The 109,241-nt window shown below is 42.0% G+C and overlaps 2 protein-coding genes and 1 pseudogene across 6 annotated transcripts in view; 2 read left to right on the top strand and 1 right to left on the bottom strand.

Annotated features, from left to right (window-relative positions):
- LOC141505544 (transcription initiation factor TFIID subunit 4-like) overlaps window positions 1-20,786 on the top strand; it is a 43,048-nt gene extending 22,262 nt beyond the window's left edge. The window contains exons 3-5 of the mRNA XM_074211499.1: window positions 10,308-10,381; window positions 17,882-18,087; window positions 18,217-20,786. Of these exons, the coding sequence (XP_074067600.1) occupies window positions 10,308-10,381; window positions 17,882-18,087; window positions 18,217-20,786 (2,850 nt within the window). The remainder of the gene's footprint in view (window positions 1-10,307; window positions 10,382-17,881; window positions 18,088-18,216) is intronic.
- A 25,255-nt stretch (window positions 20,787-46,041) lies between these two features.
- ST3GAL2 (ST3 beta-galactoside alpha-2,3-sialyltransferase 2) lies at window positions 46,042-108,783 on the bottom strand. 5 transcript variants are annotated; one of them, XM_074199380.1, is made up of 7 exons: window positions 108,721-108,783; window positions 65,304-66,678; window positions 61,231-61,424; window positions 56,211-56,390; window positions 55,716-55,761; window positions 54,998-55,117; window positions 46,042-54,182 (listed from the first exon to the last, which is right to left on the bottom strand). In XM_074199380.1, the coding sequence occupies exons 2-7, from the start codon at window positions 65,640-65,642 to the stop codon at window positions 54,009-54,011; spliced, it is 1,053 nt and encodes a 350-aa protein (XP_074055481.1). In that variant the 5' UTR covers window positions 65,643-66,678; window positions 108,721-108,783; the 3' UTR covers window positions 46,042-54,008. The 5 variants fall into 5 exon arrangements, with proteins under 5 accessions (XP_074055481.1, XP_074055483.1, XP_074055482.1 ...); XM_074199382.1 differs by lacking the exon at window positions 108,721-108,783 and adding an exon at window positions 102,161-108,261; XM_074199381.1 differs by lacking the exon at window positions 108,721-108,783 and adding an exon at window positions 88,725-97,327.
- Window positions 83,730-84,172, top strand: LOC141496793 (mitochondrial import inner membrane translocase subunit TIM14 pseudogene; annotated as a pseudogene).
- Window positions 108,784-109,241: the final 458 nt, after the last annotated feature.

Raw genomic sequence — 109,241 nt, 5'->3', positions numbered from 1 at the left:
AATTTACCTCTATTCCTGAAACTCCAGCCCTCATTGGTTGAGGATTATATAATTCCCAATTTCCCAGTCTACCTCTTATGTATTAACCCTTAGTATATCACCCCACCCAGATCATTCCTTCACATACATTGTATGTTATTATGATGACCCTTAAGCTCTTCCTGGTGTGGAGAAGCTAATATGTTTTAGGTTATTAAGCATGTTCATAGTAATGAATCCAAGTAAGCTTGGAGTCACCCTATGTCTACATTAATCTTCTTGATTTATACATTCTTTTACTTGTCCCCTTGATATTGTTCAATTAGGATGCAGTTATATGGATTAGCTACCTCTTTTATATTTTGCTAATCAAATGAGTCCTTCTTTTATAAAGCACAAAATTTCCCTCCGCCCTTCCTTCCCACCTCACTCCCCTCAGTAGAGAACAGTCATGTTAGCATTTTAAATATATATTTTGTTAAACATATTTACAAGTTAATAATTTTTGGCATGAGGAATTAGGATTAAGGGAAAGAGATGCATAAGAGATAATTTTTATAAAGTGTTCATCAGATTTGGTAGGAGTGTTTTTTTTTTTCTGTGTTTTGTTTTGTTTTTCTTCCTCTGGTTGGGGATAATATAGACCATTACCAGTTCAATATGGTTGTCCTAGCTCTCTGAACTGCTCAGAGGAGCTGTGTCCATCAAGGTTGATCATCTCACAATTTTGTTGTTAATCTGTAAATTGTTCTCTTGGTTCTGCTCCCTTCACTCAGCATCAGATCCCATAAATCATCCCATGCTTCTCTAGAGTCCAACCATTTATGGTTTCTTATAGAACAATAATATTCCATAGTATTCATGTACCATACTTATTTAGCCATTCCCCAATTGATGGGCAACCCCTTAATTTCCAATTCTTTGCCAATACAAAAAGAGCTGCTATGAATATTTTGGAACATGTGGGACTTTTTCCATTTTTTACAGTTTCTTCTTGATATAGTCTTAGAATTGGAATTGCTGGGTCAAAGGGTATGAACAGTTTTATTGCTCTTTGGGCATAGCTCCATATTGCTCTCAAGAAAGGTTGTATCCTTTCACAAGTCCACCAGCAATGCATCAATGTCCCAATCATTCCACAACCTCTCCAACATTGATCATCTTCCCTTTTTCTCATCTGGACTAATCTAATAGGTGTGAGATGATACTTCATTGTTTTAATTTTAATTTCTACAATCAATAGTGATTTGGAGCATTTTTTCCATATGATTGTATATAGTTTTAATTTCTTCATTTGAAAACTGTTCATATCCTTTCATCATTTATCAACTGGGGAATGACTTGTTACATTATAAATTTGAGCAATTCTCTCTCTATATATATTTTAGAAATGAGACCTTTAGGGGCGGCTAGGTGGCACAGCTGATAAAACACCGGCCCTGGAGTCAGGAGTACCTGGGTTCAAATCCAGTCTCAGACACTTAATAATTACCTAGCTGTGTGGCCTTGGGCAAGCCGCTTAACCCCATTTGCCTTGCAAAAACCTTAAAAAAAAAAAAAAAGAAAGGAGACCTTTATCAGAATTCCTGGTTGTGAAGATTGTTTTCCAGCTTTCTGCTTTTCTTCTAAGTTTTGGCAGCATTGATTTTATTAGTGCAAATTTAATTTAATATAGTCAAAATCATTCATTTTGCAGTTGGTCATAAATTTATCCCCTTTCTGTAGATCAGATAGAGTATTTTTTGATCTGTTAATTTATCTATGATATCACTCTTTATGTCTAAATCCTGTACCCATTTTGAGCTTATTTTGCTATAGGGCGTGAGATGCGGATCTATGCCTAGTTTTTACCATACTAGTTTCTAGTTTTCCCAACAGTTTTTGTCAAATAGTGAGTTCTCATCCCAGAGGCTGATGTCTTTGGATTTGTCAAATAGTAGATTGCTGTAGTCATTTACTGCAGTTTCTTTTGAACCACTGATCCATTACTCTATTTTTTTCACCAGTACCAAGCAGTTTTGATGACTGCTGCTTTACATTATAGTTTTAGATCTGATAGAGCTAGGCCATCTTCCTTTACATTTTGTTCATCAGTTCCCTTGCTATTTTTCCCCTTTTGTTGCTCCAGATGAATTTTGTTTCTATTTTTTCCTAGCTCGGTAAAGTAGTTATTCGGTAGTTTGATTGGTATGGCACTGAATAAGTAATTTAATTTGGGTAGAATTGCCATTTTTATTATATTAGCTTGACCTAACCATGAGCATTGACATCTTTCCAATTATTTAGATCTGACTTTATTTGGGTAAGGAGAGCTATTTCATTTCTTTCAAAATGGTTTAGGATGTAATCATGTTTGGGATATATTTAATCCTAGCATCCTGAAAGTGAGTATAATAATTTATAATGCCAAATTATTAATCTAAAACTCTATTTGACAATATCTGGGAAAAATAAGATCCATGGGCAACTGAGTTCATTTCTATCTCATACTAAATGAAATGAAATTTCTAAAATGTGAATTATTCCTTTTGTTTGTATTTTGGATTTAATTGTTTTTAAAAAGTAATTTAACATTAGTAAAGTAATAACATTATCAATTTAAGATTTCAGGTTCTAACTTCTTACTACCTCATTTTTAAGACTATAAGTGGCTTAAATAGAAACTACAAAGATAATCTATTCCTTTAGAAATCAAGTTAGTGGGATGGCGAGGTGGCACAATGGATAGAGCGCTGGCCTTGGAGTCAGGATTACCTGAGTTCAAATCTGGTCTCAGACACTTAATAATTACCTAGCTGTGTGGCCTTGGGCAAGTCACTTAATCCCATTGCCTTAAAAAATCTTAAAAAAAAAAGAAGAAGAAGAAGAAAAAGAAGAAGAAATCGAGTTAGTAAATTGGGTTTAAACTAGGAGAAAGGGTCAGAGATAAATATCTTAGGAAACTTTTGAAAGCCAGTCACACCTTGTTAGTCAGCAAAGTAATTTCCTAGTTCACTATGTGCTATCTGACCAGAGCTGGTTTGAGTTCAGAAAGGAAAATTTGTAGGAGTTTTTCAAAGCCAAGATTCAACCCTGAAAGGGAAAAAGGAACAGGGTTATCTATTAATTGTTAAATGACATTAAGAAATGTATTAAAGCTATATGAATTAGATAACCATGTATTTGGACTGATCTTTTCTATATTACTAAAATAAATTCTTAAGTTTTTAGAAGACATAATTGTGATTACAATATTTTCAGTGTCCGAAACATTATAATAAAGGATGATTCTCAAATAAACTAAACATTGTATGTGGCCCTAAAGTTATGATCTTTCTTGGGTTTTCTCTGACCAGTCTTAATTGACTTGATCTCATAGGAATTTAAACACTCTAGTTTCCTCAGGGTTTAGCATAAGCCACTGCATGCCTCTTAGAGTCTTTTTGCAGTTATTGAAAATGGTGGGATTAGAGATAGCTAGGTGGTGTAGTGGATAAAGCACTGGCCTTGGAGTCAGGAGTACCTGGGTTCAAATCCAGTCTCAGACACTTAATAAATACCTAGCTGTGTGGCCTTGGGCAAGCTACTTAATCCCATTTGCCTTGCAAAAACCTAAAAAAAAAAGAAAAGAAAAGAAAAAGAAAATGGTGGGATGAGAAATCTGGAATTTTTTGAAAGGAGAATCCCCTTGAGTTTCAAAGAAAAATCAGAGATTTAGTAAAATAATATCTTAGTAGAGTGTGGAATTCCTCTATTAAAATTCTTGTAGAAAAATAATGCTAAATTGAAATTTGTTACATTACATAACTTATCAGTTTTTAAGTTGGGTTTTAAGTCAAGTTATCTGATAATTGTAAAAAGAAATCATGGGAACCAACCCCTGGGTCATGATGAAAGATCACTTGACCATACCATAACATTTACTTGTTATAAGACAAAATCCTTTTTTATTATTATTATCTCTATATGTAGCTACTTCATAATTCTTTAATATTTTTGAGAGAATTTTCTATAAGGAAATCTAGATTAACAGTTTTGCTTTGCTGATTTTGCTAATGATTGGGTTAACAATGTGCTGTAACTCTTTAAAGGCTATATTTGAAAGAATTTGACTTAAGGTAATATGACTAGTATGAAAATTGTGAATTTGTTAATTTGAGTTATTGGAGCATGTAGCAGTTTGGAGAGGGAAATAATTAATTAAATTGTTCCCTTTATACTGATCATGTATCTTACATTGCTCAGTGAAATAATAATCCTCCCTCCTTCCCATTGTTCAAGTTTTTTAAATGAGATCAATGAACTTTTAGGAAAGTATCTTGCCCTTCCCTGACAAGGACTTCCCTTGGCATAAAGCAAATTCTATCAACAAAACAATAAATCCCTGGGCTACCCTGAAAGGATTCAGTCTTTGAACTATTGCCCCTTATTTACATGTCGTTAATTATCTCATTTCTGAACTGTGCATTTAGAGTTACCTTGGGTGTTTTTAGAAAATCTAACCCTGTTGTAAGAGTATCAGTATTGTAGAATTTTGAGAAAATCCTTGCACAAAATGGGGTTGTAATTATGTAATTATAATTATCAGGTTTACTTCATCTATTTAAGCATATGAATTAAAGTAGAAGATACACAGCAAATCAGTCAGGGCTATTTAAATTAACCATCTTAATATTGTGATAAAAGTTTGTAAAAAGTTCCTTTCTGTGAAAAATTTTCATTTTTAGGTAGTTCTTTGTAATTGATGTTGATAATAGCTGTGGTGAATTTTGATTAATGAAATCAAGGACTGTTTTGATGCAGATTTTTTTGTTTTGACTCAGTTGAAGATAACAGTTATTAATCCTTCTGCTCTCAGTGAATTTGACTCAAAACAACTTATAATTCCCTTTTGATCCAAACTACTGAAATGAAGTGAGCTTTGAATGTTTCTGTTGAAGTTTTTTAGTCTTATCCACCTGATTAAGCTATGTCCCTGCTTATGACTCTCATAGAAAAGTTTCTGTTGTTCAAGTTAATAAAAAATGTGGAAATAATTGGATAGAAGCATTTAAAGTTACTATAATAATTGTAAATAGAAAGGATCTTGCTAGTTTGATCTAAATTTGTTGTCATTTTATGACCTAAGCAAAAGTTATATTGGTATTTTGAAATTATTATATGTATAAGATTAAATTCCTGAAGAATTTCATTTTCTTTTGAGATGAGTATATTTGAGTAGAAGTAAATTTATAAAGCAAAATAGGTCAAATCATTATGTTTAAAAGGTTAAAATGAAGAAAACCACTATGCTGTTTTGACTAATCTAAAAAAATAAGATTTGACTATGAAAACATTATGTTTAATGAAAGATAATAATTCATATGGTACCCATCTTGGAAATCTGATTGTTTTATGACTTTCTTGTTACATTTGAAATTAGTATCATTTAAAGTTGCCTGAGATGTTCTAATTGATTAAAAGGATTCTAAAAGCAATGATTTGTATTTGTCTATTTTTAAACATGGCTAATAACTAAACATATTCTACTACAAAAGCACTTTTTTCTAAAGCCTGTTTTGAAAGGCATTTGGGATTATTGATATTTTTACTCCCAAATTTATTTCATTTTTAAGCATAGTCCTTACGTTGAACAATAGAATGAGCTGTGAGGATTTCTGTGATTTGCCACTGTAAAATTATATTCGCCACATGGCATTCTGGTCCTTTAGACTATAAAGATTTGAGCTAAATCTCTGTCTGATTATAGGAAATTGCTATTAAAGACTTCATGAGACTGAAAATTGGCCTTCTGAGCCTGAAATTCAGGTATTAAGGAAATTTAGTTTGGATCAATGCCTATAAGACCAGCAACCCTATGGAAGTCGTGGATATTTCTGGGTGACAGACTCATTGAAAAAGGTTGGGGGGAAGTGATTTTCAACAAGTTCTGAGATTGAACTTTCCTAACTCAGTTTCTCAAATATGACATTTGTAAATGTCTCCCCTAGAAGATATAAAATCTGGTTTAAGGCAATTGGTCATCCATATAGTCTTACTGGGAAACTGATGCCTAAATGAAACAGGGTAGTTGTCCTTTCTTATGCCTTTGATCCTTGTGATAAACTCCGGTAATCATCTCAGGTGATCAGAAATATAGAAACATGATAATCTTTGCACTATCATGAAACAAAAATAATCACATAATATTAATTTAGTTAAATATTAATTTAGTTAGCTATATTTCTAAGTTACCTTACTAAGGAAATCATTCAATCACAAGTGAATTTAATACAGTTAAAAAAATTTAGATGGAGTTCATTTCTTAATATAAGTTGATTTATAATAGAAGTTGATTTATACACTTTTTCCTTATAGATAGATGTGCAACCAATATTTTCTCTTCTGATTTTTATAGCATTCAGCTTTAAGTATTACAGAATCATCTCACCAGCAGAGCTAAAACAAACTGAAAATCATATGAAAATAGCAAGTCTGAAACATGGACAGATGAAGTAGCAAAGAATTTTTTTTGAAGAATTTCCAGGGATTTAATGAAAAAAGTGCAAAAGAAGGTGGCTTAGCCCTACCAAATCTAAAATTATAAAGCATCAGTCATCAAAACTGTCTGGTATTGGCTAAGAAGTAGAGTGGTGAATCAGTGGAATAGACTAGGTGCAATAGCAGGAAATGATTATAGTAATCTGCTGTTTGATAAACCCAAGAAGTCCAACTATTGGGATAAAAACTCTCTCTTTGATAAAAATTATTAGGAAAATTGGAAGTTAGTATGGCAGAAAACTTGGATTAGACTAACACCTCACACCCTATACCAAGATAAGACCAAAATGGATACAGGATTTAGATATAAAAAACATTATAAGCAAACTAGGAGATCAAGGAATAGTTTACCTGTCAGATCTATGAAAAAGGAAGTAGTTTATGATCAAGGGAGAGATGGAGAACATCATTAAAAACAAACTAGATAATTTTGCTTACATTAAATTTAAAAACTTTTGCACAAACAAAACCACTGCAACCAAGATCAAAAAAAAATGTAGTAAATTGGAAAACAATTTTTACAACTAGTATTTCTGACAAAGGACCCATTTCTAAAATATATAGAGAACTGAGTCAAATTTTAAAAAAAAACAAGCTATTCCCCAATTGACAAATGGTCAAAAGATATGCAAAGGCAATTTACAGATAAAGAAATCAAAGCAATCCATAGTCATATGAAAAATTGCTCTAAATCACTACTTTTTCGAGAAACACAAATTAAAGTATCTCAGGTACCACCCCACTCCTCTCACACTGGTCAATATGACCAGAAAGGACAATGATCAATGTTGGAAGGGATGTGGGAAATCTGGGACACTAATGCATTGTTGGTGGAGCTGTGAACTCATCCAACCTTTCTGGAGAGAAATTTGGAATTACACCCAAAGGGCAACAAAAATGTGCTTATCCTATTGGGTCTATACCCTGAAGAGATTATGAGAAAGGGTAAAAACATCACTTGTACAAAAATATTCATAGCACCCTGTTTGTGGTGGCAAAGAATTGGAAATTAAGTGAATGTCCTTCAATTGGGGAATGGCTTAGCAAACTGTGGTATATGTATGTGATCAACACTATTGTTCTATTAGAAACCAGGAGTGATGGGAATTCAGGGAAGCCTGGAAGGACTTGCATGAACTGATACTGAGTGAGATGAGCAGAACCAGAAGAACATTGTACACCCTATCAGCAACATGGGGGTGATGGTCAACCTTAATGAATTTGCTTATTCCATCAGTGCAACAATCAGGCACAATTTTGGGGAATCTGCAATGGAGAATACCATCTGTATCCAGAGAAAGAATTGTGGAATTTGAACAAAGACCCAAGACTATTACCTTTAATTAAAAAAAAAACCCACTGTTATCTTAGTATGTAATTTGGCTATCTCTTATTCTTTATGTTTCTTCCTTAAGGATATGTTTTCTCCCTCATCACATTCAACTTAGATCAATGTAGACCATGGAAACAATGTAAAGACTAACAGACTAGGGGGAGGGAAACAAGATTAGAGGAAAAATTGTAAAATTCAAAATAAATAAAATCTTTCTTTAAAAAATATTTTTTAAAAAAGTATCCAGATTTAGGGAATACTCTACATCTTTATTCCCATAAAAACCAAATTTTCTTAGCCTCTACCAACATGTTTACCATTACCATTACTACTCAGTCTCTAAAATCAATAAAATGACCAAAAGAAAAAAAAGAATATTTTTAAGACCATGATTATAATCCAATGAAATTAAATACTTATGACAAAATAATATCTTTTACACAACTCTTTAACAGCTGAGCCTATAACTTAATTGAATCTAAATGACAAATTTTTTATCTATATTGCTATTGCCAGGTTTCACAACATAAGCAGGCATTTAATTTTACATGAGCAAAAGCTTGAACAGTTGTGTTTCATAAATGTATTATGTGAACTCAAAAGTATGCTAGAGTAAGTAATATAAGCCATTGTTTTCAAGATTTCTCACTCTAAGATTCAAAGTGGAAGACTGGTTTTTTTTTGACCCAGGAGGAAGGATAATGATTTAGGTCAGGTGCTGGCATGGAATGGCACCTTCTTCTCAGGTGACATCCTTGAGTTTTTCCAGAGCACAAGAAGAATTCATGAGGGTGGTTGGTTGCCTGACCACTTTCTGGAGGGATTTGGAACTAGGGAACAAGGGAGTCAAATGGAGAGTTATCAAATGCCTTTCAGGGACTGACCTAGACTTGAATCAGTGTATATAATGAGTCAGAGACCTATTCCATTGGTAGTTACCCTCTCTCTAGAGGATCATTAGAATGAATTGTACTGGTGGATCACCAATGGTTCTCTCAAAATTTTATAATTTTTTGTGACCTAGGACCACTGGGCATAAGAGCTGGGAGTGTATCCACACTCTACCATTGGCTACAGGTATGACTTTTGAATAGATTCTTATTAGGGCTCAGTTTCTTCATTTGTCAAATAAAAGAATTGAACATTATTGCTCCATGCATCCCCTAATAAAGAATCCTCTTTTCAGCTAGAAGTTTGGAATGATAGAAAGGATTATTGATGGGTTGGATTTTTGGAGGTTTCTTCATCCCACACTTGAAGAAAGAAATGGAAATTTTAAGAATTAACACTTTTAGGGGTGGCTAGGTGGTGCAGTGGATAGAGCACTGGCCCTGGAGTCAGAAATACCTGGGTTCAAATCTGGTCTCGGACACTTAATAATTACCTAGCTGTGTGGCATTGGCCAAGCCACTTAACCCCATTTGCCTTGCAAAAAAAAAAAATGAATTAAGTACTTCCATTGGGATTAAACAGGGAAATGATGTAATCTTTTGCCATACTGGACTTGAAGTTCACACTCTTTGGGACAGGGAGGACTAGTATATAGAACACTACCCATGTGTAATGATTACTGTTCTTAGCCACTCCTTGGGAGCCACCCCTGTGACATAAGCACTGGAGAATATCTGGAACCAGGTGCTAAACCATTCACCAAGCATAACCCTTATCCCACCCACTTTGGAAATTCATTTAAGCAAAGATCTTCTGGGATAGAAGTCTCTTTCTTCTCTGGATTTCTTGCAGGTTCCTGCTTATTTTTTTCTCTTTCTAACCTAGAACCACATGCTCCAGCTTATGCCTCTGGAACAATATGGTCCCAGCTCCATGTGGCTAGATCTATGTTGATCTAAGCTTTTCTTCTCTTTTCTTCTCCTGGGCTCCCTGCTGTTTCCTTCTCCCTCCTTTCCTCTAAGTTTTTTCACTGGACCTATGTTGATCTAAGCTTCTCTGTCTCTGTCTCTCCCTCTCTCTCTCTCTCTCTCTCTCTCTCTCTCTCTCTCTGTCTCTCTGTCCCTCTCTGTCTCTCTCTCTGTCTCTGTCTCTCTCTCTGTCTCTCTCTCTGTCTCTGTCTCTCTCTGTCTCTCTCTCTGTCTCTGTCTCTCTCTCTCTCTCTCTCTCTCTGTCTCTCTGTCTCTCTCTGTCTCTCTCTCTGTCTCTCTCTCTCTCTCTCTCTCTGTCTCTGTCTCTCTCTGTCTCTCTCTCTGTCTCTGTCTCTCTCTCTCTCTCTCTCTCTCTCTCTCTCTCTCTCTCTCTATTTGTCTGTCTGTCTCTCTCTCTCAATGAAACTCCTTCTTCCAGACTGGATTCACTTAGGTGTGAGCCCAGTCATTTCTTTGGCTGTTTTCCTATCCTTTCTCTTTTTCTCTTAGACATTTTTGTCTGTACCTTTGTTTTTCAGTCAGAACTTTTACACTTCCAGGGTCAGTCATGAATTTTTCACTTAAAGAACCCTGATCATTGGATCTTTTACTCTCAGGGTGCCCCCTCAAATTCCTGTCATCATATTGGTGACTGGACGAAGGGATATGAACCACCTCGGACTCGGAGAAGGTGAGGAACCCCTTATCCATGCCCATCTTTCATCAATCAGACCAAGAATTAAACTTATGGGCCAACCTTCTCACTGTTTCCTGGAGATTATTGCAGGAAAGGAATGTATTGGTGTTGGTTTGTGGGAGTGACAGATGAGAACAATGGATATGCCTTTTTGCTATGTCAACCCCAAATTTATGGGTTTTATGTTTCTAAGTGTGTGGCACATTTTAGCTTTTTCTCTGAGGGTGCCCTCCAATTTCCCAACATCAAGAGGAATTTTTAAGGATTTTCTAGCAAAGAAATGGGAAAGACAGTAGGAATTTGTTTCTATCTAAAGATGGAATGGGAAAAAATTTGGAGGTGTTAAAAGTCCACAGAAATGGGGCCCACAAAAATGTACAAAAAGGGGCAACTAGGTAGATCAGTGGATAGAACACTGGCCCTGGAGTCAGGAGAACTTAGTTCAAATCTGACCTCAGACACTTAATACTTACTTATCTGTGCAACCTTGGGCAAGTCACTTAACCCCGTTGCCTTGCAAAAACAAAAAATGTACCAAAAAAAAAATCCCTGTAAGTGCACATTGACTTAGAAAACTACATTGTAACATCATTTATGTTTCAATAAAATTTTTATTTATTTTATTATCTATTTCCACAAATAACTACTAAGTTTCTCTCCAAGTAGTAATCACCTTCATTGGATTCTAAGGAGAAAATAGAGAACCTTTTATTATTCAGTAACCCAGGAAATGGAGTTGTAGCTTTGTAAGAAAAAAGAATTGGCCAAGCCAGTCTAATATCATTCCTCTCTGATATTCTGTGTGATTTCCAGCACTCACCTCCAAGAGCCTATAGTCCTTTCCATTAGGAATCATTGATGTTCTACTTGCTAGGGTTCCTATCAGACCTGACATTCTCAAGCCAAGATTCCTTTTGGCTTGAACAACCTACAGTCAGTGTTCCATGGTCCCCACCAGGTTATTTCCTAAGAGATTCTAAGGATTGTATAAAGTGAATGTATGTGTAGCGAGGAAGCTCTTTGAGGGCAGGATCCCTTGGACTGGGATCTACAAGGAGAGTCTAGTTTATTTTGCCTAGCAGGACAGTAACTGAAAGAAAAGAAAGTACTTGCCAGCATTGGTGGAGCCCTGTGGTACCTTGCTGATATCTTAGGAAGAGAAGTAAGGAAAGCTGTTAGGGACTGTTGTGTGTGGGAATACTGTGAATCTTTATCACCTAGTGCCCTTGAGCACCAGAACATTATTTTACTAAGTGCCATGGGAGTGGGAGTAGATCAGGTACCGGAGAGGATATTTGAGCATTGTATTTTGACAAATAAATGGCGACCTTGGTGAACAAAAGGGGAACTTGTCTTCCTTGTCTCTGGCCCCTTCAACTGTTTGTCTGGGGAAGGATAAGTGAGTCCAGAAAGGGACTCAACATATTGGCACCCAAACAGGGACACAAAGGCAGAGCTATCTGAGTGGAGTCCAGGATAAGGACCAGCAGATACAAGCAAGGAAAAATTCCAGGTGAAAGACTTGAGATTAACAAGTTTACCATAGGGCTGATGTTAAGGAAGTTGGTACAAGGAGGTGTGGAGGAAAGTGTAGGTAAAGAGAAAGTGTATTCACATCCATGGCCTGAGGAAGAAGAAATAAAGAAGTATTATCAAGAAAAGCCTAGGATCAGCCCTACAGCACGCAGGGAAGAGACCTCAGCAGTACAAAAGGCCATTGAAAAAGAAAAAGATCAGGGAGACAGTTTGAAGGATCTAGGAGCTGAGTTTCAATCATATCTTGTTATTGAGGAGCCAGATCTTTTAATACAGGAAACCTTAGGGGAAGACATAAGCCACTAGATATAAAAGCAGCCAGAGATTTAAAGAAGGCAGTGGGGGAATATGGGGCAAGATCACCTTTTGTCTGGCTACAATTGGATATTCTTGCATACTCCATATTAAACATCTAATGATTGGAAGCAGATTGTTAGAGCATGTTTGTCACCCAGATAATCTGGTTTTTGGATGATGGAGTTTATAGAACAATGTAGACTGATGGCTTTGAGGACAGGTCAATTTTTCAATAATGCAGACCAACTGTATTATGGGTATTATGGGTCAGAGACATATGAAAGAATTGTTACCTGTGTAAAGAATGCTTGGGGAACATATTCCAAAACAAAATGATAAGAAAGCACCATTTGCACTTATCAGACAAAGAAATGATGAGGCTTGTGTAGATTTCTTTTCTCAGTTCCAGGAGTCAGTAGGAAGAACTTTAGGAGATGAAGCAGGAATAGATGTATTAATAAAACAATTAGCATGGACTAATGCAAATGCTGATTGTTAGAAAGCAATGATTGGCTTAAGAAGGAATGCTACCATAGAGGAAATGATTCAAAGATGTGACAGAGAAGGGTCTCAGGTGTATCATACAGAATTAATGACAGAGGCATTTGCTAATATGCACATGGGAAATAAAGAGAAACAGACTTGCTTTGTTTGTGGAAAACCTGGACATTTAAAGAAAGATTGTTGGAGTGCCCAAGGAGCTAAACCCAGAAAGGGTTTAGGAACATCATCCTAAAACTCTGTGCCCAAAGTGTAAAAAGGCAGGACACTAGGCATCAGAATGCAGACAAGGAAATTTAAATGGAGAGAGGGGCCCTCTCCCAGGAGCCCATCAAAAACAATCAGTAGGAGATGGAATGGAAAAACCAGTATGCAGCTTTGGCAGCAAGCCAAACCATATCAAACTATTGATGGTTAAAAGTACCAGGTATCTGTCTCAGCTTGGTAAATGTGATACAAGAGAGTTGTTTCTGTTTTTGTGTTAGTGTCTAAACTCCTGTGTGTAGTGTGTGTATGTGTGTGTGTGTGTGTGTGTGTGTGTGTGTGTGTGACATTCAGATCTGAAATAGTTAAATGTTACCTGAGTTTAAGTTTGGATTTTGAATTTGATTGCTTTGAAAGGGTTTTTTTTTGTTGGCAAAAGAAAAAAACTTTGTAATCTTTGTCTGTTTGTAAGTTGGGAATAAAATATTTCAAGGAATTGGGGAATATTGGTTTTTATTATTGTTTAATTGACATTTGTTTATACTATTTTTAAACTTTTGTTTACAACTTATGTGGCATCCACTATGTAATTGAATTAAGGAATTTTGCTTCAAAAAAGACAAGAAGGGTGATATATTAGGGACTCTTGTATATGGGAATACTGTGAATCTTCATCATCTGGTGACCTTGAGCACTTGTTTTACTAAGTGCCAGGGGAATGGGAGTGGATTAGGTACTGGAGAGGATATTTAAGCACTTGTACTTTGGTAAAAAACGATGACCTTGGTGTACAAAGGGAGGACTTGTCTTTCTTGTCTCCTCATCTGGAAAGGAACTCAACAGAAAGTCAAGAAAATTCTAAGAGGAAACACAGTACTGATGATGAGTCCATTGAGAGACAGACTTGGATGTATTGGGTTGTCAAATTCTGTGGCCAGAAATGATGTACTGATGCTTGCCCAGAAATGATAGAGTGCCATGATGTCTTGCTGACATGGGAGGAAGCGAAACCAGTTCAAAGCCAAGAGACTTCACCTCCAATAGTCCTATTTGCTTTCAATCTGGTCAGGGAGTGGAAAGATTCTGGTAATGACAAGTGAGAAGGATGCCTTGCATAGCATATTCCTCACTATGATAAAAATAATTGTGCCTTTCTCTCTGTCAACTCATTGGTTAGTCTTCAGAATTACATTCTACTCAAGAAAATCTACCCCAGCAACAAAGAATGAAAGGTTTTCATAAAATATTACCTCATCATCCAAATGATGAGAATAACCTTCAGGATTATAATTATTTTGTTGAAGTAATGTAACTTGTCTTGGAATGCAAAGTCTAGGAACAGTATACTATCCTCCCATTCAGTACTTATCATCAAAGAAGAGGAGGCTTATGAGCTTCTTTGGAATGCAAGGCTTTTCCATGGGAATAGTCTACTGTTCTCTCAGTTGGTAAAAATAGTTTTATCATAAGATAGGTGGCTAACTTAGAATGCAGGGTCTTTCTAGTAGTTTAAGAATAATATTCTGTTCTTGTGTTAATGTTTCTTTTTTTATTTAAATTTATTTATTTAAGGCAGTGGAGTTAAGTGACTTCTTAACCCTGAGAGGACTTCACTAGAAATATTAACCCTAAGAAGGTTTTATTTATATTCCACTCATCCCCCATTTGGCCAATTCTGCTTTTTAAGGCATTTTTCCTCATTGACTTTTTAGACTTTTTTTTTTGCAAGGTAATGGGGTTAAGTGACTTTCCCAAGGTCACACAATTAAGTTATTATTAAGTGTCTGAGGTCAAATTTGAACTCAGGTCCTCCTGACTCAGGGCATGTGCTCTAGTCACTGCTCCACCTAGCTGCCCCTTGGACCTCTTTTTCTAATTGATCTAGTCCAGTTTTTTAAGATGTTATTTTCTTCAGTATTTTTTGTGTCTCCTTCACTAAGCTTCGCTATATCCTATATCACTCTCATTTCCCTTCCCAATTTTTTCTTTACTTCCCTTATTTGATCTTCAAAAACCTTTTTAAGGTCTTGCATGGCCTGAGACCAATTCCCATTTTTCTTGGAGGCTTTCAATGTAGAAGCTTTGACTTTGTTATCTTTTTCTGAGTGTGCATTTTATTCTTCCTCATGGCCATGGTAGTTGTCTACAGTCAGAATTTTTTTCATCTGTTGTGTGGTCATTTCCCCAGCCTATGACTTGATTTTAATTCTTTGTTAAGGTGTAGGACTTTGCTTCTAAGGTGGAAGGTGCACTGTCCCAAGCTTTGGGGCTTTTTATGCAGCTGTTTTCAGAGATACTTCTACGGATCTGCAAGTTTTCAATTCTTGAAAGATCTAAGAAGAGATGTTTTGTCTATTCTCCTAGTCTCTGCTCTGGTCTACCAATCTGGTCCTTTCTACCCTAGAACTGTGAGGAGGGTCCTCAACTACCTTGCAGCAGTAAGCTCTGTTGTGCTTCTCTTCCTGGGACTATAATCCAAGCCCGTGGCCTAGATATGACATTGGGCAAAGCTCTGCCTCACTGATAGGAAAGAGATCCTGTAATGTCCTTCTGCCCCACCCCACCCCCACCTTATTATCTGTGGACTGAGAAATTCAGAAAAAAGCTGTTACTGTAGATTCAGTTACTTCCAAGGACTGTCCTGCTCTGTTAGGGTCAAGTCTGCTCTGCTGGGACCTGGACTGGACTGAACTCCACTTTCATCCTGGCGAGAGCTATCCTTAGCAATCTCTGGGCTGAGTCCCCTGAGGCCCTACTGACCCCCTCCCCTCTTTTCCTGCTTTGCTCTGCATTCCTCTCTCACCCCAGAGCAGCATTGCATTCCCCCAGGTCTTCCGAGTTGTCTTGGACTGGAAAATTGTTTCACTCAATCTTTTTCTGGGTTCTGCCACTCTACAATTTGTTTAGAGTCATTATGTAAAGGTATTGAAGTAGTTTGGGGAGAGCTTCTGGGGAGTCTGTGCCTTTACTCTGCCATCTTGGTTCTTCCTCCCCAATAATCAATTTCTACAATTTGAGGAGTTAACTCTGGACATTTCTTAAAATGTGTATTCCTACTTTTAGTTAGGAAAGGGTGGAAATGAAAGGGGGGGGGAGGAAACCAATGAGAGTCAAAGATCAGAAAAAGTAATTAGATTAGGACAACTCTGACTGTGTTAATAGAAATGAGTAGATGCAGGTGTCAGCAATTTGGGTTTATTAAGTGCTTTCTTTGGAATTAAACAGGGTCTATGAGTCTCTGTGTGTGAGAGAGAGGGGAGGGATTTTTAGGGATTTTTCAGGGGTGTCAAACCCCCATTTCTTTTTTTTATAAAAAAAGAGTTTATTTATTTTGAGTTTTACAATTTTCCCCTTCCTCCACAGCAGGCATTCTGTTAGTGTTTACATTGGTTCCATGTCGTACATTGATCTCAGTTGAGTGTGATGACAGAGAAATCATATCCTTAAGGAAGAAAAATAAAGTATGAGATAGTAAAATTACTTAATAATATAATACTTTTTCTGTTCTAATTTGACAGTAATAGTCTTTGATCTTTGTTCAATGTCCATAATGCCTTCCTGAACACAGATGGTATTCTCCATTGCAGATAGCTCAGAATTTTTCCTGCTTGTTGCACTGAAGGGATGAACAAGTCCATCAGGGTTGATCATCACCCCCATGTTGCTGTCAGGGTGTACCGTGTTTTTCTGGTTCTGCTCATTTAGTTTAGCATCAGTTCATGCAAATCTTTCCCTGAATTTCCATCCCTCCTGGTTTCTAATAGAACAATAGTCAAACCCCTATTTCTTTAGGGTGTCACAAGAATGTACAAACAGGTCCCTGTGAGTGCACATTGACTTAGAAAACCATATAATATCATTTATATTTCATCATACTTTTTATTTCTTTTGTTATCTATTTCCCCAGATGAAGACTAAGGTCCTTTCCAGGTCTCAGTTACTTTCATTGGATTCTAAATGGAAATAGACAACCGGGTACACTTCAGGAAATGGAATTGCAGAGATTATTGATTTGGAAGAGAAGATATGGACCAGACCAAGCTAACGTCATTCCTCTCTCTGGTACTCCATGTGATTTCCAGCCCTCACCTGCAAGGGATCATTCCATTAGGGATCATTCATGTTCTACCAGCTAAGATTCCTTTTAGACCTGACATTCTCTGTTTAAAGATTCCTTTTGGCTTAAACAGCCTATAGTCACTGTCCTGAGATCCCCATCAGGTTGCATCTGAAGAGAGCCTAAGGAATGCATAAAATGAATGTATGTGTAGAGAAGAAGCCCTTTGAGGATCTCTTGGACTTGGATCTGCAAGGACAGCCTAGAGCAAAGACTAGCAGGAGAATAACTAATGAAGTAATAAATGAGAAATGATGGATTTGTAGGCAACAAGATGAACTCTAGTGAAGCTTCAAAACTTTTTTCTGATTTATTCTCACAGAAGGGAAAGAGATCCAGGGCAGATAAGGGGTCTTTGTGTTCACAACTCTAGTGTTAACCTGACCCAGAAGTGCTAAGCCAATAGGATCGCTGGGATAAAGTGAAAACTCACTTTTCCAGTCTACCTACAGCTACTATATAAGCCTGAGGGATAAGGTGAGAACTCACTTCTCCAGTCTACCTACAGGTACTATATAAGCCTGAGGGATAAGGTGAGAACTCACTTCTCCAGTCTACCTACAGGTACTATATAAGCCTGAGGGATAAGGTGAGAACTCACTTCTCCAGTCTACCTACAGGTACTATATAAACCTGAGGGATAAGGTGAGAACTCACTTCTCCAGTCTACCTACAGCTACTATATAAGCCTGAGGGATAAGGTGAGAACTCACTTCTCCAGTCTACCTACAGGTACTATATAAGCCTGAGGGAGTTCAGTCTGAGCAAATAGCTGTTTGAGGAGGAAGCTAGAAGAAGAGCAGCAACCTCCAAGCAGATCCTGCAGCTCCTGCCAGCAGTCTCAGCAAGTCCATAACCATCAGTAGTACCATGGCAACTTCCTTGCCCTCCACAAATGGCAGAATTGATACCACCAGCGAGATGCCAACTTTGAATGAGAGTAACATGTTGATGAACTCTCAATTTTCAGGAAGTCCTGCAGCTTTTGCTGGGGCTCCTGCAGTTGCTCCTGAAGCTACTCCTGAAGCTGCTCCTGCAGCTGCTCCTGCAGCTGCTCCTGAAGCTGCTCCTGCAGCTGCTCCTGAAGCTGCTCCTGCTCCTGCTCCTGCTCCTGCTCCTGCTCCTGCTCCTGCTCCTGCTCCTACTCCTACTGCTGCTCCTCCTTGGGCCCCTGCTGCACCCACTGTCATCTTAGTTCACAATGGAGCAGGATCTGGGCTCTCCCCCCTGGCGGAGGGGAATGTGACCCATTCTGTGTTGCCTTCCACTTCTGATCCTGTCCCCCAGACTTCTTTCCCCAGCATGGCTGTCTCCTCCTCAGCCACTGTCCTTTCATCTTCCAGTATTAGGTGTGTGGCACCTGCCACGGCACTATTGAGGCCTGCCATTCAGACAGCAGGGCCAGCAGCAGCTCCTGTAGCAAAAGCAAACCCGAATGGGGGTGATTCCACCATGAGTGTGGGCAGTTTGCCCACTGCTGCTGCTTCTGTGGCTTCTGGGGGTGCTGGAGTTTCCCTTCAATCTTCCCTGGTGAGCAGCCAGCCTGGTCCCAGCATGCCAGGCCCAGCCAAAGTACAGGTTATCAAACCAAAGTCCCCCAAAACCATAGTTCTAGTGCCGTTCATGCCTCAAAACCAAGCACGGGCAACCAGCCAGTCCACTGCAGCAGGTGACCAGATCACTGGGCAAACCGCACCACAAAGCATCCCCAATCCTGGTGGGATACCAGCTCCTAGGACCTCTACAGGGATGGCTGAAGGCACCACCAAGACACTGACACAAAGACTACCAGGGAATGCAACAACCATTGCAGGTGGTATCCAAACAAAGTTGGTTCAACTACCTCGGGATCCTACAAAGATTACAAAAATTCTGCTCCCCCCAGGGATGGCCCTAGTTCAAAGTGAAAATGGACAATTATTAGTACTTCCTCAAAAGATAATGTCACAGAAGCAGGCTCAGATCCAGAAGAGCAAGGCCCTTTCCACAAATGACAGTTCTGTTCAGATGTCAACTGTGAAGGCTCCTGGAAAACTAATTATTGCAACACAAGTGACACCAACTACTGTAATCACTCAGATGTCTCAGACACAGAAGACTCAGCCAAGGGTACAGCCAACTCCAACATCACAACCTTCTTGTGTAGCACAGTCTCCTGTTGATCTGGGGGGTACTAACCAGAACACTGCATCGGGAACAGCCTCTGCTGTACAGTCTGGAACTCTTCAGAAGACTGGACAACAAGTCACAGCAACTACTGCTACTCCCACACAAAATCTGGAAAATGTAGAGAAATGTAAGAATTTTCTGTCAACATTAGTAAAATTGTGCACAGCTGGTAAAGAGTCTACCGACACAGCAGCAAAAGTTCTAGAATTAGTAAAGAATCTGTTGGCTGGGAAAATTGAAGCAGAAGATTTTATCAGCAAGTTATATCAGGATCTGCATACTTCACCTCAACCTTATCTCTTGCCTTTCCTAAAGAAGACTTTACCAATGTTGAGACAGTTAACACCAGATCCAGCAACTTTTATCCATCAAAGTCAGTCCCAGAAGCCTGAAACACAGACCCTGCCAGCAGTGGTAATGAGCTCTACAGTTCAGGGAATGGCAGGGAAGACTTTGGCCACCATCATGACCACTCCTCGGCCACCAGTCATCAGTGTGACAAAGCCCACCCTGGTCTCAGTTAGCAAACAAGGACAGCCTACACCTCAGGTCATCCAACAGCCACAGAAACCAAAGGCATTGATAAGACCTCCACAGGGAACACTGACACCAAAGCCTAAAGTGGCATTGCCACAGCCACGTAATCATATCATACTCACTATTCCTCAGCAAATTCAACAGAATCAACTTCAAACAGTTCCTGTGATCAAACCTGCCACACTACCTGGCAACAAAGTTCCTTCTTTTGTATTGGCACAAGCAGCTGCTGCACAAAACAATAAATTGAAAGAACCTGGAGGTGGGTCTGGCAGGGATGATGATGACATTAATGCTGTGGCATCAATGGCAGGAGTAAAGTTATCAGAGGAGCATGCAAAGATTTTGGCAACAAATTCTGGATTAATGGACACGTTGGCAAGATCTGGTAATGATGAAACTTTTCTCCTTTCAGCCCCTTTACAAAGAAGGATCTTAGAAATAGGTAAAGAGAGTGAAATAACCCAACTGGATCCTGATGTGATAAGTTATGTGTCACTTGCCACCCAGCAAAGGCTACAAATTCTTTTAGAAAAAGCATCTCTAGCTGCCCAACACAGGAATCTTTCTTATAAGGATGATGAAAGATATGAAAAGGCAAGTGATGTCCGGGCACAGCTCAAAATCTTTGAACAGCTTGATCGAATTAAAAAACAGAAGAAAGACGAACAAGAGAGAGAGATTTTAATTCAAGCTGCAAAGTCTCGATCTAGGCAAGAAGATCCAGAAAAACTGAGGTTGAAACAGAAGGCAAAAGAGATGCAAGAACTAGAGCAAGCACAGAAAAGGCAAAGGGATGCCAACTTAACAGCCTTGGCAGCAATTGGTCCTAGGAAGAAAAGGAAAGTGGATTCTCTGGAACCTGGATCAGGGACAGAAGGTTCTGGAACAAGTACAACAGTCCTGGGCAGATCTGGAGTTGGAACAATTACAAGACAAAGGATGACTAGAATCACACTCAGGGACCTCATATTTTGTTTACAAAATGATCAAGCAACAAGACACTCACTATTGCTATATAAAGCATTCCTTCAGTAAAGTGGGAAAAAAAATCAAGGTATTTTTGATGGCCAAGCCTGGGGACATTTTTATATATCTTCAGATTATATATTTTTTTGGCATAAGCAATTGGGATATTGATTTTTATTTTATTATTTATTGTTTTATTTATTATAATCTATTATTTTATAAATATTATATTCCTGTTTATAAATCAACTGTTCAGTATGAAAGAAAGTTCATTTCTGTAACAGTGAGAATGCTTACAAAGGCTATTATTACAAAGGATATTATTAAAGGACAATTCAATCTTAACTCATTTTTGAATGAGTGGCCTTCTTACCAAACAAGTCATAGATAAAGACTGATGGAATTATTTAGCAGATAAGTAGCTGCCCTTTGTCAGACTTGTAGCAGTTACATTATTTGTCCATTTTAGTTTGGCTTACCTACATTACAGAGGCATATCCTGTATTTCCCTGAAAATAAGCCCTAGAATGATTTTTTTCAGGATGCTAGTAATATAAGCCCTATCCCCAAAATAAGCCACTTTTAAACTTATCAGCCAGATAGACCAGTTAGTAAATCTGTTGCAACACATGATGGACATGTTGTTTTATATAATAATAATGTCAATATAGAATTAAATATAAATGATATTGACATTAATAATTAAAATAAATGATAATTATTTGCAAATACTCAAGCAGGCACCTTTGGACGAGAGGTAAACACCTATGTAAGAGAGAGGAAGAACTTCCTTAGAGAGAGAATAGATCAAATAATGATTCCCACAGGAATCTCTAGACATCTGCTGAAAATGGACCCTGATGCATCTTTTGGAGCAAAAATTAATGTAAGTGCCAGTCTGATTTGGGGGGAAATATAGTATGTTACAGCTAATGACCTCATTTCACTTTGTTATCTTTATTTTTTAAAGTTAGTTAGCAAAGTAAACTGATGTTTTAGACTTTATTGTCTTCCCCCAAAATGTTCAAAATTCAAGAGGAACATTTCATTTTAGAAACGTAACCTCAGTTTTTAATCACAACACTGTCAGTTCCAGGACCTGAGAGTCCACAAAAGAAAATTCTTTCTGAATGTGTTATTTGCATCTGTAAAAAGCATTTTATTTTAAAAGGAAAAACAAAAATCTTTTCAGTATAACTTACCCTATGCTTTTAAGCTAAAAGTGAAAGTTTAGATTAAAAAAATCAAAAGTTCCAGAGTCAGGAGGACCTGAGTTCAAATCTTTCCTCATACACTTCATAATTACCTAGCTGTGTGACCTTGGGCAAGCCACTTAACCCCATTGCCTTGCAAAAAAAAAAAACTAAAAAAAAAATCAAAAGTTGAGAAGAATCCTCAAAAGACTTTCTCAGTGTCAAACAAGTATTGAACAAATAGTTGATCTATTTGGTCAAAAATTGTACATGTTTTTGGCATATAACATGCCAAATTTTAGTTATGTAATATATATATATATATGTGCATATAACATATGCCAATTTTAGTCCTGTAAACTAAAATTATTTTGCTAAAAGACTATACGTAAACTGTGGATCAACTTTAAAGATGTCCAGAGCAAAGTGCCTTCTTTGTACCTATTTTTTAAAATTTCAAATATACTAATTTTCAAATGCTATTGTATTAAATTGCCTATTCATTGTATTGTTATCTAGATATGGATTTCTTTTCTTTCTTTTTTTTTTTGTAAGGCAAATGGGGTTAAGTGGCTTGCCCAAGGCCACACAGCTAGGTAATTATTAAGTGTCTGAGACCGGATTTGAACCCAGGAACTCCTGACCCCAAGCTGGTGCTTTTATCCACCTAGATGCCCTTTATGGATTTCTTTTCAAATACTGTTGTATTAAATTGCCTATTCATTGTATTAAGTTATCTTGTTATGGATTTATTTTCAGATATTATTGTATTAAATTGTCTATTCACTGTATTAAGTTGTCTTGATATGGATTTATGAGTAAAATACTTTGGTTTACTGGTGTGAATTTGCATAGACTCTTCCTTTACTATCCCCTTAGCTTGTAAACCGAATGCTGATCAGTATTTGTATCAGTACCTGACCACTGAAACAGCTTTCCTTTTTTCCTTCAGGAAAGCTTGTCTTTCCATTCTGTTTCTGTTCAGATGGTAAATATTTTACTTTCAAAAATGAAGATTTTACAATTCTATTATAAGAACATGTGGGAGCCTATTCACAAGCTAATAGATGATAGACTTTTTAGAAATGAAAATCTTAGGAATGTGATTTCTAGCTTGGAATTGAGGGAGTATGGCCTTTTTTTAAAAAAAAGTGTTTTCAGAGGCACATGTAGATACTTAGGATTCTTTTATATGTTTTAATCTTCAAGAATGTCAAAGCTGATCCTAGCCTCTGGTCTTCACAGAGAGACATTGAACCTAGACTGTGTTTTGTGTGGTGGCAATGGTATGGAGAATCTAATCAGTGATAGGACAATTAGAAGAAAAGACCAGAATAGACTCTCATTAGAAATTGAAGTTACATTATAGAAACCATATCTATGGTGTTACTTTTAATTGACTATGACTAATTTGGAGACTAGAACCCAGGGAGCTGCTGTGTTTCGTGTGTGTGTGTGTGTGTGTGTGTGTGTGTGCACACGCATGTGCATGCACATGTGCTTTTTAAAATGCTGTTTGTATTGTTGGAGCCCACTTAAAGTTGCAGGCTAGGATTCAGACAGGTTCAAAGGAACATACTTCAGTTAAACAAATCACAGGAAACTACTTAGATCTGTGCGATGGAACCCTGAATAGGGTTAGTAGGACATCCCTGCCTTTGCATTTAAAAAAAAGATTCTTCTGGGACAGCTTTGATCTGCTCCTTAGACTTTAGAGGCTGTTTGTTGCTAGAGAAGACCTGTAACTTGTGTGTGGAGAATTTGCTGTGAGCGTTATTGCTATCCTAATGGATTGATTTTTTTTTTTGTCAGTATTGCTGTAACATCTTCAGTAACTGGATATAAATGTGGTTTGAAGTCAGGGAGACAGTGTAGCCAATATAGCCAAGGAAATTGTTGATCGGCAAGAGTCTGGGGGGACTGGTGACACATCTTCAAGTGAGACAGAAGCAGGTAGTGCGAACTCTTGGCTTGCATAAAGTTTTGCTTAAAGTGTCTAAACATTTAACTTTTAACTATAGCAGTATTAACACCCCAGAATGCTTTTAGGAAAGCATCATTCACAGGTGTCTGACTCTGCAAAAATAATGGTCTTATGTGTGCCACTGATTCATCCTCTACTCTCACTTTTATTCCTCAGGGTCTGAAGAGAAGCAAGTTACCTCACTAGCTTCCTCCTCCTGTCCCACAGGTTTAAGACAGTGAGGATTTATTTGTACAGATGCCCTTGTGGGCTTTGGCGAGGTTCCCACCTCCAACTTGCCTTCTGACCAGTGATTCTGGTTTAGCAAATAGTAAATAGAAGTTATCCTTGGAATAGTGATTGGGCCTAGACTGAGTTTCATATTCAAATGTGTCTTAAGATATCCCTTATCAAAATCAGAACAATGATTTTACAAGCTTTGCCAATATATAAGGTCTTTGTTATCACATGATTTTTCATCTAATCATCAAATATTTAAAACTTTCTGAGATGTATCAGATGTCCCCAAAGTCTTAGCTGTGGCTTTGAACTGCACTAAAAATTCTTGGGACATCCTGTAGATTACACCTTGTCTTAGGAAATAGTCCAAATAATGTTGGGAAAAAACTTTTTTTTTCTTAGCTATGTATGCACAGCAGAACTACTTCCATGTTCTTGGTTTTAGAACAGTTTTTAACCCAGTGATATGTATTTAGAAGAACGAAAATGGGTGAGAGAGACAATTCTGAAGTATTAAGCAAATATATATCTTGGCCCCCTTTCATTTTGGTAAAAACTGAATTCCATGAAACTTTGTAAAGGAAAAACTAAAGCAAATATTGAGAGGAAAATAAAACTTAAATACTTTTAAAAAATGAAGGTTTTAATGACTATTTTATATAAGACAAAACCAAATTTATCTGTTTAAAAAATGTGCCCATCTTTGTTTCAGTGTTCCTAGAGAGTTCTACCATTTTGTATAGTATATTTTTGGTCCTGAACACTGCTCCTGTAATTTACCTGGAGTCTTCTTTTTCCATTCCCTTTCGATAGGAACTGAAATTAAAAAAAAAAATCAATCTCCCTCTAAACTCCCTTTTCAACTCCAAAGAGAGAACCAATGGTCCTGGCTTCTGTTACAATATGTCTTGAGAGAGAATTTGAGAAAAACTAGTACCTGTTTGGGAAGAGCAAGGGAGAGAAAAAGAAAATTCAGGAAAGAAATCCCGAGAGGTGGAGAAACAGTACTGAAAAGTGGCAAATGAGTTGGTCTTGAAATGTTTACAGCAGTATAGTGGGGGCATGTACAAATCTTTAATGTTGACTAGTTCTTTTTAAAGTTAAACAACCCGGTTGAGAAATGAGTTGTGATCTATTGTTACCATATTAAACTACGACTATCAAATAATCCAGTCACCCAGGGCAGCAGTCCCTTGTGTAGCTGCGCTGGGGTGACCACTTCCTATGGTGCCTTAACCCATTTATGGACTGATCCCTTTGTGTTTGTGGATGGGAAGTTTATGGGACCAGAGGTAGAAGCCAACTGCAGAAAATAGAAACTCTGTTTAAAAACAAATGGGGCGGCTAGGTGGGCAGTGGATAGAGCATCGGTCCTGGAGTCAGGAGTGCCTGGGTTCAAATCCAGCCTCAACATTTAATAATGACCTAGCTGTGTGACCTTGGGCAAGTCACTTAACCCCATTGCCTTGCAAAACAAATAAATAAAAAGTGGGTGGAGCTCCATGTAGGATCCAGTCCTGCTTGGTGAGGAGGAGTTGGGGCGGGGTAGGGATAGGGGTGGGGGTTAGGAAGGAACTTGGGAACTCGGGTCCTGGAAGGGATGGAGTGAAGGTGGGGGTGCGTGGGGCTCCAGTGGGGTTGTTCCATCCCAGCCCCCAAAGGCCCCCCAGGCACTTAAGGCCGCCTTCCCCCTCCAACCGTAGCCCCTTTCTCAGCAGCTCCCGATGGGGGCCCCCACGCAGCCAGTGGCCCCACCCCGACACAATCCTGGGCTCGCACCTGCTGGGCCAGACGCCGAGATATGTTAAGGCATCTTCACCTGTGGCCCCAGGGACAAAGCGCACCCAGACCCCCCACCCCCCACCCGGCCTGGGCTTCCAGGGGGACACACGGCTCCTGCACCCACAAGACTCTGCCTCCAGGCGAGTCCAGACCCCCCAAAAAGGATCTCCAAGATAGTAGAGGATAAAGCTGAGTTGTACTGGGAAGGAGAAGGAGGTGGGGCAGCCCCCACCCAGCCCATGGAATGGGGTGCCCAGCCCAGGAATTCAGGTCATCCCGATTCATTCGGATTGGCCTCTGAGGGGGCCGGGAACTTTATTTCTATGAGGAGAAAGGTAGATCTGCGTGACATGCACACTCCCTTCATACTGGGCTTCAAAGTTCATTGGCTGAATATTGAGGGAGTTCAGCCCAGTATCCCAGAGCCCAGCCCCAGCCCCAGCCCCAAAGGGCAGCCACAGAGTCCTGTAAGGCTGCAAAGCCAAGTCCACAAAAGGATAGACCACTGAAAGGCAAGGGTCAGGGGGCTGCATGGGTTGATGGGAAAGGGAAAGAAAAGAAAGCTCCACCTCTCCCATTATGACTGGCATGACTTCCAAGCCAACCCCCATCCTGAGGTTTAACTCCCTTCAGTATCGGGTCGGTGCTTTTCAATCCCCAAACATTTTTTTTTCCTGATGCCAGACCCAAAGTTCCATCCACTGCACCATCTAACTGCGCTTTGACTTCCCCAAGATTATCCCAGGGTGCCAACCAGTCCACAGCAAGCTGCCAAGGGGACAAAGCTGAAGTGAAAGTAGAGGAGACAGAGTGACAGTTTCCAAGTCAAAAATGATGGAGCTCTTATCTCTGCCCCCCACAACATGAAGAAATTGTTTGGATCATGAAAATGGTCAAACCCCAGGATGGAGGTTTGGTTTCTAAAACTTGCCAGTACTAATTCAATAACGTTGCTTTCAAGGAATCCTAGTGGACCTACTTCAGTTCCAGGTCAATTATTTTATTTGGTCCCCAAAATGCAAAAGGACTTCCAGGAAGGGCCACAGGGAACTGCGGGACAGATGATCTTAGGAGTGGGGCTCTCCAGTGGAAGCACCGAAGGCAGCACATAGCTGTCTCTGTGACTCGAAGAGGGGAAACGCTAGAAAAGGGACATAGCAGGAGAAGACCTCTACCCAACCAGTTTTGAGTGAATGTAGGTGAGTGTTAGCTGGTCCTGAAGGTTCTCAAACCTTCTCTGGTCTCTTCTTGGTAACCAAATGGAAAACATCCACCCACCTCAGGAGGTGGTGAAGACTTCGAAAAAAAGGGGGGTGAATGAGAAGATCTGACAGCAAGATTTCTGAGATTCCTAAGTATTTCACTCAGGATAGGACAGCTCTGCCACCATAATCCCTCATTAGGTCCTTGGATAAGAAGTGATCATCTACTTGGGGAAACCTAACCCAGACTCAAAGATTTTCCTGGATGATTCCACATTCAAAACTCAGATGTTCTTAGGGGGAGAGAACCCAATGTCAACTACCAATTGGCCAGTTCAAATCAGTCCTGGAAGAAATCACCATTACACCCCCCCCCCCCATCTCTGCTCTCTCTTGCCAGCCTGCAACAGGGGCTGGTAGAATGTCCAAAGTTTGATCCCCATAGTATGTATTGGCTCATTTGGGTGTTGATGGGAACCATGTTTGTGAAGTAATTTGGGTAATGGAACTAGCCTATTCTCAAGTCTCTTTCGAAGTCCATTTTGATAGACAGGAATTCAGTGTCAGAAGGGACTTATTTGAACTCTGAGAGATGTGAAGGAATTATGGGTATTATTTATGCTCTTGATGCTGTCAAAGTCAAAGCTGCCTTTTTTTTTAGAAAGATTTTATTTTGAGTTTTACAATTTTCCTCCCATTCTCACTTCCCTCCCCCCACCCTCCACAGAAGGCATTCTGTTAGTCAAAGCTGTCTTTTTAAAAGTATACATTCTTGGGGCAGCTAGGTGGCACAGTGGATAAAGCACCAGCCTTGGAGTCAGGAGTACCTGGGTTCAAATCTGGTCTCAGACACTTAATAATTACCTAGTTGTGTGGCCTTGGCAAGCCACTTATCTTTTCAGGATACAGACCTTGTAGCACCATTGCTGTAAAACAAGGGGTATACATAGTTTTTTTGCCCTTTGGGCATAATTCCTAGAAGAAATCATAAAAAAATGGGGACAGGGGCTGCTAGGTGGCCTAGTGGATAAAGCACTGGCTTTGGAGTCAGGAGTACCTGGGTTCAAATCTGGTCTCAGACACACCTAGCTGTGTGGCCTTGGGCAAGCCACTTAACCCCATTTGCCTTACAAAAACCTAAAAAAAAACCCTAAAAAAAATGGAAACAGTCCCAAAATTACAGGATCTGATGCTGAGCAAGGGAGCAGAACTAAGAGAACAATGTACACATTAACAATAACATTTCGAGATGATCAGCCTTAATGGAGACAACTCTTCTCAGCAGTTCAGAGAGCTAGGACAACTATATTAGACTGGCTATGGACAGTATTTTTTTCACCCTGTAATTCATTCCATGCCTCTCTGGAGTCCAACCATTTATAGAGCAATAGTATTCTATAATATTCATGCACCATAAATTGTTTAGCCATTGCCCAATTGATGGGCATTCCCTAAATTTTCAATTCTTCACCACTACAAAAATTGCCTTTGCATATCCTTTGATCATTTGTCAATTGGGGAATGACTAGTTTTTTTTTTTAAATTTGACTCAATTCTTTATATATTTTAGAAATGAGTTCTTTGTCAGAAACACTAGCTGTAAAAATTGTTTCCCATATCTTTTGAACTTGGTTAGAGTGGTTTTGTTTGTGCAAAATTTTTTTAATTTAATATAGTCAAAATTATCCAGTTTGATTTTGATATTCTCTATCTCTTCCTTAGTCATAAACTGCTCCCCTTTCCATAGATCTGACAGGTAAACTAGTCCTTGTTCTCCTAGTTTACTTTTTTTTTAGGTTTTTATAAGGCAGATGGGGTTAAGTGGCTTGCCCAAGGTCACACAGCTAGGTAATTATTAAGTGTCTGAGACCAGATTTGAACCCAGGTACTCCTGACTCCAGGGCCGGTGCTTTATCCACTACACCACCTAGCCACCCCCTAGTTTACTTATAATATTGTCTTTTATGTCTAAATCCTCTCACCATTTTATCTTATCTTGCTATAGGGTGTGAGATGTTAGTCTAATTCAAGTTTCTGCCATACTATCCTCCAGCTTTCCCAGTAGTTTGGGTTTTTTTAGGTTTTTGCAAGGCAAATGGCTTGCCCAAGGACACACAGCTAGGTAATTATTAAGTGCCTGAGGCCAGATTTGAACTCAGGTACTCCTGACTCCAGGGCTGGTGCTCTATCCACTGCCCCACTTCCCAGCAGTTTTTATAAGAGTGAGTTCTTATCCCAGAAACTTTGGGTTTATCAAACAGCAGATTACTATAATCATTTCCTGCTGTCTCTTTGGCACCTTGTCTATTCCACTGATATACCTCTCTGTTTCTAAGCCAGTACTAGACAGTTTTGATGACTGATGTTTTATAAAATAGATCTAATTTTATAAATTTATAATAGATCTAGTGAGGCTAAACTGCCTTCTTTTGCATTTTTTTCCATTAAATCCTTTGATATTCTTGACTTTTTGTTTCTCTGTATGAATTTAGTTATAATTTTTTTTCTAGCCAACTAAAGTAATTTTTTTGAAGTTTGATAGGTATGGCATTAAATAAGTAGTTTAATTTGGTAGAATTGTCATTTTTATTATATTAACTCATCCTATCCATAAGCAGTTGATATTTGCCCAGTTATTTAGATCTGATTTTATTTGTGTGCAAAATGTTTTATAGCTGTTTTCAGAGTTTATGAGTTTGCCTTAGCAGGTAGACTCCCAAGTATTTTATGTTGTCTGAAGTTATTTTAAATGGCATTTCTCTTTCTATTTTTTTGCAGCTGTATTTTGCTAGTAATATATAGAAATGCTGAGGATTTATATGGGTCTATTTTAAATCCTGCGACTTTGCTAAAGTTGCTAATTGTTTTCAGTAGTCTTCAGTAAATGATTTTTAGTGGATTTTCAGTAGATGATTTTTTTAGGATTTTCTACGTATACCATCATGTTATCTGCAAAGAGTGAGAGTTTTGTTTCTTCCTTCCAAATTCTAATTCCTTCCATTTCTTTTTCTTCTCTTATTGCTGAAGCTAACATTTTTAATACATTATTGAATAGTAGCAGTGATGATGGGCATCATTGATCTTATTGAGAATGCCTCTAGCTTATCTCCATTGCACATAATGCTTGTTGATGGTTTCAGATAGAGAATGCATATCACTCTAAGGAATAATCCTATGCTCTTTAAATGTTTTTAGTAGAAATGGGTGCTGTACAGACAAAACCACTGTAACCAAGAAGAAATGTAGTAAATTGGGAAACAATTTTTACAACTAGCATTTCTGACAAAAGACTCATTTTTAAAATATAGAGAGAACTGAGTCAAATTTATTTTAAAAAATCCATTCCCCAATTGACAAGTGGTCAAAGAATATGCAGAGGCAATTTACAGCTGAGGAAATCTATCCATAGTCGTATGAAAAATAGCTCTAAGTCATTATTTATTAGAAAAATGCAAATTAAAGCATATCTGAGGTACCACTTCATACCTCTCAGACTGGCCAATATGACAAGAAAGGACAATGATCAATATTGGAAGGAATGTGGGAAATCTGGTACACTAATGCATTGTTGGTGGAGCTGTGAACTCATCCAACCTTTCTGGAGAGCAATTTGGAATTATACCCAAAGGGCAATAAGAATGTGCATACCCTTTGATCCAGCAATACCACTTACTGGGTCAATGCCCTGAAGAGATCATGAAAAAGGGTAAAAACATCACTTGAACAAAAATATTCATAGCAGCTCTATTTGTAACAGCAAAGAATTGGAAATTGAGTGAATGTTAAACAATTGGGGAATGGCTGAACAAATTGTGGCAAATGGATGTGATGAAACATTATTATTCTATTTTAAACCATGAGGGCTGAGAATTTAGAGAAGCCTGGAGGGATTTGCATGAACTGATGCTGAGCAAGATGAGCGGAACCAGAAGAACATCGTACATAACAGCAACATGGGGTTGATGATCAACCTTAATGGACTTACTCATTTCATAAGTGTCACAATCAGGGACAATTTGGAGGTATCTGTGATGGAGAATACCATCTGTATCCAGAGAAAGAGTTTGAACAAAGACCAAAGACTTACCTTTAATTTAAAAAAAAGTTATCTTATGCAATCTTGCTATCATATTTTATTTTCTTAAGAATATGATTTCTCTGTCAACACATTCAATTTAGATAAATGTACAGCATGGAAACAATGTAAAGACTAAGAGACTGCCTTCTGTGGGGGGTAGAGGGAGGGAAGTGGGATTTGGGAAAAAAATTGTAAAATTCAAAAGTAAATAAATAAATTTATTTAAAAAGAGAAAAATGGGTGCTGTATTTTGTCAAAGACTTTTTTAGCATCTATTGAGATAATCATATGATTTCATAGGTTTGTTATTGATATAGTCAACTATACTGACAGTTTTCCTTATATTGAACCAATCCTGCATTCCTGGAATAAACCCTGCTTGGTTATAATGTATTATCCTAGTGATAACTTGCTGTAATCACTTTGCTAAGATTTATTAAGATTTTTTGCATACATATTCATTAGGGAAATTTGTCTATAATTTTCTTCCTCTGTTTTGATTCTTTCCTGGTTTAGGTATCATAACCATATTGGCGTCATAGAAGGAATTAGGCAGAGTTCCATCTTTACCTATTTTTCCAAATAGTTTATATATACTTGGAACCAATTGTTCCTTTAATGTTTGATAGAATTCACTTGTGAATCAATCTACCCTGGAGATTTTTTTTCTTAGGGAGTTCAATGATAGCTTGTTGTATTTCATTTTCTAAGAAAGGGTCATTTAGGTATTTAATTTCCTCTTCATTTAACTTGAGCAACTCCTATTTTTATAAATATTCATCCATCTCACTTAGATTATCAAATTTATTGGCATATAGTTGGGCAAAGTAGTTCTGAATTATTACTTTAATTTCCTCCTCATCGGTGATGAGTTCACCTTTTTCATTTTTGATACTAGAAATTCAGTTTTCTTTTTTTTTTTTTAGGTTTTTGCAAGGCAAATGGGGTTAAGTGGCTTGCCCAAGGCCACACAGCTAGGTAATTATTAAGTGTCTGAGGCAGGATTTGAATTCAGGTCCTCCTGACTCCAGAGCCAGTGCTCTATCCACTGCACCACCTAGCCACCCTTTCTTTCTTTTTTTTAATTAAATTAGCCAAAGGTTTGTCTATTTTGGGAGTTTTTTTTCATAAAACCAACTCTTGGTTTTATTTATTAGTTTGATAGTTTTCTTGCTTTCTATTTTTATTAATTTCTCCTTTAATTTTTAGAATTTCTAATTTGGTATATAATTGGGGTTTTAATTTGTTCTTCCTTTAATTTTTTTTAGTTGCATCAAATTTCTCCCACTCTAGCAGGTTTTTCTTTCGTTCATTTATAACACAAGTGAAACATAGAGAGGGTGGATGAGAAAGGTAAATTATGAGGAACTTAATGATGATGAACTGCATGTATTCCTGAATGGGAAAATGATACTGATAACACTCATATGAACATTCTCATTTAATAGAGCAGGTAGAAGGAGCCTTTATAGATGAGGCACAAGAGAGAGCTATATTTGATTGTATAATATATTGTAAAAATGGAGTCAATGGGTGAAAAGGAAATATACTGGGAGTTAGAGAAAGGAGAGGTAGAATAGGCTAAGACATTTCATGTAAAAGAGTCAAGAAATAGCTTTTGCAATGGTATGGAAGTGGGGAAAGTGAGGGGGAATGAGGGAACCTTCATTCTCATCAGAAATATCTCAGAGAGGAAACAGCATGCACACTCAATCGGGTATAGAAATCTAAAAGAAAAAGGAGAGAAAGGCGACCGAGGGATTAGAGGGGGGATGTGGGTGATAGAGGAGAGGGTAGATCATAGGGGAGAATAGTCAGATTTTTTTACTTTTTGCAGGGTGGTGGGATTGGGATTGTCCAGGACCATGGGGCAGGGTGGTTGCTGGGTCTCTGGGGTGGGATGTGGGCTTGGGGCCTCCTGGCCCCAGGGCCAGTGTTCTGTCCACTGCACCACTCGGCTGCCCCATAACACATTTTAGAAGAGGGACAGAGTGAAAGGAGAGAGAAAATATAATAGAAGGTAGTGGGGAGGAATTAATGGAGGGGATTACAATCAGCAACAGCAACTGTGGAAAAATATGGAAGTAACTTCTATGATGGACTTATGATAAAGAATGTGATCCACCTGAGACAGAGCTGATAGTATCAGAACACAGACTGAAACACATTTTTCTCTTTCTTTCACTTTATTTTTCATGAAATTTTATTTTGGGGGGTGGGGTATTATGTTTACTCTTACAACAAGAATATTTTAGTAATGTGTAAAAAATTAAAGATAATTTTTTAAAAATCCAATGAAGGTGATTGACACCAGGAAGGGGCCTTAGTTCTCTCTCTCTCTCTCTCTCTCTCTCTCTCTCTCTCTCTCCCCTCTCTAATTCTCTTTCCCCCTCCTCCTTCTCTCTCTCCCCTCCTCCCTCTCTCTCACTCACTCACTCACACACACACACTCCTACTCCTTGGTTAACCATAATGTAAGCACTTAATTTTTTTAATATTTCATTTATTTTTCCAACCACATGTAAAGTAGTTTTCAACAATCATTTTTTAAAAAGTTTTGAGTTTTACATTTTTCTTCCTCACTCTCTTCCCCACGCCATAGAAAGCAATCTGATATTTATAGCCATGCAAAATATAGGTCCATATTAATCATGTTGTGAAAGAAGAATGAAATCAAAATGGAAAAAAATTTGAGAAAAAAACATAATATATAAGGCATCATTTAAAAATTGAAGAAAACAAACTTTAGTCTTCATTTAAACTCCATAATTCCTTCTCTGGATATGAATGATATTTTCCATCACAAGGCTTTTTGAATTGTCTTTGATTATTATACTGCTGAAATGAAAAAGTCTAACATAGTTGATCATCATTCCATGTTTCTGTTAGTGTGTGTAATGTTCTGGTTTTGCTCACTTCACTCAGCATCACTTCACTCATGCAGGTCTTTCCAGTGTATTTTGAAGTCCCTTCTCTCATGATTTCTTATAGAATAATAATGTTCCATCACATTCATATGCCACAATTTGTTCAGCCATTCCCCAACTGATGGTCATCTCCTCAATTTCCAATTCTTTACAACTCAAAAAGAACTTCAACAAATATTTTTAGAAATGTGGGTTTTTTTTACCTTTTTCATGATCTCTTTGGGATACAGACCTAGTAGAGGTATTGGATCAAAGGGTATGCACAATTTTATTGACCTTTAGATGCAGTTCCAAATGGATCTCCAGAATGGTTGGATCAGTTCATAACTCCATGAACAATGCATCAGTGAGCCAGTTTTCTCACATCCTCTCCAACACTGATCATTTTCCTTTAAAGTCATATTGACCAATCTGATACGTGAGGCAATACTTGAGCTGTTTTAATTTGCATCTCTCTTATTAAAACATTTTTCATATGACTATAGATAGCCTTAATTTCTTCTTCTGAGAATTGCCTTTTCATATCTTTTGACCATTTATCAATTGGCAAATGACTCATATTCTTATAAATTTGAGTTCTCTATACATTTTAGAAATGAGTCCATCGTCAGAAACACTAGTTATGAAAATTGTTTCACAATTTCCCCTTCCTTTTAATCTTGGTAGCATTGGTTTTATTTAAAGCACTTTTTTGTGCTTCAGCCTATATTCACTTTGGGACAGATCACATTCTTTTTCAAAAGTCCGTCAAAGAAGTTGCTTCAATATTTTTTCCCCACAGTTGCTATTGCTAGTTGTGTTTCCCTCTATCCTATTCCTCCCCACCCCTATTTATTCTAATATCTCTCTTCTTTCACCCTATCCCTCCTCAAAACTGTGTTGCATCTGAATACCTTTTCCCATATCTTCCCCGTCTTCAATCACCTACATCCCCTTTTCCCTCCCCAGTCCCCTTTCTCCCATCCCTTTCCTCTCCCTTTTTCCTCTAGGGTAAGATAGATTTCTATGCCCTATTGAGTGTGTATGGCTCTCTGAGCCATTTCTGAGGAGAATGAAGGCTCACTCATTCCCCCTCACCTTCCCCCCCTTCCACTCCATTGCAAAAACTTTTTCTCACCTCTTCTTCATGAAATATCTTAGGCTATTCTACCTCTCCTTACCCTTTCTCCCAGTACATTACTTTCTCCCCCATTATCTCCCTCTTTATAATATATTATAACTTTATATTCAGCTCCCTCCTGTGCCTTGGCTATATATGCACCTTCTAACTGCCCTTATAAATGAGAAGGTTCAGATGATTTATCAGTATCATCTTCCCATGCAGGAATATATCATTAAATCTTTCATAGTTAGCCTTTCCCATCCACACTCTCTATGCTTCACCTGAGTCCTATACTTAAAGATCAAACTTTCTGTTTAGCTCGGGTCATTTCAACAGGAAAGTTTGAAAGTTCCCTATTTCATTGAATATTCATCTTTTCCCCTGAAGTAGTATATTCAGTTTTCCTGGGTAGTTGATTCTCAGTTGCAATCCAAGCATTTTTGCCTTTCAGAACATCATATTCCAAGTCCTACAAGCCCTTAATGTAGATGTTGCCAAATCCTATATAACCCTGACCATAGCTTCATATTTGAACTGTTTCTTCCTGGTTGGTTGTAGTATTTTCTCCTTCATTTGCGGGTGCTAGAATTTGGCTGTAACAATCCTGGGAGTTTTTATTTTTGGAATCTCTTTCAGGAGGTGGTCGATGTATTCCCTCAATCTCTATTTTACCCTCTGCTTCTAGGATATCAGGGCAATTTTCCTGGAGAATTTCTTTAAAAATGAAGTCTAGGTTTCTTTTCCTGATCATAACTTTCAGGTAGTCCAATAATTTTTAAATTATCTTCTCTGAATCTGTTTTCCAGGTCAATTAATTTTTTTGGTTTTTTGGGGGGGGGGGGTTGGCAAGGCAATGGGGTTAGGTGGCTTGCCCAAGGCCACACAGCTAGGTAATTATTAAGTGTCTGAGGCTGGATTTGAACTCAGGTATTGCTGACTCCAGGGCCAGTGCTCTATCCACTGCACCACCTAGCTGCCCCCCACAATTATTTTTTCAATGTGATATTTCACACATTCTTTCCTAATTTTTCATTCTTTTGGTTTGTTTTATTGTTTTTTGATTTCTCACAAAGTAATCAACTTCCCTTAGCTCCATTCTACAGAAGGAATTATTTTCTTCAGAGAGGTTTCTTATCTCCTTTTCCATCTGGCCATTTCTGCTTTTTAAGCTTTTCTCTTCCTCATTCACCGTTTGGACTGCTTTTTCTATTTGATCTAAACTGATTTTTGAAAATGTGGGTTTTTAATGATTTTCCTGCAACACTTTTCATTCTCTTCCCGATTTTTCCTCAACCTCTCTTACTTGCTTTTCAAAATCTCTTTTGAGCTCTTCCGATTCATATTTTTCTTAGAGGCGTTGGATACATAAACTTTGATTTTTCATCTTCTGAGTGTATATTTTGCTCCTCCTTGGGGACCAAGTAATTGTCTATGGTTAAGTTCTTTTTCTTGTGTTGTTTGTTTATTTCCCCAGTCTAGACTTGATTTTAACTCTTTCTTAAGCTGGGGCTCTGCTTCCAGGGTAGAGGACTCACTTTCTCAAACTTTTGAGGGTTTTTGCAGGGTCCCCCCTACCCCCCTGAAGAATTTCAGTTCCTTCAAGATATTAGGAGAGTCTTTGACTGCTCTCCTGACCTGTTCTCTGGTCTATAGATGACCACAAGCACTCCCCTCTGCTTTGGAAACATGAGGAGGACTTCTGTTCCATTATGACAGTATGGGGTCCCAGACAGTGATCTGGATCTGTGTATGGGCAAAGCAACAGAGTCCTGTCCCAGGGATAGCAGAGAGACCTCTGCTGTCTCCCTTGTTGCCCTTACCAGACCTTGAGCTGAACCAACTGGAAGCAGCTTCCAGGTGGCTCTGCAAGCCTGTTTCTAGTTTCCAGGACTGGGGCTGCACTGAGGCCTAGGCTCCAAGCTTACTCTGGTGTGGCAGTTTTCCTATTGACCTTCCAAGTTCTGCTTGGTAATCTCTGGGCTGAGAGGTTTGGAAAATTAAGTGACCTAAGGGTTATTTCTGGAAGTCTGGAGCCGGTTTGCTCCAGTTTGCAGCCAGTGTAATTCAGGCTGTGCTTGAAAAAGTCCTTTGACTTTTCCTTTTGGGCAGCCGGGTCATACCTTATTTCCAAGGTCTTCGTGGTGCCAATGGACATGACCAGAGTGTTCAGTAATGAGAGTTCAAATCAGGAGAGATGAGTAACAAGTTTTATTAACAGGCCACTACATCTCTGCATTTGCAAGCAAACAGTCCTTTTTTATACATGTAAGACCACTCCTTTAGCCTCTTTTAGGTATGCAAAACAGTATAACTCAAAGATTGTTCCCAGGCTTCCTCTTTCACATTAGATGTTCTCTTTTCTATCAACTTCAAAGGAGTAAGATAATGGTTAAGTGAAGAAGGACCAGAGCTCCTCCCTGAGTACAGAGCACACTCAGATATTTGCTGTTATCAGAGCATTCTGACCTTGTGCAAGCATCTGGGTCTCATGTTTTCTCAAGAGAACTTCATGGCCAGCATTCTTAACTTTAACCCTTTACATGTGCTGTAGCCCTTTTCAACTCCAGTGGAACAGACCCTTCCTATGGATCTTCAAAGCTGTCTTGGACTGGAAAATTGTTTCACTGTCTTTCTGTGAATTCTGCCACCCTAGAATTTGGTTAGAGTCTTAATTTAAAGGTAGGAGTGGTCTGGAGGAGAGTTTCTGGGATTTCCTGCCTTACTTCACCATCTTGACTCCACCCCTGCCTAATTTTATTAAAAATTTTATTTAGTATTTTATTTTTCCCAGTTACATGCAAAAACAATTTTTAATGCATTTTAAAAACTGAATTTCAAATTTTCTCCATTCCTTCTTCTCCATCTCCTTTAACTGAGAAGGTAAGCAATTTGATATGTTATACATGTGAAGTCATGGAAAACATTTCCCTAATATTAATGTTGTCAAAGAAATATTGACCCCTCCCCCAAAAACCCTTAGGAATACTAAAGTAAATACTAAAATACTATTGTAAAAATATATATATTTCATTCTGCATTCAAACACTATCAGTTCTTTCTCTAGGAATGTATAGTATTTTTCATCATAAGTCCATCAGAGTTGCCTTTGATCATTGTATTGCTGGGAATAACTAAAGCATTCACAGCTGATCATCTTGCATTATTGTTGTAGTGTATATAGTACTGGCCTTGGTGTCTGGAGGATAGAAATTCAAATCCAGCCTACGATATTTAGTAGCCAAGGGACTACCATATACTATATTTTCACTCTCCTTTCACTCTGTCCCTCTTCTAAAATGTGCTGTAGGGTAGCTGAGTGGTGCAGCAGACAGAGCATCAGCCCTGGGACCAAGAGGCCCCAAGCCCACATCCCACCCCAGAGACCCAGCAACCACCTGGCCCCATGGTCCTGGACAGGCTGCCCAATCCCAACACCTTGTAAAAAGTAAAAAAAGAAAATGTGTTATATCTGACTATTCCCTCCTGTGATCTACCCTCTCCTCTATAACCCACATCCCCCCCTTCCCCCTGTCCCCCTTCTCTCCTTTTTACTCCAGATGTCTATACCCTATGTATGTATGCTATTCCCTCTCTGAGTAATTTCTGAAGAGAGTGAAGGTTCCTTCATTCCCCCTAGCCTTCCCCCCTTCCATATCATTGCAAAATCTCATTGCAAAAAAATCTTTTATATGAAATATCTTAGCCTATTCCACCTCTACTTTCTCTTACTCCCAGTACATTTCCCTTTTACCCATTGACTCCATTTTTACACTATATTGTATATTCAAATTCAGCTCTCTCCTGTGCTTCATCTATAAAAACTCCTTCTACCTGCTCTATTAAATGAGGTTCATATGAGCATTATCAGTATCATTTTTCTGTGCAAGAATATATGCAGTTCTTCATCATTAAGTCCCTCATAATTAACCTTTCTCCTCCACTCTCTATGCTTCACCTGAGTCCTATATTTGAAAGTCAAATTTTCTGTTCAGCTCTGGTTGGTTCAACAGGAACATTTGAAATTCCCCTGTTTCACTGAAAGTCCATCTTTTCCCCTGGAAGAGAATGTTCAGTTTTACTGGGTAGCTGATTCTTGGTTGCATCCCAAGCTCTTTTGCCTTCTGGAATATTATAGTCCAAGTCCTATATGCCCTTAATGTAGTTGCTGCTAAGTCCTGGGTGATCCTGACTGCAGCTCCACGATATTTGAATTGTGTTCTTCTGACTGCTCATAATATTTTCTCTTTGACTTGGGAATTCTGGCACTTGACTATAATATTTTTGGGGGTTGGGTTTTTTATTTTTTGGATCTCTTTCCAGGGGAGATCAATGTATTCTCTCAATTTCTATTTTGCCCTCTGCTTCTAGGATATCAGGGCAACTTTCCTGTAGAAATTCTTTAAAAATTATGTCAAGGCTCTTTTCCTGATCATGACCTTCATGTATCCTAATAATTTTTCAATTATCTTTCCTGAATCTGTTTTCCAGATCAGTTATTTTTTTCAATGAGAAGTTTCACATTTTCTTCTAATTTTTCATTCTTTTGGTGTTGAAGTATTGTGTCTTGATTTCTTGTAAAGTCATCAGCTTCCTTTAGCTCCCTTTACATCTGAAGGATTTATTTTCCTCAGAGAGCTTGCTTATCTCCTTTTCCATCTGGTCAATTCTGCTTTTTAAAACATTCTTCTCCTCAATAACTTTTTGAACTATTTTTATCCATTTGACCTAAGCTGGTTTTTAACATGTTATTTTCTTCAGCAGTTTTTGAATCTCCTTGTCTAAGCTGCTGACTTCATTTTCATGTTTTCCCTGCATCTCTCTCATTTCTTTTTCCAATTTTTTCTTCTATCTCCCTTACTTGATTTTCAAAATCTTTTTTGAGCTCTGTCATAGCCTGAGCCCAACTTCCATTTTTCTTGGAGTCTCTAGATGTAGAAGCTTATACTTCCTCATCTTCAGATTGAGTATTTTGATCCTTCTTGGGATCATAGACTAAGTATTTGTCAATGATCAGGCTCCTTTTTTTCCCCTGCTTACTCATTTCCCCAGTCTGTGCCTGGTTTTGGGGTGCTTCCTGAGCTTTTGAGTTTTATTGGGATGCCCCAACAAGGACCTCAATGTGTGAGGCTCTGACTGCTCTTCTGGTCTGTGAATGACTGCAAGCACACCCCTCTGCCACAGGACTGGGGGGGGTGGTGGTCCCTGTTCTATGGGGGTCCTAGACTATGATCAGGATCTGAATGTGGTCAGAGCCCCAGTCTTGTTCCAGGGACAGGGGACAGACCTTGGAAGTCTCCCTCCTCTCCTTTACATTTTATGGGCTGAGCACTCAGGGTGCAGCTGCCTGGAAGCGCCTGCTTGCTGGCTGCATAGGGCCTTCTTCCATTTCCTGGATCTGGGCTGCTGACTATGCTAAGTGCTGCACTGGTGCCAAGTGCACTGAGTGTTGAGATTGCGCTCAGGGCCTGGGCTTCGTGCTCATTCTGGCAGAGGTCTCCCTGATGATTTTAGCTGTGCTTGGTGCTCCCTGGGATGCAGGTCAGGGAACTGGTGGTTCCCAAGTGCCCTGGGGCTGTTCCCAGGAGGCTGAAGTTTCTTCATTCTGGCAGGAGATACCCCTCCAACCCCATGGAACAGTTTTTCCACTATTTTCCAGGTTACTTTGGGCTGGAGAATTGCCTCCTTTCTGTGGGTTCTGTCTCTTGAAAATTTAGTTAGATTCATAATTTTAAGATTTTTGAAATATTTTAGAGAGAGCACCTAGGAGAGACTCTTCTTCTGCCACCATCTTGGTTCTGCCCTGAAATGGTCTTCTTCAAGAATGAAGGACAACATCAATTTTGTACACAATACATATCATCTTGCATCAGCTCATATAAGTCTTTTAAGGTTTTTCTAAAAGCATTCTGCTCAACCTTTCTTATAGCAGAAGAGTATTCCATCATAATCACATACTATAATTTGTTCAATCATTCCCTATTGATATGCATTCCCTCTTTTTCCAGTACTTTGACACAAGTAAAGAGTTGCTATAAATATTTTTTTTGTATAGATGGGTCCCTTTCCTTTCTACTTTTTCTCTCTTTTGGGATACAGACCCAGGAGTGGTATTGCTAGCTCAAAGGATAGGCATGGTTTTATGGCTCTTTGGGCAAAGTTCCAAATTGCTCTCCAGAATACTTGAATCAATTCACAGTAGACTGATATTTTATTTTTCCCACTTCCCTTCCAACGTGTCATTTTCCTTTTCTCTCCTATTAGTCAATCAAATAGGTATGAGGTAGTACTTCATAACTGTTTTATTTTTTCATTTAATAGAAACACTTTAATGGAAACAAATTGCTAATCCCTGAATCTAACCAAAGCCTCTACTTGGCTTTGTTCTCAATCTTGTTATAAAGTCTCATGCCAGAAAGAAGTTAGGGTTCATTTGTTAAATTTCCATCCCTTTCTCCAAGGGTGGGACAAGTATACTAACTTCCAATGAGAACCTATCAATCATCCTCTCTACCATTGCAAGTTTCCTGCTGAAAAATCATAGATGAATAAAGGATGTATGGGTCAATAGTGTCCAACTCTCTCATTTGATAGAGGGAAAAAACTGAGGGCCAAAGATGAAGCTATCCAAGGTCATACCAGTAGCCAATGGCAGAGTTTGGATAGATACCCAGCTCCTATGCCCACTGGCCCTAGTCCACTGAATGCTAATTTTAAGAGAGCCATTGGAGATCCATCAGTTCAATTCATTTTATAGACTGCCTAGAGTTGGGGTAGCTGTCAGTGAAATCAGGTGTGTTGACTTCTCTGACTCTCTTCCTCTAGGCCCAGTCATTCAATTCACTGTACACATAGTAAGGCTTCCACTGCATATACTGATTCAAATCTAGAACAGATTCTAAATGGAATCTGATAACTCTCCCTTCACTCCAATTCCCTCCAGAAGCTGGTCGGCCAACCTCCGAGTACAAAAGTCAGGTACCCAGAAACCAGGTTTTCCCTGAAATTTTACTTTACCGAGAATGCCTCCTATTTAATGGTGGGTGCTCTTCTTTTAGCTGGCTCCTCAAACAGGGATTTGTTCTAGCTAAATCTCTTTAGGCTTACATAGTAAGTATGCTGAAATGCTGATACCAGTCATCCAGTCTATAGCCTATTGAGACCAACTCTAATTGCTGAGCTTGGACTGAAAGACCCTTGCCCTCTCTTGGACTTTGTTCATTATTTTTTTTAAATTTATTTAAGGCAATGGGTTAAATGACTCACCCCAGATCACACAGCTAGGCAATTATTAAGTGTCTGAGGCTGGGTTTGAACTCAGATCCTCCTGACTCCAGGGCCGGTGCTCTATCCACTGTGCCACCTAGCTGCCCACAAATGTCTAATATCTCTGGCTGATTTGGAAGGACATGAAAGGCAGAACTGATAGGAGTGAGGTGGGGGCCTCACAGGATGAAAAGACAGGCAAAAGTTTCTCTCTTTGCTGACATAGGGAGGGTCCCATCAGTGACATCACAGATCCTATGTAGGTGTCAAAATGTGACAACATTCTGGAAGGATGAGTAGGAGGAATGACCTGAATCCTTATGGGTTTCTGGAATTTTTTTACTTTATATCTTCAAGAAAATATCATAAAATTTGGGGTGGGGAGAGAGAATAAATGATTCTTTCATAATTATGGAAGGAGCAGTCACAAAGTAGATTTAAAAAAATCTAAGAATTTGAGTTGGGTTTTTGTTTTTGTTTTTATTTTTATTCAGAATTTACCAAAATAAAATGGGCATTTCTATCTTGATAGGACAGGAAAAATAGGATTTGTGGCTCTGTTTTTTTTTAAGTCCATCCAAAATTCAATCTATAACTTTCAAAGTTGTCCTGCCTTCTGCTGAAAGTAGTTTTCTAATACCTACATAACAAGATATAAGCCTTTTTTTATGATGGAGGTTTGCCCATATGGCAAGGTCAAAGCGGAAATGGGAAATTTTGAAAAACTGACAGTCCTTGTTACCCTAGCCTTGATCTTCAGCTGGAGAGACAGAGCGAGACAGGGAGAGACAGAGAGACAGAGAGAGCCAGAGAGAGAGAGAGAAACAGAAAGGGAGAGAGAGGAGGAGGAAGGGAAGGAAAGAGCAAGAGGGAGAGAGAGAAGAGGGAAAAGGAAGAGGGGTGAGAGGGTGAACAGAAGGAAGAGAAGGAAGGAGTAGGAGAAATAGAGGAGGTAAAGGAGAGAGAGGAGGAAGAAGGGAGGGGACAGAGCAAAAGGAAGAGAGAGGAGAAAAAAGGGGAAGGGAATGGGAGGGGGAAGAGACAGGAAGAGAAGGAAAGAGCAGAGGGAAAAGAGGGAAGAGACAGACAGACAGACATTTGGTTCATTGATAACTCATCCAAAGAAACTGCTTGCAAATATACCAAAGTCAAACTTTCAACAGATCATAACCATTCTACTATTCTTTTTTGTTTAGCATTCCATTTTTTTTTGTGTGGGAATAAAATCTTACTTGATTCATGTTTTTATTCACAGTCACTTTCTCCTCATCCAGGTGTTGAGGAAGAACGTTTAGACTGGAGCCAATGAGGATGATAAGTGTTTATTTGGCACTTTCAGTTTTTTGCAAAGAGGTTTACAAATATTATCTCATTTTCTTCTGTCATTTCTTCTGGAAACTGAGGTGGAAGGGGGTTAGAAGTGTAGCATTATGGGGAGGCTAGGTGGCACAGTGGATAGAGCACCAGCCCTGGATTCAAGAGTACCTGAGTTCAAATCCTACCCCAGACACTTAATAATTACTTAGCTGTGTGGCCTTGGGCAAGTCACTTCCCTTGCAAAAGAAAAAGAAAGGAAGTGGAGCACTAGGGAACCTTGTTCCCCTATTGAGAAGATAGGAAACCCCCAAGAGGAAACTCAGAAAATATTAAAGGCAAAGATCAGTGAAAGGAGTCAATCTCTGGGTCCTAAGGCGATTGGTGCCATTACTAGCCACTGGTTAGGAGGAATACTGAGTGTCCCCAAAGTGTCAGACTTTGGGAATACCTTGTCTATAGTGAAATGATAACATTTAATACACATATACACACAAAAACACCCTGATTCAAAGATGAGGTTTGAGTTGAATCTAGAAAGAAATGTCACATGGGACCATCAAGTTCAAGTCAACCATTTTATTTCATTTAATTTCTGAACTTAAGGAGCCAAAAAAAGGCACATTTCTATACACATAGGAGAATGCATAAAGAAAATTCTAGATAAAATCCTGAATGTCCATTTATGTGATAAATTCCATAGAGTTGTCTTGCTTTTGTGGTGTGTGCTTCCTTCTAAGCTTTATTGTATCCTCTTTTGTGTGTTTTTATAAATTATATAAAACAAATGAAATTATATAAAATAAATTCTATTTTTTATAATTATAAAATGATTGTTTATAGAAACTTTATAATTACAAAGTATTTATATATTTATAACATTTTATAGCATATATTAGCATAATGTTAATAAAATAACATGCCATATTCTAGCATCATAGTGAATAAACTGTTAAGCAACCACTATGAGCCTGGCACATAAGTGCTGGAGAAACGCAAAAAGGCAAGAGACAATCTCTGCCCTCAAGGGGTTCACAGTCTAATGGAGGAGATTACAAATAAAGGAATAAAATTCCGTTGTGATGGACTCTATGACCCCATTTGGATTTTATTTTTGGCCAAGATACTAGAGTGGTATGTCATTTTCTTCTTCAGTTCATTTTCCAGATGAGGAAACTGAGGCAAAAAATATGAAGTAATTTGCCCAGGGCAAATGCCTGAGACTAGATTTGAATTTAGGCAGATGAGTCTTTCTGACTTCCAGCCTGGTACACTATGCACTATGGTGCCAGCCAAGCCACAGTTAAGACAAGAAAGGAATTAAAATTAGAGGGTTGGGAAAGACTTCCTGTAGAAGATGGGATTCTTAGTTGGAGCTAAAGAATAAAGTCAGAGCGGTTAGTGGACAGTGAGAAGGGAGCATATCCCTGGTATAAAGGAAAAAGAAAATGTCTAAAGCCAAGAAATGGACATTCTTATTGATAGAACAGTCAGGAAGCCTAATTACACTGGGCCAATGAGTATGTGTGAGGACTGAGATGGAAGAAGAGTGGGAAGGAGGAGGCTGGATTTTGAAGAACTAGGAATGTTAAACCAGGATTTTGTAACGGATTCTGGAGGCCATAGAGATTCACTGGTGTTTATCGAGATGAAGGAAGTAGATGACATGGCCAGACCTGCACATATGGTATGTTTTATTATCTTTCACAATTATATATTATTCATAATTATTGATTTATTATTTTAAATACTATAATTTACAAGACACTTATATAGTCATATGTGTCATATTTCTAACATAAATTCTCCATGCTACTTTCAACATTATTTTGTACCTTCTTCTGAACCATTTCCTGCGCTCAATTATAATTATGAAATGACTGTTGATATATTTTATAATTATTTACATATTTTGTAATTATAAATTATTCATGTTCTAGGATTATAAATTATATGCATATGATTATATTTTGTATAACACATATAAAAATAATGACTGAAGTTATATTATATAATCTTATGTTTTATTTCATTAGAATTATAAATTGTCCAGTTATAAAATATTTATTTATACAATTATATGTATGTGTGTGTATGTGAATATATATATACACATACTATAAGATAAATTCTATGTTACTTTCAAAACTGTCCTGGGCTTCCTTCTTTTCTGTACATTTAAAAGAATGCTAAGCTTCCCCCCCACTTTTATATTGTTACTAACCCACCCACTCCATCCCCATCTCTCCTCAGTTAAAAACCAAGAAAAAGAAGGAACCTTTAACAAACAACAGAATTAGTAAAATAAATCCCCATAATGCCCTACAGTCTTTTACAGATGAGGAATGTGAAACCCAGAGAGAATTAGAGATTGGCTCAAAGTTACAGACAGCTCATAAATGGAACAGACAGGATTCAGACCTAGATCTTTGAACTCCAAGTCCAGTTTACAAAGCATTTCTATAGAGCAAGATTTGCAAAACTCTTTTACAAATGTTGACTCATTTGACCCTCACAAAAACTCTGAAAGATAAGTGCTAATATTATCCCCATTTTACAGATGAGGAAACTGAGGCTGAGAAAGCATAAGTGATTTGTCCAAGATCACACAGGCTGCATGTGAACTCAGGTTTTCTTGATTCATTTATTTATTTTGGTGTTGTCCAGTTATTTCAGTCTTGTCCGATTTTTTGTGATCCCATTTTGGGGTTTTTCTCGAGAAATATATTGGAGTACTTTGCTATTTCCTTCTTGAGCTCATTTCACAGATGAAGAACTGAGGAAAACAAGGTTAAATGACTTATCCAGGGTCAGCCAGCTAGTGAGTGTCTGAGGCCAGATTTGAACTTAGGAAGATGAGTCTTCTTTATATCAAGCCAAGAGATGAATGCACTATGACACCACTATCTGCCCTCTTGATTCTAGACCCACTTTGTTTCTGCTTGGTTTCTTTATCCAAACATCTCCACGCAATTCCTATTTCTTCTTTATCCTAACATCTGATCACAGAACCCCTCACCCCTCACTAGTTTTTCACACTAATCAGTGATTGTGTAATAGAAACTGCTCTGAAAGGGCAAGCTAGGTGGCGCAGTGGATAGAGCACTGGCCCTGGAGTCAGGAGGACCTGAGGTCAAATGTGACCTCAGACACTTTATTACCTGTGTGATGTTGGGCAAATCACTCAAACCCCACTGCCTTAAATAAACCAAAAAAAAGGGGGGGGAAAGGAAAGAAACTGCTCTGGCTCAGGAAGTGAGGATGAGGATGAGGATGATGATGATGTTGATGCTTTTTCTTTGTATCCCAAGTGCTTAGCCTGGACATAAGAATACTTGTTGATTGATTATTTAGCCCTCTTTTGACTTGGTTCACCCCAGGAACATCTCATGGGGATGGGGTTGTTTCCCTAAACTTGTGTACTCCATCTTCCAGGGCCAACCTTGGCGGTGTCAATTGGCTATAGGCTGAGCCAAGAGAGCAGTGACCCCAGGATAATACTAAAGACACAGCACATGGATGTTTCAGGCCGACTGGTTCTAAACTGACTATAGCCAAGGATTAAGGACTGCCCAAAAGCCCTAGGTCCAAGAGCATTGCCAAGGAGTCACTTATTCACTGGCTTAGTTCCTTTTCCATCCCCAAAAGAATCAGGGCCTGATGCCTTCCAAAGTGGCTTGAACCTAGCAGTCTTTATTGTCTGAATGATCAGAGAATTCAGCCACTAGAAGGTCAACATCCATACTCCATTCTAGGAAAGGAGAAGATGCCATTTGCTCCATAGCCATGTCCCCTTCTCCCCTATAAGGGGGATGAGACCAGGCATACCTGAGCGAGCAGATAAGGTCACTACTATCTTCCAGGAAGGGATTAAAGGACTGAGCCAACAACCACTGGACTCTTTTTAGCTTAGAAAGTTGGGATTCATCTGAGATCCAGAGGGAAGGAAGAAAATAAATGTGTTTGAAGTCAACCTGAGTGTGTCAGGGAGGGAGAGTGGTATGGTGGCAAGAATGCTTGACTGGACACCTAGATACCCTACATTGAAATGCCAGCTAGGCCATTCCCCTTGTATCCCAAATTTCATAAAGGCTTTAATCCCATGATATGTGAGGAATTGATTCAAATGTCTAACAATGAGCCTGCTGGTTGTTCTTTCTGCCGTTAGTCTCTTCCCTTTCCAAGCCATCCTCCATTCACCTTTCAAATTGATCGTCCTAAAGCAAGAATCTGACCACATCACTCCACCCCACCCCAAATCCATAAACTTCAATGGCTCCCTATTACTCCCAGGGTTAAAAATAAAATCCTCTGGTGTTCCAAGCCCTACCTGACCTAACCTCCAACTACCCCACCTCTTAGATCTTACACATGCTCTTTTCCCATTCTTTCCTACTTTAAGGCATTGTTCCTGACTGTCCCCTGACTCCTAGAATATTCTTCTTCCTCATCTCTGCCTCATGTAAACATAGCTTGTTTGAGTACAATTGTTTCCATGCTGTCTTCCCCAGGGGACTATAAGTTCCTTGAGGACAGGAACTTTCCTTTACCATCTTTGTATTCTCCGACCTTGGCAAGATGTCTAACACAAAGACAACTCATAAATATTCCTTTGTTGACATGTATACATGCTGGCATATACATACATACCCACACACATATATATGTTTATATAAATATATATATGCAAACTCACTGAAGGTGGAAGCTAGTTCATTTGTTAAATTGTGAGGTTCATTTTTATAGCAAGCACATAGTAGATCATTAATGGAGGCTTCTCTGATTGACTCATTTTACAGATGAGGAAACTGAGACAGACAGGTTAAGTGATTTGCTTAGGGTCACTCAGCTAATGAGGCCAAACTTGAACTCAAGATGAGTCTTACTGACTCCTGGCTGGGTGCTGAATGCATTGGGCCGCCACCTGGTGACCCCAATAAAATTGTTGATTGAACAATTGATCATGTCCTACACCCAGTCTGAGGGCCTTGGGAAAATTTGGTGGGGGCATCTGGCCAAACTTGAAGACCACATAATCCAGTTCACATTTGTCTCTGATTTTCCTTTTTCATTCTCCTTTCAGTTCTGATAACAGAAAGATTGCCTAGAATCTAGCAAGCAGCCAAGCAACCAATTAATCAGCAAGTATTATTAAGTATCTACCAAGTACTAAGCACCTACTCTTTACCAGGAAATGTGCTAATTGTTTTGGGATTTGAAACAAAAATGAGGTCCCTGACCTTTGGGAGAATAAAATCTAATTTGATTTTTCATTAAAATCTTGTAGTTTGATTGCCTCATTCACTGTCTATCAGCATTTAAATGCTGAGATCCTGGGGGTGGCTGCCCACCTTGTATGATGAAATACAGAACCAAATAAACTCCTCTCCAGTTTTATCAAAGCACAAAAGAAAGTTATAAAGAAGAAGTTAGGGACAGGCTCTACTCAGAGGATGGGTTCCACAATCAAAGAAGTCTTCCCATTAGCAGCTATACCTCTTCCCCCAATTCCTTGTCATTAACTTTTTTTTTAGCCCTGGAGAATTTTGCTTCCTTTTGATTCTTTCCAGAGTCCAGGATGATTCCAAGAGGGCTGAACAAGGCAGATTTCAAGACCCTTTACCAGTGCAGACATGGCCCATTCTGCTATACTGTTCTATTTTCAAGAAAGGAAAGCTTAAAAATGGTGGCAGGATGAGCTTTACTATTCTTCCTCTCATCGAGACTTGTAGAGTCCAACACCCCAAAGAAGAAATCCAAGCTGGAGCATGGGGTGGAGGGAGAGCTGGAGCTGTCAAGAATGTCATGGGGGAGAAAATATGGTAAAACAATCCAGAATGTCTCATAGACTATGAATAAGCTATTTTGAAGAGCATTCTTGTTTGTTTTTTTAGGTTTTTTGCAAGGCAAATGGGGTTAAGTGGCTTGCCCAAGGCCACACAGCTAGGTAATTATTAAGTGTCTGAGACCAGATTTGAACCCAGGTACTCCTGACTCCAGGGCCGGTGCTTTATCCACTACACCACCTAGCTGCCCCTTGAAGAGCATTCTTAACTGACCTGGTGAGTTGGGCAGGAAAGTTACCCTCTCCTTAAGAGGTGGGAAAAATGTAGGGCATTTGGCTTCCACAGAATAAGAGGAAATTGTTGGTTTAAAAAGAAGAAGAATATATATTCACACATGTTATTTACATTACAAAGACTGGGGTATGCCTGTGGCCATTGGGCCTACATGCAAGGTATGTGAGTGTAAGACAAAAGAAATGACCCTGACCAGTCATTGAGCTGAGTGAGGTCCCTTCACCCAAGATTAAGCTTCCTTGCTCAGGGGGAAGTCAAAAACTGGCCCTGAGTTGACTTAAGGTCCCTGACCTCTGCAAGTATGCCTGCTTAATGAGGTCTATACATATTACTATATACTCCCTTGTTCTCATTAGTATAATAACCCAGGAGGGGAAAAAATATTACTAGAGAGTGTATGGGGGTGAGCATATTATTAGATTGTAACCCTGATGATTCAGACCAGTGCTCTATCTGATTCAACACCTAGCTGCCCTTCTGCCCCCATTCTTGATGAGTCTTATGATCAAAAGGGCTTAACCCTAGCTCCCTTCTCATAGGTGACTTTTGGGGGGCAGTGGTTGCTTTTGCACTTCCTTTTTAAGGAAAGATCACCCCCCCCCAGGGTGAAGATCGAGGGTCTAGAATCAAATATAAATTCCTTTCTTTGGCTTCTGAAGCTTTTCATGATCTGGACTCTTTCTCCTTTTCTAGTCTTCTTCCTTGCATCTTTTTTTTTTTTTTAGGTTTTTGCAAGGCAAATGGGGTTAAGTGGCTTGCCCAAGGCCACACAGCTAGGTCATTATGAAGTGTCTGAGGTCGGATTTGAACCCAGGTACTCCTGACTCCAGAGCCGATGCTTTATCCACTGCGCCACCTAGCCACCCCTCTTCCTTGCATCTTAATCTCCTCCATGTACTCTATAACCCAATGATCTATTCAACAAGATAATTTCCTTCTTAGAATATTCATTACTACATAATTGAAGGAAATGCTAATTTTCAGCTGAGAGGTTAGTGAAAATAAAGATGCAATTTCTTCTTCCCATCCAAGTTCACAAACCTTCTGAAATCTATCCACAACCCTATTGGGAGTCTGTAGATCTCAGCTTAAGAACCTTTGTCTTAGAGGCCTCTGAGTGGGGAGCAAAGAGTGAGAGGACTTCTGGGAGAGCAGACATTCTGTTCAAGTTGTATGATCTTGGGCAAGTCCTAGGAACTGCCAACTCCCCACATCTGTAAAATGAAGGAAGTTGTATGAATTGACAATTCCCTTCTCTTCTAACCTTCTGAGAGTCTGAGTTACTATCTCTTAGAAACTAATTATCTCAACTCATTTTCTGCTTGGTCTATACCCATATCCACTCTCCAAAATGGATCTTGAGAAGTCATGTTCAGGAGCTGTCACTCAACCCTGAATGCCAATAGGATCCTGTCCCTTCACCCAACTCTGAAGTCCCTTCCCACCTTGGAATCACATCAGCCAGTACTACCATTGCTCATGGAAAGGGCATGTTAATCAACTCACCTTGCCCATTCCCTGTCTGTCACTCCCCTATTCAGGGTATACCCCAAAATCAGAGTGCAGTTTGAGGCTATTAAAGTTTTTTAATTTGATTTTTGGGACACCATGCATATGTTGTCTCTCCCTAAGTTTCCAGAAGGCAAAGGGATGCCCTGATTTTCTATATTTATTCCAGTTGTTAGCAAAATATTGGAAGCATAGTAGATCCTTAACAGATGACTTCTCATTCATTCTTCCTGCCTTGATAAAAAAAGACATTTCCAAACAGAAAAATTAGCCATACATAAATCACTTTTTAAAAACTTTTTAATTAATAAAGAGGGAGGCAAGAAAGAAAGAAATATTCATTTAAATAACTATTGCAGAAAAGGAGATCCGGGCCAGCTAATGAGACCCACATCTCCCAGAACAGGATTCCATGATGATACAAAGGAAATAAATTACTTCATTTTCAATACTGTTTGGCATGACTGCATTTCCCCTCCCCCCTCCCCCCAATCTTCTAAACACTCAAAACAGCCTCTTTCCTAAGCTTTAGGATGGGTCTAGCAGCTCCCTGTCCCTCTGGGATTGGGTGGGAGAGGCCTTGTTACAAATGGTAGGACAGCAAAACCTGCCCTGTTCTAGCATCAATCAGGCCTGGCTGGGAGAGAGGTCCACACTGCTCAGCCCCATCAGGTAAGGAGCTGTTGTCTTGAGAGGCTGAGAGTGCATGAGTGTGAGCGTGAGTGTCTGCCTGCCCAAAAGGAATTGTGAAGACTGTCAGTGCTGAATGAAGAGCTCCTTCTGGTAGTGGTGGGGCAGCTTCACAGAAGCCTTTGCTCCCTCCTTCCCCAAGCTCCCCTGACTCTGAAGGGTGGTCTTCCCATGGAGAGATAGCTGAGTTTAAGGCAGCCAAAGCAGATATTCAAAATGTTACCCTTGGCCGCCCTTCCAGAGCAGAAATGGAGAGGGGGTGGGTAGAGGCCCAAAGGGAAGAGATGAAGGGGAGGGGGCATGCAGTGGGGGCAGGTCCACCCCTCCCCAACAAGGCTCCTGGCTAAGTTGCATGACTAGCTTAAAACAAAACAAAAACCAAAACAAATCATCCTCTGCCCCTTTGGTGCCCAAGTCAAGGCTGAGCTACTTGGTGAAAGGGAAGCAGCTCCCATACACCCCTAGCCACCAGGTTTTCTGTTCCTGCTTGGCATGTGGGGAGAAGAGGGAAGAAATGCATGCACCAAGCACGTGAGTTGCTAGTGCCCCTTAGCTAGAGCTTTCTGGAAAGGTTGCTCCCCAGAACTGGTCTAAATAAAGTAGAAACAGTAGGGTTTGGATCCCCCCAAGGGATTTCTCCCTCCATTCTCCCCTTGGAGCAGAGTACAGAAGAGGGAGGGCCAAGGGCCAAGAAGGGGACCAGGAGGAGCTCGGGTGATTGTGGACTGAAGGCCATAATCCTCGCACCCCCTGGCTTCAGGATCTCTCCATCCCCAGCCCCCAAGAAGGGGCTGATTTCCCAAGTGAGAAGCTGGGAGCTCCAGCTAAATCTCTCCCATAGGGAGGCAATTAAGTGCTGATCCAAGGGGTGAGGACTTTGAGATAGAAGACTCAGAATGAGGGCACCCACAGCCCCCCCAGGGCTCAGAATTCCCACTAAGATGGCATTTTGCTTTGGTGGGGTCCACTCTACTCTCCAGCCCTGAGGAAATAAAGGAAATATCCTGGATCAATTGTTGTTATGTGCCTAGAGAACTGTGGGGGGGCTCCTTTGACTTCTTGGTCAAAGCTACCCACAAGTGCAAGAGGCTAGTGTGCCGCCATTCCCTAAACAATCCGATTATGTCTTAGAGAATATGAACAGCCTGGGTGTGATCCTCCTCCCTTCCTCTCCAAAGAGACCAGAGGAGGATTGACCAGAAGTGACAGCAGATGGAGGAAGTGCCCTTGGGTTTGAGTGGGCTAGGAAGTCCTCCCCCAGTGTTCTTCCTCCTTGGATAGGAAGGGTCTCCAGAAATAAGGGATGTTGCTTTCTGATTCTGGGGGACTTAACCAGCTGAATTCTCTTCCTCTCCAGTCTCTGCTGTGTCTTGAATATCGCCCACTGCAGCTTCCACTATAGGGATTGTTTAAACCAACAGGTTTTCCTTAAATTTAAAATAATAATAATAATCACACACACACACACACACACACACACACACACACACACACACACACACACACACACACAAACACACACCCCCAAAAAATACTCCTATCCAAAAAAGTGTAGGAGGGGAAAGTAGCCACTGGCTTGACTCTGAAGGTCACTTGCCTCTCCCAGAGAGCCCTGGGTCACAGCAATCAATGGTCCCAGGCACTGGACTCACCCAGGAGTCTTTCATGATTGATTTGGAGAACAAAAGCTTCCACTCCGTCACCCTGTGATTGGGGCCAGAAGTCAGCTTCTCCAGACTTCTCATAATTGGTTGGGGGGGGAGGAAGACAAATGCTCCTGATTGGTTTCAGAGACTCCAAATGGAGTCTCTCATGATTGACTTCAACACTCCTCTGGGACAAAGCAGGTGCCTGGTGAATGGCCTCCAGGCTCAAGTTAGAGAGAGAGCCATGGGTCCCTTGCACCTCTGGCCACAGCAGCAGAAAGATACAGTTGGGTGGCCAGGCCTCAGTTGCCCCGATAGACCTCAATCTTGCTGGCCTTGGCCAACATGTCAATGATGTGGGCTTCAAAGTCTGCATCGTGTACTCCTGTCTTCCGGAATTCCCCCGCATAGCGGTTGTTTTCCCAGTAATGATGCCAGTTGCCTCTACTGTCTGCCCCAAACCCGTAGACGTTCACCTGAGAGCAGAAGGAAGGAAGGCATGGGTCAACTGAGGGATTGGAGCAGAGCTCAAAGGGTTTGGGTCAGGAATGGTCTGTAGGCTTTCTCCTGAGGCCTTTGAATTGTCTCCTATCACTCACGTCATGAACAGTGAGAGTTTTCAGTTAGGAAAGACTAATTGAGAGAGGTTTAGGTTCAAACTGCCAGAGGGGACATTAGATACCTTTTATTAGGGACAGAACCCAAAGCTCTAGGCCCTGAGTTCAAATCCATCTTCAAATACTAACTAGTTGTGTGACCCTGAACAAGTCCCCTCTGCCTGCCTCAGTTTTCTTATCTGTACAATGGGGTTAATTATAGCAGCTGCCTTCTGGGATTACCATGAGGATGAAGTGAGATAACGATCATGCCTGAGATGTAAGGAGTACATAATAAGAATAATATAAATGATGACTGTTAGTTTTATTATCCTATTTATTTAGTATCTTAGGGAATTTCAGTCCCAGAACTAGGGAAAGAGTAAAGTGAATGGGGCAGCTAGGTGGCGCAGTGGATAGAGCACCGGCCCTGGAGTCAGGAGGACCTGGGTTCAAATCCAGCCTCAGACACTTAATCATGACCTAGCTGTGTGGCCTTGGGCAAGCCACTTAACCCCACTGCCTTACAAAAAAAATAAAAGAGTAAAGTGAATAATCTCAAATCCTCTCTTGTGACCCAGAATGCCCTGTACCTAGGGAAGAAGGAGATTTGGCCTTTGTTCCCTAACTCTGGGGCTCTCCTACCTCAGAGGACTAGGGGAGGGAGGGGGCTCAAGATCCTTTGGCTCACTTACCTCATCACACACATGTAAAGCAAAGAAGAGCACTAACATTCCTGTGGAAGGGTAGCGCCCATGATGCTCGGTCCACCTGTCGTGAATATACTTAAAGAAGGCTGGGTTGTAGATCTGGACCTAGGAAGGAAGAAACCAGCTGGTCAGGGGAATGCAGGGGTGTCGTGAAGGATGTCTTTGGGCTGCTTTGGTCCCTTCTACCCACTGCTTCCGGTGACCCTGGAAGCTCCTGATATCTGTAGCTGGACCTTATCCCTCAGGAGGTGGGTCTTTGAAAAGAGACCACTGAAGATTATCATTGAATGGGGTCATCAGAGACCCTGAAGTAGATGTTCCATGGACTGGTTGCCTAGATTAGGCAAGGCACTTCTAACATTGGAGATTTATCAACAATTCTTCTCTGTATCAAAAATTTTTGCAAATGGACCTGTCCCAGGATCAGATATCAAATGACTACTTCTATCTAGTAGAGGAAAAATTAGGAAGCTAGTGGAGAAATTTCCTGTAGTCAGGAAACCCTCAGTTCAAATTCAGCCTCAGACACTTATTAGCTGTGTGACCCTGGGCAAGTCACTTAGACAAACTGCCTCAGTTGCCTCATCTGTAAAATGAAGATGAAAATAATAGCTTCTTCCTCCTAGGGTTTCCTGTCACAGTAGCAGGCATATGATAAACTTAATGCTTCTCCTTCCCCTCCCTCAAAGTAGAATCAGCCTACCTTTTCTTTGTCCACTCGGAGGAAGGACTTCACAGGGGCATAGGTGCTGAAAATAGAGAGAAGGCCTTACTTAATATGCTCTAGAAAAATCTGGAAGTCCTCACCCCATTTCAGAGCTCTTCTACTTCAGGTACCTCCCAGTTCCAATCTGCTGTGAATACACTGATAGATTTATCTTCTTCACTGGAATGTTTTGTCGGATTGAACAAATTGCAATTCAAGACTGGAAATCAAGAGCCTGGTGGCTGCTACTGACCCACTGTGCTGGCGAGGTCCCTTCTCTTATTTTCTATCCAACAGATTACGACATGGAACTAGTTCTAACTAACTGAACCAGTACTCTGGACCTTGCTAACCACCGCCCCATTCTTGGTCCTTCAGCTGAGTGTGCCAAAGAGTCTGAGACCTAGATCCCAGGATGAGAGATAGCCTCCTCCCCACCTCAAAGGCTTTTTAAAACCTCACTCTCCCTATCCCCAAGGGGAAGGACCTCACAATCGAATCTGTCCTGTGGACAGGGCACTGGCAATCCATAGCAAGTCCAGGGCCTTGAAGGGGACCAACACAAAGCTGACATTGGCAGGCAGGTTCTTGGCACTCTCTGGGTACATGAAGTGATGGGTGGTCCGGCTGCCCACATCTTGCTCAAAACCCACTGTTGGGGCTTGGTTCATTCTGAAAGGGAGAAAATTTGAACAGACAGTTTAGAGGATCAGTCTGAATTGCTGAGTCTTTTCTCTTTCTGAAATGAAGGTCCTGGAGAGGTCTCCATAGGAAAGCTTTATTATGTTCTTGGTCTGGATGTAACTACTCTCACTAGAAATCCAAGTCCAGTCTATTCATGGTCCAGGAACCCTTTCACCATATTCCTAAGAGATATGAATTCTGGGTCTGGCTCCAGTCAGCTTTCATCCCCAGTCCAGGCTCAGGTCTCTCCTTCTAGACATCTGAACTCATCAACTCTTTCTTGGTTCCCAGCTTCTATTTTCAGTCCAGGTCTAATTTCTTTGGTCTCTTATGATGCTTAGCTCCTAATGAATTTAAAAAAAACCCCTTCTCTTTTACTGACATCTGATACCAAACTACATGCTTGGGTTTCCTCTCATTATCATTCTTTGAGACCCAGAGACATTTTGACTGTCCTTGGAAAAGACAGAAAGGCAACTCAGGTCTAGCCATTACCAATTAGCCGTTAAATGTATGAGTAAGGACATGAGTATGATTACTCATAGTTAAACTGACTATGGGGAACAGTTTGCCACTAGGTCATAGTTGAGCAGGGACATAGTGAGATGCCCAGGTGCAACCTTAACTGCCGATGATGCCTGAACCAATGAACAAGCTATTTATCTTCATCTTTATCTTTCTCTGATTAAGGAACAGACTAGTAGGAAACTAGGCCAGGGCCCAGAAAATCTGCTGAGGCTTCTGGATGAAGAGAACTGCTATGGTCAGGGCAACAATAAGCACCCTCCTAGAGGGTTGAAGAGAACCCACCGGCAAACACTTCACTTCTTGGAAGCCTGATCAGTCAAAAATGCCTCAATATTCTGTTCTTGGAACTGCAAAGTTAGAAGGGGTTTCTATAGTAGCACTTCAAGGGTCTTCATTTTCCCTTGAGCACTCTAGGGTCCAGCAGACCAGAAAAGGTTTCAGTCACCTTGGGTATTCTCCTCCAAGGTCACACCCTTGACTCTCAGCCCCAAAATCAGTGACCAACGTCTCCGTTCTCATGTCAGTCATATAAGACCCTGCTGGGATTATCTTAAATCCTATCTTCCTGAAAAACTCCCCTCCACATCCTGAGTAGGTTTGACTTTTCACCCCTGGGAGAAGAGGTAGAAGATTGAAGTCTGAGCAGACTAGGAGTTGGACTTGGAAATCTTACTCTGTCTGGAGAGACCAACCTTGTAGGTTCCAAGGCAGGAAGGCCTCTCACAAAGAAACCCTAACTCTTGCTTATCTTCCAGGGAGGTATACAGGTAAGAAGAGATAAAAGCTTTCTTCCATGGCACTGAAGTTGAGTCTTTTTTCAGTTATGTCCAACCCTGTTTGGGGTTTTCTTGGCAAGGAATAGAGAGGTTTGTCATTTCCTTCTCCAGGAAGAGAGAAAAGCATATAGTAGGTGCTTAATAAACACTTGGGGAAGCTAGGTGATACAATGGCTAGATGTGTCAGCCCTGGAATCAGGAGGACCTGAGTTCAAATCTGATCTCAGACACTTCCTAGCTTTTGTGACCCTGGGGAAGTCATTTAACCTTGTTTGCCTCAGTTAAGTCAGAGAAAGAAATGGCAAACCATTCCAGTATGTCTGCTAAGAAAACCCCAAATAGAGTCATAAAGAGTCGGGCTGACCCAAACAACTCAAACAATAATGATAGAAAAAAATGCATACTAACTGACAGTTGGAAACCCGGCTACATCCACAATTGCCATCTCATCACTTTAAAGGGCCCGTATACAAACATCAGCCTCTCATTAGGTTTTCCATCTTCTGATTCTTCTGGGGACCCACTGCCAGTGTACATTCCTAGACAGTAACTGAACAAATGAACTTCTGAGCATGAGGGGCTCTAGGATATCTTACTTCAAACTCTTCAAAACTATTGCCCTCGTGTACAGGCTAACACAATCACAGCTCCACAGCCAAAGAGCTGGTAGGTGTCTGATTCAAGAAACTGAGGCCCAAGGAATATATCTCAAAGCATTGAACACAGGCTTTCTTTCCTTTCCACTGGGTCACGTTGCTTCCTGTATAATAAATTCATCCACCTATTGCTATATGGGCTAAATGTAGGGCAATTGCAAAGTATGTGCCTCGTGGCAGCTAGGTGTATAGTAGTTGGAATACTAGCCCTGGAGAAAGGAGATCCTGAGTTCAAATTCTGCTTCTAACACTCACTAGCTGTATGGTCCTGGATAAGCCACTTGATCTCTGTCTGCCTCAGTTTCCTCAGCTGAAAACTGGGACGATAACAGCTCTGACTTCATAAAATGATCTTGATCAAATGAAATAGCTTGTAGCACTTTGTAATGAGAACTCCATAAATCTTGTTACTGTTATTATGTTGGAGGGTGCCATAGATCATACAGAATTTCCCTTTCCAGTCAAATGTGCATGCCCAAGACTCCTGGCCTTCCTCTGCTGCTCTGGTGGAATGAATGAGGCTGATGACTTTGCCCAGCTCTGCCTCACTTAAATCCAATTCATTTGCAAGTCAAGACATCCACCTGCTGATGTCATTGGTCCTCTTCAGGATGGAAGGATGAACAACCACCAGCGTTCCTAACTCAAATGTTCAATGTGCAACAATTCTTTATAGCAAAAGAATAATAAAGTTTGTGAAATGCCGGCCCAGATTGCATCCTAAGCCTGGGTCACTGGCTTGAGTACTCTTCACTTGGGCAGCTAGGTGGCGCTTGGACCCAGAAAGACTCACCTTCTTGAATTCAAATCTGGCCTCAGACTTACCAGCTCTGAGACCCCGGGCAAGTCACTTTACCCTGATTGCCTCAGTTTCCTCATCTAAAAATGAACTGGGGAAGCAAAGGACAAACCACTCCAGTATCTCTGCCAAGAAAACCCCAGATGGGGTCACGGAGAGTTGGACACAACAGAAAAATGACTTAACAACAATGAACCTTCACTCTCCTTCTGGAGAGGAGCCACAAAAAAAGAAGAGTAGGACTGAGTGGAACAAGACTCTGAACCCCAAGGCAGAAGAGATTTGAGGAAACTTGGGGCTTTCTAAATACTCTGATTCACTCAAGCGAACACTTTTCTGGCAGTGAAAATGGTGGCCCCTCTGTGTTTCCAAGTGAAGAGTAGGAGAGCCTCAGAGAGATAGACAGTTGCTGTCTTGGCGTTGCTATGGAAACCGAGCCCTGCAAAGCCTGGAAGACAAGGCTTTTCCTCTTTCTTCCTGAGGAGCCCAGGCTTCCTAGGATGCTGATTTCAGGAGATGCCTGAAGGAATGAAGAACTTTCAACCTATTTCTCCTCCCAGTTCCTCCTCTGTAGGAGCTCCCACTTGCTTCCAAGACCCCAGTCTAAACCCAAAAGGAAAATTTCAATTCAGGAGCAGATGGGGGGCACCAGGATAAAAAAAGAAAAAAAAAAGAAAAATTCAGGGTTTGGAGGTCATTTTTAAAAATATTCAAGCCTCTGCATATGTCTAACGTATTATCAAATTGCTTGTGTTCTCAGGAGAGAGAAGGCAGAGAATTTGGAATTCCAAATTTTAAAAATTGTTTTTACATGTAATTGCGAAAAATATTTTTAAAGGTAAAATAAAGTATTCAAGTTTAGGGAGATAAAAGGACAAAAGTATGAAATAAAGGGCCTTGGTAGATGCCCTCACTAGGGCTCGGCAAGCAAGATTGGACTGAGCAGCTGTTAACCCTGTAGAGGCTTAGGGATTGGGCCCAGGCTGCTCTCAAGTTACAAAATGAGCTATTCATAGCCAAAATGGGCTAATAGCCCAAAAAAATAAAGGCAAAAAGAAAAGGTCCCATATGCACACAAATACTGATTACAAAGAAATGCAATGGGATGTTATTGTGCCATAAGAAATGACAGAAGTGATGGATTCAGAGAAACCTGGGAAAACTTGTATGAACTGATTACAAAGTAAAATCAGCAGAACCAAGAAAACAATGTATACAACGACAATGATAATGTATAGGAAAACAACTTTGAAAGAACTGAGAACTTTGAGCAATGCAATGATCAATCATAATGCCAGAGTAGTGAGGATGAGGCATACTTGCAGAGTGGGACATGTATTATTTAGACATAGCCAATATGGGGAGCTGTTTTGTTTGCTTGTTAGAAGGAATTGTTTTTGTTGAGATTGTTTGTTTTTAAAATGTTTAGGAGAGAAATTGGAGAGAGGAAGGAAGGAAGGAAGGAAGGAAGGAAGGAAGGAAGGAAGGAAGGAAGGAAGGAAGGAAGGAAGGAAGGAAAAAGGGGAAAACATTAAGGGAAAGTAGGAAAGAAAAAAGGAGAAAAGGAAGGAAAAAGTTAGAAAAGAAGGAAAGAAAAGGAAGGGAAGGAAAGGAGGGAGAAGAGGAGAGGAGAGGAAAAGAAGGGAAAAGAGAGAAAGGGAGAAAGAAGGAAAAGAAAGACAGAAGAGGAATTAAGGAAAAGGAGGGAAGCAAGCAAGAAGGAGAGAGGGAAGGGGAAGTAGATCTAACAAAAATATTTTTTTAAACTGAATGACTCTCAATATACAAGTCTGGTTTAATGGTGTTGGGGAGTTTCTGGGGGGGATTCAGGACTCTCTAGAATTCAACTTCCTCTTCTCTTTCCTAATGGCCATAATGTAGGCATCCAGTGCCTAAACTTTAACCTAGTCATCACCTGGCATGCATGCATCTACTCACACATGTGCAGTCAAAGGAGACTGACTTCAGCTGCCCCCTACATCCCCTTGAGGGATATTCCCCTTCACCAGTCTCAATCAGCCTCAGGTCCTCTTTCCCTTGATCCCCTCATCCTTGAAGGTGAAGCTCACCTCATAATAAAATTGTGTCCATCCACGTCCCTCCCATAGCCAGAGCCACGCAGATTGCCCGAGTTTCCAACCACAGCACATCTCCGGCACTTGTGGGGGTCCCGAAAGCGATAAGGGTTCTCCCCAGGCACAATCTGGAACAGCTTCTCCAGCACCTCATTGGTGTTGTGGGACTTGAACTGGGGCTGCAGCATCTGTAGAGATGGAAGCCAAAGGGAAAGCCTGGGAAGGAAGGCCAAACTGCAGGGTGTTTGGGGTTTTGTCTGCCCTCCTCTCTTCTTGAGGCTTCATCCATGCCTGGTGCCTAGAGACTCCTAATTTGGAATTCTACTCCGCCAACTTCGCCAGTCATGCCAAACACCCTCCCTTTCCTCATTAGTATTCAACTGCCCTTGTATTCTATTCTCTCTGGGGCCCTGTTCTCTCCTGATAAACTACTCCTTACTGATGTGTTAGTGGCTTAAAGTGCTATTCATTACCCAGAAATGTAATGGCATTTGAACAGGTGCCTTAAGCCAATATCAGACACCTATCTCAAAGTCACTTAGATCACAAATAGGCAACCATCTACTCTATCTACTTCTTCAGTCAACCTCAAAGGCCTCCAATGCCCCAGTGCTACACAGGAGAGAAAGACTGAATAGATTTTAGATGTTCCCTCCCAAAAGCCTTCAGAAGGTACTCCAGGCTGATCCCTAGATACAGGTGAGCTCTGTACTAGGGAGGAGGGAAAGCATGGAAAAGGGACTGGAAAAAGGAGGAAGATCATCTGATCCAGAGATCCCCTGGGTTAGCACATCAGGGCCCATAGCTGACCCAGAAACTGTGAACCAAAAGGGAAGGCAGACAGCAGGCAAAATCTAGGCTTCGAAGACTGGAGCATGATTGTCACAGGATATGTGGTGACAAGATCAATGACCATGGGGAGAGGGTCCACATAATCAATTAAGCCTTTCATTGAATCCAGGTGTTCACATGGACTATTTGTGCCCAACCTGCAGTAAAGCTTTCTGAGTTCATATTGGTCTGATCAGTCATAGTCAGACACATGGTAATTTGTCTCAAACACAGTGATGTCATTTTTCTTTTTTGATAACAAAGGACAAGAATCCCACAACTGAATCCAAAAAGTAACTGAAGTTGGTTATTCAACTTGCCCAAGAAAATTTTCTTGTTTTTCTCTTTTTGTTTTGTTTTGGTTTTTTGGAAGGAGGATCCAGGAGAAGTAATCAGGGATAAGTGATTTGCCCAGGGTCACACAGTAAACATCATGTCTGAGGCTGGATTTGAACTCAAGTCCTCCTGACTCTAGGGTCAATGTTCCATGTTTCAAACTAGCCTCCTCATTGAAATCATGTTTTCTAAAACAGTCAAACCCAAACATATGGTAGGAACCAAACTCATACTTCCTGACCTGCCAGGAGACCCTCAGGAGTTGGGAGCTGGGCCATCAGGAACAGCCAAAGGACTAAGGGGGAGGGTGGGGGGGATTTGGCAGCGTTCCTCTCAGAATAGGAGGGAGGAGGCGGAGGTGGGGCTGTCAGGGACACATGAGAATGATTCAAGAGCTGGAGGAATAGACTTAAGAACAAGAAAATGAACTCAGTCTGGAGAGGGAACTTGGCTCTGAGTCAAGAATTCCTGAGATCATGGGGAAAAGGGAAGGAGGGACTAGGCTCATCAAGAAGCATTTGAGGGGCGGCTCAGTGGCATAGCGGATAAAGCACTGGCCCTGGAGTCAGGAGTACCTGGGTTCAAATCCGGTCTCAGACACTTAATAATTACCTAGCTGTGTGGCCTTGGGCAAGCCACTTAACCCTGTTTGCCTTGCAAAAACCTAAAAAAAGCATTTGAGAGGGGACACATTTGGTGGGTAATTACTTGTTAGGAATACATTAGTATGTGGTGGAGCCCAGGCCTGGATCGATGATACTGGGAGAGCTGTTTTCTCTGAGCCCTCCTTTGCTCAGCCTGGCAGAGAGATCAAGTCCCTGATCCTCTGGATGCTTCAATTTCCCCTCTAAAGCAAGGATCCTGATCATGGGCAATGGCAATGTCATGAAGGACTCTGAGCTGTCAAGACCACAGATGTCATCACATGCTGACTGATCCATCATTGCTAGCTTTCAGGTGTGTTATCTGTAGTGCCCACTCCAGCCCCAATCACATGAACAGGCCTTGTTAGTCTGCCCCTTTGCAAGAAAAAAGTAGGGAGGTAGATTTCCCCTCCTCTCACGTTTGGAGTTTGAGGGGTTCAAATCTTGTCTTTGCTATTTATCTTGAATAAAGTAAATAGATAAGCCAAAGTCTCTCATCCTTAGATTTTTTTATTTGCAGATGGAGATAATAGCTAACCTAACCTAACACTTACATAGGACTTTGTAGCTTGCCAACTGGCCATGTGTCATTTGTTTGATCATAACAATCCTATGATATTATTAGCCTCATTTTACAGGTGAGAGCAACTAGACAGAGAGTCCTGGGCTTGGAATAAGGAAGATTCATCTTCCTGAGTGCAAATCCATTTCTAGACACTAACAGGGTGATCCTGGGCAACCCTATTTGCCTTAGTTTCCTCATCTGTCAAATCTGATTCCTAGGATCTGAGAAGTCCAGCTAACAGAGGACAGTGATGCCCTTGCCAGTGATAGGAAGGTGAAGAAGCCAAGGGAGTATGGGATTCTTTTTTTTGGGGTGGGGTTTAATATTTAATTTTGGACATGTTGAGTCTAAAATGTCTACAGAAATGTGTCAGATTCAAACAGAAGCAAGAGGCACTGTCAAATCTAGAAAAGGAAATAGCAAAGCTCTCCAGCATCTTTGCCAAGAAAACCATCCAAATGGGGTCATGTAGAACCAGGCACACCTGAAACAACTAAACTGGAGAGTGAAACTGAGAGGTTGCATGACTTGACCGGGGAGATAGAGCCAGTAAATGTCTGAGACAGAATCTGAACTGGTCGTCTTGACTCTGGATCTAGGACTTTAGCCACTGTACCACTCAGCTGGGATGATGGAGGTTGTAACCAGCTACTTCAGAAGCCTGTTGTGAAAAAAGTGTTATGTGAATCTCAAAATAGTAAAGAAAGGTGAGCTACAATTTTTCTTCCCATATGGGGAAACTGAAGTACACAGAAGTTCAAAGTTTCCCAGGAGATGTTGGGATTCAGAAGACATCCAATACTCTATACCAAGTTCTAGTCCTAACAGTCAATAAGTCACTCCATCAGCTAGCATATATCAAGGGCCTTCCATGTGCCAACATACGAGAGATTGGGGGCAAAAAAGGTAGAACCAGTCCTTGTTCTCAAAGAAAACTCAGTTGAATGGGGAAGCAACATCCAAATAGCCATGTACAAACAGGATGTATCCAGGATAAATTGGGAGAAATGTCAGAAAACACTAAGCTTAAGAATGTCTTGGAAAGGTTTCTGGCAGAAGACTTTCTGGTTTTGGGTTTTTTTTGGCAAGGCAATAGGGTTAAGTGACTTGCCCAAGGTCACACTAGCTAGCTAGGTCATGTGTCTGAAGTTGGATTTAAACCCAGGTCCTCCTGACAGGAGGACCAGTGCTCTATCCACTGGCCCACCTAGCTACCTCAGAGGTCTTAGGAAGCCAGTAGGTAAAGATAAGGAGAGTCAGCATTCTAGGAATCAGAATACCCAGAGGAAAAGCTGGGGTCATGAGATCCTCTGGCCTAAGACTGGAAAGGCGAGGGGAAGGTCAGGTATGAAGAGCAAACAGAGGGCTTTTAGAATTGATTTTAGGGACAATAGGAAACCATTGGAGTTTATTGGAGGGAGGGGTGACATGGTCAGATCCAGGCTTCACCTTCACCCTTTCCTAACCCTGATTTTAGTTCATCTCAAGCTTTGAGGAGATTTAGTGCGAATGTGAGAAGATCCTAATAAAAGATTCCATTCCATTTCATTAAGTTAAATAATTTAACAAATAAGTGCCCACCAGGCACAAGCAATCTGCTAACTAAAAATGAAACTACCCTCAAGAAGCTTCCATTTGACCAGCCTGGTATAAGAGGTCCACAACACAGAGAGGGAAAGCTAGTCCCTTACCATCCACCACCTCTGGACATCTAAAGGAAGATCCATGTTCTCTTTGGTCCAGACAGGAGAAATGTTGCCATCGTAGTGACTGTCAAACCAGTCAGAAGCCCCTGTGTCCCCCATGCAGCGGCGGCAGGCACAGCTCTTGCTCAGGAGGCCCCCCTTGTTGAGGCGCTGCAGGCCCGCATAGCTTGGCACCAGTTTGACCCGGTGTGTGCTGCCAAGGCCTCCAGAGTCCAGGTAGGGCAGGGTGGCCATGCTGTGGTGAGAGTAGGTGAAGAGGAGAGACATGACAAACACCAGCAGGAAGGCCGTGGAGAGAAACCAGAAACGCAGGGAGCACTTCATGGCTTGACTGAGGGGGGCGGGACCCCCTGCTGGGGCAGGGGTCACCGGGGTCCCTCCCTCACCAATTGGCCCCAGCGCTGCCCACCTGGTCTGGCTCCACAGAGAAAGAGCATAGAGGCCTGAGCCACAATAAGGAAGGGGGAGGCAAACAGGGGAGACCCCGTTTCTCCCTCAATGGTGAGAGAAAACAGATCAAGCAATTGTGGCTTCCTCTGCCACTGGAGATTTGGTGGTGGCTTCGTCTGAACCTGCAACTAGCTGGGCCACAGGGGCTGTGAGTCTCCAGCCCCCCTGCTGAAGGGGAAGTCAGTCCATTCTAGCCCTCTAGTCCCTTGGGATTGCTGGGCACCAATTTGGGGAAACAATCTCTTTGGTGATTTGGAATAGTCCAGTCTGGGGCAGCCGGGATCCTTGTGGTTCATGGGCAGAGCCTGAGGCTGTCCCTCCCTCCCCTGCTGCAGGGGAGCTCACTCTGTCCCCCTGGGGAAACCGAGGATTCCAACCAGAACAGAAAGCTCAGCAAATGGGATGGGGTATATGGAGAAGGGCACAAGGGCGTCAGAGAACCAGAGATGAAGCCCTGAGATCACTTGATCCTGATCCTTCCAGGCAAGGAGAGGGAAGGACCAAGGCCTTGATTCTTAGAAGACAGGAAAAAATCAAACACTTCAAAAAGTTGACAAGGTTTCAAGGACACTCAGTAGAGGGTGATGCTGTTCCATGATACCTCAGAACTTGCCCTGATCCTCTCCACCAAAGTGTCACCACCTCTGGCCACCCAAAACACTACAAACGGCTCATTCCAGATGGGCAGCTCCTTGGAACTAAGGACCAGTTGCAAGCTAGCTGCTGCAGGCTCCCCCAGTTACTGGCAAACGTGTTGGAGACCACTCAGGTCTCTCCTCAGTCTTCTTCCCAGTAGTACTGGCTGCGATTCAGCTGCCCCTCTGCCCATTTCCTGCTCCTTGAGGGCTTTGTCCTTAGCTGGCGGTCCTCTCAGTAAGCCCCTGGCAACCTCTGCTGGTCAGATCCAGGTCTGTTGAAATTACAGAGAAGAAAAACACTGATGTACAGATAACATTCTTTGCCAACTATAACCACCTGCCCCTACCTCCCCTTGCCAGTCCATGTTGTTGCTCAGTCATGTCTGTCTCTCTGAGACAGCATTTAGGGTTTTCTTTTTTTTTCCCACCAAGTCACCAATCTTTAAAAACTATTTTTAAGTCTTAATTTTTCTATTCATGTAAAGATAGTTTTCAACATTCATTTTTGTAAGATTTTTAGTTCTCCTTCCCTCTCTTCTCTCCCCTCCCCTATTTGGGGTTCTCATGGTAGGGATACTGGAATGGTTTGCCATTTCCTACTTCAGATCATTTTACAGGTGAAGAAACTGAGGCAAACAAAAATTGACCTGCCCAGGGTCACTTTCCTAGGAAGTGTATAAAACCAGATTCCAACTCAGGAATTTTGAAATTTGAGGTCCATAGTGTGGTACAACAGTGATTGGTTGGGATTCAGGAAGATCTTGTTGAACTCGGATACTAGCTCTATGCCCTTGAGTAAATCACTTAAATGCCCTCAGTTTCCTCATCTGTAAAATTAGTGGCTTGTATTAGATGACTTTTTGTTTGTTTATTTTCACAAGGCAATAGGGTTAAGTGACTTGCCCAAGGTCACACAGCTAAGCAATTACTCAGTGTATGAGGTCAGATTTGAACTCAGGCTCTGCTCTATCCACTGTTCCACCTAGCTGCCCCAATTAGATGACTTCTAAGTCCCTTCCAGTTCTAAATCTGCAACCCAAAGGAAAAAATTACCACAGCGGAGCCCTCTGGACCATTTAGGATCCTACTAGAAATAAATCCCACCTCCCTTTCTATTATCTGCTTCTTAGCTAATGTGTAAAGTGAGTCCCGGAGAAGTTAAATGCTGGGTCTGAAATCACACAGAAAAGCCCTCACAGAGTCTAGATTAGGCAGAGAGAATGATCAATAGTGCATTATTAATGACTATTATTCCTTTGTGTTAGGCACTGCAGCATTAGACATTTCCCTAGTCTGCTGCTTAGATAGCAGATTATCAGTTGCATCCATTCCCAACTACTCCAGAGTTCCTGTGGTTTTTTGGGGGGCTCACCAGTGAGGGAAGAGGGCAGGGACTAGTCCCAGGCCATATGCCTCTTCATTTGTTTTTGACAGAAGTTCCAAAGCTACAGTCAAAGTTTTCTGGGTGATACTGGAAGCCAGAGATGTAGACCATAGCACCACTAAGCCAGATTCAAATGAACTTCCTATATGATTTTAATGGACTGGTGTGTTCTAGCTAGAAACATGTAGTTTTCTAAGTCAATTTCTGTCCCTTGGGCATCCCTTACAGATAGGTAAGCTTCTCTCTGAGTTTGCCCCTACCCATTCCTCTGCTGAGTAACCCTAGGGTCAAGCCAGGGGCTCCTGGAAGCCACAGCTGGCATCTCTGTTGGACACAGGTATACCAGGGGGTCAGTCAGTTGCCCTATCTCCCATCGCTCAGTTTCCCATCCTTGACCTTCAATTCCTTTCCCCATAGGCCCCAATGGTGTTTGCCTTGATTTTCTGCTATCAGACCCACAGCCTCAGACTTTTTTTTAGATTTTTTTTGTTTTTGTTTTTCAAGGCAATGGGGTTAAGTGGCTTGCCCAAGGCCACACAGCTAGGTAATTATTAAGTGTCTGAGGCAGGATTTGAACTCAGGTACTCCTGACTTCAGGGCTGGTCCTGCCCCCTCAGACTTTCTTTATAAATTCCACTGATTCCCCTCCAAGTTTCCAGCCAATACAGTCAGCACACCCAGTCAGGGTTGACTCCCAGGGCCTCCCTTTTCTGGTGATGCAGCTGATCAGAGACTGCCCAGTGATCTACTGCAGCCCAGCTCAAGGCAATGAGCCAGGGTAAACCCTGAAGCCTATTTCCTATAGGCATGCCACTGCCCAGACCTCTGGCAGCCCAAAGGTTTCCTTTCTCTCTGACAGGTACAGAGAAAACAAACATTTTCCTAAAAACCAAATTGTCTCGCTATCAACATTCTAGAACCAGTGCCTTAGAACTATTATCTTCTCAGACAATGTTTCAAGTTTTCCACATTCAAGTGTGATGGTGATAGATTTAGAGCTAGAAGACAACTCTTCTTGGAGGTTATTTGCTCCAATTCACTCATTCCACGGAAGAAACTAAGGCCAAGTGACTTCGTGAAAAACTACGTGGTGCCATAGTGCACCTGAGATCAAATCCAGCCTCAATCCCTTACTAGCTGTGATCCTGGGCAAGCTACCTCACTCTGTTTGTCTCAGTTTCCTCATCTATAAAATAAGTTGGAGAAGGAAATAAAAAATCATTCCAGGCTTTGCCAAGGAAACTCTAAATGGGATTCTGACAAAGAGTCTGAAAGGATTGAAATGATCTAACTGAACTGAACTGAAAGGCCAATGAGATTAACTGCTTTAGCCAAGGTCACTCAGATAGGAAAGAGCAGAGCTGGGATGTGAACCAAGTTCTAACATTAAATAAAGTAAAAGCTGACAAAAGTTTGAGAAAAAAATCATGAATGACAAAGCTGCCCCAAGGTCGAGATCAAGAGAACATGAATAACTACCAATCCTGGCCCTCTGTTCTCAGCTCTGTAAATTACTTTTGAGAATATTTTCTCAGTCCTCCTCAATTTGAGTGCCTTCACTTGAAATTTTTTCCAATTTTACTTGTAGATGTTTTGTTTCTACATAATTATTTCCACCTCGCCCATAAGAACTTAAGCTCTTTAAGGGCAGAGACTGTTTTTTGTCTTTCTATATTTTCTCATGCTTAGTACAGAGTCTAGTACAGAGTTTTTTTGCTGTTGTTTAGTGAACTAAACTCTTCATTCTTGGCAAGGATACTAAAGTGAGTTGGCATGTCCTTCTCCAGCTCATTTGAAAGAGGAAGAAACTGAGGTGAACAGAATGAAGTGACGTGCCCACCTAGCTAGTAAGAGTTTGAAACCAGATTCAAACTCAGGGAGATGAGGCTTCCTGCCTCCAGGCCCTGTACTCTTATCTACTGGGCCACCTAGCTGTCCTTGGTGCTTAATCTAGGCTTCTTGACTTTACCTATTTTTTGATGAAAATATGAAAGGGGAAAAGACAAGCTTTCCCAAGTGAATTCCTCAAGCAGATCATATCTTCCCAGTCACACACTATTGACTGAAAGATACAGAAAATACAAGATCCTACCGTCTGGATCGCTCATTAATTTTTAAAAACTGAATCAGCAAAAGGAAGGCTTAAGAGCTCTCTTTCATCAAATTGTCTCATGAATATGCTAAGATCATACAAGATTCCTTGACAGATGTGACCCCAGAGACAGCTTTGTTCAAGGATCCTGTTAGGCATTAAACAGGTTGATATATATTTCCCAATGCAGTGCCCTACACAGGGAGTACATAGAACAAGGTATTCCCCAATGGAACCTTCGGGGTATATTATGGATAAGTCTGACCAAAGGCTAGTGAAATGTACAGAGACTTTCTCCAAAGGAGGGGAAATGACTTTAAATGCATTAAATAAAGTTTTTAGAATTACAAAGGGAAAGAATTCTAGTGAAATTTGGATGCCAGTGTATTTTAAAAGAACAGGTTTCTGTCTATAAATGCATATGAAGTCTTCCAGATAATTCCTGCTTGTGGATAGTGATCCTGTTGTAACTGTGTCAATCCCCAGGGTATGAGATGATCTTAACAAAATTCATTACCCTAAAGAAAGACTCTTAATAATCCATATAAAGAAGAGGGAAAAAAACTCAAGATATATATATATATATATATATATACTATATATACAACTGCTCTCAGTAGTTATCATTTTGTCTTATTTCCTGATTATGAGGTAAAACAAGGAATTATTTTGATTTGTACTTTTCTTCTGATTTGTAATTTAGAGCAGTATTTCATATGGTTATTTTGTCTTTTGATCAGACTTGTGATTTCATGGGATAGAAAGCTCTCAATGAGGAACTTTCTCTTCCAATAGAGATTAGGGACCCTTGTCTTCCAACTTGAGTCTTAGTGGCCAAGGGCATTGTAAGAAAGGTGACATGGTTCTTCTATGAGGCAGCACCTCAACCCAGATGGTCTTGACTCTGAGACACATCTCAATCCATTATGCCCATAAGGTCACTACTTTAAAATTCTTCTTTTGAGAAGATGGGAATCATCACTAATGGAGGGAATATAGAAAGAAAAACACACTGATATATTGTTGGCAGAGTTGTGATTTGTTCCAACTAGTCTAGATAGCAATTTGGAATTGTGTGAAGAAAAAAGGATTGCACATGTATAACCTATATCAGATTACTTGCCATCTCAGGGAGGGGGGAAGGGAGGAGAGAATTTGGAACTCAAATTTTATTTTTAAAAAGTACTGTGAAAAATTGTTTTTATGTATAATTTGGGGGAAAATATTTTTTAAAAAGGAATTACATGAAGTAATATTCATATCAACAATTTTAAAAAAGGCTCCACCTACTCCAAAGAATTTATAGTACTCCCTTTTGTAGTAGCAAAGAATTAGGGAGAAAAAGTAGATGCCAGCAAGGGAATAACTAAACAAGTTAGGGTACACGGATGAAATGGAATATCACTATACTTTAAGAAATGATGAATACAAAGAATTTTGGAAAAACTTACTCAAACTTATCCAAAGTGCAATAGAGAAAAACCAGAAAAAAGTATACATGACAATACTAATTGAAAGACCAAGAAAAAGTAATCAAAACTGAATGCTGTGAAATCATGACCAATCAAGTCTGCTCCAGAGAAGAGATGAAAAGGCACCTTCCTACCTTCTTTGCAGAGGTAAAGGATTATGGTTGGGATACGTTGAGGAAAATGTCAAACTTTTTCAATGTGTCAGTTAGTTCCGCTGTATTTCCTTCCATTTATTCTTTGTTAAAAGACAGAGTTGTTTAGGAGTAGCCAGATGGATATATTGGGGAATGTAAGTAATATAAAAAAACAAACAAAAAGCAACCATTTTTTTAAAATCCTTTCAAGAAAACCCAAATGGATGGAGAATAGTTTTTGCTAAGACTAGGATCAGCACATATGATCAACATCCCTCTTTTCCCAAATCTGAATGTCTATCAAATCATTTATCTTGGAGAAGCACTACAGATAGTAAGAAGTTGGACCAGACTGCATAGGAGGAAAGAGGCACAATGAATTGTATTTGAATGCACTTTTAAGAACCACAAACTTTAAAATAACCGATATTCTCCTGGTGGTCTGCAGAACTGTGGAACATGGCAATCTCTGAGGAATCAAAATCACAAGTGAAGATAGACACACACACACAGAATATAAGCAGGCTGCCATATAATACTCATGGTGTCCAATAATATCATCTGTTCCATTTTTGAAATTTAATTTGTAAACAGTCTGAACTTAACAAACACCTAATAAAATAAGCATTTTTCATAGACAATTTTCTCTACTTTTTTTGTTTTGTTTTTTAGGTTTTTTTTGCAAGGCAAATGGGGTTAAGTGGCTTGTCCAAGGCCACACAGCTAGGTCATTAAGTGTCTGAGACCGGATTTGAACTCCTGACTCCAGGGCCGGTGCTTTATCCACTGTGCCACCTAGCCGCCCCAATTTTCTCCACTTCTTGAGCAAAAGTCATCACCTGGGTCTAACGTGTGACTGTGATAGGGTGCAGATTGGTCATGCAGAGAGACAGGTTTAAGGACTCTCCCTTGAAAGGTCTAGAGAGTAGAGGAAGGCCTCTGGTCTACCAGGTAGCCTCTCTATGGAGGATTTGGACAAGAATTGCACAGGGTGAGAAGCTATGGATGGAAAAGTCAGAGATGAGGTCAATACTGTGATTGCCAGGTCACCAAACTGAGGAATGGTTTGCCAGAAGTTATATAATCCTTTCCCAGGACTCTGAGGTGGGGTTGGGTTTGACTGACAGAAAACCATCTTTTAAGCCCCGAACCTAAGTTCCATGGGACAGATGAGGATAGGGTAATTTTTAACCAAAATTGACATCAGCTGTTCCCTGTCTCTCCAGCTTAGTTTGAAAAAGTTGTTGGTTTGAGCAACTGGGGAGTGGGTGGATTGGGAGTGTATAGGAGAAAGGCGTGTAAACAAGCTTAGGGAACCAGATGTTTGTAAATTGAACTTGGTTGTCAGCATTCCCAAGACTATGGCTCATTATGTGATGCCAGAAAAAGAAAAATAAAGAATCCAAGGAGGGAACCAAAGCCTACCTTTCATATCTTGAAAGAAGGAAATATGACTGGAGGAGGTGGGAGGCGGGGGGAGGAGAAAGGTGATGGCCGAAATAAGAGAGATAGCAGGCTAGGAAGAGTTTCACCTTTCCAAGTTCTTGGAGTTTAGCACAAAGATCACAATTTCTTTTAATCATCTGACAATTATTGATATATTTTGTTTTTATATCACTTCTATCCGCCAACATTTCCCTCTTCTCAATTCTGAGAGCCAGCCCTTGGATAAAGAATAAAAAATCGGGGGGGGGGGGGCAGTTTAGCCGAGCCAACCAAGATGTAAAATTAGTCTGACAGCATATTCGATGTCCAGCCTCCACAGTTTCTCCCACCTCTGAGGAGAGGTGCATTCTCAAGCTTGGTCATTATATAATTACATATCATTTAGTTTTAGTGGAAAGGACGCTGGACATTAATAGAACTAGGTTCTAGTTACAGCTGTAGCACTAATGAGCTCTTTAACTTTGGGCATGTCTCTGACTTCTCTCAGCCTCAACTTGTTCACCTATAAAATGGAAAAAAAAAGGAACCAACCATCTACTTTACAGGATTCCAGTGAAGATCAAGTGAGATAATGAATTAAAGAGTTTCACAAGCTTGAAAGCATTATGCAAATGTAAGGTATTATTAGTGTCATTATTCTAACAGCATGCCTGCCCCAACAGCCTTCCAAGCCTCTTTCCAGAGCCTAGAGCCCAGGTTCCCTGGAAGGTGTTCAACTGGCCCCAGGCTATAAGCAGAAAGGAGTGTCTGGTCTTTAGGGTCCCCAACTAAGAGAGCAAGTCTACTTCTTCCCCATTTCTGTCTATCTTCTCTTTCCAGCTTTCCTGCCTCTTTCCCAATGATCTTTGCCCCCACCTCCAGATTTTGACAAAGATCCAGCCCCCTTGCCCCATCAGAGAATGAGAACATAGAAAGAAATACTCCAATACTACCAGTTTAAAGAAAGAACCAACAAGCATCAAAGGACTCAGTGTAGATGATGATGGAAAGTGAAGTGAGGACTCTAAGGAGAGACTCAGAACCTAACTCTCTCCTGGTTTGCCAGCCTGATGGTGTACTGCTGGTCCAGCTACTATAGATGAGCTCCCAGGTCCTGCCTGCAGTCTCATGATTGCATCTGCCCAAGAGTATAATGCAAAAGACCAAATGATCTCTTTTTTCAGCAACAGGAAGTCCTGGTCTTAGGCTGCCCACAGAAGAAGGGCCCAGGGCATTAACCTAAGTAGGCATGGTACGGCACTGTTCTAGATCATTGTTACTGAACATTGTCTTCTTGGCAGACAGAGAGCCAAGGCATCAAAATGAGGCATGGGACTTGGCTAGGAGTCAAGGTGGGGGTAGGGTAGGGGTAAGGTCAGGCCACAGGCTGAGGAAAAGAAAAGCTCAATTCATCCCATTGCCCTTAGCATTCAATCCCACGGAAACCCTTGAACCTCATTCCTCAACAGTGTCCCCCCCCAACCCCATCTCTTTGCATTTTGACCTCAGTATGCCTTGACCTGAGGGACCCTCCCTCAAACACCTCTCTATTACTATAACCAATAGGCCATTTTAGTTTTGAGCTGATATCAAGGATCTATGATCTCTCCGTCTCTCTGCTATGCCAGCACCACCTGCACTGTGCCTAGCCCAGCAGATCCCCTGCCATCTGGAAGGAGGCTAGTGTCCCAAAAGCCTGCCCCAGCCAGGGATGCCATCTGGAGCAAGCCCAGTCTCTTGCAGATATCAGCTGAAAAGTCCCACTCTCAACTCCCAAAGCTCTCCCACTCCCATCTTCATTGAAGCTTGCCCCCATACATCTGGCAACTGGTTACTTCATCGTGTGGTTAATTTGAGCCATAGTCATTGTGAAACCTTGACACTTGCACCTAAGCCAGAAAGGGCCCTATATCCATAGCTGTTGAAGCCTAAAAGAAGACAGACCCTCCTCCTCTTCATTACTCTGTCCCCATATTTAACTGACTCTTTAGACCTATCAGAATGTAGGCAAGAGGAAAAGAGTAGGTCCCTCAGAAAGACAAATACCCCAACTATTTCAAGTAGTTACTGATATAAAGAGCCTCATGTAGAGGAAAAAACCCAAGAGCAGCACCTTATGAAACAGCAAAGAGATAGAAATAAAGTAGATACCAATTAAATGGGAAAAGAGCTAAACAAATTGTAGTCTATGAATATAATGGAATATGATAGTGCTCTAAGAAACTACAAATAGACTGTCTGGAGAAGCATGGAAAGGCTTACAAAAACTGATGCAAAGTGAAGCAAGGAGCCAGGTAAAGAATGCGTACTCTAACCGCAACAATGTAAATGGAGAAAATCATCTCAGAATAATCAAAACTGAATGTTATAAAATTACAAAAATGAGATAAGAAAAGATACTTCCTTTGCAGAAGTTGAAAAGAGGCCTGTAGTCACTGAGGGTGAAAAACCACATGTGATATCAGGGTTGGTTTGTTTTTTTTAATGTTTCCTGTGGATTTGATAAAAAAAAAATTTTCTCTTCCTCTTGTTTCTTTGTTTTTAGATTCAGTTCTCTGGGAGGGAGGATAAAATACAGAGGGAAGTCCAGGGAAATAAAAACAAAAGATAATGATAAAAACTTATTTTTTTAAGGGAGGCAGGAATTTTGTCCCCCATGAATCCTGAAATGCCTATACTTCTACCCTATATCTGACGCTACTCAAAAACATTTACAAACTCCTTCCAGCCTTAAATCTCACTCTTCTCATACTCTGCTCAGGACTTCTTAGCAAAGGTGATTGTGGGCAAACTCAAAGAGCAGGCACATTTGGTCTTCAGCTCTGCTAGCTCCCAGTGGCCCTCCTCCTTCCCAGGGCCTCAGTGTCCCCAAGCCTGCCATAGAAGAAAGATCTGCTAAAGTCATTGCCCAAAGGCTTTCAGGATGGAAAGTTACTCTTTCCAAAGGGAATTGCATGGATCAAAAGGACCCCTGAAGAGGACAGTTTTTCATATTTTAATGACTGTATTTCTGCCACAGTGGAACGTGAAGAAGAGCCCTTCCTGGCACACTTCGTCACCCTCGGTGCATCACTAGAAATGATCTCAGCTTCCTAGGACTTTTCCTCTTAGGGTTATCTTAGTAGCTGATCAGGTTAGTAGCTCCCCTCCCTACTGCTCTGAGGGTTTTTGCACACTCATTCCACCTGGACCAAGAATAGAAGTTCAAAGGGTGTTTTAATCAAACAAATACCCAAACTCTGCACAATACTTGAGCAAACAGAGATTGGAGAATTGGGAAAAGATGTCTAAGGGGAGTTAAAACTACTAAGAGAGTGAGAGCTCCAATTAAACTCCTGTTTCTTTCCAGCTGACCTGGCTTCTCCACATTTGAAGTTTTTTTTAAAGGACCAAACTATTTGTACCAGACAGTTTCTGATTCCTGGCAACTCCCTACCCCAGAGTACTACCTCCTCTTGGGAGAGAAAACTATGAAACCACTTCTCCCAAGCTGCGTGAGTGCTCATGCCAGCAAACCCAGGAGAGCAGATTTTGATAGCCTGTGGCAAGCTGATAAATGGTTCCAATTAAAACTGCCCCTCCCAGCCTTGTTCTGCTCCAGAAGAAGGCTAAGGGAAGGGCTAAAGAGAACCAGGAAGGCACCCCTTAAGGCTTTGAGCTTTAGGCCTTTATAAAGTAGAGGAATAGGGGTAGGGCCCATGATCTCACCTCCTCCCTTCCTCACCTGCCTTGGTGTCACAGTTGGTTTTCCAATGCCACCACTAAAATGCCCCCTTTAAGCTGCAGAGATAGCAGGGCCTGAAAAGACCTATGAGGCTCCCCCACTTTGACCTGATACCAGAACAGATGATGTCAAGGGCCCAGTAGGCTAGTAGCTAGGGAACCCAGAGAGAACCTTCAACATTTCAGTCTGTAGGTCTTGGTTGGGGATTAAAGCACAGAAGAGAGGAAGCTTGGCATAGTAGACTGCCAGCTGGCCTCCAAGTCTCACCTCTGACACACACTGGCTGTGGAACCCTAAGGAGGAAGTCATTTAACTGCCTAGTGTCCCCAGGCAACTATCTAAAAGCTTTAAATTAACAGGTAGGGAAGGGAATAAAGTGCCTACTAGGTATCAGATGCTTTACAAATATGAATATATTTGAATTTCACAACAACCCAGGGAGGCAGATGCAATTATTATCCCCATTTTACAGATGAGGAAACTGAGACAAACAGGGTCAAAGTAAGTGTCTGAACCTATATTTGAACTCATCTTCCTGACTTAGGACTTCCATTCACTCTATTCACTGTCCTAGAGCTGTGATTATCTCCATTTTACCATTGAGAAAACTAACCCAGATGGCAGTTAAATGACTTGCAGCTAGTAAATAGCTGAGGGCAGATTTGAACTCAGAACTTCTTGATTCCAGATCCAGGGCTCTCCTGCACTGTGCTAACAACTTCCTCGACTGATGAAATCACAAGTCCTGGCTAAAAATAAAATAAAATGCTTTATGAAAGGGAAGTCAGAGACCCAAAGATCTAGACTGTCAGAGTTATGCCCCCTCATCCAGGGTTCAATGAGATTTTGTGAATCCTTCTGATCTGAGCCTGGGAGAAAGCTCTTAAGAGAAAGTGAGGACTTGGATCCCTAGGACCTTAAGAAAAGTCAAGTGATAGGCTGGCTTTTGCCTAGTTTCTAGTGCCCCAAATCCTCCCTTCCCACTGCAGGCCTTCTCAGTGACTCAGCAGCATCTTATTTCCTTGGGGTGGCACCAACTGAGGGGTTAAGAAACCCCAGGCTATCACCCTTCTCTTTGCAACTTAGTCATTTTCACTCCAAGAACCTCCTTTTCCTAAGTGATCACCAATCATAATAAAAGTAAGCATTCGGATGGACTTCTTTAGTGTTATCTTGTATGATTTTCCCAGAAGCTCCATGAGGTAGGTTACTATTATTATCGGCAGCTTACAGATAAGGAAACAGACTGAGAGGGAGGTTAGGCGACTGGCCCAGCATCACACTGTTAGTTGGCATCTTCCTGTCGCCAAGCCCAGTAAGTCATCTGGCTTCTGTCCTACCTAACTGTCAAAATGATATGAAAGCTTAAGAAACCTATGGTTAGGCAGCGGTTGGATAAGATTGGCTGGAGATAAAATGGATTGTCTCCGGTGCTTCTGCTATCTTTCCACACCTATCCCTGTCTGATCAGGGCCCAAGCTGCAGCCCTCTGTGTTCTAGACTTTTCCTGACATCCTCCCTCTTCATTACTGACTCTAGGATCCATTCCCTTGGACCCTGGTTTTAGGCGAGCAAGTGTGGAGAGGCCAAAGGAACTTCAAATGCCTTATTTTTTTTTAAGTCTTTTTTCTTTTTCTTCCTTTGGTTTTAATCAGGAGTCTTTAATGCCTTAATCCAAAGGACAGACTGAAAATGGTGGGAATCTGTCAAACTACAGTGAGTGAATACCACCCAGGCAGTGCTTATTTGGCATCGGGTTAGCCCCAGGGCCCACAGTAAAGAGATATGTCTCATGCAGGGCCATTTCAGTCCTGGGAGAATCTCCCTGGCAAGGCTAACCTCAGGGAAAAAAAAAGATAAAATAAGGATTTTATCTTCCCTGCCCTGGTTTCCCCTTTCTTTCCTTTTTTTGTGGCGCTCAGTGATGTCTTTAATGTCTCTTCCTTCCAGGTACATGGTATTTTCTCTCCTAGTCTCAGGAAGAGATCTGAAAAACTTATTCACATGAAGCCAAGCCCTAATGAGTTATCCCTTCCAAGAGTATTTGTATTTTAATGAAGGGCAAAGCTTTCAGCCAAAGGATTGGTTCTCTAATGTTGTACAAGAGAAGGGTTTGGGGACTGGACAGCAGCATGGAAATATCTAAGGATTTATTGATGGGGGCTTTTGCCAACTGTACTTTTCAGAGACCTCAAGAGCATAATGTGAGAGTAGTAATGAGATTTACTCATGGTAGACTCATGGTAAGAATATCAGTTCCCCCCTTTACTAGGGCCTGCGCTGAGTCTCAGTTTCCTTATTTGCAAAATAAAAGAGTTGCCCTTGACTGTCTCAAAAGTTCCTTACAGTTTTCAGTTCTATGAGCTCATTCCAAAGATCCACCCTGCCACAAGCCTCTGAGGACAGAAGGTCTGCCAACATTCTGTTCAATCTCTTGCCAGTCCCAACATGAAACTCAGGGAGGGGAGCCTCTTCATAAGTTAGAGGAGAGAAGGCGCCTCAGAGTCCTTACAACTTTTCCATTTTTCCCTGATAAAGGCACAAGAATTCACCAGCCCTAGCCCAACTGCTGGAAAACAAGCCTAAGTTCCGGGAATCATTGTAAACCGAATCTAAAGGACACTCACCCAGACCATAGACCTTCTCCCAGGAAGGCAGAGCTCGGTGGTTTGATGCAGTGATGGTCCCATCTGTAGGCTGGCTACAAGGGACCTGCTCTTCTGCACCCATAAGGACAATGTGCAGGAGGTTTGGAGGAGGAGGGGGAAGCCAGGCTTCTGCTGCGAGCCAGATCAGCAAATCAAAAGTTACTTTCCCAGCTTGCCAAGGACATAATTGCTGCATTTCACCACACACTTGGGGCTTCCCTCTGCTAATGCCTGGAATCTGACAGTCTAAATCTCAGTTACAAAGTCAGTCCTTTGGGGCTGGGCAGGTATCGATATTAAGGATGCTGTTTACTGTTCTAGGGATCTGGGAAGAGATGCCAGGGTGCCTTCCCAGGGGAGGCCTGGAGGCAGTGACACAGACCTTAAGGAGCCTAGGGAACCAACCTTATCTTTTCATCACAATCCAGTGAGCCTTTGCAACCACATACTGGCAGGGGAAGGCAAGAGGGGAGGGGAAAGGGCTTCAGAGGAGCCTGACTGATTTAATCCAAAGGTCATAGAGTAAAACAGTAGCAGAGCAGGAATTGAGTTCTTCAGCTACAGGCTTCTTGTTCTCCACAAACAATTATTAAATGCTTACTGTTTTTCTGGCAGAAAAAGCCTCCCTCAAGAGGCTTAAATTCTAATGGGATTTAGTGAGGCAGCTGGGAAACACCTGAACTCAAGCCTTCAGTCTCCTTGAGACTCCAGACCCAGAGGACCCAGGCCAGGCCAAATATAACCTCCCACCTGCTCCATCTCATTCCCAACTTTCTCTTGAGGGCTCCCGGAAGATTAAGTGTGCCCTACCACATTATATCCTTCTGAATTCTGTTACCCTGCTTCTCCTCCCACCATCCCTGGCCTCTGAGCTTCATGTTCCCCCTGGAGAAACTGCATGATGACCCCAGCCCATGAACTCTGAAAGATTTTGGGTGGGGGGGAGAGTTATCTTCTCTTGCTTCCAAGGCTAGACCTTCCCCTGGTTTCTTTTTGCTCTGTTCTAGAGAGAGGGGACAGACCAATGCTCTTCCCAAACACCTACTCAGGCATCTTTTTTGTCTCTTAGATCCCTTTGGCAACAGTCTAGTGAAACCTATAGTCTCCTCAGAATCAGGCTTTTCAAGGCACAACATAAATATATTGAATTATGAAGAAAACCAATTACACTGAGATACAGATAACAAAAAATGTAGGGTTTAAAGTTTACAGGCTTTAGATTAGGGATCTTTGATCTGGACTACCCTTTCTCATCCCACAACCCCCATCCCTGATACCTTCCATTGGATGCCAGATGGTCTCAGCTCATACAAAAGCTTACATGAGTATGGTTGAACCCAGCTTCATCTCTTCCCTAAAAACAGATGGAAGTGACTAACATGCTCTCTTCCTCCCCTCCTTGCCCCCTGCCCATCTACCCCCCAAAGCCCTGGGGAAAAGAAAGGTCAGGATTATGCTTTTAACTGGGCTCAAATTTCCCCAGAGCTGTACTCTGAGATCTCTGACTGGAGAGAAATCCTAACACAAAGAAAACTGTTACTGCTAGCTCTATGCTCCATTTGCTGGGCCTCAGGTTATGCAGAAGGGCTCTCCAGTCTCTACACAGATGGGAGAACAGGCCCTTCTGTTCCCTCCTCACCTTAGCAAAAGCTCACGCAAGCAAGAGGTTTATTCCCCTGTGTTCCAGTCAGAATTTATTTAAGTCAATCCACAGCTGGTTAGTCTTAGCAGCACACTGGATAGACAAAAAGATGATTCCTCTTCCCTCCAAAACAATGACCCCAATATCTCAGAGTTCTTGGACTCATGGATCATCCATGAAGTGGGGACATGACGCTCATAGGCCAGGGTGGGAGAAGCATCAAAGCAGGCTTTGGAAGGAAGCAATGTAGCAGGGTATAGTTAAGCTTACAGAGAAAGCTGGTAAAGAGATGAAGTGGGCCTCAGGAAAAATCTGACAGATTAGAGAATCAAAACAGATCCTAGACCAAGGACCCCTCCCCTTTCTTCCAAGGAGTCAATGGAAAGACTTCAGGGATATGAGAGAATATTTGTAAAGCATAAATTTAGCGGCTTATTCCATCCATACATCCATATATCCTCCACCCATTCTTTCTTCCTTCCTTCCTTCTATCCTTCCATCCATCCATCCTTCCTTCCTTTCTTCCATTCATTTACCCGTCCATCCAGGGGGTCTGTAAACTTGGGAAGGAAAAAACTCTCATCTTTGTTGTACTCTAATTGGGTTCTTTTGTAATCCAATGCATTTTATTTTATTCCTTTTTAAAATGACTCTGCAAAAGGGACCGGAGACTTCTCCCAATTGCCATCAAAGAGATCTGGGGCACAAATAGCTTAAGATGACAAAAGAAAACTGAATTTCTATCCTTTCTTTCTCTGTAACCTTGGGCAAATCACGGACCTCTTAATTCAGCTTCCTCACTTACAAAATTAGAAAGCTACTGGGAATCACCCAGCACTCCAAGAGTGTTTTGAGATCAGCTATTTATAACGTGCTCCAAATTCTTTCAGATAATAGGGAAATTCAGAGTGACTTGACATTTACAGAATTTTTTCTTATGAATTTAGTCTCAGTTACAAGCAAGGGACTCAGGGTTTCACTTTTACTTCCATAGTTAGGGGTTTGAAATGTGCTTTGGAATCTTAAGAGAAAAAAGAGAGACCATTAATTCACCCAACCTCTATTTGTGGTTGATCACCAGATGGGGGTGAATATGATTAAGAGCCCTGAATGGTCAAATGACCTCCCTGGCAAGGAAAGGATGGAAAGATGGAAGGAAAACTTTCTCTTTAATCCATGTTTCATCCATTCATCCATCCATTTATTGAGTCAGATATTTATTAAGCACTACTGATGGCTAATTTCTGCTTTAGACAATCAGAATACAAAGACCCCTTTAAGGATCTGAAATTCTGCCACAGAGGTGGTCTTTCCTGACTTCTTCCCTCTTTATTTATCCCATAATCCATTCCCTTGTACTTTTTTAGGTTCACCAACCTGAAAATTTTAGGTTGACCAACCTGAAAAACCAAAGGAGCTACTGTTTTGGGGCACCACAACAAGTGTCTTTGCTATCTTTAAGGGGGAACTTTAATGCCTTAATCCACTGTTTATATCTCTGTAAAACAGAAAAAGGGGTATTCTCCTCTTCTTCCCAACTCTCAATTAAGGATCAGAGAGAAGAGATAATACATTTTTTCCTTCAAAGTTTTCTGGGTGCTTCTTAGCCAGTATTTTGACCATATAAACAAACCTTGAGAGTTCTTCCAGAATACTCAGCCTCCTCCCACTTGAGATCTAATGACTGAATGGTACCCAAACAACCTAAACTGGCTACCCTTTGGTTTCTCACCTCAAAGAAGGTTTCTTATCCAAGAGGCCAGCAGCCTTGGAGCCAGGGCTTTTAACCTTGTTCTTAGAAAAATATTCGAATAACTATTTCAATAGAATTAGTTTCTCTATGCTCCTGTGCGCTTTATGTCATGAATTTAAAACCATGATTCTGAGAAGGGATGTCCACCCAATGCAGCCAGAGGGGACCATCATCAACAAAACAGAAGAGAAGAATTCCTACCACAAACTCAAAATCATAGGATTTGGAACTGAAAGCATCTTTCAGAGATCATATCACTCTTTTCCTCAGCTGTGCTTTGCATATAGAAAGTATTTAACAAATCATTTTTTATTCATTCTTTCATTTTATAAGAAGTTAAGACTCAGACAGGTGGTGAGATGGTCAAGGGAATAAGTAGGGAAGTCAGGATGCAAACTGTTCTTTTTCTGATGTTCTTTTTTTAAAATTTTATTTATTTTGGGCAAGGGGGCTAAGTGACTTGCCCAAGGTCACACAGCTAGGCAATTATTAAGTATCTGAGCCTAATTTGAACTGAGGATCACCAGTCGCTCTCTAATGTTCTTTCTATTTTACTATTGTTACCTCCCTTGATTTTGGTGGTAGTGACTGATGGTGTTTTTTCAGTTGAGTCTGACTCTTTGTGATCCCATTTAGAGTTTTCTTGGCAGAGAATGGTTTTGCCATTTCCTTCTCCAGCCCAATTAATGAAGAGGGAACTGAGGCAAATGGGGTGAAGTGACTTGCCTAGGGTTAGACAGATAGTGTCTGAAGCTGGATTTGAATTTATGGAAATGAGTTTTCCTGACACCAAGCTCAATGCTCTAGTCACTATACCACCGAGCTTCACTGGACCTAATCTTTGGGCATCTTGGGAAGAGGTGAGAGTTGGTGTTCAGGTCACTATCCTATTCCCAGAACTCATCCCTTTCCTCTGGGAGATGTCTCTGCCAAGGCCTTAAGGTAGATCATTAACAGTGCAAGATCTTGGCGGCAGCCGCTGTGGGTGACCCTGGCGTGGGTGCTCTGGGCGCTGCGGGAGCCGAGGCAGCGGGGCCGCCGCAGGGCCCAGCCATGGCCAGCACAATGGTAGCAGTTGGACTGACAGTTGCCGCTGCAGGATTTGTAGGCCGCTATGTTTTGCAAACCATGAAGCATGTGGAGCCTCAAGTAAAGCAAGCTATTCAAAGTCTACCAAAATGTGCCTTCAGTAGTGGCTATCACAGAGGCAGATTTGAAATGACAAAGCAAGAAGCAGCACTAATATTAGGAGTAAGTCCTACAGCCAGTAAAGGGAAAATTAGGGATGCTCACCGACGAATCATGCTTTTAAACCACCCAGACAAGGGAGGATCTCCTTATGTAGCGGCCAAAATCAGTGAAGCTAAAGATTTATTAGAAAGTCAAGCTAAGAAATAAAATTAGTACACAGATAATTTTAAATTTATATATACATCAATTTATGTATAGGAGTCCTGATATTTTATAATAACTTCATAAAAGCTGTAATATTTCTTTAAAAAAAAACAGTGCAAGATCCAAAGGACTCCCAAGGGAGAGAAGAGTTCCGTTTTCAATCTTTTAAGCTAAAGACAACTTACCAAGAAAGGCTCTTTCTTCATAATTCTACTTCACCTTCTTTCAAATACACAATAGCTCCCTATTAGTTCTTGCTCCCCAAAACAACCATCTTAGCCAGGGGTGTGTGACCTTATGTGTTATGACCCCCTTTGACAAGACTGGTAAAGCTAAAGGACTCTCCATGGACTAAGATATTTTAATAATTGAAGGACATGCTAGGTTTCAGTTAGAAATTAGTAAAAATGCATATTTTTTTCAAGTTCATGCTCCCCCCAACTTAAGTTTATCTATAGAACCTTTGAACATTTTCTGCCCTCTCTGGCCCCGGAGCAATAGGTTGGGCTGTAGACACAGCTCTAACATATGGAATAAAATGGGAAGAGATTTCCCTTTATTCCATTATTTTGGCAGACTATTGTAGAGATGAGGCCAAAGGAAAGAGGCCAGAGTTCTCTGCACTGCTCCACCCCAACCCCCAAGAAAAGGGCTGTCAGTACAAAGCAAATCCAGACCTAGCTTCCCTAGGGCCCTGGGCCAGGGTGGGTAACCTGGGAGTTTGAGGGCTTCTTGTGCCATCCCAGAGCTGAAGTGGTTCATCCAACACTCACATTTGAAGCATCTCTTTTCCTTCTCAAGACCTATATCAAATCCCAAAGTAGAATTCTCTCCAGAGTACCAGGTGCTGAAGAAGATTCTAGAACCAATTACTTTCTGACCTTCTTCTGGGGGGGGGGGGAACAGGACAATCTGACCATTTCCAATATGTCAATGCATCTTTTCAAAGGAAGAATGGCAAGGGGTGAGAGATAATATGCTTCAAGGCTCTCCTCCACAAAGCAGATTTACAGGGTGTGGATTTTTACCTCCCAGCACTGAAATCTCAGGAGGGCCTGAAGTCCTAGGAGAATGAGATAACAGGGCATGACCATCAGTGCCCACATAGCTGCCAGGAGATCCAGAGGCCTCAGACAGTGTTTCTCACATCCTTATCTCCCTGATTAAGGGAAGAGACTGGAGATACTATTGCAAGCCAAAAAGAAATAAAAGGCCTGGGGGAAGGAAATGACTGGCACAAAATCTTATAAGAAGGCAATTAGTAACCCAGCTTCAGGGGTGAGGAAAAGATAATAATGGCATTTTATATAACTTTAAATCTTCAAAGGTGTTTATAAATATTATCTCATTTTATTCTCACAACAACCCTAGGAAATAGGTATGATTATTATGCTCATTTTACAGATGAAAAAACTGAGGCAGACCGAGTCAAGTGGCTTTCCAGGGTCATATAGCTAGTAAATGTCTAAGGTCAGTTGAACAGGTCTTCCTGACTCCAGACCCAGCACTCTATCCACTGCACTGAAAAACCTAGCTGATGCCATAATAGGTAGCTTAGTAATCACTCAATGATTATCTAGTAACTTCATTTTTATTTTCCTGTTCCCACCTCTAGAAACTTGATTCTCCCCCTTTGTCCAGAGGGTTTACTTCTCTCTGCAAGGTCCAGCCTGGAAAGAAGTCTCTCTCAATATCCAAATGTTCTCTCAAATCCAATTTTATCGTATGTAGTCTGGTCGTCCTCCACCGCGAAGGTCCTGCCGTCGTGCAACCCTTGACTCTCTCACTTGAGGAGGAGCCTGGAAAGACCGCTGACTTTGGAGTCTCAGGCTCTTTCTGGAAAGACCTAAACTGTCCTCCCTACACATCGTCCTCCTGTCCCTCCCCTCCTCCAACCGGAACTCAGTCGTGGGGCCCTAGACTCACATAGGAGGGAGCTTTGCCTTATCTGACAGGAATCAGACTATGAGGTCACTTCCTGGACATGTCCAAATCAAAGGCTAGCTTACCCTCTTCACTCTTCCTGGCTCTCTTTGAGGGGCTCTCTCATCAGAATCGAAGAATTCATGATCCAGAACTGGAAGCAACATGTAGAGGGCTGTCCACTCTCAACTCCTTCATTTTAGAGAAAAGGAAATGGAGGTCCAGCAGAATGACTTACCTAGGGTCACTAGGTTTGAAGTAGGACTTGAACTCAGGTTGTCCCAACTCTCTTTTTTTTTAAAGTGTTTGCAAGGCAATGGGGTTAAGTGACTTGCCCAAGGCCACACAGCTAGGTAATTATTAAGTGTCTGAGGTCGGATTGGAACTCAGGTCCTCCTGCTGCCCCTGTCCCAGCTCTTAACCACCTATCTGCCACTAATTACTCTGTGCCTGCAAGCTCCTAGAGGGCCAAGGGCATCTCACTTGTTTGTGTGTCTCTCCCTAGCACTTAAGCACACAGTAGGCACTCTCATTCACCTTTCTTCATCCATTCATTCATTCCCCTGGATTGAAATCTTGACTGAATCACTCCCATTAAAATTCTCTGAGTCTTAATTTCTGAATTATTCATAAAGTGAGGGCAGTTAGACTCCTTTGGTCTTTTTCACTCTTGGTGACAACATTAGGGGATCTCTGGAGTGGTTGACCATTTCCTTCTCCTCCTCATTTGACAGATGAGGAAATTGAAACAAGCAGGGTGAAGTGACTTGCCCAAGGTCTCACAGCCAGGCAGTGTCTGAGGTTGGATTTAAACCCAGGTCTTCCTGGGTCCAGGACTCCATCCACTGCACTAACCAACTGAAGTTAGACCAGATGATCTCTAAGATTCCTTAGTGCTCTCAATTCGTGATATAGTGACTTTTCCTGATGCTTTTTTTAGACCCCGACAAGGGCAAGCAATTTTAGTTCCCCACTGGCAACTGATGTTGACCCTTCAGTTTGGAAGAGGGACTACTTCAGACTCCTCAGGCCCATACCAACTACAAGTCCTGGCCAGAGGTTAAGGAAAAGACACATAGAAAATGAAGGCATCTATTCCTCCCATCCCCCAGGCACTCACCCTGCCCTCAGCTGGGTTGTCTATGAATCATACAATACAAGATACAAAGATAACCTGGGTCATCACATCAGCAACTTGTTCTCCCAAGCCCAAGTGGCAAGTAAGGAGATAGGTTCAGAATATGGGAGCTGGAGCCAAATCCCTAGCCTTGCCCAACAAAGACCAAGGACAGAATATCAGCCCGTTGCTTGGAGAAGTGGGGAACAAAGGGTCAGATGGGAGCAGTGGGTGAGATCTCTGCTAAGAAGAAGCATCCCAACTCGGTCCCTAAGACACCTCAACAACCCAGAGTGAGCACAGGCCTCAATTACACTAGAACAGATCTGCCTGGCCTAGTCATCCAAGAGTGCTCAGAGCCAACATAGCAATGAGATATCGTGGTAGGAAATTTCAGCTTCACCAGTCTCCGAGTCAAGAATCATCCTGAGGCCTCTTTCCATCAGCTCTGCCTCCTGGTTCCCCCGGGGGAGTACAGGGTGTCCTGCCTCTACAGGTAGTCGACAGACTGATGGCACCTACACCTTGCCTGTCTCAGTGCCAGAAGGGACTCAGCATTTATTAGCATGGCCACTTGGTACAGACAACCAGGGTTATCCAAGGGCCAGGGAGATAAGCTCTTTGGTTCATCTCTCAGGACCAGACAGAGCTCAGTAATCCATCTTCCCCTCCCTCTAACCCTGCCTCAGGTATTGCCTCTGCCTGTCTCCCCAAACACCTTGGTCAAATCACCAAGACCCATGGAGCTTATGGGGCTTCTGATCCTCTACTATGGGCTCATGGGTACCTGGAGAGGAGAGGCCAGGGAGAAGATGCATTGCTATAGTCTCCAGAGCCAAGACTCTCAGATTTTGATCACAGAAATAGAATAGTTTGAATAGGGCTTTTTAGAATATCTTAAGACTTCTGCTTCGGTTGTTGATTTCTCCTTTGTTCATCATCAGGAGGTGATGCCGTGACATGCAAGTAAACTGGATTTAAGTGAGGAAGGGTTGGAAAGATTTAAATGAATTAATGCAAAGTAAATTAGTAGAGCCAGGAGAACCTGTTACCAGTTAAGAGCAATAGCGTAGGATGCTCAATTGGTAAAGACGTGGCTAGTCAAGAACTAAAGACACAAGAGAATTCCACATGACCCAGGCTGAAAAACGCTATCCCCCTTCATCGAAAGAACTGATGAACTCTGTGTGCAGATTGAAACATACTTTAAATGAAAAACATTATTTTATTTCTGTTTTCTTTTGCAGCATGGTTAATATGCAAGTATTTTTTGTATGACTTCATATGTATAATTGATATCAAATTCCTTGCCTTCTCAAGGAGGGGGGGGAATGAAAAGAAAGGAGAGAATTTGAAACTGAAAAAATTTTTTAAATGATTGTTAAAATTTTTTACATGTAATGGGGAAATATTTAATGAAATAAATAAAAATAATTTTTTATAAAAGATTTCTGCCATACAAAGATGTAATGCCTTAATCCTTCCCCATTCCCCCCCCCCCCCATCCTGCTGAGTCATCTCTCTCCCAGAAGCCCAGAATAGTTTTTGGATGGTCTTTATCTCTGCTGGGACAGTAGCTCTGGAGGATTTCGATTTCTCAAATTAATACCTGATTACTGAATATCCTGGAATCTTGGTCCACCCTGCACCAGGATACACGTGGTTCTCTAGATCTGCCCAAATCCCAGGAGATGTCAGAAACAGGAAAGAAACACAGGAGGCAGCTTCTTAGCAGCTTTATATTTCAGTCTGGCATCCAGGTTTCTAGCTAGCTTAGAACAAGACTAGCTGACTTCTGTTTTGTTGTGGTTGGGGGGAAGGGATAAAGAAAATAGCATACTCTGATTAGAAAACAGAAACATTTTGTGGTTGAGATGGGTCTCTTATCTGGACAGGAGCCAACTGGGTATTTGTCCAGTGAATATCTTTAGAGCTTGGGAACAATGTCTCTGCCTTGTCCTGGAAGCTTTGTGAAGAGTCGCCTCATGCACCTCAATGGCCTCATCTGTAAAATTAAGGTCTCAAGTAGCCAAGAAGTCTGTCCACTGAGCTGAATTTCTCATGGTGGCTCCCAGCCGCAGAGAAGTCGACCCTTCTAAAAAGAATTGGGAACTTCATCTTCACAAAAATATTTACAGCAGCACTTTTTTATATAGCACAAAAGTCAACCCAAAGTAGGGAGTCATCAATTGAGAAATGGCTAAATAAACCCCAGGGCACTAATGTATAGATAATGCAGCCTGTGGCTGCACCACACAGAAAAGACAGCTAGGTTAGGAAGAAGCCAGAAATTCTGGAAGACTTTTATGAACGGATATCCACAGTAAAGTCATCAGAACCAAGAACAATATTGACAATATATAACATTGTAAATAGAAAAAACAAAACAAAACATAATAAATTAGAACCCTATACTAGTAGAATAACCAAACAGGGTCCCAGGAGGAGTTGAGAAAAATGTACCTCCCCCACTTCTTTGAAGGGGTAGGTGAAGATGGAAAAAGAATCCTGCATCTATTGCCTGTCAGGTATAGAGGATACCTCAGTTCATTTGCCAAATTACCTTTTTGTTTGTTTGTTGCAAAGGATAGTTAACTTGGTGATAGGAGAAGAGGAGGAAGAAAATATCCAGAAATGAAGATGATTTGAGAACTAAGGAGAATACCAAATTTTTCAAGAAAGTATAACCCAGAAAAACCTGGAAGTTTTCAAAGAAGAGAACTCAGTCCTTCTGGGCTCAGTTTCCAGTTTGGCTGCTCACCTTCCCTTGGCAACTCTCCACTCCTACCTACCCACTGCTGCTAGGTAGGCCAAGCTCTCTTCCTCGCATTTCTAGAGTAGGAAAGTAACAGCTATCTTTTTTTTTTTTTTGCAAAGACTTCAGAAAGTTCTACAGCAGGTTTCAACCAAAGAAAATTATGCAAAAAATATGGAGAGGAAAGTCAAGGTTAAAAGTAGACACCCAGTTGTCCAATCTGATAGTGAAGAGGGCAGTGATAATTTTGATTTGGGATTGCACTGTCCAAAGAAGCAGGAGGGGCAGCTAGGTGGTGCAGTGGATAGAGCACTGGCTCTGGAGTCAGGAGGACCTGAGTTCAAATCCGACCTCAGACACTTAATTACCTAGCTGTGTGAGTCACTTAACCCCATTGCCTTGCAAAAACTTTAAAAAAAAAAGGCAGGAATTATCAGATGGTCCACCAGGGTAGACCTCCAACTTTCCAGTCCTCTCCTCCCCCCGCCCAGTGGAGGAAACCCTTGTTTCCATCAAACTTTGGTTATCAAGGGTGCTAGGAGGACTCAGCCTGATACAGAGAGGATAGGATGTGGCCGAGTCCAAGGAGGATGGCAGCCAGGATAGGCTGCTCAAACCTAGTGCCTCAACATTAAAGAGCAAAAGACCTACTCTGGAAAACTTCAGCTGAACAGTGAAAGGACAGCTTTCTGATGGCAGAGAGGACTACAACCACTGGCCTTGTCTAGAAGATAATTCAGGGGAATGACACCAGCTGTCATACTTGCCAAAAAGGATCTCAGAAAGGCATGGAGACAGAGAACGGGTGGGCATGGGAGGGAAGAGAAATTCTGTTTCAAATTCAAAAATGTTCTACCTTATTCTCAAGATGGGGGAGCCAAGGACAGGCGTCAGGGACTGGCAGAATCTTCCTGAATATCCTTTCCTTTAGCCTAACTATGAAAACAATGAATTTCAACATAAGAGAAGATTTTCTAGATCTGGACACTATTTGTCTTCCCCCCACCTCAGAAAACCAGAATTTACAACCCAGTTATTTGCTCTAAAGCCCAAGACACAGCAGATCTTGAACTCTGTTTTTTGGGGGGGGCCTGGTCACCTGCAAGGGTCATAAGGTCACACTGCCTTCTGGAAGGTGATGTCTCCTGGAAGTTCTCCATGTGTTCTCTGAATCTGGCTCCCCTTTCTGAAATGTGAAAATTCCTGGCTCCAAAAGACCAAACCAGATGTTTCCATTCCCTAAAGGTTATGGGAGTCAGGTTACACAGAAATAAACAGCCCCGTCTCATACACCTCAGACTTCATCCACTGCCCAGGGGCCAGAGTCTGGGGCCCCAGCTAGCCGAAGGGGCAGGGGACAAATGAGCCGTGTAGGAGCCAGGAAGGGGAGGAGGGGTGAATGGAGGGGTGGTCTGAGAAGAAGCTCAGTCCCAGGCCTGGAATCAATCAGTGAATAAACCTTTAATAAAGGACTCCAGCAGGACTGGCGCTTATTGGGCCCTGGGGATCAGACACAGAAAGGAGAGGGCCTCACATGGGTAGAGTTGATTCTGTCAAGGGAGGCAAGGGGAATTATATAAAATAGAACCAGAACAGGTCCAAGATCATTTTGAAGGGGAGACACTGGTATCCATATTGATTAGGATTACACGCAATTAAGGATTTTCAGAAGCAAAGGGGAAGGGCATGCCCTCCTCGGTTGAGGAACCAGCTGATGCAAAATTCTGGAGGTAGATGGAGAAGGCCATTGACTGAACTATGGTGCAGAGCTCATGTTTGATCCTAGAAGTTGTAATAAGGTCAGTTTGGGCTGGATGCCAGGAAAAGTTTCCTAACTAAGAGAGCAGAATGGGCTGCTTCAGGGGCCACTGGGTTGGATGTCTACTCATTGGGTATGAGTAGGTATTCCTTATGTCTTTTGGGGCATGGATTTGATTCACAGAAGCTCAAGTCTGACATTCTACAGCTACTTTCTTTGATCAGATTTAGAGAAACTGAGAAGGGGAAGCAGGAAAAGCAATGGGAGCCAAGGTGTGGAATAAGGTCAGCCAGTCAGTTGGACCCATTAAAACTCTTCACCTCCTCTTCTTGAAGCAGGGGTTCTTAACCTCTGTATCATGTTTTCCCTCTGGCAGCAAATCCTTCTTGGAATCATGTTTTTAATGAAAGGAAATGCTACATTTCAGTTAGAAATTTTCAGTGAAAATAAAGACATTTTTTTTTCCCTATCCATGTTCAGATAGTTCTTGGAAGTCCATCTCTTGGGGTCTGTGAACCCCAGAGTATGACCCCCTCTCTAGACAGAGCCACAATAGAAGCAGAAGGCTTTCCAACCCAGGCAGATTGTAAGATAACATCATTACACTCTACCCAAGCCAAAAGAGGAGCCCAGAGCAGAGGCTCTGGTCCAGTGCAGGTCAGTGTTAATACAATGCTCTCCTAGAGAACAAATATCTATTATATCTGAGATGGGAAGGACAGTGGAACAGGGAACTAAAGGAAACAGGAGAGTCGTCCCCTTCTCTCTAAGGGGAGTCAGACTAGGGGACAAAGATCACCACTCCTGTCAACAATTCCAGCCTTGACTGTACTGTTACTCCCCTCCATTGACCAGCACAATTGGCGGGCCAAGTGAAGTCACTTCAGCCTCCTGGATAGGTCATGCAAATAATGACCACCTCTTCTAAAAACAAAGCTGCCAGTCACCTCAGGGTCACAGAAACTAGAGTCCTAACTTTTATTTGATGTAGATTAAAACAGAGAAAGGTGGGGTGAGTTCAAAGTTCCTTTGAAATTGAAAGGTAGTGGGGCAGCTAGGTGGTGCAGTGGATAGAATACCAACTCAGGAGGAACTGAGTTCAAATCCAGCCTTAGACATTTAATAATTACCTAGCTGTGTGGCCTTGGGCAAGTCACTTAACCCCTCACTGCTTTGCAAAAGCCAGAAGAAAAAAAAGAAATTGAAGGGTGGTTCTTTCTTGACTGAGATGAAGTCCTTGTTACTGATGCTCAGTAGGGTCTGACTCTTCATGAACCCATTTGGGGTCTTCTTAGCAGAAATACTGGAGATTTTACATATGAGAAAATTGAGACAAACAAGATTAAGTGACTTGTCCAGGGTCACACAACTAGGAACTATCTGAGGTTGGATTTGAACTCAAGAAGATGAGTCTTCCTGACCTCAGGCCCAGCACGCTATTCACTATGTGCCACCTAGCTACCCAAAATGAGGTCCTTAAAAAGTAGAAGGCCAGGAGAGAATATAAAATAATCTACACTGACAACCAGGATGGCCTAGAGTTTCCAACTATTTTCATAAGACCCTTTGATCCCAACAACTCTCCTGTGCCTGCCTACAGACCCAGGTGACAGGGCCAGGAACCTTGCATGTACCTGGCCCATGAAGGCTTAGTAGAGAGAAACCAAGAAACCAGGGCCCATCATTCTTCTCCAAACTGGGAAGCCAACAGAGTTTATCTTTAGGGTATTCACATCCTTCCTTTCAGATTTCCTTCCCCTCCCTGAATCTTAGAGGCTAAGGGCTCTGCTGGTGTCAGTCATAAGAAGGAAGCAGCAGATAAACTGATTCATACTAAGGTGTTAAGGTCCTAATGAGTAACAGACAATGAGTGAGAATGGCTATGAATCAGCTATAATTGTAAAGTGATGTGACAATGATTGTAGCATTCAGTTAAAAGGTGATTCCTCTTGTGTTTGAGACTATTATTATGGCATAGAAATGGATAAGCCAAGTGTGATTGAACATACCTAATGCATCCAATTGGAAGGGTTTAAATTACTAGAGACTGGGAGTCAGCAGGTGGGCATGACCAAATGGCCAAGTGGTGTCTGTGTGTGTACTGGAACGGTGGAAGTCATTGAAGTGAGTTAAAGAAATGTTTAAAATTGAAGTTGCCTGAAGAACAAAAGGATCATTCATCCAAGTGAGGAGACCCCAGATGCCCTTCAAGGTTTGTGCCAACCATTGCCGGCTGGAAGTCTGTCTGCCTCAGATACATAATAAAATTTCCTGCTCTCCTTAGTATTGATCTGTAAGAACCGCCAATGATGGGGCTTCCTGAGGTATCCTATGGGGTATCTCATGCTCACCACCCCACTCCCCCTTCACCAGGGACGGGCCACCCTGAAGGACTGGGAACTAGGACCAGTTAGGATATATGAGACAAGGGGGTGAGCAGATCTTGGAGAATCACAAAACTTCGAGAATTTGTCCTTGGGTATCCCCCAAGGGTCTGAATGTACAAAAAATACAATCAGATTGATAACATGAATGTTGTTAGTCTTCTGGTGGAGAAGGAGAAAGCCATTGCTGACAAGGAGGGACCACTTTTTCAGGATGGCAAGTTGAAAGGTCATCTGCTTTTCAGAATCTGAGAATTCCTGGAATGGGCAATTCAAAGGAGGAGTCAGGTGCCTGAGGACAAGGCTATTGGGACAGGGGTCCTTCAGATTGCCCCACAAGACAGACTTCCTTGGATCTCACCCCATTGCCCATAATCATAATCCTTCACATAGTAGGTTAGTATTTACAACAAGCTGGAGAGGTAGGGAGTACCAATAATATTCTTTCCATTTTATAGAGAGCTGAGGCATAAAGTGGAAAAGTGGCCATTACACAGCTAGTTAAGTATCAGAGTTAGAATCCAAACTCAGGAAGCAGGGTGGGTGGTATAGCTGAAAGGGCACCGGAGAAGGAAGGAAGGAAGGAAGGGGGAAGGAAGAAAAAGAAGATTAGAAAAAAAAGGACTGAAGAAAGGAAGAAGAAAACAAAGGAAGAAAGGAAAGAAGGAAGGAGACAAAGAGGGAAAAAGTAAAGAAGGAGGAATGAAAGAAAGAAGGAAGAAAATGGGAAGGAAGAAGGGAAGGAGAAAGGAAAGACTTAAGACAACATGATCTCTAAGGTCCCTCTAAGGTGTGATCCTGGCCTTCTCAAGCCTCAGTTTCCTCATCTGTAAAATGGGAATAAGAGCATTTACTCCCCAGGATGGCTATGAGGATCAAATGGGCTGATATAGGTAAAGCGCTCTGTAAACTTTAAAGTGCTATAGAAATGCTAGAAGTAATTAATCATTTGTACTAATAATAATTATTTCTACTCCTAACCCAGGATACTTAAGTCTGTGACTCTTTACACCAGCCACTTGCTCTCTTCTCTCCTTGCCCCTTGAGGGAGCCCAGAGAAGGTAGGACAGGCCTCAAGCTCCAGGCCACAGGCTGATCAGGTAATGGCCCATTTAGCTTTGGTACAGCCCACTGGAACCCTAGCTCCCTTTCTACAGTTCCCAGGGTTACAATTCAAGAATTCCCACCAGCTTCTCCCTCTCCTCACTGCCTAGTGAATGATCCTGCCCCAATCACAGGGGCCTGAGGAGAGCTGGTTTATTGGAAGAGGCAATAATGCACCTAGTGTTTCCACAGTGTTTCATTACCAACCTCCAGGGACTGCTCAACCATGCTAATGACCTGGTAGGAGGGAGTATGTGAACTCTCCGGAGCAATCTTCACATCTAACCTTCAAAAAGCACCTTAATGAACATCACAGGTCATCATGGGACTTAGATGAGGGTCATCTCTCGTTCGGGCTAAGGGGAAATATGAGCCACAGCCCTTCCCCAAAGTGAGATCATTTGATAGTCGATGCTCAGTTGTCTTGTTCTTGGCCACTCCCTTTCATGGCTCAGTTCCCCTATCTGTAAGAATTTCTGCCTTCACAAGAAATTTGGGCAGACAATCAACCAGTTTTAAGGACAAGGCTGGAAACAGGTTCCACCTGGAAGAATGAATGGGTGTACAAATGATCCCAGAGCATGATGAAACCTGCCATCTATCACCTGCTCATAGAGATTCATATCAAGACATACATATTTGTATACAATCAATGCAGGAATTTGTTTTTCTTGACCACACAAATTTATTACAAAGGTTCTGTGAGTTTTTATGAGGGTGAATGAAAGAACAAGTAAATATTTGCTGATCAGCAAAGAAAGCAAAATAAAAATTTTCATAAAGAGTGAATGAGTTTGAGGAGAGGAAGACATCTTAGAGGCTAAGGGAACAAAGGAAGAGAAATGTCCATACCCTATTTCTTCTCATCCAGGGCTACATGAATGCCATTTCTTATAAGTGTGAGGAGAAGGCTTCCTATTGGTTATAATCACCAGGCTTGGGGGCAGGAACAGTCTTCAGGAATGTCTCAGAACTTGGTATTGCCTGGCCAACTCTAGGCTCCTTTGGGAACGTCAAGTCCTCAGTTTAGCATTTCTTCCCTCAAGAAGAAGCTGAAGGTCCAGATGGGACAGGCCATATTATGGTTCAAGCTTTCCACAACTACAAACCTGACTATAAACATGGTAACACTTGGGTAGGTGTCATATTGAATAAAACCCTGGACTTGGAATAAGGAAGATCTGAATTCAGATCCAGCCTCAGATACTTTCTAACTGTGTCAAACTGGGCAAATTAACCTCTGTCTGCTTCAATTTCCTCATTTGTAAAGTGGGAATAATTTTGGCACCTGCCTCTCACAGACATCTGGGTGGTACAGAACCTAGAGTGCTTCGGCTTGGAGTCAGGAGTTCAGATTCAACCTCAGACACTTCCTAGCTCTATGGCCTTGGGCAAATCACTTAACCCTATTTGCCTCAGTTTCCTCATCTGTAAAATGAGTTGGGAGAAGGAATGGACAGACCACTCTAATATCTCTGCCAAGGTCACAAGAGTCAGATACAACTGATATGACTGAACAACAACAAAAATCTTCTTATAGGGTATTCAAAGGATCAAATGAGATCATCTGAGCAAAGCAATTTGAAAACCTTCAAGTGCTAAATAAATGTTGGTATGATCAATTAAATCAACACTGTCATCCTTGTTGTCACCATCTTCATCTTCATCCTCCTCCTCCTCACCGTAATCACTTTGGTTCCATGAGACCTCTCTCCAAGAATCTAGCAGCATATTAAAGACCTAATAACAAGTCATATCTTTCTCAAGTATCTACCAAGGGCTCAGCATTCTGTTAGACCCAGGTGATTCAGCGGTAGAAGAAGAAATAGCCCCAGATTATGAACTCCATGTGCAGAGGGTTAGACTTGATTGGTGAGAAAACAGTCAACCACTATCCCTAAACAGGGAAGTGATGGAAATTGGTGACATTTTGGGAATATCTCTTGGGAATGGTTATGCAGATGAGTGATAGGAAGCCAGGGAGGCTGATGCTTCTCCCTACTTTGGAAGTGAGGTAGTAGCAGAGAGATGATCTTTTTTTTTAGCAAGTCAATACTCATCAAAAGATTGGAAGTTCTAACTCTCCTAACCTGAATCCTATGCCAAGACCCCTTCGTGAATCCTTAGGGCTAAACTTACACCCTACAAGAGGAAGACAGTTCAGGGTGGCGTAGTGGCGTAGTGGATAAAGCACTGGCCCTGGAGTCAGGGGTACCTGGGTTCAAATCCGGTCTCAGACAATTAATAATGACCTAGCTGTGTGGCCTTGGGCAAGCCACATAACCCTGTCTGCCTTGCAAAAACCTAAAAAAAAAATAGGAAGACAGTTCAATCCACTTTTATGCCCTTATCCTATCAAGGGGAATTGCCATCTGGACTATAGAAGATAATATGGCAGTCTTCTAGTTATGGAAGTCCACCAAGCCTGCTACTTTTATTCCTTGAAGAAAGGTGGTTAATGGAGAGTAAGAGGGTGACCTAGAAGTAGGCAGGAGACTGGTCCTCTTTTTTTTTTTTAGGCTTGGTTTTTTTTTTTTTTTTAGGTTTTTGCAAGGCAATGGGGTTAAGTGGCTTGCCCAAGGCCACACAGCTAGGCAATTATTAAGTGTCTGAGACCGGATTTGAACCCAGGTCCTCCTGACTCCAGGGCCACTGGTCCTCTTTTTCAATGGCCACTGGAACAGGATGGCTCATGGCCAGACTATTTTTAGTGGAGGGGAGTGGGAGAAGCTGACTGATGAGGGTTCAAGACTGAGGAGTCTAGTACACCCACTTCCACCTAGAGGGGTCCCAAATCCCAAGTCATGCATGGAACCAGCCTACGCCTGTTAGGCTAGTCCCCTCCCTGGGCACAGACCTCCTCCCAGGACGCCTTGGGCACAAGAAAAGGAAAGTGAGTGGCGGACAAGTCTCTGGAAAGGATTTCTATATCTCACCCAGAAAACTAAGTTCATGTGAAAGGCAAGTATAGTTTTCTAACAGATTGTCAGTATCTGTGCCACCCTTGGAGAGAAAACAGCTGTTTAGAGCATAAAATTCGAGGAATTTATCTCTTCCCTCTTATCAGCCTGACCCTTGGCATCCTCATGGACAGCACAGAACAAAGACAAGCATTAAACCAACCCTCCATGCACATTTCCTGCAAGCACAGCTCCAGCCCCCGGCGCAGCAGGAGACAGGGCAGGAAGTGTAGATGCCTTCCTCCCTAGACCTCAGGGGCCCTGTCTCCAGGGTCTGGCTGCCTCATAAGGCTTTCTGAGCTCTGGAGCAGCCTTCTTCCCTTCCCCAGCTGTCTGCCTTTCCATGGGTTTCCCCATGCCTGTTGTTGTTGAGTCACTTCAGTTGTGTCTGACTCCTCATGACCCCATTTGGGGTTTTCCTGGCAAAGATCCTGGAGTGGTTCGCCAATGTCCTTCTCCAGCTCATTTTACAAATGAGGAAAGTGAGGCAAACAGAGTGAAATAATTTGCCCTGTCACACAGCCAATAAATTTCTAAGGCCACATTTGAACTCAGGTCCTCCTGACTCCAATGCTGGTACTCTAACCACCAGAATACCCAGCTCCTCATGCCACCCTAGAACAAACTTTCCCTCTTTCCCATTCTCAGCAACCTCTCTACCAGAAAGTTTTCTCCAAATATTCAAGGATGGGGGTTCTTAACCTAGGACCCATGAACTTATATTAAAAAAAAATGAGTAACTGAATATATTTGATTTCCTTTGTTATCCTCCATATCTTATTTCATGTATTTAAAAGCACAATTCTGAAGAGGCTTTATCAGATTGTCGCTAAAGATGGCCATGACCCAGAAAAGGTTCAGAATTCCTCTCTACCTCTGACAAACCTCTAGAACACCCATCTTCTCAAAAATGAAAGGATTACGAGTGAGGATTATGAGGAGGTAAGATGTTGCTTTCTATTTCTTTCCACCTCCTATGTTAATACTGATCAATCAATAAACATCTATTATAATAATAATAATGATTGTCCCTTGTTCTCGAGGAAGACCATGACAAGCAGGTGAATTAGATTTGAATGAAGGAGGGCTGTGCTAAGTCACCAACCTCACTTTCCCCTCTAGAGCCATCTGGGCCCAGTGGTCAGATATGGATCAAGATGACTGGGCCCAAGGAAATCAGGTTAAGTGACTTGCTCAAGGTCACACAACTAGTTAGTGTCAAGTATCTGAGGCCAAATTTGAACTCTAGTCCTCCTGACTCCAAGGCCAGTGCTCTATCCACTGCATCCACCTAGCTGCCTAAGCATCTATTATGTCCAGATACAAAAACAGAAATCAAACAGTCCTGATTCTCAGGGAACTTACATTCTTAGGTGTATATCCACAATATGGGTATATGTAAGTGAATCAAAAATAAATACAAGGCAAACTGGGGGAGGTGATAAAAGGGGGGAATACCCAGCAGCCAGGAGAGCAGGAAATCCTCCAAGAAGAAGGCAGCTTCCTGAGTTGAGTTGAAGAGGGATCTGGGTGACAATCATATCATATTGGGAAGTCTGCAGAGGGATCTCACCTACACCGTCTTCTTGGAACCTCCTAAGAGCCCTGGAAGTTGGTGCTACAGCTTTGACCATCCCCATTTCAGATGAAGAGCCCCAGGTCCAGAGGGGTATCTGGCTCTAGGAAGTATTCAGTCATCTTTCCCTATTATCAAGATGCTCCCAGAACCCCAAGAAGATGGAAGACTTAGCAGAGGCAGATCAGGATGGCAAGGGAAGGAGAATCCAGGAGGTGAGTGTGGGATTCTAGAATTTATTGGAAGCAGCTGCTGAGAAAGCAGGTCCAGCAGGGTGGAAAAACCATTCCAGTGAGTGTTGATACCAATCATACCTACAGACAATAAGGTGTGTCCCCTTCGCTCTAAGGAAAACAACCCGACTCCCCAGTTGCTCTATTTCCCTTATCCAAGGACAAGCCACGAAAAACAACAAAAATGAAAATGCTAGGGGGGAAAGGTCAAGATCAGTGAATGGCAGCTCAGTTCTCTGTTCCCCTGCCCTGAATCCCTCTGATCAACGGGGGACTCCCACTATTATTTAGAATGGGATTTCATTTTTTAGCTCGCAAGCTGAGTAGCCACTTAAGAGAAGCAGCCAAAATCTTCACTGTACTTAAAACGGCTGTGCATAAAAGTCTCTAGGGAATTCTGTAGACTCCACTGTTTCCCAAGGACCCAAGGGCCTCCAAGGCAGGATGGAGAAACTGAGGCTCTGCAGAAATAATAAATTAGTCTCGATTATGACTTCTTCCTTATTTGTGAGGACTAAAATAATCACATTCACCCCTTTAACCATTCCCCCTTTTTGCACTAGGGCTAATATAGGGCAGCTAAGTGGATAGAACACTGACCTTGGAATCAGGAGGACAAGAGTTTAAATCCAGTCTCAGACATTTGCCTCTTAGTTGTGTGACCTTAGGCAAGGCACTTAACCCTGATTGCCTTGCAACCAGGGCCATCTCCAGTCATCCTGATTGATGTCTGGCCACTGGCCCCAGATGGCTCTGGAGGAGAAAGAGAGACTGACTGGTGACTTAGCACAGCACCCTCTCACTGAAATCCAATTCATGTGCTTGTCATGGCATCACCTCCCTGATGTCATGGTCTCCTTTGAAAATGAAGGACAAATATTATTACTAGGGCTAATGGAGCTATCATTTTCTGACAAGAGAGGACGAATATAAGGAGAGCCAGGCTGCAGAAGTGCTACTTCCTCACCTGTAAAATGAGAGAAGTAGGACCTTGGGCAGCTAGTGGCAACTAGGTAGAGCACCAGCCCTGGACTCAGGAGAACCTGGGTTCAAATCTGACCTCAGACACTTAATGATTACCTAGACGTGAGACTGTGGGGAAGTCACTTAACCCATTGCCTTTCAAAACCAGAGAGAGAGAGAGAAGTAGGACTCTAAATTGGACTCTAAAGCCCCTCTAGCTGCAGATCTATAATCCTAATTCGGTGATTTTCCCTGTGAAAGCTCCATTTTCTGGACATTATTTCACAAACGGGCCACTCCTTCTCTAATGCCTTTTGGCTCTTTTTTGCCTTCCAGCTAGGGACTTCAGTCCTGCTTGATTCTCTAGCTCTCACAACAGCTGAAAGTTGTGCAAACTTTCAACAGGAAGTGCTAGGATTGACTGTTTGAGTCAGAGAGCTCCCCCTAAATACCACAAGGTTGGAAATGAAGAAACTGATTTTTCCTACAAGTCTTTCTCTACAGAGATCCAATGGAAGATACCACCTCTTCAATGCTCTCTCCAATATCCACCATGATATTTTTAACTCAGAAGAAATGTATTGATCAAACAATAATGACTTTGACTAGAAACTCCTGAATTTTCTATGGACCCCAAAGATAATTTACTATTTCCTAATCATCTCCCACAGTACCGCCCTATTCTTTTTTGTTGGGCAAAGGAGAAATGTGCAGGTTTCTTGTTTTCCATTCCTTTCTTTCCTTCCCTAGGCTACATCGTACTACCTCTCCAATGGAATAACCATACCAATTTTCTCCCCTTCTTTTGAGAAAAATTACCCATACTTTGTCCTCATATCCCCTCAATTTCTCCCCAAGTCCTGTATGTCCTACATGGCCCATTTCCCACCCACAACCCCACCCCACAAAAGCACTAGCTAACTTTAGGCCATTAGAGTATATAGGAAGTGGGAAACCAAGCAATTGAATTGTGAACTACCCTTTTCCCAGCAGGGAATGACAATGACTTGAAATTTTCTAGCAGCCTGGGATCCTGGGCCTTGGAGGTTTGAAGAGAAGTGGGACAGATCTGGAAAGCACTTCCTTATCCCATTTAAGACATTACAGAACTCAAGAGATTTGGGAATATGGGGTAGGAGAGGAGAATCTCAAAGGAGATGGGGGGATTTTTGCCTCTCTCCACTGGCCTTGCCTACCCACCTCAACCTCTGCTCTATTTCTCCAGCTGAAGTTAGCAGCACAAATAGGGAACTTAGCAGTCATTCCACAAGTCCCCCTTCAACTATTTTAAAAAAAGCAACTTTGGCTGACCTTGAGGTGGTGTGGATGGGTGGGGCAACAATCAGGATCTAGTCCTTTTGGCTCTTCCCTGGCAGCAGAGCGATAGGTGAGGATGAGAGGATTCTGCCCTCCCCAGTATGCACGCTACAAAATGAAGAAGTGAAACTAAGGGAGGAGACAAGTGAGAAACCAGGGAAAGGCAAACAGATGGAGAGGGGAAATTAGGATCCTGGCCAGACTACCAGCAGCCTATTAAGTCCCTCCCTCCACAGACACACACCATGCCAAATCACACCAAGTCTATACCTACTTTTTATAATCCACTTTGTGTTCCTGTTCCCCTACCACTCCCAAAAAAGTACCCCCTGTAGTCACCTAAAATAAATAACTTGTTGATTCTTCCTTACCAAACCAGGTCCCTCAGGACCAATTAGCTATTTACTTTTTGGCCCCCAGAGAAAGCCATGGGTAGGCCTGTGGGAAGCTATTAGCTACTAGTTCTGGCCTGAGTGTCTCCAACCATGGGTGGACTGGATGATTTCAGAGATACCTTATCTAGAATGACAGGTGAACACTCCATTCTCTTGCCTTCTCCACTGAGCTCCCCTGATCTCCCCCTCAAAGGCACCATCATCTCACCCCTGATGCTCCCTGAGACACTGAATTCTAAGAGCAGGACTTGAGGACTGGTCCTGAAGAATGTTAGGGACTTTCTGCCCAAAGAATATGTGCTGTGGGGTGGGGGCATTAGGAAAAAATCTTTGTATTAAGAATTGGAAACTTGGTTTTGAATCCTCCCCCCATATGTGCATCTCTGTCTGTCTGTCTCTCTCTCTCCCTCTCCTCCTTTTCTGCACACTTCTCTCTGAGAATCTCTCTGTCTCTGTCTCTCTGTTTCTGTCTCTATCTCTCTCTGTTTCTTTCTCTGTCACACACAAACACACAGAGCCACAATCGCCTCACTGGTAATTGTACTTTGCATTTCAGAAGCCAGAAATAAATACTAGATAATCTCTTCAGGTCCCTTCCATCTAGGCAATATTCGGTCACTGAAATTCTGGCTTTGAGCCTAGCCAATCTTCAGAATGATAACCTCCTGTTTTTATTTTTCCTCTTTTTTGTTGGGGGGGGGGGTGTCTGACCTCATCTCTAAGAAGATAATTCATATTCCTGTATATTTCCTTTGGGGGTACATCTTGTCATATGTGAATATGGGAATGGGAAGAGGAGGAGAAGTAAAGAAAAAGGCAAAACTGAAAAGAAAATTGAATTTTTTAAAAAAGAAGAAAAAACAGAGAATCTAGAACACATGAGGCACCCTGAGATAGATCTCCTCGGCCTCAAAACCTGTTGGAAGATTAGGGTGATCCCCAAACCCTGCCTGTCTTCCTCAGGCCCAGTAAAGAAAATTTGTACTAGTAATATCAAAGTTCTGCTGATAAAATTATAATTACACATGCTTATAATTGTATATAACATTATTAATTAGCAACCAGAAAAGTAGTAGAAGTACTTATTGGTAAATAGAATGAAATTGAATGAAAACCCAATTTTCCTCTGATAGCCAGAGAGCAGGGAACTCCCTCCCTCTCGAATGTCATTTAGCTTGTTTTGTCCAAGAGCCAACCACCTTTTATTATCACTAAATAGTCTACAGTACATAAACAGGGCCCTGAAACTCCCTCAGGGAACTAGACGAGTCCATTTGGATCACAAGCACTATGTATGTGTGTGTGTGGGGGATATGTGGGGTATGGGGGTAGGGTGAGATGGGTGTGTGTGGGTGTGTGTGTGTGTGTGTGTGTGTGTGCACAAAAAAATGAAATATTAGAAGAATGAAAAAGCTAAAAACTAAAGGAAAGTGAAAGAAAGCTGTCCCAGACCATTGCTGAAGAGGGCACTCCTTTGTCCAAAGACAAAAGGGAATATAGGGAGCCTTTCAATGAAGGCCAGTTTGGTATTGGTATACTAACAGCCCAGGTTAGACTCCGTGTCTCATTCTTAGAGGTGTGACCTTAGGCAAGTCACCTGATCTCTTCACATCCCAGTTTATTTAAATGGAATAATACTCCCAGTACTTTGCCTGGCCCATAATGAATACTTAATATTTATTGATGATTGACCAAAAGAGTTATTGTGAGATATTAATATCAGACACTAATAAGTGTGCTGGTTTTGAGGCTAGCTTCCTAGCCTTCATACTACTGCTCATGGACTACCTGGGTGACCCAAGATTTCATCACTTAATCTTTCGATTTTCTGGGCATTGTTCTAAGATTTTAAGTTTACCTGCCTTGGTAGAGGAAGTTAAACAATGAAATCATAGGTCCAGTCTCTATGTCAGTTGCAATTTGGTTGTTTTTCAGTAACTCTCCATGACCCAATTTGGAGTTTTCTTGGCAAAGACACTGGAATGGTTTACTATTCCCTTCTCCAGTTATTTTACAGATGAGGAAACTAAGGCAAACAGGGTAAAGTGACTTGTCCAGAATCACATAGCTATTAGGGGTCTATCTGAGGCCAGATCTGAATTCAGGAAATCTTCCTATTCCAGGACCAAGTGCTCTAACTACTGTACCACCTCAGTGCTCTGTTCCTATATATCCAGTCCCTATACCTACAGGTATTCAGATCCCAACAGCTGTCTGTCCATTGGTTTTCCTCAAGTCTTGTGTTTCACTTCTTTAGAATGGAAATGAGCCCAAAATTCCAGAAAGACAAAAATCACTTCAAGCATGAGTCTATAAGCTCCTAAAAATTGCAGCAGCCCAGAGAACTTGAAACCCAATTGGCTGATGGCTTCCAGGAGAGAACTACCTCAGAGGATGGTCCTATATTTGCCCAGAAACCTTTCGGGTGAGCCATGAAGAAACCCAACACAAAAGTCAGGGCAGGGCATGAGCTCTGGTCCTTCCATGGTAATATGGGCAATCACTGCACTGGACCATAGTTTTCCTACCTGGGGATAAGAACACTCAAATCTCTAAACTGGCTGGGATGTTGTAAGAATAAAATGAGGTACAGGGCAGCTAGGTGGAGCAGCAAATAGAGCACTGGCCCTAAAGTCAGAGAACCTGAGTTCAAAACCAGCCTTAGATACTTGATACTAACTGTGTGATCTTGGGCAAGTCACTTAACCCCATTGCCCCCCCCAAAAAAAAGAATAAAATGAGATAAATGGAAAGGGTTTTGAGAAATAAAGACAATGTAATCATCATAGTGGTCAAGTTAGGCCCAAATGAAAAAATGCACCTTCTTCTCTTCACAAAGGGGAATCTCACACACACAGCACACACAGACACACACAGACATGCTTGACAGTAAATGTTTGGCTGGTTTTGCTGAACAGTTTATTTTTTTTAAATCTTATTAAAATGGGAAGAGTCGCTGGGTAAGGGATGTGGGAGGGGAACATTCAGAAATGAATGTGATGCAAAAACAAAAGGCAGCAGTTTCTAAAAACAATGCTTAAACACAACTATCCAAAATTCACCCTAGGAGGTCCACCCAAACTTTCCAGAGGAAGGGAGTCATATTCAATGGGCAGGCACAGTTGGATTTCAAGCTACATTATGGGTGGGAGCTCCTCTCTCAAACAAGGGGATCACAGAACCATTAGAGTACTGAATTCAACACTAGTGACTATTAGTCCTTTTCCAGATGTTTTGGCTCCCTTGGGAGCTGGCTGGACTCAGTCTCACCCTTCCCTTTGTTTGAGGTCATCAACATTTGCTGCCTTTAATGAGAAGGATATAGACAAACCTGACCCCTCAGGCCTTTTTTTGCAAAATAGTCTAGATTTTTTCCTGAACTTTAAACCTTTCTAGAAAAGCAATTTCATCTGTTCCTCTAGTCCCAAGGTCTTTCAATTCAGTCTTCTATTAAGTAACCACAGGCTAATTTTGTCAATGGATTCCAGTATCGACATTGAATTTCTGAAAGATTAAGGCTGCTTGGGTGGGCCAGAGAGCATATAAAACATCCATACCACCAGCTGAACAATGGGGACCAGAGGAAAAGTAGGGGAGAGCTCTTCCTAAAAAATGGTCAGAGGATGCAAGGGGGAAGGAGGTGAAGCAAGAGAAGACCACTCCTCCATCTTAAGAATTTATTCTTTCTCTTCCCCATGGTTCTTTTTGAGAGACTCTCAGCCACCATCATGAGGAATTCTTTGGGAAAGGGTGAGTTTCCCCACTTTCTACTTGGACTCTTCCCTTTTGCCCTATTTAACCCTGATCCTATTAGCCCTGAATTTTCTCTTGTTTGAAACCTGAGCAAAAGGGAACAGGAGGTCAATACCCCATTGCTAAAATCTACAAAGCATCAGCAATTTCAGATCAAGGCTGCCTATTCCTGCTAGACTTGCTGATTCCTGTTAAGAAATCCCCTCTCTCCATGGTCAAAGTATGTGTGTGTGTGTATGTGTGTGTGTGTGTGTGTGTGTGTACACATGCACTTTGGGTGGATTACTCAACCAGGCTGCCTTAAGGATTGGTGAACAGTTGATCTCATTATTTCAGGGAACTCACTCAGATTGACTTGTGAAAAGACTTTGGGAATCCAGGAAATGTACAATAATCTACCAATTGCTGCATTCAACTAAGTGAATGGACCACCTGGTCATTTGTGCATTGGTACACATAAGGTTACAGGAGACAGGCTTCTCTTGGAAAGAAAAAAAGTGCATCTGACACCCCCAAATCCAACCTTTTCTCCCTTCATTCTCAAGTTACCAGGGTAATAGCTTTCTTTTCCTTGCTACTATGGAAGAAGGGCCCATCTGGTTTGGATCAAGACAGCTCATTCAGGACACAGCGAAACTCTCAAGTGCCTCACTTTCCCACATACTTCCAAGAGGTTGCAGGGCCCCTTGATGGGGAAGTGGGCTATGGGATTTGGAAATACAGGTAGGTGAGAGCCCAAAAGAGAGTGGATGCAGAGTAAAGAGCTTTCATAGGTTCAGAACAGCAAAGCCAAACAAAATAACACCTCCCGAAAGTCTAAACCAACTCTTCTGTGGTTTGGAACTGATGAGCATTTGATTCCATTACTTCGGGTAATTGCCGTTACTTAGCTTCACCTAAGCCGCCACCTCATGAAAGCCACTGAATGGCCAGGAACTATGCAGCAATCCAGCAACATCTGGGAAACTCCACCAGCACACCAAGCTCCTGCTCACTGCCTCCATTCACCTAACCTTGGAGGTACTGGTGTGGTTCCTTCTCCTTCAGCCCTTGCTAGAACAGAGATCGCGCCTACAGACATCGCCTGTCTCTCAAGAACTCCCGAGCAGAAGCCAGATTAAGTCTTGTCTCCCAGTCCCGCTAGTGCCTGCCCCTCCTCACAAGGTCCCATTGCCTGCCAGTTTCCAGGTGAGGTGCTTCTCCCCGGCCGCATGGTCTCTGGGGAGCTTTAGATCCCACCTGGAAGGAATTATTGGGGTGGGGAAGGAGAGGAAAGGATCCCGGATGGCAGGAAAACTGCCTAACTGTCCCAGAGGAAGAAGAAGAGGTGGCGCCCAGATAACTAAGAACAACTCTGAAGGCTATTTCCAAAGAGACAAGACTGGAATGGCAATTGACATCAATGTATGGCATGGAAACAGTGCGGAGACTATCAGACAGCCTTCCGAGGGGGTGAGGGAAGGGAAGGGGGAACTGAAGAATTCAGAGCCTTGCAAGCACGATGGATGCAGGTTACTATTGTACATCACTGGAAAACAAATGAAATGTTAACATCTTTTTAAAAAAAGACTTGAATGGGAGAAGGGAGGGGAGGGAGTAGTAAAAAAAATGCTGCAAAATTATGAAACGCTCGTCCCAGGGCCACTCTCCTCTTATCCGAAGCTTCGTGCCCAAGAGAAGGGCCCAAAACAAGGAGGCGCTGGGGGCTACGGCAGAACAAGAACCGGGAACCAGCAGGCACGCTTGGCCACATCCAGAAGGCACGACTGCCCGGTAGGCCGAAGGAAGTGAGAGGCGGGGTGGAAGGGGGGTGGGGGAGCCGAGGACCCCAGGGATGGGGTCGGAGGCTGCGGGGCTTGCGGGGACTTGGGAAAACTCACGGCAACCAGCGGGGCTGGCAGCCGGGCCCGGCAAGTTTTGTGTGCGGCCGGAGGGAGGACTGTGGGGCACAACAATGGGCTTAGCGTCCCAGGCTGCGGGCTCAGCCCTTTGCCCACCTCCGAGCTGGCCGAGTTTCCGAGGGGCCGCGCGGTCCTGCTCCCCGTCACCCCCGGCCCGAGGGGCTCCGCTGTCAAGGCAGGGCCGGACCCCGGGGCCCCGCCGAGGGGCTGCGGAAGGCTTGGCAAGGCCGAGCCGCCGCTGTCCCAAGGGGAGCACGGCTGCCGAGCGCCGGGGAGTCGGCGGAGGGGCCCGGCGAGCATCACCTGGGCCACTCGGGCCCCTGGGGAACGGGCCGGGCGGGGGCCGGGCCGGCGATCGGGGGAGGGGCGCCTCCCCTCCTTCCCGGCGACCCCTCCCCCCACGTGGCTCCGGGGCGGGCGCCCCGCGCGCGGGGCCCCGAGGGGAAAGTTGCGGGGCGGGGTCGGAGCCCCCTCCCCCCCGCCGCCCGCATCCCCGCCCAGGTACCTGGGGGCCATCCTGGCCGCCGCCGCCGCCGCGTCCTCCTCCTGCTCCCAGGGCCGGGGGGGGGGGGGGGGGGGGGCCGGGCGGCCGTGGCCGTGACCGCAGCGGCGGCAGCAGCAGCCGAGGCAGCGCCCGCGCCCCAGATCCGTTAGCTCGGCCGGCCCCTCGGCTCCCCGCCGCCGCCGCCGGGGAGAGTCCCTCCTCCTGGCCTCCTCCTCCTCGCCTCCTCCTCGCCTCCTCCTCCTCCTCCCTTCCTCCCCCCTCCTCCCCCTCCTCCCCGCCTCCTCCTCCTCCTCCTCCCTTCCTCCTCTCCTCGCCTCCTCCCCTCCTCCTCCCCCCCTCCTCCTCCTCGCCTCCTCCTCCTCCTCCTCCTCCCCCCTCCCTGGCGGGCCCAGCTGCCTTCGCCTCCCCTCCCCTCCTCTCCCTCCCCTTCCTCCGCTCGTCTCCACCCCCACCCCTGGCGCGAGGCTGAAGACTGGCGGCTCCGGGGAGGGAGCGGGAGCCCGCGGCCCCCTCCCCATGCC

The sequence above is a fragment of the Macrotis lagotis genome, chromosome 1 (assembly GCF_037893015.1).
Source record: "Macrotis lagotis isolate mMagLag1 chromosome 1, bilby.v1.9.chrom.fasta, whole genome shotgun sequence".
Taxonomy (NCBI): domain Eukaryota; kingdom Metazoa; phylum Chordata; class Mammalia; order Peramelemorphia; family Peramelidae; genus Macrotis; species Macrotis lagotis.
This window is presented reverse-complemented; position numbering and strand designations above follow the sequence as displayed.

Excerpts from the sequence above, each read along its gene's own strand:
- ST3GAL2 (XM_074199380.1), bottom strand. The coding sequence starts at position 65,642 with ATGAAGTGCTCCCTGCGTTTCTGGTTTCTCTCCACGGCCTTCCTGCTG. Across the intron at positions 61,425-65,303 it reads ATGTCCAGAGGTGGTGGATG|ATGCTGCAGCCCCAGTTCAA; the intron begins GTAAGGGACTAG and ends CCATCTCTACAG. Across the intron at positions 55,762-56,210 it reads TCCACAGGACAGATTCGATT|CACCTATGCCCCTGTGAAGT; the intron begins GTGAGGTCCTTC and ends CTCTATTTTCAG.